The following is a 122,104-nucleotide window of genomic DNA, read 5'->3' on the forward strand; positions in this document are numbered from 1 at the left end:
AAGACCAAATACAACATTTTTATTTACACACTTGTCAAGTCACAAATTACAACATAAATATCTTTAAGTTTACATTATAAAAAATTTAAAATTTTGATATTCTCATTGTACTTACGTGAATCAAATAAGATCTTAGATGACCATATTTGTCTTACATATTGCAAGGAATCGTAAAGATTCTATTCGTTCATGAATAGTGAAAAAAGGAAATGTTGTATTTGGTCTTGAATCGAGAGAGTATAGTATTAGCTTATTATTATTAACCTGGGTTAGATGTCGAATTATGTGCGAAAAAGTTGGTGTATTTCTAAGTATGTTATTTGTCCCACATTGAAAAATATGTTGGTGTGGTGAATATATTATGTATAAATAATAGAATTGTCCCACATCGAAAGTTTAGCATAAGGTGGGTGATCATATGATTATAAATAAAAGGCATCCTTAGAACCTAAATATCGACCCAAAACCTTCTAATGCTCTTAAGCATTGTCTTGGAGAGTTCTTAAGAGTTTATATATCATTATTTCCACGGTATGATATATATTTTTTATATTATGTACAAGTGATGTTTATAATTTTTATATAAAAACTTATACATCTCATTTAACAAAAAAGTAACATAATTTTTTTTTTTGATAAAATATATAATTAGATATTAAACTGGGTTGGATTTCGAATTAGGTGCGAAAAAAAGGGTGTATTTCTAAATATATTGTTTGTCCCACATTGAAAAATAATGTAGGTGTGGTAAATATACTACATATAAATAGTTGAATAGTCATACATTAGAAGATTATCATGAGGTGAGGTATCGCATGATTATAAATAGGAGTCATATTTGAAACTTAGGGGTATCAATCCAAAATCTTTTGAATCGCTTAAATATTATCTTAGAGAGTTCTTATAAGAGTTTGTATTAACGGCAAACCTTTGTTACAACAATATCATACAAATATTCATCACGTAGATATTTATAAAACCGATTATATATTACTATATTAGTGATATTATAATGTTTATTTAATTTTAAGACAATCGATAGTATAATAACTTTATTTAAGACAAAATCATAATTTAAAAATAAAATGGGTGCTAAATATACATAAATTGGTTATTAATGTGTCATATATAATGATGATTGTAAATAGAAAATTTATGAATTATAATACAATCAAGTGTTGCATAAAAAGATCTTGAATCCATAAACAAATCAATAATGAGCTTTTTTACTTTGATAAATAGTAGAATTAAATCTTTTTAACTTTCAAATATAGGTAATTATTATTATGCCTCATTACATTTGAGTAACTAAAACACATCATAATTTTTAACCATTAATCAAAATTGCACCAGAAAAAGAAAATATTTTGCATTTGTTTATACGTTTTATTGCTACCTCAATTACATCTTAAAAGTCGTGTTAGAAAAAAAAAATGTTATTTAAATCATATCATTTGTTCATATTTTAATTATGACAAAAAATGAAAAAAAACGTACGAATATAAATAGATAGTATAGTATTTTCTCATTATTAAATCGGGTTGGATTACTGGATATCGAAATAGGTGCAAAAAAGATGGTGTACTTTTTCGTGTATTATTTGTCCCACATTGAAAAATAATGTAGGTGTGGTAAATATACTACATATAAATAGTTGAATTGTCCCACATCAGAAAATTATCATAAGGTGGAGTGATCCTCAAAATTAATTTAGGGAAGTATTATAAATAATATATTTCGACTTAAAAAATAAAGTGGAGAATATTTTAATATTAAATATACTACATATAAATAGTTGAATTGTCCCACATCAGAAAATTATCATAGGTGGGTGATCCTAAAAATTAATTTAGGAAAGTATTATAAATAATATATTTCGATGTAAAAAATAAAGTGGAGAATCTTTTAATTATTATAATATTTATTTCTTATATTGCATTCAAGTGATGTTTCTAATTTTTATATAAAAACTTTTACATTTCATTTGGCAAAAAAATATCATGAAGAAAATTATGAAAATAACATAATTTGATTCGTGGTAAAAATGCTATCATTAGCGTTTAGATTTCATATAATTTGTACATATATAAAATTGTGTACTTCTTAGTATGTTATATGTCACACATTGAAAAATAATGTGAGATTATATGAAAATAATAGAATTGTCCCACATCGAAAGATTAACATTAGATGTGGTGGTCTTATGATTATAAATATGAGGCATCATTGGAACTTAGGTATCAACCTAACATCTTTTGCGTCTTTTAAATAAGATGTTTTGACTTTTGATCATATCTAAATAAATGATTAGACATAAGATGTTAATATTAAGACCTTATAACCAATTTTTTTCACTAAGTTAATTATCCCGTTGCAACGCACGGACATCCAAACTAGTATATATACTAAATTGGGATGACATTTAACATGTTTTAATAAGACTAATATATCCGTATAAAGGAAACTTATTGATTTGATATATCTTCAAGGTTAAAATTCATTTCATATAGTTTGATCATTTTCAGTAAATAACATTAAAATTAATTTCAGTTTTAAGAAAAAATGGAGTCAAAATCATTTTCACCAAATTATAATTTATATATTTTTCATTTAATTTTATGTTGAATTATATTTACATTAATTAATCGAAAATATTTACGAATATCAAGATTTTTATAAACAGACCCGTACATTTTTTGTACGACATAAAACTAGTACACAAATTCTTGTTTATGACGGCACATATCCGTCACTCTTGAGTGACGGATACCATTTTACCTCACAAAGTACCCACTTTTACTCTCTCTGCAACACTATTCATGTGGTCCCTTTCTCCACTAACCCATTTTGTTACCATTTTTACTCACAAAATATCCGCCACAAATGGTAACCCGTCACAAGGGAGACCAATTGAAACTAGTATACTTGAAAAATTCGTTTTGTAAACCCTATAAATAAACCCCACCTGTCTTTCCTAAACCATTTGGCGCGATTTTTTTCTGGTGAGTGTTAAAAAAAATGTCGCAAGTTAGTTTTCTAGGAGGCAGGCGAAAGTTTAGGGACGAAGATGAAGCTGTTTTCTTAGGAGGAGTTCGTTTCGCTCCGAGTGAGAGGGAGATGGTAGCCTATGTTGAATGTAAACAACGATCATTTCCTGATGATGATGATGTTCTTCCTTTCGTTACTTTTCCGACTACAATCGCCGAGATCGATCCGACTGAAGTTAAAGGTAATCGCATGCTATAATGAGGTTGAATTATGATGATTAATGTAAATATCTGTTTAATTAGGATGATTAATTTAGTATATACTCCGTATGAGATAATATGAAAGACGATGAAAAGATTTCGGAAATCGGATTATTAATGTTAATAGTCGCATGTTCTAATCTAACTAATTACTCATAATTAGATTGAATTAGGATTATTAATGTGTTTAATTAGGGTTAGTCATGTTAATTTAGTATACAGATAATATGAAGACGAGATGGAAAGACTACGGAAATCGATCCGATTGATGCTATTATAGGCAGTAATTGCATTGTTATTAAAGTTAATAGTCGCATGTTAATCGTTGTTAATTAGTCATAATTACATGAATTAGGATTATTAATAATGTGTTTAATTAATCGTTATTAATTAGTCATAATTACATGAATTAGGATTATTAATCATGTGTTTAATTAGGACCTTAATATATGTGTGTAATTAGGATTAATCATGTTAATTTAGTATATATATGAGATAATATGAGAGACGAGATGGAAAGATTTCGGAAATCTATAAAGTTAATAGTCTCATGTTCTAATCGTTATTAGAACGATTAATACATCATATGCGTTTAATGTTTAATTAGGATTAATCATGTTAATTTACTATATATGAGATAACATGAAAAACGAGATGGAAAGATTGAATGTTACGATGATGTGCTGGAAAATGAGGTTCAAAACTATGGGGCTTACTTTGAGGAGGTCTTTCCTGAGTTTAATATACCTCAATTATTAGAGGGGTGGCAGGAATGGGATGGTGCTATTTTTGGTGGTTATGTGGGCGGGGAAGGACATAATAAAGGACACGCTGATGCTGGTTTTGATTGATGAAGTATACGAAAGGTGCATAGTCCTTTGAACTTGTTCATTACTAGTTTTCATCATCTCCATAGCAGTGCCGCACCTCCACTTGTTCTCAACTATATGAGTTGTAAAGTTTAACTTGTAAGCTGTAAAGCTTAGTTTAGTTTAGGAATTGTAGTTTCAGTCTAATGCTCATACTTCGTTTTATAAATAGCAATCGATTGTAAGTAGTTCAATTTTACTCAGCATGTCAAACTGGTCATTGCAACAGCATCAATATCAGTATATGTACTGGAATTTTCATCTAATTACTGATGATGTTCACCTTGCAGAGAGATGTGCGTGGCATTCAAATCAGAATGCTTATTATTTCTTTTGCCTGAAGAAAAGAGATGAGGGACCGGGTGTTAATAGGAAAGCTATTGGAAACATTTGGACTGAGGGCAATGTCTTATTTGGACAAAAAATCAAGGTTACATTTAAGGGGAAAGATCTTCCGATCAGATGGAGAGATTGGGTGGTTGAGGAGGTCCAGAAGCCCTACTCCACACAACCTACTGAGTGTTGGGTGATGATCAAGGCATGGCATTTGGTGGAGCTCTATGGGAAACCGAACCTTGAATACAAATTAGGGGAGCCGCCAGGTCCAGTGGAAGGGCATAATGGGGAGCAACAGATTCAGCAGCAACAGATTCAGCAGCAACAGATTCAGCAGCAACAGATTCAACAACATGCAGTAGGAGGACAGAATATCCAGCAACACCTTACGGCGCTTCAACATGGGTTGATGATAGACGATGTTGTGCTGGAAAATGAGGTTCAAAACTATGGGGCTTACTTTGAGGAGGGCTTTCCTGAGTTTCATATATCTCAATTATTAGAGGGGTGGCAGGAATGGGATGGTGCTATTTTTGATGGTTATGTGGGCAGGGAAGGACATAATGAAGGACACGCTGATGCTGGTTTTGATTGATGAAGTATACGAAAGGTGCATAGTCCTTTGAACTTATTCATTACTAGTGTGCATCGTGGTTTACTCTCGTGGTTTAAGCTACACTTTCTCTTAGCTGATACATATGTGTTTTTTTATTACTCTCGTGGTTTAAGCTACACTTTCTCTTAGTTGATGGAAGATTGTTACGGCCAGGCAGCACAGTGTGCATCGTCACGACAGCAAACCCTCAGAAACTACACTTCAAATTTAGAGGGTTCGTTGAAATTGAAGAACTTTTAGAGTATAAGTGAAATATAGTATAGGTGATTTTAACATCTGTGTGCATCTCTTAGTTGATGGAAGATTGTTACGGCCAGGCAGCACAGTGTGCATCGTCAAGCATCGAGCTCAATAATATTGTCTCAGAAATTTTAACATCTGTGTGCTACCCATTAGTGTTGTATTCATTGAGCTCAATATTTTTGTCTGAGACTTTTGAAACCCTCTATAGTATCTTTACTTTCTTTTGTTGTCCATAAACTTCACGAGCATTGTGTAATTGGGCCTTTGAATTGCCTCTTTGCATTACAGGACATGGCTGTATATGTGTATATGTCTACTCTCCATTGCTCAAAGCATTTCAGATGCCAAATTATGCAGATGTGTCTTGCTATCCAGTGAGAGCAACTGTTACTGGGGCTATTGTGAAACTTCTTGATGTAAGCTCTTTTTAGAAGGAATGAACTTTCTTGTCCAACTTCTTTTGGAATTGACCAAACTGTGTGCTTCTTATATCACGAAGTAGCAAGGGGTTATGCAATTTTCAACGTAATTGTCATTGGGTTTGAATGTGGACCGGGATAGTTCAGGTACATATAATTTTGGATACATTTGCATTTGAGGCATGTCAGGTCCTTTTGGGTTCGAGTGTATTATTTTTAGGTCAATTAGGGTTAAGGCCTTGATCTTGTTAATGCTGATTTGGGTCTTCTTTGAGTCAGATCAGGTCAATTCTTGCTTGAAGTTCAAGTTGTTTTGGTAGGTACTTTCGATTTTTTGAGTAGCCAATTGCTAATTTTTTGGCTAAAAACAGTAGACCATTTAAGGACACCCTTATCATTATCTGTACAACAAAATGTTTCAGGTATAAACGTATGACCTTTCTAGGTTTAAGGTATAGAAACATTGCTTGAATATGTTTTAAGGCACAGAAACACGGCGTTTCTATGCCTTGAAGAATTTTGTTGTACAAATACGTCCTTGTCACACACAAGACGTACTGTGTCCATATGTGTGCTCTTCCTTGTGATAAACCATGTGTCCTGACACCTGAAGTATAATTAACTGATATTATAACTAGTTTAGATCCCGCGCAATAAATGCGCGGTATTTATAGAGTTACTATATAGAACTGGTGCAATATATGCACGGTATTTATAGAGTTTTACTTTTTAGAGTATTATTAGAATTTAAATTGACAATTAAATTATTTTTATAGAGTTACTATATAGAACTGGTGCAATATATGCACGGTATTTATAGAGTTTTACTAATACCATATTTTTTTTAGCCGCAACTTCTTATTATAAAAAGTCAATAAATTTTTTATGAATAAGTTTTTAAAAAAAAAAAGAATTTCCTTATCCTAAAAAGATCGGAGATAAATTTGTACAAAATGTGCAATATTAAATGTTATAAATATTTAAATACAAAATATTATCTCCATTTATAACTTATCATGTCTCCACATATAGTATATGCTAAAAATAGCAAGCACTATTCTAGGAAATATTTTTAGGCGGAAAAATTTGGAGTTTCGCCTATTCATTTAGTAAATAGGGGATTATCCATGTTATTACTTGTAATCGCTTCGAATCAGATGAACTCCTGAACCTAGTGCCTTTGTCTGATGCGTGGACTAATGACGATGACTGTGGTTGGGACCATCATGAAGCCGCTAATGCAAGGTTTCTTTTGAATGCTCATCCTCCCGCAATATCAGTGAACGTTGCCTGTTGGGTGGTTTCTTCATTCTATCTTGCTTTTCTTCATGTTCAAATTTCATTGTGAGGTTATTATCATTAACATTGACATTGCTTATTTTCAGACGCATACTTTTCAGGCATGTGTGATGAATCTTTATTGAATGTTCTGAACTTCTTAGTCAATCTATAGATAGATAGGTGGCTACTAATAAATGAAAGTCGGGGTTAACTCTATCCACCTGAAGCATTCGTCTTTCAAGTGTAGCCTTGGCTCAGTTCTTTAGGAAAAATCACGTAACTCAGATGACAGCGTTGTATGTGTAGTTGTGTACAAGACGTTTATTTCCTAAAATTACAACTTTGTAAGATTATTGTAGTAACCATGAACTAACTGAATCTGGCTTAACTGAACAACATAGGCTATTTGTGACAGTCACATAAAAATTCTCATGGTTACTAGTTTTTGTTTTCCGAACTGTACTTTCTTACTTCCAGTGAAATATTAATTTCCTTGATTTTTTTACCTAGTTTCATTGTCTTAGATTGCTGGTCCTAAGTCCCTAACTTCTGTTTTTTTCCCGCAGAAGTGGACTAATATGGGCAGGCAGCATCATTCGCGTTGTTAAGAGACTACATGGATTTCCTTGGGCATCTTACTGTAAGTCTGTGAACTGTACATATCAGTACTTTATGTCATTTTTATGTATACAGATCAGAACTCCTATTACTTAAAGACTTTATGAGCATGTTTTTGATGCTGAGATGGCAGTACTGTCAAACACAACCTTTAATAATTTTTTTTTGTCAAATACGATTTTTTGGTCGGATTCTGACTTCTTCCTGATCGCTTGTAATGGGATGATTTTCTGTCTGTATTTGAGATAGCAAACGAGGTCGGTTTGAGGTGTTTTTAGACTCGTTGGAAAGGTGGGAGTACAACCTTTTCAGGAATTGTCAACACAGTGACCAAAGGTGGTCTTATGTGGGGTCGATTGGTGCGTAAAGTAAGGCTAGTCAGAGAAAGGGTTAGAAGTTTGGGTTTACAGCGGGTTGTTAGAGGGGTTTTCGAAGGTCTTTTAATGGGGTTATGATGTTTTGTTTGGTCTGAAATTTGGTATTTAGGTTGAGGGGACTGCAAGGTATGTCGTAGTTGTGTTGTTTGTGTTGGTCGTTGGTTGTAAGTGGTGGTTCAAGGGGAGTGAATTGACCCATGAAAAAATCCTACTTTGACTTACATCAAACCCTTGTGACTAGCCTTACTTTACACACCAATTTACTCCACATAAAGCCACCTTTAACCACCATGTTGACAACCGCTGGAAAGCATGTACTCCCACCTTTCCAACGAGTTCTAGAACACCTCAAACCGAACTCGTTTGCTATCTCAAACATCGACTGAAAGTCGCCCCATTACAAGTGCTCAAACTTTGGCTAAAATGTCGTGTTTGACAAAAAAAAATTATTAAAGGTTGTGTTTGACAAATTTTTTTTTTTAAAGGTGGTGTTTGGAAAAAAAATTTAAAGGTTGTGTTTGACAAAAAAAAAAAACTAATATCAATGCTTTATAATGGATTATGCAACCGAGAGGCAGTTGATTTGTACATTAGATTAAACCGCGATCATTGATTAGGAAAATAGAGAAAGGAAATGGAGATAGCAAATAGGAAAATTTATATTGTATTTCTAAGGTTTGACATTTTGCACGAAATAAATAATTCTTTGATACGAAAAATTTTAGGTGGATATAACTCGTGTTTACGAGTACATGAAATGTCGAATCTTTTTAAAATTGATCATCTTTCCGAAAATAAGTATATGAAAAAAAATTGTTGCATTTGAATCCCGTGGCTAGGAGTTTTTGTATGTCATTTTTTTTACCAAATAAACTTTGAGTGACCATTCTCTTAGTCACGAGTTCCAAACTTGACAAATCTCTTTTTTCTTCAAATCGTAGTTTCGGAAAGATGATCAATTTGAAAAAAAAATCGTCATTTTCTTAACTCGTAAACACGAATTATGGCCACTAAAGCTTTTCAGTTAAAAAAAATGAGTATTTGGTGAAATATGTCGAGCAAATATAGTGGAAAGCACGTGAATTTTTCATAAATCAGTAATAAATTGAGAGGATTTTAACCTCAGTGCAACTAATGTGCAAACAATTAGTCTCTCTCTAAATACAAATGTATCTTATGTTAAAACGGGTTTAATAGATTAATAGCATCTAACATGCATATATAGGATCGATATCTATACTTTTGCTAATATCTAGATATTATGCTTTTATCTTACTTTATAGTGTTTGACCCGTTTTAAGTTTAAGAACAACTAGGTTTGGTATCCGGCCTCGCCGGACTACCTCTATTTATCGTAAAATTTTATTTTCAATGGAATAAACTATGTTGGAGTTGTCTAACTGATACGTTTACTATTTATAATATATTTTTCTACGGCATGTCTTGTAATTATGATGAAATGTAAAATTTATTTTCAAATTATGAGAAACGTTCATTACCCCGCTATTATATTATGACTTTCACGACATTCTTTGTTAATATCATTACGTTCACTACTATTGTGGTTACTATTGTTTCTTTTACTAATCCCTCTATTTTTTCTGTTAAATTCATTATTCCTGTTAATTTTATTAGGCCAATATTTAAATAAATAAAATATTTTCTTGAGTCAGTTGGTTATTTAATTGTTCGTACTTTTTCTCATTGTTACCAATGTTACTTTCCCTACATTCGTTGTTATTTTCAATACTCTCGCTGTCATTATTATAACTATCACTACTCTCACATTAATACCGTTAATTTTATTAATCTCCTTGCTGCTACTATTACTTTTATTAATTTTAAGGAAAATCAGTATATTCTTGTGTTTTCTAAATTTAATTACTTTAAATGTAGATTGATAATCATTACCAATATAATCACCATTTTTCATAATCAGTACTAACATAAAATTTAATTGGTAAACAGTACCAACTTAATTGCTCCGATCAATAAGTAGTATCAAACTAGTGTAGCTACCCGTGCATATGCACGGTATTTTAGGTACAAATATTTAGAGACTTTAATAATGAATCAAACTAATGCAGTTTACCTCTATTTTGAAAAGAGTAGAAAATTTGTATATATAATTTAAATGGGAAATTTTATTAGCCTTATTTATATAAAAGTTAAATAATGAATGATGTTATACAGGTAATATTGTTTAATTAGGAAATAAATATTGTTTAATAGTAGTAGATATTGATAGTCAACACTAACTAATTAGGAAACAAATATTGTCTAGTAGAATATCACTCAGGCGGGAAATTTAAGCGGGAAAATTTGGAGAAGTGTTAATCTTTTAGTATATAGGGGATTGTTTAATAGTAGTAGATATAGATAGTCAACACTAACTAATTAGGAAACAAATATTGTCTAGTAGAATATCACTCAGGCGGGAATTTAAGCGGGAAAATTTGGAGAAGTGTTAATCTTTTAGTATATAGGGGATGGCCGGAAACTGGCACTTATTCACTTAGACGCCCCTAAAATGACGAAAGTATCCTTATTTTAACCTTTAACTCATCATCTTCCTCTTATTTCATTTCGTTCAATCCAAACTTACACAGTAGACAATTCATGCACTTCATCCTCTCATCACCATTATTCAGTGCCACCATTCCTCACGCGCACATCATCTTCAACATCCAACCTCTGAAAACCCCACCCCGACTAGAGCTCGATATTCAGTGGGGTCGTTATGGAGATCCCCATCACGAAGAGTGAGCTTGACGACGGAGTCTATGGGGGTAATAACGCATCGTGAAGAGCGTTGGACTTCAATTCAAGCCATGGTGGTTCATGGCATCTGGGATTCGGGTTTCGCCATTACAATATATATGGAGCAGTGAAGGAGAGAAATCGGGGTTGGAATTGAATCTCGTTTCTGGGCTGTTGTGCTCGAGCCATCTGGGCTCGGCTTGGATGTCGGATTGGGGGCACTAGGTGGGACTCGTTTCTGGGTTGCTCGGGGACGGGGATGATGAGGTTGGACTGAGGTGAGTGACATAACAGGAAATTGGGAATTGATGATTTGGTGGGTTGATATGATGACGAATACTATATGAAGATGATATGAAATAACGCGACATTTGTTTTCATATGATATTTGGTCAGCGTTCCCTTGACTTAATTATATTTGGTCCATTTCTCTTCGTTGCCCATCTCGACTCGTATCATCTCGATTTGTCGTCTTATTTCCATGACTCGGTTCCTACGAGCAATAAAAGAACAAAACCCAGTACCAATTCTCGAATAATAACTATAATTCGAAATAATTATAATAAAACTAATAATTATTAAATAATTAGTAAAAAGGAGCTATTTATCGATTAAATCACACAAAATCGAGTCAAATAAATATCAATAATTGTGTAAAGAGTGGAGGAAGTGGCAGAGAAGGAAGCAAGAAAATGAAAAACGCAACAATGGAGAGGGAGGTGATGTTCTATAATAACATAAATGGAAGGCTAGAATGAGAATATAATTAAAAAATTGACGGAAAATTTTGTCTTTCTTAACATGTGCTCAATGAACACATGTTAGAAAAACCGTTTAGTCAAATAAAGAAAAATAATTTTTTTGAAGAAAATAATAATAAAAAAATGCGTGTTTGCCCTTTTTGACTCTATACTTATGCAAACACGTATTTGAATCAACCTCTATTTTAACCCTAAGACGATGTTCTTCTCGGTTGAAAGGAGTTGGATTGAACTAAACTGAACTGAATGAAGCTCAGCAGAACTAAACTAAGATAAATGAGGATGGTTAAAATGAATAGAGATGAAATAAGAGTTAATTTGAGTAGAGCTAACCAAATTGAACTTAATGAAATTAAACTAAACTGTAATGAATTGAAGGTAAGTTAGTAAGAATATGGCCTAAGACGTCAATCTTGTAATAACTCAACATACAAAAGTTTGTACTAACAATTTAAAATTTGATGGTTTTTATTTATTAGTAACAAAATTTTAACTTCGTTCAAATTTTAAAAATTTGAATGAATAAAAATAAGTTCCTAAATAATGGATTAATGCACGGTAACGTTATTTAGAATGAAAATAACCAACGGATATCCATTTTGCTTATTTCATCGGATGGATATGGTAGAAGAAAAAAATTAAATTAAATAAATAAGTATGTGAATGGATGAAAACTTGTTAAATAGATATGGATAGATTCAACCCATTCATATCCTGTCCATGGTTATCGAGAAAAAGGATTGTACATCAGATGTACTACATCAGACTTAATGACTTTGTGAGTTTTTGTGTATTTTTTTCGAGTACTATAGATTTTATAAATTACATTTTTGTTTTATGATGTCAAAAATCAAAATTTTTTGAGTTTATATGTAATTTTTTTAGAGTTATGATGTAACTTTTTGAGATTAAAGTTTAAGTAAATAAACTCAAAAACTTTATAATAAAACTCAAAAATTATAGAATAAAACTTAAAAACTTTATCTTAATACTCAAAAACTATATTATTTGATGTACTACATCAGATGTATAATCCACTTACGGATGGTTATCCCAGGTTAATTTCGACATACTAAGTTTCTTTCCTACAGAATGATCTTTTTGCATATTGAAGTTTATATTATTTAGACATTTATATACAATTGTAAGAAAAAGAAATTTCAACAATCCCAAATTCTCAATTTCTTTTATTTTAAATTTTCAATTACAACAAAACAAAACAACCAAAATTAATTCAAGTATAATAATTTATACTACCATAGTATAAGAACGTTGTATAGAATTAGGAAAGTCTAATAACACCATTAAAGAGTATACGCTCCTTTTTCTAACCAAATTTGGAAACAAAATCTCAAGAAAATCTATAAACTAAACTCAAAATTAATTAATAAATTAAAACAACAGAAAAATTACCAAAATACAAAATTGAGTACTTGACAGTCAAGCTAATTAACCGTTGAAGACAGTTGTTTCCTAATCAACTTACTCCTTTCACTTTCTTATATATAATCTGATACCAACATTGTTAATTCATTGTTATTATAATATAATTGTCTTGCATTAGTCTAACAAATTTCATATATTATTGATCTACGTTACGGAGTACATTATTCCGAATCGAATTGAGATTAAAAATATGGGTGAAGAGATAGTTGTAGAAGATTATATGTTGCAGGAAATTGATACATGGAAGTATTATTTAAGCAAGGATGAATTTGAAGATACAATGCTGAATTTTGAAGATCACAAACCCAAATATATTACCGTTGGAAAACCCACTGAATTTGTCACAATTAAGAGAAGGGTTCTTGAAGGTACGTCGTGTTCGAGTTCAGCCTGCGAAGAAAGTCCTGATCTTTGTAAAAAGAAGCAGCTTTCAGCGTTACATGCTATTGACGAGTATTATGATCGTCGTGGTTTGAAAAGAAAACTCGGGTTTGCTGGACTTGCTAGTAATGATGGGGATGCTCGTTGTTTAAAAAGAAAAATCGGGTTTCCTGGACTTGGTAATGATGAGGATGTTCGACAGTGTTCGAGAAAAGAGACTGTGGTTGAAGATTGGGGTAATTTGAATATACTTGCGGATGCTTGCTGTTCTGTTGCTGCTGTTAAACCAGTTATTATAAGACTGAAGATAATTCCGCCTGCTGTTAAACCAGTTGAAAGACTGAAGGTGATTTCTGCTGCTGAAATTGCGAAAGTAACATCAAGAAAAACCGTAAAAGTCAAGAAGACTGGCAACGCTGGCAAGACGAAGAAAGGTAGTGATGATAACAGAAACTTTGATGTGCCGGTAGTTACGGAACTGCCACCGGAGTACCTTGAGAAAATAAAGAAGTTGAATGGTAGGAATATTCAGCGGATTGAGGAGAAACCATTGACGGCTTCAGATGTTAGACCGAATTTGTGCAGATTACTACTAAATCAAAAGAATCTGGTTGTTAAGCCTAAATTCTTGACAGATGACGAAGAAAAGAAAATAGCGAAGAAGGATGAATATATAAATGCAAAGCTGATCGAGCCGATGGGTTGTTATCAGGAAATCAAAGTGAACAAGTGGCATATGAATCATAATTCTTACAATACCTTGTTGAAGCCATGGAAGGAATTGGCTGCTAGTAATGGCTTTGGTGAGAATGATGTGGTTCAAGTTTGGAGTTTTCGGTTTGATGATGATAAAGTGCGTAATCAACTCGGAATTGCTATTGTTCGCATATTTACTGCCCCAAGGGAGAGTAGTACTAGTGGTAGTAGCGGTGATGGTAATGGTAGCAGTAGTTTGTGCTCGTCTTAGCAGGTCATTCACCCTTCGTCTGCTCAGGGTTCGATGTTAATATGTTATACAGTTCATGTTATTAATTGAGTTATATCTAATGTAAGCCCTCTCCGAGATTTTGGAGCCTAATTGTTCCCAAGTAATTAATGCAAAATTTTAGTCATATTATCTCTTTATTTTTGCGAATTGCTTCATATTTTGCACTTTTTTCCTTATTATTTACCTTCATGCAGTTTCTGTTTTGGTATAAACTCGCGAGTTAATAATTTACAAACTAGTAGCACTTCATAGTGATTATTAGCTAGGTGAAATTGTAAAAATGGCACGGTAAAGATGTCGATCAATGATATTCTAAATGCAACTTAAAGTCTGAGTTATCTGGAGACAGTCTCCTTACAAAGAGCCTATAGGCAATGAGGTAATGTTGTCGACTTGTCGTATTATCTCATCAGAAGAGTTTAAAAGATGTGATATAATAGTGCAGGATTTTCCTTGGATGAATTACATAAATTCCCATCAACAGTTGTAAAATCGACAATCGACATCGACAGTAACATGAATTAAGGCTTAACATAATCTCTGATAAACACCACAACTTGAGAGACATCACCAGTTAGGGCAGAGGCTTCAGCAAGGGTTACTTTGTTGTGGCTCTGTGTGAATGTAAATGGCTTTCCAGTAACACCAATTGTGTATTCACTTGTGATATCAGCATCTGATACTCCTGTCCTCGATGCCCGCAACTTGTCACTGTGTTCACACACGGTGTTATAAATCTCAATCATAGGAAATTACTTGAAATCTACAGAAAAATACTACATATATACTGTTTAAAATAGTAAGAGATCAAAATAAGAACGACAATGCGAAAGAATTTTCACCTCCAACAAAAGAAGGGTAAACTGGATCAAATTGTATGATATGTACTAAAAGGTTTCTAAAATTCTAATGCAATTTGAATCTATATGAATTTGCCATTTTCACTTGAGCCGAAGAATTCAGGTGTTTTTCTGGGCTTAGAATCTGAGTTGGGTTGATATATGGAATGGGTGTATTGTGAGTGAGGGTTACTGAAGTAATCTTACTGCTTTTCTTGAAAAATGGAAGAAAGGAAATGGGAGGATTGAAAGAAACGGAGGAAGTATATGATAAAATGTAGCAAAATGACTCCCAAACTATGTTTTTCTATATTAAGGTGCAAATAATTAGTCTCTCTTAATACAAATATACCCGTTTTAATGTTAAAACGGGTGTAATAGACTAATAGTAGCATCTAAAATAACTTGCATATATAGAACCGATATCTATACTTTTTCTAATATCTAGACATTACGCTATTATCTCACATATGCTGAACAGTACTCCCGTCTTAAAAGGAAGAGTAAATTAATAATTACTCCCTTTTATAAACCACATTTCTAAAATAACTCCCTTATGAAAACTTTTTAATAATTTACTCCCATAAAATGTACTCAGGTAAAAAATTGCACCCAAATTGACACTCCGGTGTAAGATTCCGTCAATTTTTGAATTTTCTGATTTTAAGTCTAATTTTTGGACGAAAATGCCCTTATTACTCTTTTATACACTTAGTTTTCTCTCTCCCTTATACATCTATTCAATTCATTCATTCTTATATTTTTCCCCAATTAAGGTAAGATTGTTCATCTTATTTTCAGTGATTAGAGGTTACAACCCAGAAATTAAAGTTCCTAATCCAAAAATGTTGATACTATAATCTATTATCTTTTGAAAAATTAATGCATTCTCACTATTGTGGAATTTTCAAAAATTTCCGATTACTAGAATGACATGGTGACACCCTTCTGAATAATTTATCAAGCTGAGACGCTAAAAAATTGTTGCTCTATGAATGCAGCGAAAACCCAATCTGACTATGAGCCATGGTATGAAATTGGGCTGCAACATCGCATTGCCACTTTTGTAAATGTTTCCAAGGTGAAGGACAAACTTCCTTTGAGACAAAATCAGTTGCATTACTGACACACCAACCAAGATCAAGGCATGATAGTGGATTCCGTAATCCCAAAATCAGTATTAGTTGAAGATTCATACTGATTTATTTTGATGAAGAATAGATTGAATTATATCTGGGTTCATTGATTCATCATCATCATCATTCATCATCACACACCACAACCAATTGGAAGAACCCAGAAAGCGATGTCCCAATCATCAATTGGAAGCTTGTTTTACAATTGGGGAAGAAGATATGAAATTCATATGAGCCTTAACCAACATCAAATCAACTGATTTCTCTTCTATTTTTCTACCTAAGAACACTCGAGCGATTTCACTGACCACCAACCAAATTGGGTTTATATATGAACCCAGAAATTATGAACCCAGAAATTGGGATTAAAAACCCAGAAATTGGGGTTAATGAACCCAAAAATTGGGATTAAAAACCCATAAATTAGGGTTAATTTCGAACCCAGAAATTGATTGCGCTTTTGGCGAATTTGGTCTCCATTTGCCTTTGCGATTTTGCTTTGAATTAGTAGTGCTGGGTGGTACCAGGTGATGCCGTGAATGGCATTGATTTAAGGCGAGATGCAGGGACGGCTTGAGGTTCGTTGATGGTGGCTAGCTCGAATTGGTGATTGAGCAAGAGGTTGTCGAGTGTGGTGGAGCAAGATGCGGGTTGATTTGGTTCAAAATTGGACCGAAAATGGTGAGTGATTGTGGGAAGCTCTTCATTTTTGAGAGCTCAATTTGAAGAAAAGAAAAGTAAAATGGAAAAGGCAGGGGCAATGTAATACTACGGATTTTATTAAGTTAAGTACTCGACCGAGTAGAGCCTACTCGGCCGAGTAGTGCTAAGTGCATGTTATGTTTGGCTTCTGCCGAGGAATACTCGGCCGAGTATGATGAATACTCGACCGAGTAGAGGATACTCGGCCGAGTATGCTCTATACTCGACCGAGTATCCGGTCCGTCGAGTGTTATTTCAGCGGTTTGATGCGGGAGTAGTTAGGGGTTATTTATTCGATAAACAGTTTCTAAAACATCATTTTACAAAATCTAATCAAACGTACGACGCTCTAATCACTCCCAATCTCTCCTTTGTGTATGTATGGACAATCTTAGCAATTGCATTCAATCATTCATCCTTTCGTTGGTAAGTCTTTATTCCCATGATTGTTGGTGTTTAATTCTAGGGTTTGCCTTTAATCATGAGTTGGGGGAAATGGGGTTTTGCAGTTAGTGATTGGAACTATGTGATTGTTGTTGTAGGTGACGATGTGGTATTTGTTATGCATTTGTATGGTTGATTGCAGCGTAAGCGGATTGCGAAAAGGTAGGGTTTCCCTACTCAGTTTACTGTTCTTTGTAAGACATGTTTGTTGTGATTATTGTTATCTGTTGATCATCGGAGTATGGAGATTGTTGTGACGATGTTGGTGTGAGGGGATGGAGATGGCTGTGATGTCATGTGATTGTGATTGTGGTGGAGTCACTTGCGGGAGTGGCTTCACACCCTAGTTCGCCCTCCGTGGAACCCGCCACGGGAGGGGATGTGCACATTAAGGGACAGGGATTGTTAGTCGCTCGTTGATGAGCTGGACTAGGTGGGGATGGGCTGCGGTCACCCACTGGCGGCGAGGATTACCTGTTGCGATGGGTAATCTGGCAGGGCTACACACTTCGGTGTGTAGTCGATTACTGTGTGAGATCGATGGTCAGCTGGTTGTCTTGTTGTTGTCTTATATTGATTGAGTAGAACTGACCCCGTGTTGTTGTTTTGTAAAACCTGCGGTGATCCATTCGGGGATGGTGAGCAGATTGTGAGGTAATGCGAGATGTTTAGCTATGGGACGGTCATGGGGAGTCATCACGTCAAGTCTAGCTTCCGTTGTTATGAGTTTAGATGTCTTGGATTTCATTTGTATTGAGACATTGTACGTTTATTTTGAGTTGGTCTGAGATAATGTAATCTTTAACTTTTATACTTTAATAAATGTTGTTTGGAATTTGTAACTTTGATATACTAACCTCGGGAAACCGAGATGGTAAATGACCTTTCATGCTAGGGTAGTCCTTGGCAAGGTACCTTGGTATGAGGGGGTGTTACAAAGTGGTATCAGAGCCGACGATTCCGGCACCTAAAACTAATGAACTCAATGAACTTAGAGAGTCAAAATAAAATGAACCCGGGGAGAGTTGTTTGGAGCTACCGCAAAGACTTGGGAGACGTCCCGAAGTCGCACTATGCCCCTCACAATCTCAAGCCGGTCACCGGGGGAATTTGTTGTGAGTCTTTCGATGCGTGTGTGTGGCATGTGGAACTTGAATGGTTGAATCATGTGAAAGGAAGTGAGATGTGTGGAAACATGTGTAAGACATGGTGAAACTTGTTGAAACGGATTTGGTATGAAATATGTTGGCATGTTAAATGTTTATTATGTGGCTTTCAAAAGGGTAGTGATACATGCGTATATAATCATGATGATGTTAATGTTGGTTGTTGGTAGTAGCATGTGATTAAGGTCTTCCGTCTATGCATATGAATATTGTGTTTAATTTTGATGTGGGTATGGTAAACGTTCACCTATGTACTGGTTTTTAGAAGTATTGGGTCGTTATTATTTGTTTTATGCATGTTTAAGTTGTTTTGTTAAGGAATTTTGAGTTGTATACAAACCGATGTTTGGAAGGGTTGTCTTAAAACTGTCATAAGTCGAGTTCTAGAAATGATATTGCTGTGATTCCAAGTTGAGGTGATATAGCTTGTCCACTTACGATTCTAACGATAGGTCACACGCCCAGATTGACCAAGTAACGAGTGAGATATGACTGTTTTACGAAAACTGGACGGTCTTTGAGAATCGCTTGCGATACTCGACCGAGTAGTCCCTACTCGGCCGAGTATCTTTTATACTCGACCGAGTGTTCCATATTCGGCCGAGTATTCCTCCGTGATAATCTTGTTTAGCGTGCGGAGTCGTGAACTCGGCCGAGTAGTCTCATACTCGACCGAGTAAGGTCTACTCGCCCGAGTATTCCCAATACTCGACCGAGTAATCCTTCTCGCGACAATTGAGTTTGCTTTCGAGTCGAAACTCGACCGAGTAATATAGTTACTCGACCGAGTACCTTGTACTCGACCTAGTATGTTATGTACTCGACCGAGTACCTCTTTGGGCGGCCATTTTGAGTCGGTGGCTATATTCTTACTTTTGTTTTGAGTCGGTGGCTATGTTCTTACTTTTGTTTTGAGCCGGTGGCTATGTTTTTACATTGTTTTGAGTCGTAGGGTATATACACATGTATGTTTTGGGCCTTCACGCCTTCTTTTATATGTGAGACGGTCTTGATACGTAAGTTACCGGAAGTTATGACATGGAGAATGACGGCTTATGAGGGACATGTGTTGGGTAAGGAAGATATATGTTAATGTGGTTGTGAAGGATAGTGGAAAAAGAAAAGGGAAGAATGATGAGCTAGTCGGGGTAAAGAGCATGTTTTGTGAGATATGATGAGTGATATAGTCGTGTGTTGAGTAGTATAAAAGTAAGTGTATATGGGCAAGGGTGATGTAAGTGTAAAGAAGCATGAGAATGATAGATTGAGATAAGGGATACGAATAGTGGCATATTTGGATGTGTAAGGATTTATGGAGGAAGACAGTTAGGATAGAGTTGCTTAAGGATATATGTAATGGAAGGTTGTTGTAAGAAGATAGGAAAGAGAGGTATATAGTGAACTTAAAGGAAGTTATGTCGCGATGTAGATTTGTAGATAGTGGCTAATTTGGGAAGTTGGAATATCAAGGGGTGAGCCTAGTGTGTAATTCTTTGGACAAACGGTATGAAGTGAATTTTGGTTTCTAGAAATGCGAAAAGGAGATACGACTAATTGAAGAGTGACTGTTAGTGCGTGGACTTGATGGTGACAAGGGTGAGTGTGAAGCAAGATGAGGGATGATAAATGCTAAGAAGAATAATAGGATATTGATATGAATTAATGGAATTAGAGTTGTGGAGCTATGGAAAATAAACAAATTACTACAGAGATAGGTAGAAAGAGAAAGGAGAAGAATTATTAACTGGTATTATTGAGTAAAAAGGTAGAAAGAAGGATGGAAGTAAGTTGAGAGAACGTTGACCGAAGCTAATGAGCATGAAAGTAGGAAATTATGAAATGTACGATATCCCCACTAGAGGGTGTGAGTTAATGGTTATATAGGAGAGCAGGACGATGTGTTAGCCGTGAGTTTCGAGGTATTAAGGGAAATAGGAAGCTTGTGAAGTGTTGCAAGATCTGAGATTTTGGTGGAGAGTTAGGTAGCGATATGATAAAGGATGGAATTGGAAATAGTGTTGAGGTGATTTTGTTGATATATTTGATGTTCGTTGTTTGGGATGATAACTAAAGGGAGGAAACGGATTGTTATATTAAGAAGTGATAGTAAAAGAGTAGTCACATGAAAGATGTTGGTGTCATAGTATTGTCACTAGTGGTTGAGGACGATGTTATTTTAGGGAAGTTAGTTGTTCTAATGAGGTTGATTTTGTGGAGGTGATTAATGTTTGGTTGTGAGGTAGTTTAAGGTATGGATATATGAGGTGTTCGCTGATAGTTGGGTACATATGATATGGCTACGTTCGCCGGGTGGTGATAATTGCGTGTAAGAGAAGATATGTTATGAAGGGCACCTGAGTTAAGTCTGGAAAAGAGATATTCATTGTCAATTGGTAACTTACGTGATCAGGATTAACTAGTTGGATGTGATTATGGGTCTAAGATGTATATAAATGTTTGTGTGAGGTTGTGATCTCACGAGAAGCGGTATGGTGTGATAGTTATAATGTTGTTATCTGAATGTTCGGTAATATATGTTGGATATGGTAACTTAATGGAATGATGATCAAAAGTGATAGTTTGGGTGGTCCGACATAATGGTTATACTTGCATGTGTATTCATAATATATGTTTATTCCATGAAAAAGTATGGATGGTATGCATGAGATTCTTGTCTATTTATTTCGTATGATATATGGTGTTGTGATCTAGTAAAGCAGTCTTGAGTAAGTTTTTCTTGTCCGAGATGTTATATTGAGTCAGTGTTTATGGGATTGTGTATGTTGTGATGTCTATCGGTGTAGTTGTGGTGCCTCGGGTGGTGATCCGGGCACGATACTTAATGTTGTGATGCGGGTATTTTCGCACTGCGGTGCGGCTGTTGGTGGCGGTGTTGTGATGCCGTCACTGGTTGTGGTGGAGTAGGAGAGATGATTATGATACGAGTTTTCGAAAGTGCATAGCAGTTAAACATAGATTGTTGTTTTGTTTGCTGTTGTTCCTTGTGAGTTTTGGTTGAACATAAAGACTGTTGTTTTGTTTGTTGATGTTTCTTACCAGTTTCAGTTTGGGAATGAGGGTAGAGTATGATATGAAAGAGAGTTGTATATGTTTTCGTTGCTGTCATGGTATAGTGATATTCTCGTTGATGGGACACTTGTTGTGAGAAGTTATTCTGATAATGTTGATCTTGTTTTAAGATGAGGCATCGGTAGTCATAGTCATGGCAAGTGATTCGTGGAATATGTGTTGTAATGATCGAAAGCGGCGGTGGTTCATAACCTTTTGTTGAGATAGTGAGTGTAGGATATTGGGAATTGATGTCATGTTAAGTTATGTATGAGTTTTGCGGTAATGAAAGAAAAGAACTTGAGGATCTAGTGTGAGTGTACGTAACAAGTGTGGAGTGTGAGTTATGCTTTTGGTGGTATGAGTTTTATATAGTTTATATAGAGAGGTGTGTCATGTTGCGGTAATGTGGAAGATTTGAAGTTTTGGGTTAAATTAAAGATTTTGAGGTATAGGTTAGGGAGTGTGACGAGTGAATTGAAGGATGAGAGTTGTTTAAGTAAGAGAGCCTAAGATATATGCATGGCGACTATTCAGATTATAAGTGGTTATCTTTGACATGCGGTGGTGATGGGGATAATGAGAAAATATAGCTAGGATTTAGTATTAATGAGTTACGAGGACGTAACATTTATCTTAAGAGGAGTAGGATGCGATAAAAGAGATTTTGATGGTTGTGCATATGGTAGTATAATTGGAAGTAGAGTGTTGGTGTAGCATAAAAGACGGATATTTGTTTTGATTTTATTAAAGGTCATGACCGTGCTTGTAGTAGTTCGATGTTTAGGAATGAGAGAATATTTCAATAGTGTTGTGATTGAATGATGATGATTATGAGTCCGATAGTTTTGATTGGAAGATGATGTTTATGGGTTTGAGTAAACTTCGAGGACGAAGTTCGTTTTAAGGATGGTAGAATGTAACATTCCGTTTTGACGGTTGATCTTCTTTTGTGGATTGAGTGCTATTGAGTGTTATGGAAGTGAGACAAGGTTGGCAACATTATATTGTGGTTATTTGGTAATGTTATGGAGTCAGTATTGGGAGCCTATGCTATAATTGAGACGATATCCTGAGCCATGTTGTGGAAGGAAGAGTGGTTTGTGGAGTTAGTGTTAAATGTCCACGTTTTATAGGTTGGGTTGGAACTTCGGGGACGAAGTTCTTTTAAGGGGGGAAGATTGTAATACTACGGATTTTATTAAGTTAAGTACTCGACCGAGTAGAGCCTACTCGGCCGAGTAGTGCTAAGTGCATGTTATGTTTGGCTTCTGCCGAGGAATACTCGGCCGAGTATGATGAATACTCGACCGAGTAGAGGATACTCGGCCGAGTATGCTCTATACTCGACCGAGTATCCGGTCCGTCGAGTGTTATTTCAGCGGTTTGATGCGGGAGTAGTTAGGGGTTATTTATTCGATAAATGATTTCTAAAACATCATTTTACAAAATCTAATCAAACGTACGACGCTCTAATCACTCCCAATCTCTCCTTTGTGTATGTATGGACAATCTTAGCAATTGCATTCAATCATTCATCCTTTCGTTGGTAAGTCTTTATTCCCATGATTGTTGGTGTTTAATTCTAGGGTTTGCCTTTAATCATGAGTTGGGGGAAATGGGGTTTTGCGATTAGTGATTGGAACTATGTGATTGTTGTTGTAGGTGACGATGTGGTATTTGTTATGCATTTGTATGGTTGATTGCAGCGTAAGCGGATTGCGAAAAGGTAGGGTTTCCTACTCGGTTTCTTCGTTCTTTGTAAGACATGTTTGTTGTGATTATTGTTATCTGTTGATCATCGGAGTATGGAGATTGTTGTGACGATGTTGGTGTGAGGGGATGGAGATGGCTGTGATGTCATGTGATTGTGATTGTGGTGGAGTCACTTGCGGGAGTGGCTTCACACCCTAGTTCGCCCTCCGTGGAACCCGCCACGGGAGGGGATGTGCACATTAAGGGGAGGGGATTGTTAGTCGCTCGTTGATGAGCCTGGACTAGGTGGGGATGGGCTGCGGTCACCCATCGGCGGCGAGGATTACTGTTGCGATGGGTAATGGCGGGGCTACACACTTCGGTGTGTAGTCGGTTACTGTGTGAGATCGATGGTCAGCTGGTTGTCTTGTTGTTGTCTTATATTGATTGAGTAGAACTGACCCCGTGTTGTTGTTTTGTAAAACCTGCGGTGATCCATTCGGGGATGGTGAGCAGATTGTGAGTAATAACGAGATGTTTAGCTATGGGACAGTCATGGGGAGTCATCACGTCAAGTCTAGCTTCCGTTGTTATGAGTTTAGATGTCTTGGATTTCATTTGTATTGAGACATTGTACGTTTATTTTGAGTTGGTCTGAGATAATGTAATCTTTAACTTTTATACTTTAATAAATGTTGTTTGGAATTTGTAACTTTGATATACTAACCTCGGGAAACCGAGATGGTAACAGCCTTTCATGCTAGGGTAGTCCTTGGCAAGGTACCTTGGTATGAGGGGGTGTTACAGGCAAAACGGTCACAAAAGATGATTTTCACCGGAATTTTCAAATGGGGTGCAATTTTTGACCTGAGTACATTTTATGGGAGTAAATTATTAAAAAGTTTTCATAAGGGAGTTATTTTAGAAAAGAGGTTTATAAAAGGGAGTAATTATTAATTTACTCTAAAAGGAATTTGTGTTGTGAAAATATCACAAGTTACACAAACACAAGTAGGGATGGCAATAGTGGCTCAATCCGAACCGAACCGAAGGAAAAAGTTCGATCCAAATCCACCTTTTGAAAACCCATAACCAAATCCAAACCCGATCCATTCATACCCGAACCTGATCCATTCAAATATTTTTGAAAATTTTGGGTTTATTACGCTTGAAATTTCAAATTTGTTATATTAAACGAATTTTTTATATGGCTAAAGGAAGTTTTGGATCGGGTTTTGGATTATATGGTGGATCGGGTATGGATTTGGAGCAGATATGGATTTGAAAAAGGTTATGGGTCATGCTATACGTCGTCGACAATTTACTAATTATCGTCGACAATTAATGTAAATTTCCAAGTTTGCCCTCCATAACATAACTCCATTTCCGTCTCACTAACGTCTTTCAAACAAAAAAAAAGACGGTTTTTCAAAAAAAAAAAAAAGCGGGATTTGTAATTATGAACGAGAACTTAGCGATTATCGATTACCCCACCAAAAATTAATCTAAGTCAGAAAATGATTTTTTTTTTCAAATAAAAAAAAAAAAAAAAATTTCCGGACGAAAAACATTTTCGTCCAGACCAAGGTCCGGACAAAGAAAATTTTCGTCCGGACCATGGTCCGACAAAAATATTTTTCGTCGGACCAGTCCAGACGGAAAATATTTTCGTCGGACCAGTCCAGACGAAAAATATTTTCGTCCGGAATTTTTTTTTTTTTTTTTTTAAAAAAAAAAAAATTTAAAAAAAAAAAATTTTTTTTTTTCCGGACGTAAATATTTTTCGTCTGGACCTGGGTCTGGACGAAAAATATTTTTGTCTGGACGAAAAATTTCTTCATCCAGGCCCTTTTTCAACAATTTTTTTTTTTAAAAAAATTATTAATTTCGCTCTTAAATTAGTTTTGGGTGCGTGGATCGATAATCGCTAATTAAAATAAGTTTCAATAAATTAAAAAATTAAAATAAAATGAACTATCCCCGAACGGGGTTTATTAGTAATTATTAATTATTTTTTTACGAAAACAAAACAAGACGGAAAAAATATAAGGGGGAGTGTGAGGGAGGGGTAGTTTCGGAAGTTCATTAAAATTGTCGACGATAATTAGTAAATTGTCGACGACTTTTAGCCGGCAGGATATTGGATATGGACTTCAAAATTTTGAATATGGATCGGGTTTGGGTATGAATCGGTGATCCATTAAGTAAGTGGATCGGGTGTGGATCTCGCAAAACCCGATCCAACCCGATCCATTGGCATCCCTAAACACAAGTACTACTATACAACCTGTTATACATGAGCATTGTACAACCATAACAAATCTAACCAAGCTTATGTTATTTTTTTTCGAGCTTTTATAATTTTCGATTTATATTTAAATTTTTCGATGTCAAAATTAAAATCTAATTGAATTTATATATACTATTCATGAATTTCATTATAATTTTGTAAGACCAGTATTTTTGTAAAGAAGCTCAAATTCTTTCAAATAAAGCTCGAATAATTCATTATAAAACTCAGATTTTTTTTCTATACAACCAATACAACTGGTTATATAGTCTACTATATTGTAATTTTGTAGGGAAAGTAATATATTGAATCTTGTAAATATTTACATGTAAGGGTTTTTTTGTCAAAAACTACCTTACATTTAGGGGTCTTTGTAAAATAACTACCTTACTTTATTTTTTTGTCAAATGCTAGTACTTTTTATATTTTTGATTTGTATTTTTAGTACCTATTCTAACTTTCCGGCCAAAAAAGTCAAATCTCAGGCATTGACTTAGTCCACACGTGAGAGCTTATGTGTTTATTTTATATTTTCACCTTTTAACCCTAATCAACCCCTTTCTCTTCCACCCTTTCACTGCCTCCTCTATCTTTCAAGTATAAACCTTTGTTAATCATTCATCAACTCCTTGCATTTGTCTTGATCATCATCATCATCCATGTTCTTAGCTACTCGAGTTTACTTCTAACATCTGACATGTATTAATTTTTAAGAAAAACCCTACTTTTAACAGTAAGTAATTTGTGCTTCTTCATCTCCTTTTTCAATATCTCCAAGTCTTTATAAGTGGCATTGTACTTGAATTCAAGTCTTCACAATTTCTCCTCGAAAGCTTTTCAATCTTGAAGAGAAGAAGGGAAAATGAAATAGGAGGGAGAAAAAGAAAAGTAAAAAAGAGGAGAAATAGGAGGTAGAAAAGCACACGAAGGAGGTATATAAAGAAAACAAGAACATAAACATATAAGCTATCATGTGTGAACTTAAGTCAATGCCTGAGTATTGACTTTTTTTGGCCGGAAAGTCAGAATAGGTACTAAAAATACAAATCAAAAATACAAAAGGTAGCAATTGACAAAAAAAAAATAAAGTAAGGTAGTTATTTTACAAAGACCCCTAAATGTAAGGTAGTTTTTGACAAAAAAAAACCCTAAAAATTATGCCCATTTATAACTCATTATACCTATACTATATGCTACAAAAGTACAAATACTTAGCCCAATTTAGGAAATATTTTTTAGGCGGAAAAAATAGGAGTTTCACCTATTCATTTAGTAAATAGAGAATTTTAACTTCATTCAAATCTAAAACTTTTTCCCGTAAAAAAAATAGTTGATGTAATTGAGAATGAAAATAACCAATGGATATCCATTTTCCTTACTTCATCCAGTGGATATGGATATAAATACCGATATACATTGAAGAAAATCAATAGCCATATGAATGAATGAAAATTTAACTTTCCCTTTGTTAAATATATATATGTATAGGTTCAGGCTGTTTATCTCATTCATATCCCGCTCATTGTCAACCCTATTCAATTTCGATATTCTAAATGGTCTTTGCCGTGAATCAATCTCTTTGCATATTGAAGTTTATATTACTTAAACATCTATCTATACAACTATAAGAGAAAAAAAAAATCATCAAAACCCAAATTCTAAATTTTTTCTATTTTAAATTTTCTATACAAACATAACAAAAAAAATAACAACCAAAATTAGTTCAAGTGTTTTATTACCATGATGAATGTCCAGTTGTCTTAGAACTTTGTATAGAATTAGGAAAATATAATAACGTTATTATTAAAGACGCTCCTTTTCTAACCAAATTTGGAAACAAATCCAATGAAAATCTATAAACTAATTCGAAAATAAATTAAAACAACAGAAAAATTACCAAAACTAAAATTTGAGTACTTGACAGTCAAGCTAATTAACTAACCGTTTAAGACAGTTGTTTCCTAATCAACTTACTAGTTTCACTTTCTGTCTGTCTTATATAAGTATATAATCTCATACCAACATTGTTAAATCGAAGTTTTTGCTTAAATAGGGTTGGAACTCAAACTATTTAACAAACTAGGGCGGGTTTCAAACTATTTACGAAAAATGGGTCCACGTCATCATTTCTTAATTTTTCTTTTTTTTTTCTTCTGAAAATTAGAACTAGTCGCTGTCCCGGACAGCGACATGTTGCTCTCATATTCAGGTTCTTGTCAAGCTTCCTTCGTCGTCTCCGTTCTCCTTACTCCGACCACCAAATGTTGAGATACGATTACCATTATCTTCTTCTCACTTCCCTTATTGTATTCACATTGTTGATTTGAGTTATTAGCTCCATGTTTTGCGCTAAAAACGACCCGCAATATCGCCGTTCACTAACAATTTTGCTTTTTCGCAACAATCCGCAAATATGAGAACTATACAGAAAATTGGCCTCATATAGAAAATGTTCAACCACAGATCATTTCAGCTAAATTATCGAAGTATTGCTTGTATCATTTACTTCATTGCTCAACTTTCGACGAAAGTTTCCGAAGAAATGAATCCCTCTCATCAATCCCGCATCATAGACATTGATGGTACTACTCCTACCAATGGAGACGTTCGAAACACATTGTTACCCGCAAATTCATTCTCCATTGAGCCACAAACTCTAACTGACATGATAATGGAGAAAACCTTGAATCATTGACTTGTCATGGTGGTGGTAACTTCAGTTCAGCCAAAGCATACAAATGTCATTGCTGGAAAACTGCTCACCAAACTAATCAGCACCCATCAATGTCATTGCTCAAAATATCTAGATTGATTTTATTCATTATAAGGTAAATCAATAGTGAGCATAAAACATTCAGCCATTTTGGTTTTGGTTTCGCAGCTATCCTTTTACACGAGTTATTAATTTAATACGTATACATGGTTTCGCAGCGAATTTGTTAGTGAACGGCGATATTGCGGGTCGTTTTTTGCGCAAACCATGGAGCTAATAACTCAAGAAACGATGTGAATACAATAAGGGAAGTACGAAGAAGAGAATGATAGTCGTATTTCATCATTTGGTAGTTGGAGTAAGGAGAACGGACACGACGAAGGTAGCTTGTCAAGAACCCGAATATTAGAGCAACATGTCGCTGTTCTGGACAGCGACTAGTTCTAATTTTCAGAAGAAAAAAAATTAAAATTAAGAAATGATGACTTGGACCCATTTTTCGTAAATAGTTTGAAATCCGCCCCATTTTGTTAAATAGTTTGGGTTTTAACCCCATTTAAGCAAAAACTTCTGTTAAATCATCATTGTTATTACAATTCTCTTGCATTAGTTTAATACAATTCTGTTGAGTTCCTTCACAAATTTTCATTTTCACATATTGATCTAAGTTACGGAGTACATTATTTGGAATCGAATCGAGATTAAAAATATGGGTGAAGAGATAGTTGTAGAAGATTATATGTTGCAGGAAATTGATACATGGAAGTATTATTTAAGCAAGGATGAATTCGAAGATACGATGCTGAATTTTGAAGATCACAAACCCAAATATATTACCGTTGCAAAACCCACTGAATTTGTCACAATTAAGAGAAGGGTTTTGGATGGTACGTCGTGTTCGAGTTCAGTCTGCGAAGAAAGTCCTGATCTTTGTAAAAAGAAGCAGATTTCAGCGTTACATGCTATTGATGAGTATTATGATCGTCGTGGTTTGAAAAGAAAACTCGGGTTTGCTGGACTTGCTAATAATGAGGATCGTAGACAGTGTTCGAGAAAAGAGACAGCAGTGATTGAAGATTGGGGTAATTTGAATATACTTGCGGAAGCTTGCTGTTCTGTTGCTGCTGTTAAACCATTTATTATAAAACTGAAGATAATTCCGCCTGCTGCTGTTAAACCGGTTGAAAGACTGAAGGCGATTTCCCCTGCTTATGCTGAAATTCGCTCTGAAATTGCGAAAGTATCATCAAGAAAAACCGTAAAAGTCAAGAAGACTGGCAACGCTGGCAAGACGAAGAAAGGCAGTGATGATAACAGAAACTTTGATGTGCCGGTAGTTACGGAACTGCCACCGGAGTACCTTGAGAAAATAAAGAAGTTGAATGGTAGGAATATTCAGCGGATTGAGGAGAAACCATTGACGGCTTCAGATGTTAGACCGAATTTGTGCAGATTACTACTAAATCAAAAGAATTTGGTTGTTAAGCCTAAATTCTTGACAGATGACGAAGAAAAGAAAATAGCGATGAAGGATGAATATATAAATGCAAAGCTGATCGAGCCGATGGGTTGTTATCAGGAAATCAAAGTGAACAAGTGGCATATGAATCATAATTCTTACAATACCTTGTTGAAGCCATGGAAGGAATTGGCTGCTTGTAATGGCTTTGGTGTGAATGATGTGGTTCAAGTTTGGAGTTTTCGGTTTGATGATGATAAAGTGCCTGATCAACTCGGAATTGCTATTGTTCGCATATTTATTGCCCCAAGGGAGAGTAGTACTAGTGGTAGTAGCAGTGATGGTAATGGTAGCAGTAGTTTGTGCTCGTCTTAGCAGTTCGTCTGCTCAGGGTTTACTGGTTTAATGTTATACAGTTTCTGTTATTAATTGAGATATATGTAATGTAAGTCGTCTCCAAGATTTTGGGAGCCACAAGAGTTCCAAATTAATTAAATACAAAATTTTAGTCAGATTATCTACTTTTTCTAACGAATTTCTTAAGTAATTACTGCAAAATTTTACTCACACTAGTATGCTCTGTCTAGAAAGAATCTGAAAGTGTAGAAAACATGGATTTGCTGTACAAAGGAAATGTCCTAAATCATTAGTTGCTTACATTTTGATAGGATAGCTCATTTGAATTGGGTGTATTTGTCAGCACTATATCAGTCGTTTTTACATTCGAGTTTGATAAACTGATCAATTATACTCTCACTAATCTTTGGTGTTTTGTTTTTGCGTCATTCAAAACATGGATAACATAGTAGTCCGTAATTAGAATGACATTCTTAGTTATTTTGCATCCCATACAAATAAATAGTGCGATACTAATGAATTTCCATATGAATTAAGGTAGTATATGAGGTATGAACTTAATTGAATAGAGTTGAACTAAATTAAACGGAGCTTACTTGAGCTAAATTGAACTCGTTTGAGATGAAATTAAGCAACGAATTATGACTCTCATTTCAATGTCCAATTGCCCCATATATATATATATATATATATATATATATATATATATATTGACAGCAAATTGCCCCATATATAATGTGATTAAACCATTGGATAATCCTTCAAATTCATAATCTTAGTGTCAATGGAACGAATTAGTAGACAGATTGAAAATATATGACAATAAAGTTGTTTTAGGATACTCTATAAGAAATCATAATGGTAAAGTTATTTTGTTGGGAGCAAAAATGTGTAGATCTAATAGTATTCTTGTTCCGGAAGCTCTCGCTTTAAAAGAAGACATTTTAGCACCTAAATACTTGGTAATTTCAAAGTTAATTGTAGAAGGCGATAATTTATGTGTTATTATCAAGGATGTGAAATTAGACCTTCAATTTTCGATAAAGTGATAATTAAACATTACTTTCGTGAAGCCAACAAAGTTGCTGACTTTATGGCTTCTATTGGACATTCATGTTCAACTCTTTCGATGTGGTAATACCAATAATTTGTATTGGGAAGAGGGGTAGTACCAATAATTTGTGATCGAGTATTATCAAAGCGCTCGTCTAGACCTACCCATTAGAAAGTCACGTATTCGTTTCTTTTCACGGCGAGCATCAATGATAGATGCTCAATCGCAAGCACTTAGATTGCACGAGCAAGAGGGAAGAGGATCAAAGTCGAGTAGCTCGTCCCACAGGCTTGTAAGACGACCATATTAATAGTAGGACATCAACGACTCAGTAGGGACTTGTCGACATGCCATTAATTCCGTTTGTAGACGATAAATACGCGCATCATTACTTTGACATAAACGATTTTGAATATCTACCCATACCTGTTTTGCCTCGGGACAGAGCGAAATTGATTTGCGTATTCAGGGGCGATGGAATTGAATATCCATGCGGTGACTAACGCATTAGTAGACCTCCAGGATTTATAGGTGGCTGCGGGATTGGCGGGTTTGTTAATGGTTCCATCTATGTATCCAAGTTTGTCTTTCGCAAGAAGACCAAAAGTGAAAGCACGAGACCATTCATCGTAGTAGTTTCCGTTAAACGAAACTTGTGTAATGTTCGCTTTCGGATTTTCGACATGAAGAAGAGAATAAGATTGTGATTTGGTTGGATCGATGAGTTGATTATCAGTATTGTTCGTCATTGAAAGGATCGATTTTCGAAAGAAACAGAGAAGAAGAAGAAGAAAGGAGGCAGAGAAGCGTTTGATTGAGAATTATATTGACCTAGCAAATGATACCATATTAGAATCGATGTATGCTTATAATGCTGAGGCTATATATCGAATAATCAGTTGTGTATATACAAAGTTATAGTAAGCTATTTATACAAAGAATGAGATACGATATTTACGAAAACAAAATATTCTAAGAGGAAAACAGGGAAGACAATTATACATTGCCTTATGAGAAATATAGAGCCAACGGCTCTTTTTGGCTTGTGGAGGCTAACGGCTAGCTATTATTTATGCTTCATAAGCCCAATAAAATCTTTTCCACAGTAGTGGGTGGTTCGTGATTTCATAGATCTAGCCCACAAAAAATGTACTAAAAACGAGTTGATTTTGTTACACACTTATCGGTATCTTAAATATTAATTGAGAGTAAATGGCAAGTGAAGCTAGAATCGACGAAATCAGGGTGAGTCTCGCTGGGGAAAGCCAAAGCCCATTCCAAGAAGATATTCTTGTCTTAACTAGTTCAATCATATACTTGAAAAGAGCCGTCTTTGTAAACCCGATTAATAAACCCGAATGTCTTTCCTAAAACATTTCCTTTTCAAAAAATCAAGAATCCCCTTTATCAAGAAAATAAGGCGCGATTTTTTTTGGTGAGAGTGTTCGAAAAAAAATGTCTGCACTTAGTTTTCTAGGAGGCAGGCGAAATTTTACCGACGACGATAAAGCAGTTTTCTACAGGGGAGTTCGATTCGCTCCTAGCGACAGGGAGATGGTAGCATACGTGGAGTGTAAACGATCATTTCCCGATAATGTTCTTCCTTTCGTAACTTTTACGACGACAATCGGCGAGATTGGTCCGAATGAGGTTAAAGGTAATCGCATGTTCTAATACTTAGTAATTGATAATAATCACATTGAATTAGTTGAATTACGATGATTAATGTAAATCTATAAAATATAATTAAAAGGTTACCCTAAAATGACTAATAAACGCCACGTAGACAAAGTCACGTAGGATCCAAAATGCCACGTAAATCTATAAAATATAATTAAAAGGCTACCCTAAAATGACTAATAAACGCCACGTAGACAAAGCCACGTAGGATCCAAAAAAGCCACGTAAATCTATAAAATATAATTAAAAGGCTACCCTAAAATGACTAATAAACGCCACATAGACAAAGTCACGTAGGATCCAAAATGCCACGTAAATTTATAAAATATAATTAAAAGGCTACCCTAAAATGACTAATAAACGCCACGTAGACAAAGCCACGTAGGATCCAAAAATGCCACGTAAATGTGAGCATCAAAACTCATTGCCACGTAATTGTCTTATTTTATAGATTTAATTCATTTTTCTATAAATTAATTTAATTTATGTAACCCTTACAAATTTACATCAAAATTTTATAATTTATAATCAATATTGACATTTTAATTGAACTTTTGTAATAAAAACATGTTAACAAATGTCATAATTTATAATTAAAATTGACATATTAATTGAAATTTGGTAATAAAACATGTTAATAAATAAAACTTTTCATATTACTTAATATACACCCACCATTTTTATTAACACTTTTTCCTATTTAATTCATTTTTTTAATTAAACATTATAATAAATTGATTAAAACTCTTCACAATACTTAACACCTACCAAATTAATTAAAATTTCTTCCTATCTAATTAATTTTTGTCATATAATATGTTAATAAATTGATTAGATTTCTTTATACTACTTAACACCCATAATTTTCATTAACATTTTCCCTTATTTAATCCACCTCTTGAGTTGCTCAGCAATCAATTATCTAATTTAATAATCCCACAAAATAAATTAAAAATAAAATTAAAATATGGGAGTCTATGGTTGTGTGATGGCTATAAAACCAGTATGAGGATTATACATCTGATGTACTACCTCCAATTCTATAGTTTCTGAGCATCATAATAAAGTTTTTGAGTTTTGTTTTAAAGTTTTTGAGTTTCACTATATATGAAGTTTCTGAGTTTATTCAATTAAACATTAAGCTCTAAAAAATTATAATAAAACTCAAAAACATTACATATAAGTTTAGTTAAATTTGAGTTTTGATAGAAAAAATATTAAAATTTAACTTATAAACTTTATTATGCTCAAAAAAATACACATATACTCAAAAACAAATAAAGTTTGAGGTAATAAGCTCAAAAAAATATATATATGCTCAAAAAAACAAAAAAGTTGGAGGTAGTACATCCGATGTATGTTCCTTTTTCTCCTATAAAACCTATAATACTTATGATAGTTTTTATTCAATTAGTATATTATACAACCAGTTGTATACAGTTGTATGGTGTAGAATCCGAGGTGTGTACTAAAATTTTCGAGTTTTGTTAAAAAGAATCCGAGCTATGCTTTAAAGTTTTTGAACTCACACACTTAAACATAAAAAAAAATAAACTCTTACAAAACTCAAAAAAATTGCACATAAACTCGGATTAATGTATAGGGTTGTACAATGCTTATTATACAACTGGTTGTATAGTAGTATTTGTGGTTTTTATTCACAATATTTATTTAAAATTTGTTGCTCATTTGCCTACGAGTTTCTTACTTGTGGATTATAGAGAGTATATTGAGTATTATTATTGAGTATTGTTGTTGTTGTTGTTGTTATGTCCAATAAAGTATATTTTAATTTGTTATGTTATTGGTTTTATAAATCCTTTGATTTATATTTAAATTCATGTTTTCCATGAATGAAAATATAACCAACGGATATCCATTTTGCTTATTTCATCGGATGGATATGGTTGAAGAAAAAAATCTACCTAGTATAAAAGTTAGGTTTTTCTTTTGATTCCTATTGGTTCCTTATATTTAGTAGTGGTGGGGCCTACGAATTTTTGGGGAATTAATTACTCTCTCTCCACAATTTAGGGTCTCATCAACTATGAAAACTTACAGTAATCAATACAATACAAAATAATTCAAAATATTAAAAAATAATAAATTACAAAAAATAAGAAAAATACTACAAATATTGAAACTATTGGGAAAAAAATGGGAAAATTGTAGCTACGTAAAAATCGCAACAGATATATTCTAAAAAAAATAGAAGACGACATCAAATAATAAAACCCAAAATAATTATAAATGAGTAAATTTTTTGGAAATTAATTCTGACAAATAACTAAAATAATACTTAGTTTAAAACATTTTAAAAAAAAATAATAATTAAAAAAGAATGAAAAGTCGTTTAAACAAACTCACTACGATTTACAAGAATATTTGAGGAAAAAAAATTAAGGATGCCTTGAATGCTAATAAAAGAAAATGACCTACAAAATTAAAGAGGAGAAAGACAAAAATAATTTTGTGAGCAAATAAGGAGATGGATATATAATAAAATAACTAAAAATAATCGAGAAGAAAAATAAGAAGGGTATATTCTAAAAAAAGGTATGCAAAACTTTATATTAAATTGAAAGATGTAAATGAAAATTAACCGTTATAAAATGGCTAATGATCGAAAGGCATGAAATTAATGTACCGCGTTATCACTTATCAATGGTGGTGGCTTTTAATTTTTATACAAAAATACCAGGAGGGAGTGATATGAGGGAGATGACTAGATGAGGTATTATTGTTTGGGAGAGAGAGGGGTTATGTTAGTGTAGGAGGCGAAAGTTTAGGGTTAGTTAGTATTAGGAGAATAGAAGAGGTTGGGGACTTGGAGTCATATTGGAGTTTTAATGGAATAATGGGTTAGTTTGATGAGTTGTTTTTGGCTCATCCAATTTTGTTTAGATTTGGGCTCATATTTTGTTATTGGATATTAAGATTAAGACGGGTTTATCAAAACACAAATTATAGAATAACAAGGGGTAGTAAGACGGGTTTATCAAAACACATATTAGATAACACAAATTATCAATGGGACTGTCTTACGGTGTGCGACCGTCTCATGCAATCAATCAATACATATATATAAAGCAGGAACTTTTCGAGCGATATTAGAGAGTCCAACTTTTTTAGAAATCCTAACAAGAGTAAATTTCGAAAAAAGCTAAATAAATAAAATTATCCTAATAAAAGTAGATTTCTTAGTATTTAAAACAAATTTTAATAAATTATCCTAATATAAGTAGATCAAATATATTTTGATAAGATTATCCTAATATAAGTAGATTAAAATTATCAAATAGATAATAGAAATTCATAATAGTTCAAGTTCTCACATTTACTTTCCCCACTTATGGTCTCATATATTTTTAGTTTGTATTCTCGCATTAAAATTCAAGAAGTTGGCGAATAAAAGATGAATTTATTTATTAAAGTGTTATGCTAAGATGATGTAGTGTAATCTTATGTAATTACATGAAGTATAAAATACGATTTCATCAAAATGTAATCATTAAATAATCATTGAAGTGTGTGTATATAAATCATAAACATAAATGCCTTCATATACATTCAAGTTATCAATACATAAAACATTTCATAAACTTTTCGAGCGATATTAGAGAGTCCAACTTTTTTAAAAATCCTAACAAGAGTAAATTTCGAAAAAAGCTAAATAAATAAAATTATCTTAATAAAAGTAGATTTCTTAGTATTTAAAACAAATTTTAATAAATTATCCTAATATAAGTAGATCAAATATATTTTGATAAAATTATCCTAATATAAGTAGATTAAAATTATCAAATAGATAATAGAAATTCATAATAGTTCAAGTTCTCACATTTACTTTCCCCACTTATGGTCTCATACATTTTTAGTTTGTATTCTCGCATTAAAATTCAAGAAGTTGGCGAATAAAAGATGAAATTATTTATTAAAGTGTTATGCTAAGATGATGTAGTGTAATTTTATGTAATTACATGAAGTATAAATTACGATTTCATCAAAATGTAATCACTAAATAATCATTGAAGTGTGTATAGAAATCATAAACATAAATGCCTTCATATACATTCAAGTTATCAATACATAAAACATTTCACTAATGTATATATGTTACCATTTTTGTTTAACTAATTTACTTTCTATAAGAATGTGGAGATCATTAGATGGAGGAATGAAACCGAGAAAAACTGAAGTAGAATTTGGGGGTTTAAACAACTCAAAGCTTTTGTGTAACAATGAAACAACTCAAGTGTTATTCATATGATGAATTGATGGTCGGTTCTAGACTCACGCATTAGTAGTATTACTTAATTTCATCTACTACAAAATTTCATATATACCACCAGCATATATCCAAGTAATCTAACTATTAAGAAATAGTAGGTACTACATACTCAAAATACACTATGTAACTAATTATATGGTATATTAATGTCAATACACCTTATTCATATACTATATCTCAGATTTCATTATAAAAATTAACTGAAACCTAAAAAACGAGCTTAAAAGATAACTGAAAATTCGGAATCGATCAGTTAACCGATTAAATAAAAACTCCTTTTTAAACTAACCGAAAGATAGCTTTTTTTGATAATATGACATAAAAGGACATAGTAAGTACTCCATATTTAATATTATAAATTGAAGTATTAAAAAAATAGGTAGCTTATTTCTCACATCTTCGCTTATTATGGTAAATAATTTATCCACAAAATACTTACAACAAGAAAAAAAATGAAATTTTGTTCAGATAAATTTAAACTTATTTTTTTCGAAACAGGGCCTAAATATGATATTTTTAATTTCATGATCTCTTGACCTTAATAATACCAAATTAATTTCTTTTTGATATTTTTTTTGCCCTTGTTTACTTACTTTTGAACCTATTGTTAGGAGTTAATCTCATGTTCCATTTTTAATTTTATAAACTTGATTAATAAAATAAATAGCTATTGGTTCAGAATAAATATTAGCAATGAGACATTGTACCACAAAGTACGTATATATCATAATCATGAGAAATAGAATAAATAAGCAATCGGTTCAAAATAAATAGCGTTCCATATAAGAAAATTGTTAACTCTACAATAAGAAAAAAAAAAACAACTTTGATCAAAAGGAAAATCTATCACACTTGTCCAATTATATCTCTTTTGTCTTAGATGCAGCGAATATAAATAAAGTTTCAGACTCAAACTGAATTTTAAATCATGTCAACCATGGGTGTTAGCTAGACATGGGTAAATAAAATATCAGAAATATTTGAAAACTGTAAAATAAGCGAGAATATAACATTTATATATAGAATGAACTATTTTAAGATCTACAAAAGTTGATCTATGGTTTTGAAAATGTTTACTTGTAACAACTAAGGGCATGTAATTTTTCTAATTAATATTGGTATGAGAAAGCCTACATTCGTCCTGACCCTTCGCCCGTATAACATCCTTGCTTTTAAGAGTCGTTTTTTTTCCTATTATTCGAGACTTGGTAGAGTATTTTAGTCCCGTTAAACTTTGGAGCAAAATTCATTATCTTTTAGTCTCCGTTATTAAGGATTCATTTTGGTGAACTCCGCCATGTTGACATAAAGAGATTTTTTTATTAAATTAAAAACCAGTTGTGCTTGCGACAATGAAAAAGCAAAGTACATATTATAACTAAATCACTTGATGTTATAAGTACTATTGAATGCAAAAATTTTACGGTAAAAGCACTAATAATTCATCAATCAACTATACCAACTATGAATTTTTTTCATTAATGATTCAACATAGTTAAACTTTTTTGTTAACTTAAGAATATATTTTTACAGCTAATCCTAATAGGAGCCTCGTGCATCGCACGAACTTTCCAACTAGTAACTACTGAAAAGAAATTATTATTATTATTATCTTATGTCACTAACATTATTATCCGATACGCTTTCACCTAACTATTGAAATTTGAAATTATCTAATATGGAACATGTATGTGTATTAACTGTATTACGTTTAATTATATTTGTATTAATTAATATAACATATTTCGTATATTATAATCTTAAAACCGTGCATTTTTTGCACGGACATAAAACTAGTTAAATTAAATAAATAAGTATGTGAATGGATGAAAACTTGTTAAATAGATATGGATAGATTCAACCCATTCATATCTTGTCCATGGTTATCCCAGGTTAATTTCGACATACTAAATTTCTTTCCTACAGAATGATCTTTTTGCATATTGAAGTTTAATACTCCCTCCTATCCACTCTTTTCTTCCCTATTTCCTAAAACGGATTATTCAGGTTTTCTTCCCCTTTCCTTTTTGAGAAAGTTTTTATTAATATTATACTCTTACCTCTCTCCACTCATCAAACCTCACCCTGTCCTTTACTAATATTTAATTCTAATTATTCCTACCTCTCTCCAATAACCAAACCTCACTCATCTCCTTTATTAATATTTAATCCTAATTATTCATACCTCTCTCCAATTACCAAATCCCACTCATATTTTTATCAATATTATACTCTCCACCCTTAATCTCCGTGCCCACTTCAAAGAGGAACAAAAGAGTGGATAGGAGGGAGTATTATTTAGACATTTATATACAATTGTAAGAAAAAGTAATTTCACAATTTCTTTTATTTTAAATTTTCAATTACAACAAAACAAAACAACCAAAATTAATTCAAGTATAATAATTTATACTACCATAGTGAATGTCGGTATAAGTATAAGAACATTGTATAGAATTAGGAAAGTCTAATAACACCATTAACCAAATTAGGAAACAAAATCTCGAGAAAATCTATAAACTAAACTCAAAATTAATTAATTAATTAAAACAACAGAAAAATTACCAAAATACAAATTTGAGTACTTGAGAGTCAAGCTAATTAACCGTTGAAGACAGTTGTTTCCTAATCAACTTAGTAGTTTCACTTTCTGTCTGTCTTATATAAGTATATATAATCTGATACCAACATTGTTAATTCATTGTTTATAATTCTCTTGCATTAGTTTAATACAATTCTCTTGAGTTCCTTCACAATTTTCACATATTATTGATATAATTAGTTACGGAGTGCATACATTATTCCGAATCGAATCGAAATTATAAATATGGGTGAAGAGATAGTTGTAGAAGATTATATGTTGCAGGAAATTGATACATGGAAGTATTATTTAAGCAAGGATGAATTCGAAGATACGATGCTGAATTTTGAAGATCACAAACCCAAATATATTACCGTTGCAAAACCCACTGAATTTGTCACAATTAAGAGAAGGGTTTTTGATGGTACGTCGTGTTCGAGTTCAGCCTGCGAAGAAAGTCCTGATCTTTGTAAAAAGAAGCAGCTTTCAGCGTTACATGCTATTGATGAGTATTATGATCGTCGTGGCTTGAAAAGAAAACTCGGGTTTGCTGGACCTGCTAATAATGATGGGGATCCTCGTTGTTTAAAAAGAAAAATCGGGTTTCCTGGACTTGGTAATGATGAGGATGTTCGACAGTGTTCGAGAAAAGAGACTGTGGTTGAAGATTGGGGTAATTTGAATATACTTGCGGATGCTTGCTGTTCTGTTGCTGCTGTTAAACCAGTTATTATAAGACTGAAGATAATTCCGCCTGCTGTTAAACCAGTTGAAAGACTGAAGGCGATTTCTGCTGCTGAAATTGCGAAAGTAACATCAAGAAAAACCGTAAAAGTCAAGAAGACTGGCAACGCTGGGAAGACGAAGAAAGGTAGTGATGATAACAGAAACTTTGATGTGCCGGTAGTTACGGAACTGCCACCGGAGTACCTTGAGAAAATAAAGAAGTTGAATGGTAGGAATATTCAGCGGATTGAGGAGAAACCATTGACGGCTTCAGATGTTAGACCGAATTTGTGCAGATTACTACTAAATCAAAAGAATCTGGTTGTTAAGCCTAAATTCTTGACAGATGACGAAGAAAAGAAAATAGCGATGAAGGATGAATATATAAATGCAAAGCTGATCGAGCCGACGGGTTGTTATCAGGAAATCAAAGTGAACAAGTGGCATATGAATCATAATTCTTACAATACCTTGTTGAAGCCATGGAAGGAATTGGCTGCTAGTAATGGCTTTGGTGAGAATGATGTGGTTCAAGTTTGGAGTTTTCGGTTTGATGATGATAAAGTGCGTAATCAACTCGGAATTGCTATTGTTCGCATATTTACTGCCCCAAGGGAGAGCGATACTAGTGGTAGTAGCGGTGATGGTAATGGTAGCAGTAGTTTGTCCTCGTCTTAGCAGTTCGTCTGCTCAGGGTTTACAGGTTTAATGTTATACAGTTTCTGTTATTAATTGAGATATATGTAATGTAAGCCGTCTCCGAGATTTTGGGAGCCAAAACGGTTCCAAACTAATTAAATACAAAATTAGTCACACTATGTCTTGCTAGAAAGAAGCTGAAAGTGTAGAAAACATGGATTAATGTTATACAGTTTCTATTATTAATTGAGATTAATTGTTCCCAAGTAATTAATGCAAAATTTTACTCATTATCTCCTTATTTTTGCGAATTGCTTCATATTTTGCACTTTTTTCCTTATTATTTACCTTCATGCAGTTTCTGTTTTGGTATAAACTCGCGAGTTAATAATTTACAAACTAGTAGCACTTCATAGTGATTATTAGCTAGGTGAAATTGTAAAAATGGCACGGTAAAGATGTCGATCAATGACATTCTAAATGCAACTTAAAGTCTGAGTTATCTGGAGACAGTCTCCTTACAAAGAGCCTATAGGCAATGAGGTAATGTTGTCGACTTGTCGTATTATCTCATCAGAAGAGTTTAAAAGATGTGATATAATAGTACAGGATTTTCCTTGGATGAATTACATAAATTCCCATCAACAGTTGTAAAAGCGACAATCGACAGTAACATGAATTAAGGCTTAACATTATCTCTGATAAACACTTCAACTTGAGAGACATCACCAGTTAGGGCAGAGGCTTCAGCAAGGGTTACTTTGTTGTGGCACTGTGTGAATGTAAATGGCTTTCCAGTAACACCAATTGTGTATTCACTTGTTATATCAGCATCTGATACTCCTGTCCTCGATGCCCGCAACTTGTCACTGTGTTCACACACAGTGTTATAAACCTCAATCATAGGAAATTACTTGAAATCTACAGAAAAATACTACATATATACTGTTTAAAATAGTAAGAGATCAAAATAAGAACGACAATGCGAAAGAATTTTCACCTCCAACAAAAGAAGGGTGAACTGGATCAAATTATATGATATATTGATATGTACTAGTAAAAGGTTTCTAAAATTCTAATGCAATTTGAATCTATATGAATTTGCCATTTTCACTTGAGCCGAAGAATTCAGGTGTTTTTCTGGGCTTAGAATCTGAGTTGGGTTGATATATGGAATGGGTGTATTGTGAGTGAGGGTTACTGAAGTAATCTTACTGCTTTTCTTGAAAAATGGAAGAAAGGAAATGGGAGGATTAAAAAAACAGAGGAAGTATATGATAAAATGTAGCAAAATGACTCCCAAACTGTGTTTTTTCTATATTGTGGAGTAACAGCCGCTTGACACAATTTTCAGTACGAATCATATTACAACAGTATTTCAGCGTTTTCAAAACATGGGAAAAATCATGTATATCCGACTCCCTTGCCATACCAAACGGCATTGGAATTATGTTGTTGTTTGGCTGATCTTTTAATTTTTAAGATAAACAGACTAGCACGTAACAAGTAAGCAAGTTTTTACTTGCCCTTTCTATAGCAAGTGAAGAAAAAAAAAAGTTAAACACATTAACAAAAGACTCACATTTCTTTCTCCAGTTGCTTACGGATGAACTCCGATGAATGTGCAGTCACTTTTTCAGTTTTGTTGCAGACTATCTGTACAGGAATTTTCCTCTTTACAGTGCTTGCTTTAGTCAGAATATCATACAAGTACCTTTCATAACAAAATGAAAAAAGTCAGCAGTGAATTGTCACAGTAACAATTACTCCGTACAAAAACAGGAGGGATTAGAAATTACTCAGCAGCTGCACGACAATTGGGCAAGAATTCCAACGCGTCAACTACGAAAACAAGGCCTGCAGCTTGAGTCAAATACTCATCTAGCTTGGGTCGCAGGCGTGCGTGACCAGGAACATCCACCAAGTGGACAGGTTTGACCTTCTGCCAGATAACAAAGCATAATACAGTCACATCTTCATTGCACAAATTATAATTTAGTATCGGTTTACTACGGTTGTCGGTTGAGAGTATTTATCTAGTAATATTGAATGAAACTTTTGATGAGATCAAGTCTCTAGAACTTCTGATGTGAAGTCCAGCAGCAACTTCTGAATTATAAAAATGTCTTTAAAACAGGAATGTGTCTGTAAATGAATGATCATCTCAAGAATAAGCTGCGTTTCAAAGTAGTACCTTCCCAGTCTCAGAATTCAGCACAAAGGTACCTTCATTTGGATCCATTGATGTCACAGTTCCTTGATGTGTGGAACCATCACGAAGCTGACAAACAAGAGAAAGCAAAGTTGCCAATCAGCAAAATCTTCACAGTAACCAGCAAGGCAAACTACAAATGCTGTAATGTGAACAGTGATGGTATTACAGTATAAGAAAAGAGAAGGATTACCTTACCTGATAAAAAAGAACAGTCTTTCCGCTTCCAGTCAGTCCAGCAAGCACAATTGTGTTCGATTTCTTACGCTTGAATAAACGAACTGCCACAAGTAAAGATAAAAACTAATTGGTTTACTTTTCTGACTACTAGCACACAACGATATCAAAATGCAGTGAAAATGAAGTCAGACAAGTAACTTTAAACACTCCATTCCTCGTCTAAAGGTATTACATGCACACAAAAGGCATAAGATGTGAGTACATATTCGACAAGCTCGTAGACATTTTCGAAACAGTTTTAACTCCTTTCGGTTTCAATCATCATGTTAATGTGTTTGTCTTCAGACAGATTCCATTCTGTATTTTTAGTAGTTTTTACATAGCTTTCTCGGGACCCCCCCAACCAAAGGTTTTGTTTCCTTCCTCTGTTATTGCCTATTCTCATTCCCCTGCTCTTCTTAAACTAGAACTTGAACCTATTCAAACCTCCTGCAGAAATTACCTTTAAACTCATCTCAAGGGCTCATAACCTTCATATTTTTATAGTTAACACTGTTAGATAGACATGATAACAACATAGAAGGTGCCAAAGTACGATTACACCAGATCATAAGAGTTATGCTGAAGGTTTTTTTCTGAAAGGATCAGACTTGTATTACTCTTTTGCAAAAGCAATTGCAAGTGCAAATTGTACAATGATAAGAAAGAAATTAATAAATGTATGTACTAATCTCTTATTCTATTTACAATGAAGCCAACAAATCACTAATCTTTGACTTTGAAACATAATGGGATAAAGCAATACTCCGTGTATCTTACCAAAATGTCTCAGCATTTCATATATAGTAAAGAACAAACCGATCAATCCAATTTTCGACGCAATTCTAACTAAGGTCATTCGGAAAAAAATGTGAGCATGTTTTCTAAGGTTGCATATATTAGACACCCTTACCAGTTACCATGCCATGTAACTTTTTGTTGTTTCATGTAAAATTCGCCTGCTTTTATTTTCATCCTAGTTTCCTAAGGTCACGGCTTTTTTAGATGTTTGCAAGTTGTAACACAGGTGCGGAACATATACAGAATACATAAATATTGAGTATATACACAGTGACAAAACAACAATAAAAAGAGCTTACTAATCAATGAAATCAGTATTGTTAGAACCAGAACTGCAGCAGCAGCATACAATTGAGCATCTGGCGTCTCTTTAATAAGTTGTTGTGCTTGAACTGATACTTCCAGCGCTTTTATCTTCGCCATCTCAAACCCCTCAAGCGTTTTAATCTTGGCCACCTCAAGCCCCTTTTGAATTTCGGCATTCCATTGCTCCATATTTTCCATTCTTGAATCTTACTCAACTGTCCAATGATTTAAACACTAAAACTTTCATCATTCATTTCAAAACACTAGAGAAAGTACTCCATAGCAAATAGGGGTAATCCCTTTCATTTCCTTTCTGTTCCCTTTCCTAATCCCTTTCCCTTACCCTTTGACGAACCAAACGCCCCCTAAATGTCTAAATACCATCAAAACACGGTCCATATTAAGGGATTCAATTATATTTTACCAACACTTCAAAAGTACAAAAAATACGTGCCATATGATCGAGATCAATTTCAACTATCAACTTCCAACTTTCATTTCAGCTAAAGAAAATACCATCACAACACAGTTCATACATCATAGTAACCTTCAAATTCAACAAAGGTAAAAGTCAATTAAACAGCTTTTTCCCTCGTATTATTCATCTTTCTCTTCAATTAAATCGCTCATGAATGGCAGAGGGAAAGCAGAGGGTTTTATTCCATAGAAATATGCAATGGTCGAAAGTTTCAAATTTTGAGTATAAGGTGTAAATTTCCTTATGTTCCTAACAAATTACAAATCAACTAATCACCAAACAACCTATCCCAAAATACATTTCATATAACGTCAAATGAGCCACAAGGATAGTACAATATCGGGAAGAGGGATTCAAAACCCAGGACCTACTATATCCACAGTACCTCCGTCTTAAACACTAGGCTAAAACATCTTCAATATCGCAAAATACATTAAACTCGCAATCGCCATCTAACTATTTCAACTCCATCCCTACAAAATCACATATTCACATATATATATATCATACCTAATTATTACAAAATAATTTCATTTAATTAGCCAATCAACTTCTCATATAATAATTTAGGTAAAATATCACCTAAAAACAAGATTTAAACTCAATTTTCAACATCAACAACAATAACAAAAGGCATAATCTAAGATTATACTAACTAATCAATAAAATTTTCCAAAATTTGAAGAAATTGTGAAATTTTCACTCCATTTCTACTGCGAGCAAAATCAAATTCGTTCGCACATGAGTATATCAGATTACAGGGCGGACAGATTGGGCAAAATACAAAAATAACAAACCCTAATTGACAGTATAACGGAAAATTGAATTGAAATGAATTGCAAGAAAATTACATTAAAATCAATTGCAGGAGGAGGAGGGAGAAATCGAGAATCGCTGAAAATGGTTGTTGTACGAGTGTAACTTGTCTCTCAGTTGCTTCAGTTGATTGTGTGTACAACTGTACATTAGTAGTACAACTTTGAAATACGGGCTTTGTTTCATGTGTATGCATTTATTTGAACATGTGTGTGTGACCGATCCGATCGGATTTAATCCGACCTGATCTAAACTAATATTCTAATGTAACTCCGTTTATTAATGATTATGCAGTATAGAGTAGGGGTGTGCGAAATCCGATCCGAAAAGTAAAAATGGACTGGTCCGGACCGGAATCTATCAGACCGAAATCGGAATTAAAAATTCTTGTACGATCCCCTGTCCAACAATTTTTAAGATTCCGGTTTACGATCTGACCGGAATTATTGTTATTTGATTTTTTTTCCTAAAAATTTTATTTAAAACAACATTGTATGCCTACTTAATTCGATCCAATCGCTTCGGTTCGGTCCAGCTTTTTGGACCAAAATTTAAAAAATTGGGTGTATAAAAATAATTCCGGCTCTATCGGTCCGGTCCGATTTTGAACAGGACTGTGCCCTAGAACGGAGTAGTATTTAAAATTGATTTGGTCAAACTTCAAAATAAACTTGGTCAAATGGTCAAGCTAGTGTTAAAGTGAGGATTGGATTGACGTGTTGTAGCGGAGGGCTTCGTTCTCTATGGTAACTGTTTAAAGTGATAAGAACACATAATAGCAAAAGATAAATAAAGTTAATACAAAGATTTACGTAATTAAAACCGCAAAATTCTTGGCTACGTTCACGGGAGATTAGCATACACACGCTCAGCTAACCGCTAGAGTTAAAAATACAAGCAGTATACTATTCCCAAGGAGCAAAAGAGATTATCTTAAATTGCACTTGTAAAGAACTCACCAATAAAATGTAAGACAGACGTTCTTAAGGCCAACAAATTCCTTTTATCTTCAAAGAGTAGGACGCCCAACAATAAGAGCCCAAGATACCTCGAGTAATGTAGCTAAGAATATGTATGGGTTTTATATAGTGCTTCCAAATTCTCTCTCTTAATTAATCTGGCTAAGAATATATATGGGTTTAAAATAGTTTATTCTACCCTAAGAGATCTAGACTAATTAGGAAATAAGAAGATAATACAAAGTTTCCTAAAGAAAACCGCGCACAAAATACAAAGGAAATGGTCACTTTCGTTTCCTTAATCTTTGTGTCAAAACGAGGTAATGATACTTCAATGTTCGATTGATAATACCACTTTTGGGGCATTTGGTATCAAGAAAGTTGCAAACAATTTAATGGTTAAGAAGTTGCAATTCCACATTTTTATTTTTATTTTGTGTTTTTACATGTTATCAACCAAAAATTTTATACATAAACTAAACAAATAAGTATAATTACAAACAAATCAAAGAGAATTATTATGCATGGATCAATCAAATGACATTTAATTTTCACCATCTTTCTCATGCTTTATCTTCTCTAATCTTGATCTTGATGGTTCAAGTCTTCTGATGCTGAGCTTTTTCACATGCTAATTCGACACTAGCTACAAAACTTTTGTTGCTCCGTTTGTGACAGATTCTTATATGAGACCGTCTTATCTTAAGGTCAACTATCAAGTGAAAAATATCAGATGTTGATAGTCTCGCAATAACAGTCTTATACAAAATTGCGGGTTATTCAGGAATCGGGAACCAATTTATATAGCATGCAACAACTCAATTAAGAGACATTCAACATGGAGAAAATTGAGCTAGTCTCCTTGTTTTTAAAGGATCTCATGAGGTGAAGTTTGCAATTTCTTTGAGCTTCTTCTGCCTTTGTATGTGCTTGTATGAGATGTACTACCAAGCTTTTCTCATGAGCCTATAAAATTAAAATTTAAATGAAAAATCTCATAAATCATAAATACATATCACAATTACTACTAATTCACGAAAAATAAGAGCTAGCAGATGTCAGCTAACTCAATCACCTGGAAAAGTCGTGTGAGGTGGTACTCATAAGTCATAACGTAGGTTCAAATCCCGTCAGTAATCCAAAGACAATGTATTTATCTAGTGAACAAAGGATAAAGTTACGTACATACCTCTAAAGACATCATAGACGCAATTTCCTTTTCCAATATATTGAAGCATTCCATGTTTATTTCAACCATAGCTATGAGCTCCCTTAACATTTTACTCAATTTTTCCGCCTGCAATTAATTAAATTTATTACTTTTCGAAAACTTAATCAAGGACAAATAATTAAGGCCATTAAGGGCGATCGAATCGAACCTCAAAATGGAATTTGATGATCGTGTCCTCAATGTTATCCATGACTTCCAAAGCTAATTTCATGGCATCAAATAAAGATACTAATTCTGCCTGAAAATAAATAAACATGCAATTTCACTAAAATCTAATGTACAATACATATTTTTCTTTAAGACAACCTTACACGAGAAGTTTGTAAAACGGATTTATATATAACTTTCTTTTGAATGGGTCATGATATTTGTATTACTGAATCCGTTTTACACAAGATTCTGTAAGACGGTTTTACATAAGAATAAAATGTACAAATCCTCATTTAGGTTGGTTGTATAGGTCATTATAGTGAAATGCATTCAACACCCTAAGGCAATTAATCGCATATTAGTAACAACATTATCCCAGTGTCTCAATGGCCCCCGCAAATTGCGAAGTATAACGCAGATAATTTGTAATTTACTTACCATAGCACCATTAACTAAAGGAAGTTTAGTAGAATAAGCTGAGAGCTTCCTTGTAACTCTACCAATTGCTTCAACATTCTTTTTCTCCAACTTCTCCCATTCATTTAGAAGTTCAATTTGAGGGCTTACGATTTCTAGTAACCTCACTTTTTGCTGTAATCTTTCGACTTTCATTCTCTTCTCCGCGATTGCATATCTCATTTTGTAGAGTTTCAGCCATAGACCAAACAATTTCCCCTGCAAAATTAAATGGTTAAAGCCCAAAAGTTAATGCTGTCAAATTGCAATATCAATCACGGTCACAGACCCGATTACATATACTGATATACAGGTAATTTTTATGACGCGGTTTTAACTTTTAAGTACAATGGTGCTGTTTTTTAATCTGTTTTATCAAGAACTAGTGTTAAACCCGTGAAAAAATGCATGGGTCGATATTAATCATTAATCAGTGAATAAAGTCTCTAATATAATCACTAATTACTGAATTTAAGAATTAAGAATTAAAATTGAAGTAATTAAAAATCGACATCTGAATAAGATTAATCAGAGTAAGAATTGAATAGAGGGGAGGAGACAAGAGGTGATAATTAAATGGTATATAGAATGGAACTTTTTGGGTAATTAGTGTTAATTATCCACTTAATTTGACAATTAGCGTTTAATTTAACATAATTTGGTTACTAGTGTCCACGTCATCGCTGATTTTTTTTTTTCCAGTTTTTTGGCAAAGCCGCTATACTTCTTAGCGGCTTGCCTCTTTGTTACTGAAAAATTTCGTCCTCAAGTTACATTAGCTACTGGAGTGCAAAAAAATGGGTACAAATAGCAAAGCCGCTGAGGTTCTTAGCGGCTTTGCAAGGATTCATTAAAAAAAAAATTGCAAGCCATACCTAAATATGAGGTAGATACTGGAGTTGTGAGGCACACAAAAAACAAGAGAAGCCGCTAAGAACCTGGGCGGCTTAGCAAAGTGCGTAAAAAAAAAAACTGAAATCGGGCAAAGCCGCTGAGAAAGATGGCGTCTTTCCCTCTTATATAAAAAAAAAAAACCCGAGTAAACACAATCACTCTCTTATTTACACAAACCCAGAAAATCCCCAATTTTATTTTCGAAACCCTAAGTTGCGAAAACCCCAAATTGTCATCCAAATTCGTCCTAATTTCTTTTAATCATTTGCTATCCATCAACCTAGTTCATCCTATATTCATCTAAAGGTATTAATTCATCCCTAATGTACTAGTTTCGTGCATAGAGTAGCAATTAATCCCCAACTTTTGTTTACAAATTTCGATTTATTTTGATTAGTAATTTCGTTTTATCTAGTTTTTAATTAGTAATTTCGTTTTATTTAGTTTGTAATTGTTGAAATTAGTAGATTGATTGTTGTGCTTAGTATTTAGTTTGATTATTTACAATGGAGGTGAATAATTACCCTTTGACTTGTTGGTGGAATGGTGAAGTTGTGGTAAATGGTGAAGATATTAGCTATAAGGGTGGTTGTGAAACCTTTGTTCTTGTTAGTAGTAATATTAGTTTTAATGAGCTCAAGAATGAAATTTATGAGTCTTTAGAGGTTGATAGATCAAAATTTGAGCTAAATATCAAAATGAAATTTCCAAGTGTAAGAGGTTACAAAGTAGTATCCTTGAATAATGATCGTAGTTTGAAAGATTTGTGGGCAATTGTGTGTCAATCAAAAGCCGGTTCCATGGATTTGTTTATCGAGTTAAAGCCTATTGAAGAAGATCATAATTTGTCATTCACAAATATGCTTAGTCAAGTTGAGGATCCTAATTGGCATGTGTCTTTGTCAAGTAATCATGTTGACGAAGTGGCCATAGATGGTAATATTTTTGGAGATGAGATTGAAAATGGGATTGAAGAGGAGGATGCATTGCTTTTGTTGAGTGAGGATGATATGGTAGACCTTGTTTCTCAACCATGTACTAACACCCAATTTATCGAACTTGGAGTTTTAGATGTTGGGCATGAAAATAGTTGGTATAAGTCATGTGTGGCTCCATTTAAGAGTGGTGAGGAATTTAGTAAGGGGCAAGATTTTGCAAGCAAGGAGCTTTTGCGACAAGTTGTGACAACCTACAACGTGGCTAGAAACCAAGTTTATAAAATTGCCGAATCAAGACCTCACACCGTGACTTATAAATGTAATAGACAACCGTCACCTTGTAGTTGGTATTTGAGAGCCACTAAAAAAAACATCCATATGGATGTTTTCACAATTGTGTCATACGAAGGGCCACATGAAGCTTCTTGTGTGGTTCGGAAACCATCTCTTGATCATCCAAATTTAAGGGGTGAGTTTATTAGCAATGCTATTAAGCATCTTGTGAAAGAAGATTGGGGGGCTAAGGTGAGTTTGTTAAGGGCATCCATAACAAAGGAGTTCAACTTCAAGATCTCTTATTGGAAGACTTGGATGGCAAAACAAAGAGCTTTGGCGGATCTTTATGGAGATTGGGAGGAGTCTTATGCTTATCTTCCCCGTTACTTAGATGCTTTAAAAGAGGTTAATCCGGGAACCGCCGTCCATTTTGTCAATAAGCCCACTAATGATCCCAATGTCCAACGATTTGATAAAGTTTTTTGGTCATTTGGTCCCTCGATCAAAGGCTTCCCACATTGTAGGCCAATAATTACCATAGATGGCACTCATCTTTATGGTCTTTATGGTAAATATAGTGGGACTATGTTGATTGCAATGGGAGTTGATGCAAATGAACAACTCTTTCCGTTAGCGTTTGCCATTGTTGAGAAGGAGAACTATGAGAATTGGAGTTGGTTTTTGGCTTGCATAAGACATTATGTGACAAATCGTAGAGGTCTTTGTGTCTTGTCCGATCGCCAGGGGGGTATTTTGAAGTCAATGAGTCAACCGGGAAGTGGTTGGGAAGAGCCATACGCTTTTCATAGGTATTGTATTAGACATCATGCATCAAATATCAACAAGATGTTCAAAGATTCCGATTTAAAATCAACTTTCTCGGAGACCGCAATGCAACATCAAATTAGAAAATTTGACTTAGGTATGGAGAAAATAGGTTTGATCAATGCGAATGCTAGAGCGTTGTTAGATAGCATCCCTCCAAGCAAGTGGTCTCTTGCTCACGATGGTGGGAAGAGATATGGTTTGAAAACAACAAATATGAGTGAATGTTTCAATGGTGTTTTGAAGGGGGTAAGATTTCTCCCAATTCAAGCCCTTGTAAAAGCCACTTTTACCCGAGTTAACAAGTATTTTGTTGAGAGAAGAAAATTGACAAGGGATAGGTTGTTAGGTGGGTTGAAATGGTCGGACAAAGTTACTAAGACACTAGATGAAATTGAAGAAATAGCCGCCCACCATGAAGTTAATGAACATGATTTGGAGACGGGCCTTTATCAAGTGTCTACATGTCAAGGTCGTAGGAGTGGAAATCGTGCCGGGAGAAGCCACACGGTGCGATTGAATGAAGGGACTTGTACTTGTAATAAGTGGCAAAACTTTCATTATCCTTGTTCACATGTAATGGCGGTATGTCGTGCTTTTTCGATCGACGTGGATCAATTTGTTGACCCTTTGTACTCTTCCGGGGAATACCATGGTAGTTATCGCACAATCTTTCAACCAATTCCGGATGAGGGTTATTGGAGACCATGGACGGATAAAACATTGATTCCAAATTATGCTAAGGTGAGAGGAAAGGGAAGACCAATATCAAAAAGAATTCGTAATGAAATGGATGAGGATTCCAAGTCCTCTTATAGTTGTAGTTTATGCAATGTAGAGGGTCATAACAAGCGGTCATGTCCAACAAGGAGGTAATTATTCTTTTTATAAACCATGTTATTAATATTTTGTCATTATTTTTTTTATAAACCATGTTATTTTTATTTTGTAGTTTGATGTAATTTTATTAATGATTTGTGAAGGTCAAATGGAGCCGGGCCCAGTGGATCCTAGCGTTCTCACCTTGCAGTCGGACCATAGAAGCACGAACATTTGGGAGGGAGAGGTAATATGTCGTCATTTTATTCACTATGTTATATTTATTTTTTTTAAATGATTTGTTAAGGTCAAATGGGTTTTTATACTTCTTTTTATTTATTTTGAAGGATGTCGGCACACTCAAATGTAGAAATCATTTATTTTCCAAAAATAAATTCACCGTTGCCCCGGCCGTCGAGAATTTTATTAGTGGAACACAATTTCATGGTATTCATAGGTTAGTTTATGTTGTCGCCCGTCCCGATATGATAACTGCATTAGTTGAGCGTTGGAGACAAGAAACCCACACTTTCCATTTACCGGTTGGAGAAGCCACCATCACTTTGCAAGATGTCGGTGTTTTGTTGGGTCTAAAAGTGGGTGGGTTGCCTATCACGGGCAAAAGTGATTATATTTGGTCCGAGTTATTGAATGAGCACCTAGGTAGGCGGCCACCTCCCGAGGCATTAAAGGGTAACACATTGAAGTTATCTTGGTTAAGAACCCATTACCAAGACCTACCCGAAGATGCTAGTGAGGTGCGAGTACATAGATTTGTGAGGGCTTATTTGTTATACTTGATTGGTACGGTGCTCTTTCCGGATAAAAGTGGGAATAGAGTACAATTGTTATACTTCCCCCTTTTGATCAATTTGGATAGATTGAATGAATATAGTTGGGGGGTGCGACACTTGCTTACTTGTATAGACATTTGTGTACGGCTTCTAGGAGAGGAAGCATTGAGATAGGTGGTTGTCTTCTCCTAATGCAACTTTGGTCTTGGGAGCATATATCTATTGGTCGTCCAACCATTATGTTACCTCAAATAGAGGGGGAAGAGAACCCTATTGGTTCACAAGTAGTCCCGGGTGTTGACCCTCTAGGTTGTAGGTGGCTAAGAGTAGACCGTTCTTATACGGATCACTTGCTTGGATTAGTCACATTTAGGCATGCTCTTGATACTATGACCGACTCCATGTTTACTTGGGAACCATACTCTAGGGAAGTCCTTGCCCTTCTCCCCGACATTTGTACCGAAGACCCTTATGAGTGGATTGTAAATGCACCACTCATTTGCTTTGAGGCGGTTGAGTGGCATTATGCGGAGAGGGTTGTTAGGCAATTTGGTTGGCATCCAACGCTACCCAATTCGTGCAAGACTTCTAAGAAGTTGCACAAGATAGATCGACGGGGAAATGCGACTAATTATGAGGAATTGCATAGATTGAGCATTGACAAGTGGAACAACCGCAAATCAAGATTGACTCCTCGCGGTCTTCCCTACAAGGGTTATCTTGACTACAATGATCCATACCTAGAATGGTATCGTAAAATCACTCGTCTAGTCATTAGCCCGCTTAGTGCCGAGACACAAAACAAGGATTTATATGAGAAGAGACACAATTTCTATCCAAATGCGGCGGACAATATGTTACTTGTAAGTAATTCTTTCTATAATTTTTTTTGTTTGCTATTTAATTATTTTTACCAACCTTTACATGTTTGCTATTTAATTATTTTTAACAACCTTTGTATAATTTGTTATTTGTTCAATTTTGTAGAGTCAAGGTCATGTATACAACTATGAACGTGCCACAACTATGCTTGGTGAGATGCCGGATGGTGTGCCACTATCACATGTAAACATGGTGAAAGAAATGCAGTCAATGTCACTCGAGTGCTTGCAACGGACGGGACACGGGCATCTAATCCTACCTACCGAGGCCGATCATCCAAGCCCTCCACACAATGAACCTCGAAGATATGACTTACGACACCGAGCGGTTCAACTTACCCCTATCCAAGAGGAGGCGACACCGAGCGGTTCAACTTCAAGACAAAAAGGAAAGAGGCCACGCTCGAGATTGGCCTAAGATTAGTTTGATTTCAAAGTAAAATTAGTTGGAATTGTTAACAATGTAAAACACTTTTAGCTACTTTGTTTGAACTTTAGATTTGGTACCTTATAAGTACTTTGTATGCACTATCTTTTATTTTACGTTTTCAATCAAATGAAACATGTTTTCGGAAATTCAATCATGTGTGTGTGTGATTGTTCATGCTGAGTTTGGAGCTTTATTTGCAGGTTTATTGTATTTGGTCCCAAATCGTGGGTGGGAGGTAGTGTTTGTAATTCTGACTTTTTTTTTTTTCAAAAACTTAGGAAAGCCGCTAAGGTCCTCTCGGCGGCTTAGGGGTTTTTTTTTTTTTTGTGAAAATTACACAAAGCCGCTAAGAACCTCAGCGGCTTTGTCTGTTTTTTTCGCATTTACGAGTCCAGAGCTCTTTGGATTGCTTGACATTTTTTTTTCCAATTTCCTCATGTAAAGCCGCTAAGAACCTCAGCGTCTTATGGTGTTTGCTTTTTTTTTTTAAAAGTTGACAAAGCCGCTAAGAACATTAGCGGCTTTTTTGAAAATCTGCGAAAAAAAATAAAGTGATGACGTGGACACTAGAAACGTAAATAATTTCAACTCAACGCTAATTATCTAATTAGTTTGCTTAATAACGCTAATAAACCAATAAATTCTATAGAATGTGGGGGACCCATATGCAGCCAAATTTATAAAATTCATCAGCCAACAGAAAACCTTGAAAAAAACTTAGCTTTTATACTACGTAGATATCGATCATAACAGTAAAAAAAAAGTGAAAGAAATTACCTCAGCTTTTTTCTTAACCTTAGCAGCTGCAGCTTCGGCTTTTGCATTGACAAACCTCCATTGAACCAGTGTACTACACATAATTTTGTACTGATGATATTCTTCTTCTTGAGCTGAAGTTACCTTTTTCTGCTTATTAAATAACTTAAGGACCCCACTAACAGCTTTCACCTTCGGAGAGTCTGGTGGCGTCATGGGTGGACCGGGAAATGACCGGCTGGGCGACAAGGCCCACGATGATGGGGAGCCAGGCAATGTTTTTTCTCCACCTTTTGCATTCACATTTTGAGACGAAGACGACCTGAATAACTTAGCCAAATTGGTCTGACGAACAAAATTGCTCTTTTGATCACCTCTGCTTTCGAAACTTAGTCTCCTTTGAGGACTCTCGAGAGTCTTTGATATAGGAATGGTGACGTAGTTTTGTTCATCGTCTTTCTTTCTGGTAGGGGTAGCGCCCCGAGACTTGGTCGTGGACCTTGAACGATGGATAGACGGTCGTGGAGACGTGGTGGCGGACCTTGTAGTTCGTGTGATGGGTATCTGAGGTGAAGCTGGCCTTGATAGGGCAAGAGCTTGAATTTCTGGAAGGGAGACTGATGAGGACCGGTTTAAGGACTGTTGAGGAGAGTTGGGTCGAATGGCTTGGATTTCGGCTAGAGAAGGATTTGACCTACCATTGCTGCTCCGACTGAGACGTGGTGAGCGTGGAATCCCGGCTGATTGGAGACGACGTATTTTGGAGTTGGTGGCAGTGGTTGTGGTTGTGGTTTCCATTTTGGAAAAGAGTAGAGATGATATCGGTGTTAGATTGTTTTGAAGTATCGATAAATTTGGTGTGTTATATTGGGATCTAAGAAACTATAGTGGTGGGAGTGTTGCATGAATACAGAAGACTTGGGTGCACGTTTAAATGGAAGAAAATAAGACGGCAAAGTCTTAAAACATTCAATAGTTCCATACTATTAGCAATGTCAAGGTTTGCCACTAAGTTAGGAAGTGTCAATTCTGATTTCTAAGGTACAACTGGACGATTGCCGGCTTGATGACTATTTCCATGCCGGAAATACCAGGAAACTATCGGAAGACGAGACAGCATAACTGATACTGTTTATGAAAGAGATGTTCAAACCAATAATTGCTTAACTGAATGCGACTAAATTTCATCACAGAATCCAATAAAATCAGAGTTGATAATCATAATCTTACTGCAGTACAATATTTAACTTAAGTTTGAACAAGGGGTAACGACGAGTGCAAATTCTAGAACCCAATCGAAATTACAAGAGAGAAATTGAGAATACAACTGAAGCATTCGGTGCATTCAACTTTGAAATCCTACAAGACAGGACAGGACATCTACCATGAACCCTCGGCACTAGCAGTGGGATTTTTGAATGCAGCAAAATCCCAATATGTCTTCAATGAGTAGGGTGGAGATATGGACACATCGCCTTCGGTGATTTTTGCAATCTAAACAAGAAAAATTAAAATAAAAGAATAAGAAACAAATTGAATGATTTAAAGAAGCAAAAAATTGCAAGTAAATTAAACAATCAACTCAAGTATTCAACAGAAATGACCGTGACAATATGACAGTAATGAACTAATGACTAATGAATGTAAGATATATATAAAACTAAGTAATTTAGAGGAAAAGAACGCAACTTTTCGATCAAAACATATCAAAATAGCCTAGAATACTGAATCGTATTTTTGATATTATGAAGACCTGACACATTTTCTCCCAAAAATTACAAAAGAAGTATATCCACCTCAATACCTTTCTGTTTAACGGCATCATACAAATAGCTTACACATTAAAATTCAGGAATCAAAATAATCTGTACATACACAACCAGGAGACATATTTGTAGAATTCAGGTATCAAGAAAATACCAGTATCTGTGTTTTAAGTTTTAACCTACTAATCTACTACCCTAAAAGATTGATTACTTTTAGTTAGTGCTTAATTTTAATGATAAAATGGAACATATCCTAAATTTCCCTCTTCACTAAATGGAAATTTTATCCTCCCATTTGACCCCACTCAATATGCATGTTGTGAGCATGTGACTTAGCAAAATCGTAAAAACTATTTGGCGTTGAAGTACACATTTACAATAGATGCATAGCAATTCAACATTTCGGGAAAAAAAAATAGACCTATTAAAGCTGACGTACATAAGAGGTTCAAGTTTTTGGGACAAACCAAAACGTTAATGTTGTCCGTAAATATGGAATGACGAGAAATATTTATAGGATTATGTAGCACAGTGTAACAAAGCGCACAAACAATGCAGGCTCTAGCGATTTGGACGTTGGAGCATAATGAATACATAAGCTAAAAGCTTTGGGGGGCTTAAATCATTTATTTGACGGCTAACTCCTTAAATTTTCCACAAAATAATAACTTGGAACTAACATTACGAGATTTTCTCAATTCACATGGTTGGTAAACAACCAAGTATGCTTTCATTAGATTGTCAGAAGAGCAATCTCAGGTACTAATGATGTCACAAAAAATTGAAGTTGAGAAAGGACAGAGAAAAAACCTGGAGCTTGTTAACAGCTGATCGATCACGATATAAAAGGACGCGCATGCATTTTTCGAGCAACCTAACACCATCTTCAAAACTGAGGTCTTCCTTCCACTCATCTCGAAGAATTGGAACTGCGAGGTGATTGCCAAATCCAGTTGCAACATGATTGTCTTGATAGTGCACACCAATCATATTGACCTACAGCAACCATTTCAGTCAATAACATATTTGAATATAATATCATCGCTGAGGATTAAAACCCTCGTTCAAAAGGTAAAAAGAAAATTCTCTACATAACAAGTTCATTATCAGAAAATAACTTTTAACTGTATTGAGACTAGTGACAGCAGGACTCACAGTTCCAAGGTATTTTTCTCCATTTTTCACTCCTCCAAGAACAAGAGAGTTCCACAACGGGTTGAACTTGTTACGTCGGTTATACATCACACGCGTCAAGTAGCTGTGAATTTCCTTAGGCCCTAGGGAATTTCCATCATCCCACATGTTATCTTGAAGGCTGCAAGCATCAAACAAGTAAAAAGTGATCACCAACACAGAAGCGTGAGCATATCCTCATATATACTTTAACTATGGAGGGAATCAAGCTAAATGCTAACCCTGAAAAAATATATTATCCAGAGAGAGCCAAGCTAAATGCTGACCCTCGTTGTTTCCATTTTCTCTTTTGAGTTCAAATGTCAAAAGCTAAACCTTTGTTTCAAACTTTCAATACAAAAGAGTGGAGGGAAAGTGAGCCAATGCCATCTCCAAATCATTCCTATGTTAAAGAGATTTTAATGTGCCTTGTAGGGGAAATGGAAGGATCTACTCCCCACCCCCACCCCCACCCCACCCACGCCATTTCCCTCAAATTTAATTTTGCCAAAGCAACAAAGGAAGTTGGTCCCGTCCCTTTCCATCCTAATCCTCCCATCCAAATAAACGGCAACTGTCAGATGTACTTACTATTAAAGACAGTGAAGTAAAACAAACTCACGTGAGGTCATCCAAATAGCGCAGAAGCTCCTGAAAATCACTTATTTCCCCACTGGCACCCAGGAGTGAATGTTTACCAATAGCCTTCAATCTCTCCACGCTCTTATAACGCAGAGTGGAACCATAAGAACCTGACATGTAAGCAAATGCTTTTGTTAGAGGATTTCTAATCTTTGCAATACTTGCAGATTATTACGTGTCGTATCAGATAAACCCATACAATTTGTGGTTAAACAACAGAGCATGGAATTGTGAATATTTACAAAAAGGACACCAGCAAATTGGCATGACAACTACAGTTAATGGGTCTGATGTGACATTAAAGTGGCATGAAATTACGACTAGCTAAAACTAATTCCACTTAAAGCAGCATATGGAAGAGAATGGCAGCACTTGAAGTAACTTAGACAGTTAGACGTGGGTCATGATCAACACCACACAACATCTCCTTTTAACACTTTCACAATTACAATATTATATGTCAACGAGTTAATAGATAGTTCACACTTCACAGACGCCGTTGATAAAGCTGTTACCTCCACAACAGCATGTAAAAACCTATTGCAGTTGTCAATGAATAAGCCTAGTAAAACCAATATATTATCTCAAACTTGATGATTGATACGCCACACACAAGTCAGTCTTGAATAAGACCGTCTCACAGTGAAGACAACACGAATCAATCATTGGCATTTGACATTACTCGACTAGCTATATGAATAATGAGGCAGTGGCAGAGAGAGGATCAATTAAAATATGAATTTTTAGTTAAAAGTTTTCGTTCCTTTAAACATCATATAATATTGCATTACTAGTTCCTTTAAATTTTTCAATCTATGTTCAGATCTTCTAACTTCAGATCCTAGCTCTGCCAGTGAGTGAGATGGTCTTGTATCACTCCGGAAAATTCAGATACAAAGAGAAAGACAGCAACTTTTATTGAAAGATCATATAAAAAATAAAATCTAACCTCCCATATCAGCAGCAATGAGAATTCCATCCTTATACTTGATGCCAATAATCGAAGTTCCGGTCACATACGGATACCTACACAGTAAAAATTACAACTCTAGTCAAACAACTAATCACACAACACGCTAAAAAGCGAGAACTTTCAGTTGAAAACACTTAAATCAACAGCAATAAACCGAACGAAACTCAATCCTAGATTATTCTTTAATTTAATTAGAGTCGAGAGATTGAAGAAGATAAACCCTAAGAAGCGAAAATTGTGACACATTCAACTCCATTAATACAACAATTACCGCAATTAGCTCCAAATCAAACTAATCACACAAAACACTTAAAAACGGGAACTTTCAGTTGAAAACACTTAAATCAGCAGCAATATACCTAATGAACATCAACTTTAGGGTTATTTTTTAATCTAATTGCAGCCGATTGTTGGAAGATAAACCCTAAGAAGCAAAAATTGCGACGCATTCAACTCCATTCATACAACCAATTACAACAAATCAAATTAATCACACAAAACACCGAACGAAAATCAATCAAATATTAATTTAATTTTTAACCTAATTGAAACCGATTGAAGAAATTAAACCCTAAATTTCAAAAATTGAGATTAAATAGAGAGAGAGAGAGGGATAATGGAAGAAGATATTACTGAGTACGCTGAATGTCGTCTACGAGTAAGGAATTCTTGGAGTTAGTGTCTTCCATTGTAGTAAAGCTTCAAGGTTTTGAGTTATGCGATCTAGTTTCTGTTAACTTTGTTCTGTACTTCTCGTGTCTCTTGTTTTTAAGGGGAGATTTCTTTTTGTTCAAGCTATTTGGGCCTTTATATATACTACACTCGTCACTAATTATTGTTTAAGATCGTTTTATAATTGTTTGACGATTTTATTCTATAATTTGTAAAATAACACTCGTCTTTTATACTTGAGGAAGGTACAAATTGTGTAAACAATCTCCTACTCCTATTCCTACTCAGGGGCGTCTAATACCCCGGGCGACCACAGGCGGCGGAACCGAGCCTCCAGTTTTGGCCACCGAATTTATAAGTTTTACTAATAAAATTCAATACAAACCTCCACATATAGTACACTTATACATTTATATTTAGGGCCTCATTTTTTTGTGGTGCACTGGGCCTCCATCTACTTTAAGACGCCCCTGTTCCTACTAGAGAAGTATGGTATTCTCGTTGGCCACTTTATATTTTGATTCAATTTAGATTTAAATAGACGAGTGTAAATATGATACAAAGTAGAAATTAACATTGTTTTACCTTAGTTGGTTTGGCAAGAAACTGACTACTGTTGTTAAATAACATTATAAGAATAAAACAAAAATGTACTCGTAACTCAAAAAATTGAAATTGATTCAAAGGGAAATATATATGAAATGTCTCATACCAAATTAATAATCTCCTATATATAAAAGCTGGATTTTTTATAAGCAAATGATTGGCCGCTTGATTTAGGGGATAGGTGACCCCACCAACTTTAATTTTATTGTGATTTCAAGTGAGAAAGAAAAAATATAACTATAAATGTTACTCCATAATTAGAGTTTAATTAAATTAAACTAAACAAACTTCATCTCCCCCAAAAAAAAAAAAAAAAAAAAAAAAAAAAAAAAAACTTCATCTTTAATCATATTTTATAATTTATAATGTTCACAATATAAATATAAAATTTATGTATTTGTAAGAAATATTTATATAGTTTGATTTTTTTCCTGTATAAAAATTGAAGTTAATTTCAAATTATTAACTCTAATTTTCCTAGTGAAAAATATAATTTAAAACAAAAGCATGGATACTTGCTAATTTCGTAAACATTGATGATAATTTTATTTATAACGTAAATCAATCATTCATACTATATTATATATTTAGGCAAATTGTATTTAGTCAAATTGTTGATAATTCGATCCCGTGCAATTATGCACGGGTTTTAAAAAACATGTGTGTGTTTGTATCATAATTTTAGATTAGTTTGAATGCACTAATCGAATCATTTCAAGTCTCATTGAATCATTAGTGCTAAAAAAAAAGGCTTCATCATAAAAGTGGTTGAATTAATCCTTTATGCGTTTTTCTCAATATAAAGGGAGTTACAAGGACAATTTTGATGCTGACAGGGTTCAAACCCAGGTCATGAGTATCACATCTCCAAGATCTACCAACTAAACTAGTTGAAAGGATTGGTCAATAAATTTAACATAGGTTCACATTTTACATGCTATGTTATTTCTTATATTGTGATTAGATAGTACTTCCTAGTTAGTTTGAATCATTTGAGACCGTGTCATAATGATTCTTTTATGGACAAGTTAGTTAGGGATTTAGGGCATGGCCAATTTTGGATGTGAACATATACATGTCATTTAGGGTTAGTTTGGGGATTTAGGTTTGCACATATTAACTAGTTTAGTTGGTAGATTTTGGAGATGTGGTATTCATAATCTGGGTTCGAACCCGCCAGTATCAAAATTACTCTTGTAACTCCCTTTACATCGGAAAAAAAACGCATTAAATGATAAAAGCATCCATGTTATATAGCTTATTCGATCTCTAATTAAAATCATCAAGTCTCTCTTGTGACGGACATATCCGTCGCGAGAGCATCGCGATTTACCAAGAATACCCATTGTATTTAGATAAGACAAAAAGATTGCTACTCCTGGTATTCGCTTTTGTCTTATCTACCCCACACGAAAGTAATATTCACTCAAATCATTCACTGCGATAATATGTAATGTGAAAATGAGAATTTGTGAATTAAAATTGGATTAACTTTACCACAAAAGAAGGCTTTTTTGTTGTGTTACTTGTGTTGGGAGGGATAAATGTCGAAGGTTTGAAGCCCATCTACGCCACAACAATAACATCGTCGTCAGTCACACTTCCATTGATAGCACCAAATTATTTTGTTTGTTCTTCACTCAACAAAAAATAAAGATTGTATCTTTGATCTTCCAAAACTCCAAACATAGTCGTCAGTCATAGAACAATCCTCAACTGGGAATACCTTAATTACCAAATTGAAATTGGAAGGAATTGAGTATGGAAGATGTTGAACCCAGCAAAATCACAGCTTCTCCTCCATCAAATTCATTATCTTGGGATGATATTGACCTTGCTGAACGGTAATTTCCCATTAATTAATTCATTTTTACCCTTTTGAATTTTCCTTCTTAGTAAATGATCATGATTGCGTATTCATTGTAGATTCAAATGTTAGTCAATGGGTCTCTTGTAAGACGGTTTTACGCTAATATTGTGTAAAGGTAGTTATCAAAAGTTTCCGTTTTTACTATATTCTTGTTTAAGACCGCCTTACCAAAGGATTTGTGTATTACTAAAGATTGCAACTTTGATTAGGAACAAGATTTGTAAATGACTTAAAGGGTGTGTTTGGATAGCAAAAGTGGAAGGAAAGGGAGGGGAGGGGGAAGGGAAAGGGAGAGAAGCGGAGGGGAGGGGGAATGGAGTGTGGTTGTTTGGATACAATTTCCCTCCATATCTTGCCTATTGGGGAGAAATTTTGATTAGACTTGGAGGAGGGAAATTGGATCCCTCCAAATCCCTCCCCCTCCATTTCCCTCCCCCTCCATTTCCCTCCACCCTTATTTCCTATCCAAACAAGGAATTTTGAATCTGCTACTCTCCCTCCTTTTCTTTTCCCTCCAAATCTCTCAATCCAAACATACCCTTAGGGTCTGTTTGGATAGGAGGATTTGGAGGGAAAGAGAGGGGAGGGAAAGGAAGGGATGATAAATCCTTTGTTTGGTTAGCAAAATGGAGGTGGAGGGATTTTGAGGGGAGGGAAAATGAATCCATCCACTTCCCCCCTCCAAGCCAAATTATTTCCTCTTCAACAAAGGCAAAATTTGGAGGGAAAATGACCTCCTCCATTCTCCCTCCCCTTCCCTTCCATCCCTTTCTCTTCCCTCCTTCTCCCTCCCCTCCCTTTTCCTCCACTTTTGTTATCCAAACACACCCTTAGGTAAAAGAGGGGAGATGGGATTACCCTTTGGAACACAATTAATTATCTTTAACCATTGGATTAGGGTTTGTTTGATTCACAAATTGGGGTGGGGTTGAAACCAAGAACTGGGATTAGTTTTATTCTCAATAGAATTTTCATCACTGGATAATTTGGAAATTAACTACTCCCCTCCGTCCCAATCATTTGTTTACCTTTTTTATTCACTGCGAGGGGTATTTTAATCAAAGGTAACCAAATAATTGTGATGAAGGTAGTGTGAAAGAGGAAAAGGTGCAAATATCCAATCTCCTTTGCCAACCGTAGGCGAGAGCCTTTGAGGCACTAGGGTTATGTACTGAGTAGATACTACTTGCATAAGGTTTTTTCTCAAGGAAGTTTTGATACGAATTCTACTCAAAAAGAATAGAACTCGTGAGTTTGCAGCGGAAACAATCAGATCGAACAGTTGGTTAAACTGTCTGTATAACGATTCTGGTATGATTTTAATCGAAAGTAACAGTCTCTGGAACTGTCTGTTAATGAATTCGGGAATCTGGTAATTTGCATCAAGTTTGCTGTTAACATAACCACTTCTCCGGTTAATGAGGTCGAACAACCTATTGGGACTATAAAGGAGGCATCAACCTTATTCAAATGTGTATGCGAATTCGTTGCACTGTGCAGGTACCTTGTTTGTGGAATGTTTGAGGACGCAGCAGATTTGGCCTCTTCAATTTTGACTCGTATACATGACAATGTATACGAAAACACCACGACTGAGATTGTTGACATGATAGAGTCCACGGCAATGGTGCTAGTCCAGGCATGGAGAGCATTTGGAAGGTATGTCCTGACTTGCTTCGGTTGTCTTATTAGTAGCTGTCATCTCATAGAAACATTATGGAAGTAACGGTACTTTTTAAAGTTGTCTCTTTTCGGTATTTTTTAAATTTTATTATCTTATTGAAATTTAATTTTTATGTCAGGACGTCCGATTTGATGAATGAACTTGAGTGTTATTTTAGATCAGTGACTGAGATCCCTATTCAAGTTGTTCTGCACAGGTATTCTCTATTACCTTGTTTGCTGTATTTGAGGGCTGGATAAGGAATGCCAACAATTCGCAATGTTGTGGAGAGTATGGTACTTATGAAAGAGTATTAGTATTGAAACTATAGGGAGGGGAGGGGAGGGGATCAAGGAGCAGAAGTGCATAAGTAAAAGGGCAGTTGTTAATAGAGCTCAAGCACCACTTACATTTGATCTCGATTAATTTTTTCTTCTTGCATACATCATTAAATGGTCGTTAGGTGTTGTGCCTGCTTTTGGCTTTCGTATCTTGTTAGACTTGCATAGACCATAGTTCTTAATGTTCTGATTTTGTTTTCTCAGTGCATGTATCCAAGTCTCAAGCGGGAATCCATCTGGAGTTTGCAAATTTCTCGAAAAATTTCTTGCCAAGTGGCAGTTCGAAAATGAGAGATATTATGCACTCACAAGTTTGAATTTAGAGAAAACTGATGCGGCAGCATGTGCTGAAGAATCTACTTTGGAAGTGGCTGAGTACCTTGAAGCCGTTGAATTTTATGCCTTTACACTCCTCGCTGGTGTTCTAAATGATGTTGATCATGCTATCTTATGGATTGAGAAGGCCCAATTACCTGAGGAATCACGGCAGGTGAGACATACCATCTTCTTTTCCTAATCCCCTTCTAGCTACCTATGGAGTATTCGAGAATTTAATGGCGCAACAGCGTATTATAAAATATAAACCATTAGGTTACTGGCTTACTGTCATATTATAAATCTCAGTTTATCTGTCATCTGTTTTGACATCTTTAATAAATAACAGAGAAATTGTTACTCACTGCATGCTTGAATATATGCGTAAATGTAACTTTGTTTGAAAGTATACAGTAAGTGTAGCTCCCTGATGAAATCTTTCTTTCTACTGCAAATTTTTTTGTGCCTTTAGGATTTTTTGAGGCGGCTTATCTCTCTGAATCATATGAAATCTACCAGTTCAAAGCAAGATGCTATTTCATCACCAGTAGCAGAAGAACCCGAATCCTACCCCCTATCTAAGAAAGAAATCAAACAGTCTGACAAGGCCCACAATTGTTTTCAGCAATCAAGGCTTGAAACAATCAATTTGGAGTAGGCTTCAGAACATCACCGCAAGATGTTACAAGTATCTTGATGCATCGAATGGGAGGATATTTTTGGGCTGTTTAATTTTCCTGACTTGCTACTTCATTCGGAAGAAACGTGAAACTATTATGAGGCAAGTCAACCTCTTCTTTATGAGCTTGTTTATTGTGCCTCCATTTAAGGTCCCCTTTGCCTCTCATCTTCGTTTTGTTTGTGAAATATTTCATGAGCTATAATCCAAGCCAAAAGAAGCCTGCTTTCATTGTCTCTTAGGTATTGAGGGTTCGTATTCATAACCTTAATTCAAAACCCGTCAACAACGAAATTACCCTTGTGAATTGTGACCCCTTTAACATACACAAAGAAAAACGAAAATTGCCATTTAAGTACGCTCCATGTCAAAACATTGCTTTGGTTGTATTTTTCTGAATCAGTCCCTTGCTTTTCATCCGCAGGATTCTTCAAAGACGCGCACTAGCATTGAAACAAGCTATAGCGGACATATGGCAACTCGCGTTTTCATACCAAGTGAATCCTTTGGCTGCTGTTCAATCCCTTCCTGCCCCACCAGCTAACAGATCCAGATGACCTAGGCTCCCTTTGCGTGTTGGATCTTGGTTTTCACGGCAGTCTTGAGAATGATGATTGGCAACGGTTAGGGGTTTGCACTTGTGAATAAGATACTAGGGACTCGTGTTCATAGGCACATTTATCTAATATGGTCCATTACTCCATTCCTATGTATTCCAATGTCATTTTAGTCTGTCAATTTCCTGTATGTTGATCTAGGTGAAGGAAAGTGAAATAAGTGATACAACAAGTTTTAAATCTTGCTTTGAGAATTTCTTGGAATCGACCATTTGCGATGTAATCTCAGTCGTTGGCCTAATATGCCGCTGTTGTAAACTTCTTTGCGGCCCATATTTAGACCATAGTTTGACTTGTAATCAGAATAAAACGATGGTATGAAACATACGGATTGCTCTACAAAGTTCCAAACTTCTGAGCTCATTCGGCACTGTATGAATTTACTTGGGTGCTGAGTTGCTGACTGTTGAAATAGAGTACTTCATATAGTAATGTTTTCGCTCAAAAAAAAAAAAGGTTTTGTTCATATATTACTCTATATACAATATGTTTAGGATAACAAGCAGGTGGCCTATTAGCTCAGTTGGTTAGAGCGTCGTGCTAATAACGCGAAGGTCGCAGGTTCGAGACCTGCATAGGCCATTTTTTGCTAATTTCACAAGAAACTGCTTCTTGGTCACGGGAAAGGCCATTTGATTGTGTTGGCCCGTGTACATGTTGTGCAGTACCCTTCTTGATAAATTTTTGAGCATCATCGAATCCTAATTTGAAAACAAATTTGCAGTACCCGTGTAGATGTGTTAACCAAATTTGCTAAATATTTTCTTCCGAATTTGAAAACAAATCAGTTTACGTATGACAAGTTTTGTATAAAGACTCGGTACAAGATTATGCAGATTTCTCGAAAAAGTGTCAAAATTCTGATTGTACAACAATCTCAACACCAACTTTAAATTATCAACTACCGTAAACGAACAAAAGCCGTTTCTCCGAAAATTACTCATGACTGAAACCATCTTTTAATCTGCTTAGAACCTTGCTTTTTGCCATCACTATCATCTGTTTTCTGCGAAAACTTGGATTTATATTGCTCAATCAGATTATCCAACTTATCAACCACATCCCGGCCGACTGGTTCTTTGTTCTTTTTCCTCCTGTTCTTCAAACTCTTCCCCTCATTAGGCTCTACTGAATGATCATATGCTTTCCTTTTCTTCGTCTCCCTATCCATTGGATCGTTTCCCTTCCTATTTCTCGGCTCCCTATCCACAGGACCGTTTACCTTCCTATTTCTTGGTTCTCTATCGATTGGATTGTTTACCTTCCTATTTCTCGGCCCCCTGTCCATATGATCGTTCGGCTTCCTATTCCTCTGCTCCGTATCCATTCCTATTTTAGGCTTATTTTGAAACTGGTTCGGGTAACTTTTATCGCCCGAGGGATCGCTCCTTCTGTCTTGTCTTACTCGATCCCCCTTTGCTTTCTTGCTAGAATGTTCCCCTTCAATGGCAGACCCACCAGCTGCACGATTTCCCTTGACGAATTTCCTGCCGGTCTTGTGATCTTCCGCCTCATCTGAAAACTTCCTTTTCCTGAATGTTTCTTTACTATCATTCTCTCGCACATTACCTTCACCATCGCCAGTTTCCTGAAGCTGATCATTGATTTTCAGGTTTCTCTTCCGCAATGTTTGGACATTGTCAACAGCAAACTCCACAATAGGACGATGTTGTGGACCAAACGGCTCTATAGTTATAACAAAAATGGTATGTCAAATTATAAAAAGAGTAATCTCTCAGACAAATATATACACGGCCCAATTAGTCAGACGGTCCCACGCTAACATATATGAGACCAACTTCATTAACTTGATGAATAAAATACCCTATTTATTAGGATATACTCCGTATGGGTCAGTCTCTCGATATTATTATCATGAGAATAATGCATATGAAAACTCATGAAAATTAAAAGGCTCAAAAATACCTGGATTGTTGTTGAGCACCCTTAATGTTACAATCGCATGTTGATGTTCTGCAAATTCCACAAAAGCTACTCCACGAGAAAAGCTTTTCACCTTCCCATCCTTGACATTGTTAAGAAACTTTATCTGCATAGATATCACCGCATTAGCAAACAAATTATATAGCAATCAAATGATTATATTTACGCTAAAACAATCACTAGAACTCGAACCTGTCGTATCACAGGTGTCTGCTTGGAAGCTTTGGAGGTAATAGCGTCAATGCAAAGCTTTTTGAGTTCTTTCGGGCGCATGGATTTGGGTAAATTGTATATGATCAGCCTTGTTTTGGAAACATGAAAGTTCGGCGATTGAAGTTTAGTCATCTTTTTCTGCTGCAATCTGCATTAGACAAATTTACAATAAATATCCCATTGACGACGAGGGAATTAACAAAGTATAACCTGCTGCTTAATATTTATACAGCAAAGGTTTGTGTAACACAAAAAGGAATTCAGCGAACATTTTCCTACAAGCAAGAAACCAGCGGTTAACACTTAACAGAACAAATAGGGAGTGTCTTCATATGTTGATATCATGAGTATGAGACAGACACATATATCCTAATAAATGGGCTACTACTTAATTTTTTGTGGGTTATTGGGTACATAGATCGTGTTATGAGTTAAATAGGCTGTTTCACATTATATTTAACATAAGATGGTCTTAAAAAAAGAAACCGAAATACAAGACTTCAATAGTCATACTTGACTTCACCACATATATCATATGTACTTCAATTTGGTACAGCAAATACATTTTACATAATCTGCTAGAGTCCTAGACATTACAGAGTTTTCCAACCTAATCTTGCTAGGTTTCTCGCCAAGTTTTTTAGCCCTAATAGATGCACATCATAAGTTGTCTAGTTAAGGTATATGTTAATTAATTCCATAATGTATAAAATCATTTTAAAATTAATTGTGCAAAACTGTGATTCGAGGAAAAAAAATTAGGTTGATAGTCCATTCAGGATTTTTGTTTTTGATTCCGACTTTGGTATGTCCCATATTTCCAACGGAGCCAAGGACTCAATAACTCTTTGGTTCTTGATTATGATGGAATAAATCAAAATTGCTCACTAAAGTGGTTGCGCTTCTTGCTCTTGTGAAGTAGGCGGTCCTTCGATGCAGCTCTTGAAATAATTTTAATCTTGGGTAATTCAGAAACAGTCGTTTTGTGTTGCTAACAGTCTAACACAGGTGTAAGGCTAATTTTAATCTTGGGTAATTCAGATACTCCGACAAAATACGTATCGGAGTATCTGATACGGCTATTTTGTGCGAAATTTTCAATATTTTGGTCTAAAATGAAGTATCTAAGTGTCGTATCGTATCCGACGAAATACGTATCGGATACGAAATACGGCAACTAAGTGAAGTATCGAGTAACATAGATGTAATTCCGACATTTGGTAATTAATAGCTTACGTTTGACGTTTTGCCAAATCTTCAGCTGAAACACCTTCTGCAGCGGGAGTCCCCTCCAAAATCAAACCCTCCTATTAACGCAGAAAATAATAAAGTCGTATAAGCTTCTAGATCCAGAAAACATATACGGGTATATATTGACTAAAAACACCAACCCCCTTAAAAAAGGTAATGAATTTTCAACATCAGAAACCACAACATTAGGATACAAAAATCAAGATCACCTTTGCAAGATAGAGATTGCGCTGATCTTGAATCTCATTATTGGATTTCTCTATTGCTTTGTTATGAGCTGATTTCTTGTCTAACGCCTTCAGTACCTTCAACTGCCTTCCCTTAAAGAAGATTCCCAGACCAGGCGCATCATTTGCGGCAGAAACTGCGGCATCAGCTGCCTCAGCCTTTGAAAACTTAAGAAATCCAGTTCCTCTGGGTCTCCTGCACATTACCATTATATATTCTTTGCATAAGTATTATTGTAAGACCGCATGTTATTTGGCCCAGGAACCCTTACAGTTAATTTAGTAACTACCACATTTAATGAGATGGATATATCATGTGTCTTTAGTGGACAATTTTACATTCTCTTAGTGTAACACTGTTTACAAGAGAGTAAGAGACATTCCGTATACTCAAATGGGTATTAAGTGAAATAATGAATAAAAAAACTCAAGTAACAAGATAAATGTTTGGTAAACTTACTTTGTCAGTGGATGAAGAACAAGAACAAACGACTGCACTTCGCCAAAACTAGAGAACCGTTGTTTAAGTTCTTCAGGGTCACAGTCAAAAGGCAGATTGTTTATAAAAATTGTTCTAGGCAGATCATCTTCATCATTAATGGATTTAGATTCAGCATGTTTGCCACCTTTATTGTTTCCAGGTTTTGCTTGATTAGGCGGCTTAGATTCAGCTATTGGCTTCTTGGATGAGGGGTTTAGCTCTGTAGAATCTACTTTATTCTTTGCAGGGGGTGACCCATTATTCAATGAAGAAGCTTCTTTCCCTGAGGTTGTCATAACATTTTGAAGGACCTTTCGGGATAATTCTACTTCTTCATCCATATTAATGGCATCAGAGAGATCTTCCATTTCCTCATAGGAGGCATCTGAATCATATTCAGCCTCATCTTCAGCTTCAACCTTTTTTTCAGGATTCACGTTATCATCTTCAGATGCTCCATCAGCATCGCTATCGGAGTTTTCATCAACAGTTTGTCCTGCCATAGATAAGAATCATGCATATGTTACATATATCCTTTTGCAGCAGAGATTAGCCATGTGACAACAAGAAGCCACCTAAGTGTCATGCCACTAGCTGAGAACACTTCTGCTAAAAGATACCAAAGGCGTGTTTAGTTTGCGAGTATTTGTTTCAGACTTTCAAGGATAGTGGGGGAAATACAAAGAAAGTAGGATGTAGTGAATCTTTAAGAAGCGCAAAAAGTTCATATTCGAAAGCCAAAGAATGGCGAATCTTTTGCTCTGTTTGAATAAAAATTGGAGAACTAACACTGATTATTTTTATAAAATTTAGTGGTAGTACTTTCACATACTAATAGAAAACTAAAACTGACTATTTACTAAACTTGTTCTAAAATAAACCTATAAAAAGCGAAAAAACATAAATAGCCTCCTCTTACAGCCACGAGCCGATCATCAAGCAAGGCCCAAAACAAAAAGTGAGTTAAAGATAGAGAGGGAAAATACCATTCTCTGACGCATTAGCTGCAACATTACTTGTATAAATTTTTTTGGGTACAGCCCAGTCAACTGCAATGGTACGACTACCAAATTTCTTTCCATTGAACTTCAGAATAGCCTATCAAATCAAGTAAAAAGGAAAAGGTTATATCAGTTCATCCTTGGTAAAAGGACTGAAAGCTGATTTCAAATTTCAATAAAACATACATTTTCGGCATCATGCCTGCTTGTGAACTTAACAAATGCAAACCCCTTGCACAACCTGGATACAAAGATAACAGAAGTCATACAAGCAGGCAAAAGAGGTGGGTGGATGGGTTGGGGTGGGTGGGTTACATTGATATAGTAACTAGCTGTAGATTAGGGTAATACCCTGTCTCGGGATTCTTAGGAATAAAAACATCCCAAACAAACCCTGCAGCTAAGAATTGTTCTCTGATCTCATTTACATTAGCCTGCACAATGGAATCAAGCAAGATAAAGATTAATAGTTCTAAATGGCAAGAAAAAAACACTTTTAAGAAAGTAGAAAGGGAGAAATGAACCTTAAATGGGAGGTTGCGAATTATAATTTTCCACTTCTGCACCTTGGACCCCTGTAGACAGATGCAATACTATTAGAGCTGTCAAGTTTCCTTGGCACTCAGAACATAAACACAATTTTCTATAATTTCCACTGTCAATGTGAAAGGAAATTTTTAGCGTGCCTTAGATAACCTCCAACTCTTAAGCCTTCTACAGAAAGTCAATTAGCATGTAAATTCACCACACAATCCACGCTTCACCATGAACAAAAAGGTCAAGGATTTGCTATGCTTATGCAATTAATGGCCTCTTCGAGCACTCATAAACCACTGAAACTTGGACTATGGAGGGCATTGCGAAAGGTCGATTTTGCATCATATCTAAAAGATCACAGGCCATGGGCTTGCATTCACCAAGTGTAAAAAATGGCTTTGACATTCAATTACAAAGCATTTTGACTTGAAAAACAAAAGGCAGAGCAACATGCCCTAGAACTTTTCTTCCCTTAAACCTATGCTACTTCAAAACTTAAGTTGTCGCTGCAGCTGCGTGTCGCGTGCCAAAGACTTTACCATGCCGACACGCCACAGACATTTTGTCACTTTAGTTTTAAGAATTTAAGCCAAATCCATAGAATTTTTCACAAAATAACTGACTGATGCCATGAACGACATCGAGTCCGACACTAAAGCCGAGTCGGAGTAACATAGTCTAAAACACAAAGCACACTCAAGAAGTCATAAAATAGCCTAACATTGTTCACTTAATCAATCCTCAAATAGTATCATTAACTATAAAGAGTTCCTCTACCACTTATCTCCAGACTCCAGAAATCAGTATCTCATCCCTCTTCTGCAATCTGTATATGACTCCCCTCCTTAAATATAAACATGCTTTATAGAACACGAACATCCCTAGAGTCAGGATTTAGATTGAGGAAGGCACAATCCATAAGTCTGAAACTAAGAATAATATTCATCCATGTGGCTTACCTCCCCGCCAAGTTGTCGGGCCCAGACTGAACCTCCATTTACTTCTTTTTGGTGTAAAGCTGCCACAGAAGCACATGCAGATCTAACACTTGCATAAAGTACTGCTGCAGCTCCCATTCTACATCCATCTTGATGAAGTCCTAAAAAAATATACATGCAATTTAATTAACAACTAAAGGCACAAATCTAATTGCATTAGAAAATAAATGTCAACAACAAACTATAAACATGAAAATAAGGCTATGCCATTTTTATAACGCGGCTAATAAACAATCTTTTGGCTCTAGAGGATTTATGAGAAGTGCTAACAATAACCTTGTGTCGGATTATAGAGACCTCTCAAGAAAATATCTATATAAGGAAGCATGAAAAGGGCAGGCAAGATGAATCTAAACAATTTATTTTAGCTGAAGTTCTGCGACTCATCAAAGTGAGAGGGCATTGAAAAAAATTTGAATTCATACCATGCTGTCCTAGCTCTTCTTTTGGGAGTGGATATGTTACAGAACACACACCATCAATCTTCTTTGCACAACGAAGAGCTTCCTCGGCAATGTCAGGATTCGACAAGCCTCCAATTATAACAGTCCTCGCAACCCTTCATACATTCATGGTTCCATAAAATACATCAGATTCAAACTTCTCGTCAAAAGGAAGCATATACTCAGTGTGCACAAATGTTTAATGCATCCCCCCCCCCCCCCTCCTTGTAGTCACCCCTACCCCCACATAAAAAATTCCCATGAAATGTTTGAAATTTACTAAAAAACACTGGTTTAGAAATGCTTGATACGACGCACATTTTCAGATTTAATACCATGGTAGTAACAAAAGGAGCTAGTACAATGAACCAAGAAAAGTACGAAAACCCTTCACATACCTTTGTTTTTCTGAACTTTTACCTTCCGCAATCTGAGCTTTGCTGAGTTTCTTCTTTTTCTTTGATGGCTTAACTGCTTTTCCTGTAAAAATTCAAGAATGTCATTCTGAAACAACAATCTTCCAGGCACAAAATATGAGAGGATAAAAGGAGCTCTTCAACTGATTACTCATATTTCGTACTTGTTTCAGAAACACTTGGAGGCTTTTCAGGCACTTTGGGGCCAAGTGAAGCACTATCCGTCTCAGTTACCGAAGGCTTTTGTTTTTCTGAACTCTTGTCTTCACCAGTTTGATCAATACAAATTTTCTTAGCCTTAATTGGTGACTGAACTGGTTCACCTATTATATTCCAAAATATCAGTTTTCCAAATACGATCCTAGAGAAACAAAATAGAGGTGCACAAAAGGAGTTTCTCAAATGAGAGAACCTACCTGTTTCACATACACTTGGAGCCTTTTCCTGCTTTTCAGCAACATGTGGAGTACCATCTATCTCATTCTCTTGATCAACATCGTCATTTGAATCTGCTGCTGTAAGAACATAAAAGCAAGAAAATTTTAGCATGACTTAATTAAACACCATAGCTTACGTAATGAGTTGTAGAAAAGAACACTAATAGCACAGTCGGATATTTGATCCAACATTCCTACTACATGGGAGTAAAATTTAAATCTCAAACCCAAATATAATAGTTTAAAATAACCTTGGCTTGATTTAGGTCGACGTTGATCTAAAGGAGCACGATGATTAGCATGCTTTACGATAATTTTCCTGCCATCAATAGATGAACCTTTTTTCATCTCGATGGCACGACCAGCATCCTCAGCAGTGGCGCTGTAAACATGAAAAATTAGTATAACAAAATGTGATTACATGCCACAACCTAGGTGGTTGTCCACTATAAAAAAAAACACTATCGCATATGACATGAGAAATTTGGTTGTACCAATTTAACTAACTCATTTGGGCCAAGTGGTGTACAAAAATGCAGGTAGCATAAAGTAGGTATCTTGTTTATGAGACAGCTGATAAATAGTACTCCGTATTATACTCCCTCCATTCCATTTTTATTGTTACCGTTCTATTTTGGGAAGATTTAGGAAAATTGACGAACTACCTACTCTCCCCTTGACTTTGAAGAAATTTGACTTTGAAGAAATATTATTATGGTGGAGATGGTGATGGTTAAATATCTAGGGGCGATATTGGAAGCTTAAACTTTTTCCATACTAAATTTAGAAAGGGACACTAACTTTGGGATAAATGTTGAGGAAGGAGGGGACAATAGAAGTGGGGAGGTGGAAGGAGTAAAATAAACCCCCTTCACTCACACAGATACACTTTTAGATACACCGATGAGGTCTTCACCCAGTGATAGGGACTCAGGTCTTGTCTACGATAGCTCCCATATTCAAATCCCACCTCCCCACTATTGCACTGGCCTCGTGCCTTCACTTACACAAAAACAACCAACTCTTCAATTTGATAATCCACTACCAAGGTAACTACAAGTAACTACAATATACAACAAACACGCAAACATCTAGTAACACAGTCCACTTACAATTGTACAAACCCGATGCCCGGTTGTTCAGTTGAACCTGCGAAAAGCAAACATAATCAGAAGATAACATATACAAACATTCACAAGCAAAACTTCATTTGCAGCTCAAGTAAACCACAACTGAGCACAATACTTACAAAAATCAACATCTAACACACTAAAAAAAACATCATAAACCAACCAAACTATCCAATTCCACCATACAAATTCTTATTTCAGACGATTGTAAGCATGAAACAGATTCAAAGCAACCATATACCCGATTACTAATGAGCATTAATTAGTATCAGAGACATGTTTTTGGACCGATTTCGCACTTAAAACAGTGCTTATTAATCGCCAGAGTTGAAAAACATCATAAACCAACCAAAATTTCAAATTCAACAATACAAATTCTTATTTCAGACAGTTGTAAGCATAAAACGGATTCAAAGCAAGACAGACACCCGATCAGTAATGAGCATTAACCAGTCTCCGAGATATGTTCCTGAACAGTTTCACACTTAAAGACGGTCTTAAGCGAGACTTACTAATTTAACCAAAGTAAACAACTTTTCACAGAACTAAGAAATACCCACATAACCAAATCAAACAAATCATCAAAAAAACACAAAAAGATGAAAACTTGATAGAAATTACGAATTGGGTAAAGAAGCAACCTTTCTTAGTGACCATAAAACAACGTCGTATTGGACCAACATCACTGAAAGATTCCTCAAGCTGAGAATTAGTGAACGAATATGGAAGTTTGGAGACAAATACAGTAGCTGGGCAATGTTCACTTTGCTTTCTTTCATTGGATTTCTTCTTCTTCCCCATTTTTTTTAGCAGTCAAGAAATTGATTGAGAAATTAAGGGTTTTTGCAGCAATCAAAATTAAGGGTTTAAAGATGGAGTTGTACACTTTGGTTAAGAGAGGGAGGATAAAGGGTATGGGTCGGGTTTAATTTAGGTGTATTGGGTTGGGGTGTGACGGGTAATGTGTTCTACCAAATTCTACAAAACAAACATGACCTAACTGGTAGGTGGGGTTATATCAAGTTTGGGTTAACTTACTCTTTTGGGTTGAGCTGGGTTCGGGTTTAGTTGTTTCTAGGTTAAATGATTTGTCGGGCCGGATTTGGGTCTGCCGGTCATTATCAAGTCTGGTTACTTTGTCGTACCCATGAAATTTAGTTTTTAATCATTATTTAGTTTAGTCAGTTCATTACTACTAGTCTTGTATCAATGTAAACACTAAATCAAATTTATTTTGCTTAATCAATATTAAAACTTAATAATTATCGGGTTATTAATTTAATCGGGACAGGTCAATATCGGGTTGGATCGGGTTCGGATACGGATCACTGATCATTAAGTCGTGTCATTTTACGTGTCGTCGTGGAGTAGGGTCAGGTTGGTTTCGATTGCAATATTCTCAATTTCTCGAGCTCTGTTTGGTCGGGTTCGGATTCGGATCGGATCAGACTTACCAACTCTATATTATGTGAGTATGTCAAGTTTAGAGAGTTATTTTAGTTTGATTTGTGTTGAGTTTGTGAGTAGAAGGGTAGTCAAGCGATTTATTGTATGACATGTACATTGTTGTTGGGGTACCTGTACAAGGTGTGGATTGGACAATGTTTTGATGGAATAACGGAAGTTGTAATTATGGACTTTGTGTGCCCGAGCAGTTAATAAATACATCGATTATTTATATTACGGAAAAAAACCATGATCTAATCAAGATCGGATAAGTTGGTAGTCGATCACCTTTCATATATGAAATAGTAAGTGGTTTTGCAATAACATTTATGTAAAATCGCCTTCTAAGGGCATTTGCGAGATAGGATTACCCAATTTCAAGTTTAATCTGGGTAACGTTTCCATTTGATGCATTGATAAAATATTCGATTATTCTAAATACTAATATGCTACAAGTATTTTTTTTTCAGTAAATGGTCACATATTTGCAATAGTATAAGATGTTAGATGATTTTTTTAGCCTTATTTGGATACCATATTGGTTGGGAGGGGAAAGAGAGGGCAAATACAGAGAGAGAGTGAGTTTTCCTCGAAATCTTTCACTTGTTGGAAAGATTTTAATTAATTCGTCTTGTGCATAAAAATGAAGCCATCCATTTTTCCCCGCCTCCAAATCTCGCTAGTCTTTTACCTCTTGTTTACTATCCAAACACTGAAAGTTGTCTCCTGACGGCTCTCTTCGCTCCAGCCCTCTCTAATTTCCCTATCCAAATAACGCGATTTAAACATTCTTCTCCGATTAGCATCAAGTTTCTACCTCCGGTTCTATTATCACTCCCAAGTCCCTCCACCCTCCTCCTCATAGTAATTTGCTCAAGTCTCGGAGAAATATGGAAGAATGAGGCAAACACAAGAACTAAATTAATCAGAGATCCGAAAACATCAGTTGGTACTACTATGGTCAGAAGCCAACTCTGGAAAATCTGTTCTCGCCATCTCTTTGAACCACAGCATACAGCTGTTAGCCTACTACACTTGTAAGCATAGCTACATAATATGTGCATTGAGGGACTGTAAGAATGTTGACAACTTAACGTCTTAGATACATCAAATACGGCATAGAAAACTACAGTTGCTTGCCCCGAGTTTCTGAGAGTTCATAGTGCTTTTCCATCTAGTCAAGATCAATCACGCTGTCCAATAGGTAATCAATATCAAGAGCTATGACAGCTTTCCCATCAAGGTTTCCGATTTCACATAATGTCTTCCTTTTGGTGTCGATCCCTGCTACATCTTGGGCAATTGTGCAATCTATTCCAGGTGAAACCTGCAACAAATGGTTGATTATTGTGAGAACGTTAGTTGGGTTTAATGAGTTGGTCTCACATGTGAGAACGTAAGTTTTCGCGATGTTAATACATTATGCAAGATTAAGGGAAAGTACTTACAGAGTAAAGAATGTCTCCGAGTTTGAGTTTTACAGCTCCGCTCTTATGTATAAGCAATTTACCCATCAGTCCTTCAGATAAGTCTTCCAAACTAGAGGTCCGCTGTGAGGTACCACCTGTAATGGAGGATCCGTCTTGGGCCAATGCAAGTGAACCCTTCTGAACTGGTGTTGGGTAGCTGCCTGCTTTTTCTTTCCCCTTCGCTGAAGCAAGTCGCTTCATAGCTGGCAGTGACTGTGGAAGTTGGAAAAACAGCAGCCTGTTGTTCTCGCCTGACTCATCTGGGTTCTGCAAAGAGTTACCAGTGTTTGTGTAAGAATAGACGATGTCTTCGTATCAAAAGCTATGTTACTTCGACTCTTCTGATTCCCCCACGTACCCGTGTCCAACATGATAGATGAACCAACTCAACCAAAACCTTAAGGTGATGGTTGAGGCCCAACTATTACAAATATTCCTATTACGCTCCCTCACTCAAATGCCCGTTGGGCTTGAAGAGTGGTTAGTTGTGCACCGGCTCCCCCGTACCGTGTGTTGGGTTTCCACTTCGAATTTTTGAGGAGTTCTGAGGTTGCCAGGATTTGAACCCGTGACCTTCGGTCACACTGGCTCTGATACCATGATAGATGAACCAACTCAACCAAAACCTTAAGGTGATGGTTGAGGCCCAACTATTACAAATATTCCTATTACAACACTCGACACTCGGACAAGGGTATGACACTTCGACGCCTCATTTTAAGCCAAAATATGCATATTTTTCAATAAAATGGCCGAGTCTGACACTTGGACACGTACCCGTGTCGGATACTTTTAAACGAGTTTGAGCAACACATATAAAAAGTGTAGGGAGTATATAACTGAATTCATTTCAACTACTCACCAGAAATCCAAGTGCAGATGCAGGGTTTATGGTAGTCTCATCATATTCTACCTCCCTTCCGAGTGCCCCAAATTCAGCCACATTAAGAATTTCTGTAAGCAGCAATGAGAAATTTAGGAAGTTATAAGCTAGGAAGTGTATCCCGAATTCAGCCTCGTGTGCTCTAATGTCAAAAACTCGACAAGTAGACGTAGAACAGCACTTGGACACTTCATTCTAAGCGAAAATATGTGATTTTCATAAAATAGCTGAGTCACACACTAAACTTCAACGCGTACCCATCTGCACCACACTTAAACGAGTCTGGGTGGCTTGGACCAACAAAAAACCCGGAATATTGTGAGGTAATGTGAAATCATACCCGGATTGCCAGAGTAGGGTACCCTCCAAGGAATTGGATTAGGATAGTAACTGGTGTAATCCTGTAATAAACCACAAAACACAGATATATTAATATAAATCACATATATTAAGAAAACAGGGAAGATAGCAACTCCCAAGAGTCCTCACCCAGGGTTCTAAATAAGTCTCCATGGAACCAGCTACAGAACATGAAGAATCACTTGACTGCCCGGTGTCATCATCAAACTCCATCAAATCCAGGCCAGAGCGTTGGTTGTGACTACCAACTCGAAGACGATCAGACACCCTAGTGGTGGTGACTTGATTTGATTCATATGTGAATGCGACTTGCGCTGGAACTGCATGTATAAATAACTAATGTAAATCAACCCATTTTATAAATTGTGCCCCTCTTGACAAAAAAAATAAATTGCAACTAAAATTTTCAAGAGTGGCACCATCTGATAGAATTCATTTCATCTACGCCAAAGTCACAAAAACATGCATTAACCACTACGGCAAACACAGCGAGGAAGAGCTTGCAAGTTCAGTTATCTTATACAGTAGTGGTAACTTCTAAACAGAGCCAAGCTCAGCAACGTCATCGAGGTACAGTTACTAATCTATAACTAGTTAGTGTAGTTATGAGACCAGTATTGACAAAACATCACCCAACTGAAAACTATCGACTAGCCAGATCATGCTTGTAGATTCATTTTCCATATTTTGGGGCAGCAAAAATAATCTATCAGACTTTACTAAAATCAGTGAAGAAACATTAATTTAATGTTTTGAATCATGGATAATAATGAAGATGATTGTAACACCGGGCTGTTACAATGACTGTACTCCGTAACAGATTACAGAGCCTCTTAGTTTAACAAAACCAGGTATTACACACCAAACTGAGAGAATGTCACGGGGCTGTTACGGACAACTGGAATTGAGTGTGAAGAATCAGCAAGTTTATTTTGGAAAGCTCGCACTTACTTTCAACTTTTGGCTGTTGCTGCCGAAGATGCTCCTGCAAAAGAAAGCCATATTATACTCAGTATCTTTTATGTTTGTAAAATAAGCTTTCAGAAGGAGCATCATTCATAAGTGGAATATGACCCGAACTAACACACATGATCCAACTAACCCAACCGGAAAACACAACTTGACCCGAGAGGGCCCAACCCAGAACAACCCGGCCCAAAAATGAGACAATCCGAAAAGACTAATTTGGAATTAAATCTCTTATAATTATGACCCGAAAATAACCTAACCCGAAACGGCCGGATCCAGAAAGACCTGTCCTGGAGATGACCTGACTCGAGATGACCACATGGTGTATGTCCCACATAAGATTCATTTTTCATGTCTAATTGTCTATCCCATTTGATTTAGAGTTGTTCATGGGTCATCCCGATTCCCGTCCATTGAACACGCCCATCCCGCCCGCTAAATAAACGGGTACAGATAAGGCATTTTAAGAAAATTACAAAGGCCGGCCCACTAATCCGCCCCAAACCAACTAACTCGCTTGTCCGTGAGCCCAAAAACTAACGTGAGCCCAACCCATATTATAAAGGTTCAAATTTCAACTTGAAGAGTAATTAGAGTAAAAATATAATAGGGGGTACAAAATTGTTTTTTTTTTTTTTTTGGTGTAGACTATCCAGTTTAATCCGGATAATCCGGATTCGAGTCGGGTAGGACCATTAAGGCAATAAAGCTCTTCCTCATGAGTTTTAACACGATGCATTCCAGGGCTCGAACAGGTCTAAGCTAAAGCAACCCGTATCAGTTGATCTAAGTAATCATAAAATTTTTACTCCGTACTTCTTATCATGATTATGACATACTCTCCCTAATTAGGAGTTTCAGACCACCGGTTAACCGAATTAAGTTTTTTTTTTGGATGAACCGGTATATCCGGTATCCACCGTCGACAACCGTAACTATAAATAAGTAAACATTAGCATATTCACAATTTCATTACATAAATTAGAGAGAATAGAAAGATTGTACTACATCGAAACGCCGTAGAAGCCGCTGCTTGGCCTCCGACACCTCTTCACGATCTTCATCGACGTTCTCTCTGCAAAATTGCAAATCACATCGAAATACTAATCAAAATCGGAAATTTAGTATAAAAAAAAAAAACTCAAATTAATGAAATTAAGTAGTAATTTACGTCTTAGGTACAGCAGATGATCTAGTCTTTCTTCGATTTTGAGGTTTTGGCTGAAATCTTAACTGTAATTTTCAAATTAAAAAAATTAGGGTTTACGACTTTAAAAAAGAACAAGATTTCGATAATTGCGATTGAAAATTTGGTAGATAGACTAACCTTACGAGGAGGAGGTTTGTCGGAATCCATGAAGTTAATGTCGGCGGGGGAATATTCCGGCGAGATTCGGTGTTGGTAATTAGGGTTCTGGTGAAAGATTAAAAATTTGGGGAAATGTTTTGGGAGAGAATCGAACCCGTGACGTTGTGTAGAAAAATGAATACTAAGGGTTTACCGCTGAGCTGACAACGCTATTTGTAGATTGATCTATTTGTTTTATTAATGTACTATAGCGAAACTTCAAGCACACAATACCTAATTATGTAGGATAGGTATAAAGTTAAGAAATTTTTTTGTCGCCTCGGAGGATGTCCTCCTTACACCTAAATGTAATTCACCAATAGAATACTATAAAGTTTTAAGTGTAAAGAGTACGGTCCTTCCGAATGACACAAGAATTTTTCTAAAATTAATTGCATATTGTTTTATATTTTTATACATCTACATTCATCCATGAGCAATAATCTTACTCAATTTGTCTTAATAATAATAATAATAATAATAATAATAATAATAATAATAAACTTACTCAAAATATTGCAATTTTGATGTTATTTTTCGTCATTGTAGTTTATAATTGAGCGTTCTTCATCAATCTACATTTCACATAGACTTACCATGAAGCCACATTTTTTGGATTTTTTTTTTTTTTTTTTTTTTTTGATAAGGTAAGAAAACTAGGTTGATCTTCTAGTGTAGAACCAACCTATCTCATCCTTTCGAATGAGTGAGGTAAGTTGAAGCCACCGACTTTCAAACCACCTCGAAAGAGTTGGACATGAATGTCCAATAGAAGCCATGAAGTCAGCAACCTTGTTGGCTTCACGAAAGAAATGTTTAATTATCACTTCATCGAAGAAATGAAAGTCTAATTTCACATCCTTGATAATACTAGAGATTTCCCAAGGAATTTAATTTGCCAAGTACTACGAAGTGAATTAATAACACATAAATTATCACCCTCCACAATTAACTTTGAGATTCCTAAGTGATTAGCGGCTAAAATACCTTCTGTTAAACTGAGAGCTTCCACAACAAGAATACTATTTGATCCACACTTTTTTGCTCCTAAGAGAACGACTTTACCATTATGATCTCTTATACAATATCCTAAATCAGCTTTATTGCCTTCTATTTTTGAACCGTCGAAATTTAGCTTTAGAAAACTGTTTCTAGGTTTCTCCCACCAAATTTCTTCCTTACTAGAATTGATTCTAGTTGACTTGTCTTTTTCGGGATTGTTGAGCTCCTTATGTCTAGTCTCATTCCAGATCTTAATGCTGAAGCCATATAAATAGTTTAGATCTTGGCACTAAAAAAGGTTCACCGGTGATGGTCATAATTTTCTTGTCTCTTCATTTGGACTAATGAAGTTGAAAACTAATAGAGTAACGCAATATTTGAACTAGCCAATGATAACAAAGGAAGGGTTGTGAGACGTAACGATTTAGTAAGAATAAAGTTTAGGCACTCGAATTTTTTATCTTCCTTTTATTTATCATCAGAAGAATGGTATGGGAGTTAACTATGCTTATAGAACCTTTTCGCGCCAACGCAGAGTTTCCTACTCATTTCGGCCCTTACTTCTTAGTCTAACGTAAGTTTAGTAAGGAATTACATGTCACATATTCTCGGGATTTTTAATTTTTGTACATAATAAAATAAGTTCATTAGATTTCGAAGGAGAACTTTATATTATGCTTATTACTAGTAGCTAAATAGCTAATGCATGAGAAGACAATGGATCTAGATTTAAGATAAAAGGTTACATTACTGCATAAGATGTATGAATTACTCATACCGCATCTTAATTGATTTTTGATTCATAACTTATATCATTTTATGAACTTAACGCTTTTTTAAAAGTCTCTGCTAGCTTCCTCTGATAATAATAGTGGAGCAATTATGAGGAGAGAACCCGACTTGACTTTTATCCAAATTGATAATATTAAAAATAGTGTTCCTTTCTATTTGATGGGCGAGAACAACGATTGCCAAAGTTTCAGAGCAAAGGTTGATGCTAACTTGTCACGAACTCTAAAGGCGTCTTACGGTTGAGTTGTTTATGATACGGATGGGTCTTGCATTAACATGTCTGCTTTTGACTCATGAGCGGAATCGGCTTTACAAGTTGAAGCCATTGGTATTAGGAATCTACTCCGATGGGCACTGCAGTCCAACCTTCTACATTTTTGGGTATCTTCTGACTATCTTCAAATTCTTTTACAAATTGCAGGTGTCCTGACTCCTCATCACTTATCCAAAGGCGTTCTTAATGATATTGGTCTCCTGTTACCATTTTTTCATTGTCTTAGCATTAGTTTTATTCCTCGTAATCTTAATAAGGTTGCCCATAACCTGGCTAGAACCACAATGGGTTTTTAAGTGTTTAACTTTACAGCTGCCAAAAAAAAAGTAAACATATTAAGAAAAAATGGCCTCGTAGGTATGTCAATCATCTTTTCTGGGTGTTACGCCACATTTTGATGGGATCTAGTGGCACAAAATAATCCATAGGTAATTGATCGAATGCCAATTTAGGCTCCAAATCGGTTAAGCTTTTTGACGAGAAAACTCGCAACAACTACCTTTTTAGTTTTTACAGGTGTTTAATGTTTATTAAGAAAATAAATCCTTAATATAGCCAGAAAACCATACAACATATTTGAGGACTAGAATACATAATCACACGTGAATAGTTAAGTACCAAAGTTGGCTGGTGTGAGTGGTAAGGTCTCTCATCTCTTAAACAAGTGGTTAAAGGTTTGATTTCTAACTCTTGCGAATGAAAAAACCAAACTTGGAAGGGGTCAACCCATTCAATAAAAGTTCAATTCCTGACTCTTGCGAATGAAAAAGTCAAACTTAAAAGGGGTCAACCTATTCAATAAAAGTCAAACTTGGGAGGGGTCAACTCATTTACTTGCCTTAAAGCCAACTTTAAGGGTCCGTTTGGATACAATTTTAGGAGGGAAAGGGAGGGGAGGGGGAGTGAGGGGAGGTGAAGGGAGGGGAGAGAAGGGGAGGGCAAATGAAATGTGGGTGTTTGGATAACAAAAATTATGAAGGGAAATGGAAGGGGAGGAAGGAGGGAGATGAAGAATGGATGGAGGATTGAAGGATGGTGGTGGTATAATTAGAGTCCAAATAATGTTTTCTTTCCAAATCTTGCCACCCTTGGAAAGATTATAATTTGTTCTATAGAAGGGAAAATAAGTCCTCTCATTTCTCTCTCCTTCCATTTCCTTTCTCCCATATTTTTTATCCAAACAAAGGAAATTAAATCCCTCCCTTTTCCTCCCTCCCCTTCTCTCCAATTCCTTCAATCCAAACGGACCCTAAGAGGGGTCAACTCATTTAATTGCCTTCATTATCCTTTAGGAGAGATTCCCGACTCTTAGAAATGAAAAAAATACATAAATAGCTAAGGCTTGTTACAAGTTTTATTGCTCACTAACTAACTTTTCATAAAATCGCATTATTTCCAATAATTTTATTCGGATCGAACGGTATAACCCATGAACAACTACCGACTCTAATATAGAGAGGCCAAACAATTGAAGGTGAGAACGCGGAGGATTGCGTCTCAAGCAGCTGCTGGTGATTGGAATTGGGTAAGTAACACCTAACATAGCCAACTTCCTTAATTTTCAATAATTCTTTTTTATTTTTCTCAACCAATTTCACTTCCCACTTTTTGCTAATTAATTACGATTAATTGTATTATTTGTGCAGCAAAATCAGCCAGTTTATCAGCTTTGCTCTTTCTCCAGGGCTTTTCTCCCTTCAGAAAATGGTAACAATTTATAAGTACTATATTATACAGTAATTTTAATCTTACAATTTATCCTTTTTATTTTAATTTGATTTCATTGTTTTAATTTGTTCTTCATAATATTGTCAATATGCATGGATTTGACCTGGCTTTAAATCATTGATCATGTAATTTTAATAAACCAAACTAAGAACTATTGGTAAGATTGAATTTGAGAGTTTAAATTATGTTTGATTAGTATTTTGTTATACACAAAATCTCATTGAAGACGACACGTATCCGTAACTTCAAAGTGACGGATACCATTTCCTCTCACAAATGACCCAATAGAGGAGAGAGGGAAGCACATGGGGGTGCCCCACCTTGTCCTCCTATCCGTTTTGTGAGTGACATTACCCGTCACTTGCTCCGACCCGTCTTCAGCAAGACTAACCGGTTGTTATATGGGTTTTAATTCTTCATGATATATAGAAAGTGGGTATAATTGATATTATTGTGTAAGTGAATTTGCCTCAAGTATTTTGTGAATGACTGGTATGCTGGATTCTTGAGAAAGTTTTCGTCTTTTTGAAGTTTTCGAAATTATAATGTGTAAACCCCGGTAAGGGAACGGAATTATTAGGTGTAAACTGTAAACCCTGATGAGGGGAATTGTAATGTGTAAATCATGATGAGGGGTATGCGCGGAATCTCATGAAAGCGATTATCTAGTTTGTAAGAATCTGTCCATTTGAGCTAGCATTGATTAGTTATGATGTATTATGAATCAGAAGATGCAATAAACATGTAACTTGAAAATTTGTGTATCAGCTCAGAATTTGGGATTTCCGTGTGATGTATATTTGTGGTTCACTATGTTTGGCTGTTTGATTCAGGCTATGTATATTCGTGTTAAGCGTAGCACGACAACCTACTTCATTCAGTGTGATCCAACTGAAACAGTTTTAGAGATTAAGCAGAAATTACATGGCCTTATTGATCAGCCAGTTAGTGACCAACGGCTGATTATTGCTGATACTGGAGATGTTCTGGATGATGCTAAGACTTTGGCTGATCAGAAGGTAGTGCCAAAATCGTTGATTAATTGGCAAATTTGTTCTGTTTAACCTTATAATGTAGCACCTAAATCTTGAATGATGTCGGTTGTACTTTTATTATTAAACTGACTGATTATTCTTCGTTTTTAGGTTGAAAATGATGCTGTGGTTGCCTTGACTTTGAGAAAAGGTGCTCTTCTGCTTCCTACTTTTCAATTTCATGTTCTAAATTTAAAATCTCAGCGGTAAAACTAAGCAAATGCTAACCATTTATCCATACCGATCTTCAAGCCATTACCAGAGACGTTTACACATTTTACCGTCAGTGCCACCAAACCCCAGCTGGGCTTGGTGGGTTCTATTACCCACTGGCTGAAAGGTTCTTGAGGTTTTCAGCTTCCAGTAAAGATTATTACCTGAAATTCTTACTTTTTATTTGGTGATATGCTTTTTTGTGCCTGAAGGAAACCATTCTTAATTTGGTTAGTCTTATCGAATTGATGTCAATTGCCAAGTGCCCAACGATTACCCAGACATTGCTCTTGCTCTCACAAGTCCTAACTTAATGAAATGGAAGGAAACGTGATTTGTTATTGATGCTTGTTTATAAACCTAGTTTTGTTGAGCTGGAAATAAGGCATTTGCTTACATTGTGTATGCCAAATTGTCAGAACCACTGTGTAGGTCTCTCACATGTATTTCTCCATGCACAAATTAAACTATTGTGGCACCATCTTTGTTGTGAAGATGGTTATCAGGAAATATTTCAAACGAGTAGGGTTGACGGAAATCATAGATACATGCTTGTGGGCAACAGATGGAGTTGATGAGAGTTCTGGTGAGTGGTAAAGTTGGTATGGCCTTAAGATGTTGGTGTAGGACAGCCTTTTTGCATGTTCTGTGGCATTTAGTTAGCAAGTATGTGGTGCTCCGAAGTTGTTTTTTCAGTGTAAAAGATATTATTCTACAAACGAAGCACCGGCATTTTGAGGTGGAAGGTTAATCGTCTTCTGCCTAGATGCATTACCTCCAAATATAGATACATTAGTTCGTCTGCTGGCCACCACTCCCTTCCTCCTCTTTCCCATCTCCAATTCTCCATTACCACTATTACTTGACATTGATTATTAATCCAAGCAAGCCCTTTGTCTCTAGTTTGAAGATACAAAACCCTGGAGTTGAGGGAAATGACCGGTTGACGGATGTGGGTAGTGTTCAAAGGTTCTCTCGGTCACTACTTAGTATTTTTTCTCGTCAAGGCTTTGTCGGTAGCTGAACCAGCAGCTCTTCATGATGATAATTTCTAGTCAAATTGTGGTTTATTTGTTTTCTATCCAAAGGTCAAGCGTAGTGTTTTCTTTTCAGTCGGACTCTCTGGCGCTCCTGTTGGTCATTCTGCATATCCTAACTGAGAAATTGAATCCACCCTCCTACATGTGGGAGGAATTGTCATTTTTGCAGATAAAGAGTTAAAAGGGGCATTGACCGAATCAGACACCACTAAATTATATTTGTCTGGTTTTAGGTTTCTGTGATCAGTTGGAAGTTCGAACACATCATTATCTTCATTTCACTTCGAGCAGTGCATTCAGAGATTGTTTTTATTTTTGTTCAGTTAGTTTCTTTTACCCTGATTTTTTCCGACCTTTGATTTCTTTTCCTTCCAGATGACGATGAATTTGAAGATGTCAACATTGTAAAGCCAAATGATTTCTACCAATCCCGTGAAGCTGATGGCGGTTCCAATTGGTGATGGAGTTGCATTCCTCGCTTAAGGTCAGTAGCTACAGCAACTAGTGTGACTGTAATGAATGATGAAGTGCCAACTAATCAATTATGGACATATTTGCCCCCCTTATTTTCCTGCTGAGATTTTGCCAATGTGAAACTTTTCTTACTGTGCTGTGGCGAGGAGACGATTACTGTGTAGCTATGAGAATTCTTAGATGCTGATTTATTAACACAGATGTACTGCTTGTTCATCTTTGGTTCGCTCTTCTTGGTTTGCTCAAATTCCTCGAGTTAAAATTTTCACGATTAACATTCCTTCATTTTTTGGATTTGAGACAGTCAAACCGACCCTCATACCCGCAGTGCTTCATATACATAACCGTAAATGGCCCTGCTCTCGCAGCCTGCATAGAAATTCAAAAGTTTTTTTCTTGTTCAATTAGTTTGTTACTAGTTTAGACCCCGTGCATTATATGCACGGTATTTAAAGTTTAATATTTTTATAAAATTAATACCTTATAATTGTTTACATTTGTCATCATTGTATTTTGCTTGAATAAATAAAAGCTAAAACCGAAAATTATTTAAGAGAATTGAGTAATAAGTTGAAATATATTCTAATGAAAGTATTTTTATAGCATAAAACTAATGAGTTTCAAGTTATATTTTTTTTTTTCAATTTTCTTTGTCACATAAGTAATAACAATGATCGTTTTATACAGAATATGGGTCAACTTATCATCTAATAAAAGATTAATAAAAGATTTAGTAATTTATAATTTTGTATCAATTTTTTTATTTTAATTAAAATAATATAGTTTAGAGTTCAGTGAAAATAATCTAATTTGATGAAAAGATTAATTTTAATGAAAATATAATAGATGAATTAAATTGTACTCCGTAATTGTTAGTTTTCTTATTTATTGAAAGAACATAATTATTATTAGTTTCCTTTTTTGAGAATATGCGTTTTGGCGGGAAAATGATAGAGTTCACCTATTCATTTAATAAATAGGGGATGCTTGAACAATTTATTCTGTATTTAAAGAGACTCGGAACTGTAGGGGAAAAAATGTACCATTACTAAATATATATGCCAGCCAGGTGGTTCAATAAAGAACAACTTAGGCCCTGTTCTTTTGGACTTAAAGTCACTTAATTTAAGTTCACTTCAGATCCTATAAGTTCAGTTCAGTTAAGTTCAGATCCTATAAGTTCAGTTAAGTTCAGATCCTATAAGTTCGATTCGATTCGAGATCTTATAAGTTCGATTCGAGATCCTATAAGTTCGATTCGATTCGATTCGAGATCCTATAAGTTCGATTCAGATCTTATACCTCACTTAATTTAAGTTCACTTGATCCTATAAGTTGATTCGATTCGATTCAGATCCTGTAAGTTCGATTCGAGATCCTATAAGTTGATTCGATTCAGATTCTATAAGTTCGATTCGATTCGAGATCCTATAAGTTGATTCGATTCGATTCGAGATCCTATAAGTTCGGTTCGATTCGGATCGATTAGTTTCAAATTAAAAGAACAGGGCCTTATTGTCTCGTCGAAAATAACGAAATCTAATATTGAACTTTCTCAAACGTGAATGATACATTACAAGTAGCAATATACAGTCTCAGAAGTAGGATACATCACAAAGAACCATCTGGTATGAGCACAACGGACCCGGTTGTTTGCCGGCTTTCAAGAGCTGAATGAGCCTCGGCTGCTTGAGAAAGCGGATACTTGTGATTAACACGAACCTTTAAGATGCCTTTAGCCACATTTTCAAATAATTCTCCGGCAGCTTCAAGTAGTTCCTCTCGGTTTGCAGTGTAATGCAAAAGTGATGGCCGTGTTAGGAATAGGGATTTTACGGCCAGTGCTGATAATGGAATAGGATCAGGTGCCCCTGACGACATGCCAAATATAACTAGGGAACCTCGTAATTTCAAGCAATCCAATGATCCCTGCGGTCACAAATTGCAATTCTCGTTTAAATTTTTTCCGTTTCAGCTATTTTGCGTATTAGTATTAAAACACAGCTTCTGTGAGACGAATTTTGGAAATTCATGTCAAGATCTCTCGAGGTGGTTTCGAAACTCAGTGACTTCTACTTACTGCATTTTTTAGGCAATATTAGCTGCATTCAAACGATACTGCGGTTGACACCGATATTTAATACTATGATCTAGATAACTGGTATGAGAAGGTAAAGTGCTCCTTCAGGTAGGAGGACAGAAAAAGGCGACTACCTGAAAAGTGTCCTTTCCAACAGAATCGTAGACAACTTCTACCCCTTGCCCCCCTGTAATCTCATTCACACGAGCCACAAAGTCTTCCTCGTTGTAGAGTATGACGTGGTGGCACCCGTCTTCTCTGGCTTGGACTGCTTTCTCATTTGTCGAAACAGTACCAATGACAGTCGCACCAAGGGCATTCGCCCATTGGCATACTAGAGAACCTACTCCTCCTGCAGCGGCATGAACAAGGACTGTATGACCAGCTTCAACCTAAAAATTCGCAAGTTAGAGAAGATAATAGAAAAGAACATGGGATATTCTACGTGGTAACCCCGTGTTTTTTTCTTTATTTTCTACATGGTAACCTCACTTTCACCAAAAATGCATTTGACTGGCAATAACTCACAGCCATGAGTTCCGAAAGTGACAATTTCTTTTTTAAATCAAAAATATCATAAACGCGGTCAATTTGAAAAAAAAAATGTCGCATTCGGAACACGCTACAAAGAGGTACGATCAGTCAAAGTTAAAAGTTTGACTGGCTGTAATTCTTGCCACGAGTTCAGAAACTGAAATCTTTTTTTTCCAGATCAAAGATCTCGTAAAGCCGGTCAATTTGGAAAAAAAATCGCCGTTTTCAAATGTTTTGATCGTGAATTATGGCCAGTCAAAGGCGTTTTTGTTAAAAACGAGGTTACCATGTGGGAAAAAAAAAACACGAGGTATAGGCAAACCAGATATGTAATTCAAAGTTTGGAGGACAGAGCTGACCTAATAGGTAGCATAGGCAACACATGAGGGTCGAGACGACAAATAGATGGAAGTGAATATACCTTGAAGCTACGACGAACTACAGAATGAGCTGTTAAACCCTTGAGCATGATAGATGCAGCAATAACAGGATCAATAGAAGACGGAACAGGTACGACTTTGCTGGCCGGAAGTATCTGTTCCTCTGCATATGAACCCATTGGATTACCAGCATAAGCAACAACATCTCCCACCTGCCTTCCAGTTAATCCTCCTGGACCCACAGCAACCACTTCCCCTGCTGCTTCCATTCCTGTCATCATTATCACCCGGTCAAAGTCAACAAGGTACGACAAAAAGACTATTTGAAACCGGAACAGCGTTAACAGCTAGAAAAGGGAGTAAACCTGGTGTGAAGGGTAATGCAGGAGGCTTGTAGTCTCCCTTACGGTAATAGACATCAATGAAATTGAGTCCGACTGCTTTGTTTCTCACAAGAATCTCACCCTCTTTCAGCTCGCCGACTTCTACATCTTCCCATTTTAGTACCTACAGCCGTCATCACCATTATCTTCAGTCGCTTGAGTGGTCAAAACATTGTAGGAGTCTGGGGTAACTTGGGTGAAAAGAAGGCCCATGAGGGTAGACTCTGGGGTTTATAACCTGGGTGAAAATCCTAGGGACTTAGGTTCGAGACCCTTAAAGACGGATCACCTGTAAAAGTTATTTATGGATGCGCTTATGCCTTCCCGACTTTGAGTCTGTTCTCGATAAAGAAAAAAAGGGGGGATTGGCCATTTGGCTTATGCGTGCCCGGTAACAATGTAACGGCTACAAGTCCCTTCGTCATCAAAAACAAAAGGGATATTCTCTCGTATACCCCTCAACTTTTTCATTTTCTAAAATGTATCCCTCTTTTCTTAAAAAAAAAAAAAAAAACTTTGATCGCCAATAACTCTGAGCTACAAGTTCAGAATACGATAAACTTTTTTTTTTCAAATTGATCGTCTTTAAGAGGTCTTCCGTTTGAAAAAGAATTCACCAACGTCTCAACTCGTAGTCGGGAATTATGGTCGGTCAAAGTTTATTCGTTAAAAAAGCTTTGACCAGTCATAACTACCTAGGGGCGAACCCACCTAGTAGCAAGGGGTGGCGTCTGCTACCCCCAAACATAAAAAAAATAGTTTAAAAGACGGTTTTTTTGTTACCCTAATTATTGCTAAATAGTAGATAAGTAAATATTATTTCATTAAATGAACAATAAATAGTTTGTGGTTCAATGGTGTGAAAGAGCAAGGTGAAACCTTGATAAACAAAAGAAAACGAAAAATAGAGCAAGCAAAACTGTGGTTCAATGGTAAAGGCTTTTGTTTTCCACCAATTGCCTCGGGTTTGAATCCCTGTACATGCATATATAGACTAAATTTTTTTTTTTTGCTACCCCGTACATTAAATTTTGGGTCCGTCTATTAGGATATTAGGCCCATTAGGGCTGACTATCATCTAGGATTTGGTAGTGACGGCTACATCCTAGGGTTTTAGGAATGCTTAGGGTTTCTTGTAAGGTATTATAAATACCAATCATTCTACTGATATCAATAACACAACAACTATTATCAACTACAATTGTCTTATGAAATATTCTCCCTCTCTATAATCTTAACATGGTATCAGAGCCTCGATCTTAAGGTCTCTATAAACCGCTTCCGCATTCTTACCAGTGGGTGGCCGGAAATTTACACCCACCGGTAGGATTTTCAACCACAAATAATAATTTCTGTTTAAAAAAAAAAAAAAAAAAAAAAAGAAAAGAAAAATTAGTCCACTGATGATGATGACAATTTGATAAAATACCAAATCCTAGATGATAGTCAGCCCTAATGGGCCTAATATCCTAATATTTGGTGACTCATATTTTCGACAAGTCCGAAAAAATTAACGTTCTTGTTCGAGAAATTTTCTAGCGAGTCTTAATACTCGTTTATTTTACCAACCTTGCGAAGACGGAGATGGATAATGAAGACGGAGAAGTCGATGAAGATTGATTTTTTCTTATTTTGATTTTATTGTAATTCTCCAATCGTAAAGTTCGTACGAATTACGTACTGACTTTACGATTGCGGGAGGGTATTAGGAGATTGGGCCTATACCAGGCCCGACTACCATTAGGGTTAGCCAAATTAGGGTTAAGTTCTAGGATGAGAGGTATTATAAATACCCTCACCATAATATGTAAGTCACTATATCAATAATACAAATCATTTATGCAATTCTCCCTCTATAATCTTAACATGGTATCAGAGCCTCTTTCTTGAGGACTCTAGAAAATCGCTTCCGCTTTCTTGCCGGTGGGCGAAAATATATGACGCCTACCGGTGGGATATTCGATCAACACTCAAATTAACTTTTGTTTTTAAAAATAAAATAAAAAAAATATCGATTTATTAGTTCAATCAACAGTGTCGATTGTCTTAGTTCAATCAATAACTTGTGCGTTTCTTCTTTTGAGCAAGTATAGATCTAAGGTCTATAGGTATTCTTTGAATGACCTTATAGATCTTGCCTTCGTTGCTATTCAATCAATAACTTTAAATAGTTATTTCCTCGGTAAATTTGAAAAAATCGTCTCTCTTTGAAATTTCCTTATTAATCTTCATTTTCGGTTAAGGTGGTACAAAACTTGACTGGCGAGTTACGCAACCATAATCACCATCATGGTGGTCCAAATTTGTTTGGAGTTCGAAAAACTTAGCGTTCTCCAAATCTTGAAATTAACGGATAATTTTCCGTTCTAATGATATTTGTCAGGTTCGATTAGGGTTCCTGCAAATTAACTCATACTTTCGACAAGTTCGAAAAAATTAACGTTCTTGTTCGAAGAAATTTTACTTACCTTGCGAAGACGGAGATTTATTGAAATTGACGGATAATTTTCCGTTTGACTGAAATTTGTTTAGGTCTGATTAGAGTTCCTAGCAAATTATTTGATATTCGACAAGTCCGAAAAGCTTAACGTTCTTGTTCGAATAAATTTTCTACGAGTCTTATACTCGTTTATCTTACCTACCTTTGAAGACGAAGAAGAAGATTACCGAAGATTGAAGAAATTGAAGATTTCATTTTTTTTTTCAATTTTATATTATTTCTTTTGTGTTTCTCCAATCGTAAAGTTCGTACTATGTACTGCCTTTACGATTGCGGGAGGGTATTAGGATATTAGGCCCATTAGGGCTGACTATCATCTAGGATTTGGTAGTGACGGCTACATCCTAGGGTTTGAGGAATGCTTAGGGTTTCTTGTAAGGTATTATAAATACCAATCATTCTACTGATATCAATAACACAACAACTATTATCAACTACAATTGTCTTATGAAATATTCTCCCTCTCTATAATCTTAACACCGTCCATCGGCTACGAGTTCAAAAAGCGGTGAATTTTTTTTCCAAATTCAAGGCGTTGACGAGATAATTGTTTTGAAAAATAAAATTAGAACGGATAATTATTGTCGGTCAAAGTTTTTTTTGAAAAACGAAAGGTACACCTTAGAAACGAAAAAGTTCAAGGGTATACGAGAAAATATCCCAAAACAAAATAACCCACATGGAAACAAAATCGAAAAATTAAGTATAACTAGCATATACTTATTTGATCATAAATTCATGCTCCCTCTGTAAATTCATAGTTACTGTATTTTTGTTTGAGACTCTCCTTAGACAAAAATCAAATAAATAACGATTAACTGAGACGGAGGGAGTAATCTCATTTGGGCATAAGAATAAAGGAGTAAGGAGTGAAGAGTGCATAAAGGAAAAGAAATAACCTGTGGGCCGCCATGTTGATGGACTCTGATAGCTTTCACCATTTTGTGTTTTGAATAAGCTCTAGCTACAAAATTTGGTGTAGTTATATAGTACTCGTACAAATGATGAGTGAGTGATAAACGGATTTAAGAACGATATTATCCGTTTTAAACTTAAAATAAGTTAAATATTATATTATTTATGTATATAAGAAAAATACAGTAGGTGTTATGAGAGACCGTGTTCCACTAATTTAGTGAGAGAATAGAGAAAAAAAAATTCAGTGAACCCCTCACCTCATCATGTGAGAGGTCTCTCAATAACGTTATTGAGATACCGTTTCTCCGAAGTTTTTGTGAGAAAAAATATCCTCATATTACTTTTTTTTCTATTACATTCTTATATACACAGGTTGTATGTACTTAATCTCTCTTAATTTTAATTAAGACCGATTGTACTAGATAGGTTGGTAAAAACTAAAAATTGACGTAATGGATGGCATCATTGGTTTCGACTTTCAAGTCTGGCGGGCTACCTTTGATGATGCCCGAAGGAATATGATACTCAAGAATTAGAGCATCCACATTGAAGAGGATGGACCATCCTCTTAGGAGTCTCTCTCATCTAAGAGGATGTCCTCTTCAATGTGGAACCAATGTTACATGTCCTCTTAGAAGGAGGAAGAGGAACACTTCCTCTATTTTTAGAGGATATGCAACATTGGCCCTTGTGCCCACTTATCATTCATTATCTAGCATGTGGCATGTAATTCATTTCTTTTTTAATTTTTGCTTATAAAAAAATTGGGAGAGGAGGATAAGTTGATCCTCTTTGATGTGGAGATTTTTTAAGATGAGTAAAAAGAAGAGGATGGAAATAGTGGAGTATGGGTGAAAGTGAAGTGTCCAAATTAGAGAAGGAAAGAGAAAATATAAGAGGATAAAATCATCCTCTTGGATGTGGATGCTCTTAAGCTTGGTTATCACTAGAGAATTAGTCAAGAATATATACATCTAAGAGAGATCTATTCTAACCTAATTATAAGGGATCTCATTCTTAATTAGTTACACTAAATTAGGTAAATGAATAATAAATATTTTACAGAATATATTTCATATATTCTAACACACTTACACACCCTTGCAGTTGAAACAGGAGGGGGGCGAATGTTGAGGCTGACAGCTGACACGAAAATCATCGAATAGGACCGAGGGCAGCCCTTTAGTAAAAATGTCAGCCATTTGTGAACGAGAAGGAACATGGTGAACTCGAACATCGTCGCGTGAAACTTTTTCTCGAACAAAGTGTATCGAGCTCAATGTGTTTGATACGTTGATGTTGCACGGCATTTACAGACGGTTTATCGGGTCGGACAAAGCGACCTCTAAAAGTTTGAGGAATACGGATGACATTTGAGGCTGAAATTGATAACTTCTGAATCGACTGCGGACACGTCTTAGAAAAACCACGAGAGGAGGAAACACGACCCGGAACGGCCTCTCAAACTGCTCAAATTAAAGTGTATAATACACGTTTTTCGGGATTCTAAGGCCCAGAACAAAAATGTTCGTAAATCACACGGATGATTTCTCGGTGTCGAACAAAACTGCCTCACAAAATTTGACGAGCAACAAAGGACTTTTAAGGCTACCGGTGTGCGAGTAACCAATCTCGGGCGAAAATCAGATACTCATTAAAAATGGAATAAAGAAAATCCTGAAACGACCCCGTAAATGTGGTAGAAAAACCGGGAAAAAAAGAAACACGACCCAAAACGACCTCTCGAACTGCTCAAATTGAAATATATAACATACGTTTTTCGGAATTCTAAGATCCCGGATTTTCAAATACCGTATTCTACTCGAAATTCAAGATCAAGACAACTTTATCAAGTACTTTTTGGGCTCCAAAATAAACCTATTTTGGCCATCTACCATTGCAAATTTCCAATTGGCCACATCCAAGTTATTTTCATTCAATAAGTCTTGCTTGTGAGGACATTCCGTCACAAGCTGAAGACGGATATTGTCCATCTCACAATAAGACAAGTGGGAAGGCAAGTGGGAGGAAAATGGAGCACTCTATGGATAGTACCACTTGCATATTGTGAGAGGGGTACTATCCGTTTTCAGCTTGTAATGGATAACGTCCGTCTTTAATGAGAATTTGTGATTTTCATTTTAGTCTCTTAAACGTGTTATACTTGAAGAAAGCGACCGTTACATACCAATCGACCGCACATAAACAACAACGGTTCACGTGCAAGACATGATCAAATCCCGTAAACAATCCCATTATTAAAACAAAAAACAATTTCAGATCAAATTCCCTAAAAAAAATCCATCAATTCAACCTTTGAAAATTTCTCATAAACAAAAAAAAAAATGGAGTTAGAGATCAAAGTAATGTGGTGCAAAGGGTTAACATCATTCAATTTCTTCCAAAAACTGACAATCTACACATTAGTATCAATAAAATGTGAAGATGAAAGAATAAAATTAACCCAAGAACAAAAACAAGAACAAAAAACAGCTACTGATGAAGAAAATGATGGTAATCCTGAATGGAATCATACCCTTATGTTCAATCTTGAACCGCTTGAGTCGATTTCTCCAAGTTACGAGAATATGTCGTTAGTGTTCGAGTTTCGACATCAGGGACAGTTGTTTGGGGATAAGATTGTTGGTGAAGTTTGTGTTCCGGTAAAAAGTTTGATTGAAAGTAATGGTGTTAATGTTGTTAGGTTTGTTAGTTATGAGGTACGTAGTCCTGATGGTAAACATAATGGTGTTCTTGATTTTTCTTATAAAGTTTTAAGAAAACAACAATTTTTAGAGAATAATAATAGTTTTGTGCATTCTGAGATTTGTATCAGTGGGTATAATCATAATCATAATCATATACATCGGAATCAAGGAGAAATTATTGGACATGAGCATCAGCATTATGAATTTGTTGAGCATTCTTCAAGAATTGAATACCCGAGAATTGATTTGGAGGAATGGAGTGCTTGTAGTTCTGCATTGGTAACTGGTCCTGTTTATCCGCCGCCTCGGGGGAATCAATGGGGTCCACCACCGCCTGCTATATATCCGCCGCCACCATCTGCTGTATATCCGCCACCTCGGTATGGGGATGCGCATTGGGGGTATTATAGGCCTCCTAATAATAATAATAATCAATCAAATGGGTATCCTCGTTGGTGAATTTGAGTGTCGGGTGGATTATGGCTCCGTTTGGCAAGACATTTCGGTCAGGTGCTACCTGAAAGCTAACTTTTCGGGTTTCAGTTAGCTTTTCAGTTTTCAGCTATCTTTTCAGTTATTTTACCAAATAGAGCCTAAAAGAATGCTTAAATTGCAGGAATGACAGCTGAATGTTTAAGAAATCGATGATATTTGAAAGATTGGTAAGATTGGCTACATTGTCAGGATTGCAGCTGGTTTTTCAGTTGGTCTGGTTGAAAAGGACATTACATTAGAATTAGCCTAATGTTTCGGATGAAATTCGGCTTGAAGAGGGTGTAAGGTTGTAAGCTATGAACTGTGCTAAATTGCAGGTGTTCAGGTTATCTGATGTATTAAGAAAGCGGAAACATGAGGAGATGATTGATTAATACTTGTAATAGAAATAGATGATCATTTGTTATCAGTTTTTAGTAAAATCCATCTGTGTATACCGTGTTTCAATGAATGAGCGGTTGGTTTCCTTGTACTTAAATTGTTAATCTCTTAAATGGAGTGTATAGACTATAGAGCGAGTATATATATATTTGTTTATATATATATATATATATATATATATATATATATATATATATATATATATATATATATATTTGTTCTTCAAGATCATCTAAGCTGTAATCTAAGGAACAGAGTTTTAATAATACAGTACTTGTTAAGCACATTCGACTGCAAAGACTATTGGCTATGTCGTACGTTGTGTACAGCTCAAGTTACTACTGTAATGAGTATTGTACTGGAATGCTGAACAGAGTTGAGAAATGCTATATTAGACCAAATGCAGGTACTCCGGTTTTGGCGCATCAGATTAAATTTCGACAGCTGCAGCTCAGTATATCACCTGTCCTATAACAAGGGAATGACAGGGACTCTTCTGCCTGCAATCGGGAAATTAACTAAGCTAACTAGCCTGTAAGAACTATTATCTTCTGATTGTAATGTCATTCATCAATTTGGGATCTCAAACGTATTCGCTTAAATTTAATCTGTGTCCCTTGTACTTTAGGATCTTGATCGGCTGCAGTTTTAGTGGAGAACTTCCTGATGCTGTTGGATCTCTCACAAACCTGATCTTCTTGTAAGAAACTTTTATTCTGCGAATTTTATACGTATATATAAAGTTTATGTGGGAAAACTATTTGCTCCACGAATAATCTCGGCTTGTGTTTTATTTACCTGAGTCCTATGCTCTTGTTCAATTGATATGAAAAGTCTTTACTGCAGATCATTGAATTCCAATAAATTCAGTGGGAGCATACCAAATACGATAGGGAATCTTTCAAAGCTTTATTGGTTTGATATCGCTGACAACAAGATTAGCGGAACAATCCCTGTCTCCAATGGGACAACGCCTGGTTTGGACATGCTAGTTAACAACTTAACACCAAGCATTTGTATGTCTAATACTCTTGTTTGTTTTGCTTGGTTGATGCTTAGCCACTTCGGAAAGAATCAACTCTCTGGTACAATTCCGCCTCAGCTATTCAACGAAAATATGACATTGATTCATTTGTAAGTACCATGAAAATATTGCAAAGATATATATATTTCCTAGTAACATTCTTCTAGTTTGTTTCATGCATGTCATCATATCGACCTGTGGAACAAACTCACTAGATGCTTGATAATTTGCACCAGCTGTTTATCGAAGTGACTTGTTCCTGTTATGTAACCTTCGACAAATATGTTTCAATGACAGGCTTTTGGATAATAATCAATTTACTGGCACAAAAACTTATTTGAGATGGCCTCACACATAGACAGACTAACCCATCAATCATGTAATCAAATACGGAAGGAATACATGAGTATTTGAGTTGGTCTCGTATGTGAGACCCTCTAGTACAAGCACTGTACAGTCCACCGTGTAGTTAGTTTAACCATATCATTTTAGTTTCATGACATTGTTCCGTTATTTATCTTTTGAACTTCTAGAACTTGCATCATCTGCCAACTGGATGTCACCGGGAAGCACCACTAGCAGTTTACAGGTAACAGGATCGAGGTTGTTCTCTTTTGAAGTTCTGAAAAAGATCACCAACAATTGATCCAGCAAATCGCTACAAATACATCATAATGTTTGATGTACATTTGTTGTGTGACGAAACAATTGTTCCATTATTCATCAAAACAGACTGTCCATCTTTTCATTCAAAGGCCAATTGGCCATAGATCATAATGTTGCTCAGATCTGGGAGAGAGATAAACTGTCTAAAACCTTGGTAAAATTATTTTGCCCCTGTAGTTTCGAGTTCTAGTGTCATGTAAGATCATTCTTAGCATTGATCCAGCAAATCGCTACAAATATGCCTAGAAACTTCCTTTCTGAGTCGGAGTTGCTGAATATTTGATCGAGATCTATAAGTACTCCAAAGTTGTCACTTGTCGATGGAAGAACATGATTCATAAAATCTATACTACTTCAGTTTATAGTGTATTCAACAGACTCGAGCTGAAAAGTCGTGATTTTACATTAATAACTAATTGTAAAACCGCCTTTCAATTACCAAAATAAGTACACAGAACCTTAGTAACTACGGAGTACTCTGTACTCTTATAAGAGTCATCGCATGAAACAATAGGCAGTTAGACAATAACACAATTATGAGACCGCCTTATACAGCTACCATTGTTGATTAATTATAAACCTAAAAATGTGAATTAACTGAAAACAACAGCAGCAAACACAATTTTAAATTTAATAATCATCAATGCGCGATAACAAACATCTTTAAAATTGAACATTTCAATTCATATCTCAACAAATTAATCAAGAAAGCAAAATAACAACCAACATTTGAGTAAATTAACATTTAAATTGATATTCCGAAGTAACCAAATGCCACATTACAACGAAAATCAAGCGAGAAATCGAAAACAATTTACACAAGAGAAGTAAAAACCCTGAAACCCTAAAATCAACCTCCGAAACCATAGAGAGTCCTTCCCTGCCTCTTGAGAGCATAAACAACATCCATAGCAGTAACCGTCTTCCGCCTCGCATGCTCAGTGTAAGTAACAGCATCACGAATCACATTCTCGAGAAAGATCTTGAGCACGCCACGGGTTTCTTCATAGATAAGTCCGCTAATCCTCTTAACACCACCACGCCTAGCAAGACGACGGATAGCCGGTTTCGTGATACCCTGGATGTTATCACGGAGGACTTTCCGATGTCGCTTCGCTCCGCCCTTTCCTAGACCCTTTCCTCCCTTGCCGCGCCCTGACATTTTTTGGGGAAATTTGAATTTGAGTTGAGTGTGAAAATGTGTGATTTTGAGGGGTTGGGTTTTGTGGTATTTATATTGGCGGGGGAAGTGTGTGGGTTTTGATTTGAGCCGTAGGATTGGGGTTTTGATCTGACGGTGAGAGATTGCGATCCGTGTGTGAGGTTTTGGAGGACTGGGAATCGTTGATTTGTGTAGATGTGCGGATGAGATTAGATTTTGTTTTGTTTTGAGATCGGGTTTTTGGATGGATCTCTTTGCGTTGTTTGAATGGTAAGTCCCTCCATTCAACTTCATTTTACTTGTTTGCTTTATCACGTTTGTCAATGCGAGTTTTATGCGGTAAATATCTTTAGCTACGTATTTGCAAAAATTATAAAAGTTGAATATACTCTTAAAGACGAATCAAATAAGATCACACATGAATATATTTTAACTTATGTTTCGAGAGAAAATTGAGGTTGAATGTCCGTTTGTGAATAGTGTGTAAAAGAGAAACATGCAAAGTGGAGTTGAATGGAGGGAGTATTTGCAGTGGCGGAGCCAGGATTTCAACTTAGGGGGGGCGAACGACTAATTTCATAAGGTACACTCAAAAAAATTTCGAAAAATTTAACTAAAAACTTCGAAAATTGCATCCGCCAGGGGGGCGACCGCCTCTGCTAGCCCCCCTAGCTCCACCACTGAGTATTTGCCAGAGTTACTCCTTCCATTCAACTCCACCTTATAAGTTTACTTTTTGCACGGATATTAAAGAGCGGATTAAAAAAACTATTAAAAATACATAGGGAAAGAGAATGAAGGGGTTAAAAATATTAAAAAATATACTCCCTCCAATTCGTCATATTCTTCCCTATTTCCTAAAACGGTTATTCAGGTTTTCTTTCTCTTTCTATTTTTGGTAACTTTTTACTCTTATTTTATTCATACCTCTCTCCTATTACCCCACCCACCCAACTCTTTTAATCCTATTTTATTTCTTACTTTAATATTTGTGGCCCACAATTCATTATTTAACTCTTAATTATTCATCCATCTCTCCTATTACCAAACCCCACCCAACTTTTTATCAATATAATACTCCATTTCTTAATTTTTGTGCCCAAAGTAAAGAGGAAGAAAATAGAGGATTGGAGGGAGTATATATATAAATGTGGGGTTTTATGGTTGATTATTGTGGGATATGAATGACATTTTTTGTAAATATAAATTTTTAATAAGGATAGAATCATAGAATGATCATTTTCTTAGCCAAATAAGAAAACATGTAAAGTGGAGTTGAATAGACGAAAAAGGAATACTTGCAAAGTGGAGTTGAATGGAAATAAACTAATGACTGATGAGTGATGACTCGATTTCTTTAAGCAATTTTTGTAACGATTTTCTTAACGCGTGTTCTAATAGCACGTATTAAAGGGTCTAAACAAAGAAAAAATCAAATGAATATAACCTGAGAAATGTAAGTATCGACTTATTTTTTTCCATATTTCATGGAGTATTCCTTTGATTAATTCTTTATTTAGACTGTTCATTTGTAGGACGCATGTTTGATGAAAACCTGTTTTTTAATTAAAAATTGGACCTTTTTTGTTAAAATAAAAAACTTTTAATAACTTCTCAAATTAATTACTGAAAAAGTGAGAGGAGACTTTATTTATCTATCACTATCAGTAAGTGGAAACTCGTGGGTCGCGCGGTCTAACATGGCCCTCGATTTTCTCGACTTGTTTTTTTTTTAATAAGCAAATTGTCTAGAAAAACATTATTAATATATGAATGATATTTAGGTTATACTTATATAGTAATATGAAAGAAATTAACTATAAATATTCCTAGTTAATTGCAAACTCCCGCATGAATACGGTTATCATATGCCAATCGAGCAATTTTTTAAGGGCATTAGCAATAGAGGTTTGTCAATAGGTTTGTAGGATGATGTGTCAATTATTTAGAGGTTTGTCTACAAACTCTCTATTGTTGGACATGGGTGTTGAGGTTCATGGATGAGAGGGGTTACCATATAATATCCAGGTTTGCGGAGAGATAATGTGAGAGAAAAAATAGTATGGTGGGTCATGTGATGAACCTTGAAGATGTTTATTTATTGTTGGGATGAGGTTTGTAGGTAGATAAGTTTGTATACTAGTTTATGTGGCATGAGAACAAATCTATTGGAGATTCATCTATTGCTAATGATCTAAGCAAATCACATAAATCGTCAAATTCATGAGAAACTCCTCTATGCCCCAACCAAACGACACCTGAGTTATATTTTCTTATATATTTTGCAAATGTTTCATTTACTTTTTTTTTTTTGATTTAACGAGAGTAATTTATCATCCACTCTTTTTTTTTTAAATAAAGCATATAAATATTTTCTAGTGTCCTAATTAACCCTTATACTTCATTTCTCTCGTTCATGTCTACTCTAGTCTCCACATACTACCATAGTATTATCAGTAAGTGGATTATATATCTGATGTAGTACATCAGATGGTATAGTTTTTGAGCATTAAGATAAAGTCTTTGAGTTTTAATCTAAAATTTTTGAGTTTTATTATAAAGTTTTTAAGTTTATTTACTTAAACTTTAATCTCAAAAAGTTACATTATAACTCAAAAAAATTACATATAAGCTCAAAAAAATTTAATTTTTGACATCATAAAACTAAAATGTAATTTATAAACTCTATAGTACTCGAAAGAAATACACAAAAACTCAAAAAGTCATTAAGTATGATGTAGTACATGTGATGTACAATCCTTTTTCTCTAGTACCATCAATGCGTCACTAAAACAAGAAGAGAGAGTAACGGTTGGAAATAGGGGATTCTTGAGCCATTTCCATTTTGTCTAATTATCCCACATTGGTGAGCAAAAGAGAGTTTTATGTGTTTATATAAATCCTCGTACCTTACACTATCATTAATGGGTCAAGGAAGCCTTATGTAGAGGCTTTGTTGGGAATCGCATGCGGCGGACTGTGCCTACCTTTTTGGGACTGGACCGAGGAGTTGTTTTTGTTTATGATTTGTTTCCAGTCCCTTGACTACTGCTTTGTAGGGGTCGGCGTTGGCTCTCCTAAGATGTCACAAACTAAATTTATTGATTCTTTTTACTTTTCACGATCTTTCAAACAATGTTAAAATCTTATTTGTCGTTAATTATTTTTCAATATATGAAATTATTGTGATTTTAAAGAATGTAGAGTTTTTTCTAGGGCTTGTTTGGATTGAGTGTAAAAAGAGGGGCGCCACCGGGTGACGCTGAGATTGTCGTCAACCGGTAAATACATCGTAGCTGATGGTACATGAGTACATGACACATAATAATTTATGATCAAACGTATTAAATAAACATTATTGCTGAATCAATCTACAGTAATATTTATCCTGAATATATTAAATTAACATATTAATTGAACAATCAAGTCTCAAATTTTTCCGCTTTACCTTAAATTGAAAATTATATTCGAAATTAAAAGGTGGAATAGGGATTTTCCTATTTCCGATTAGCACTCGTACAATAAATAACCAAGCAAATCCTAAATCTAATTGTCTATGACTACAATTACATGTAATAACCATTAACCACCGAGTGACAACATATGTAGTTACACGGGATCTGTACTAGTTACGTATATTAAGGAAAGGTGAACCCGGATCCACCAGTAGTTGCTGTTGAAGGTTGTATAGGATTAATAGCAATATAAAGCAAAGAAATAGTGATTGCAATTAGGCCAGACCAAACAAACACTATGGTAGGTGTCTTCCTTCTTCTTCCCATTAATCCTTTAGCAAAAGGGTACAAATGGCACAATACCCAAAAACTAAAGAAGGCACCCCCTATGAACTTGCTCCATGCCGGGACTGTGCTGTATACCGTCTTAGCGAATGCATAGGCAACCGCTATGATGTTCACCATTGCGATTACTATTGGCGGGAGCATTAGAGATGACCACTTTACTAGGTATAACTCTGCGAATATATCATCCTCGTCTTCTGCTGATGATTTTGACGTCAATGTGAACGAGATTTCGATACCTACACATAAAATCACGAACCCAAAATAACTCAAAAACAACCCGAAATGACCAATTTGAAATTACAATTGTCATAACAAAAAATGCACAAATACGATTATACATCCAGTTGTACCATAAGCATTGTACAACCAAGGTATAAGAATCCGAGCTTATATGTATTCTTTCTGAGCTAATTCAAAGTTCATGTTTTTAATGTGTAAATGGATAAGCTCAATACTTTCTAATAAAGCTCATATTCTTTAACATAAAACTCGAATACTTTATCACAAAGCTCAGATTCTACACTGTACAATGAATTGCAAAAAATGCACAATTCTAAGACTCGAGAAATAAAACTTGTTACCATTGAACTGAATATGATCGCGCATAACTTGTCATTATCGACCTAAAAATGACCCAATCCGAATTACCTGTTTACCAAATTTAGATTAACCATCTCGATAAAAAGTAAAAGTGAAAAATACCTGCAATGACTTTAAGAAGACCTTGAACAACGGCAGCAAGGTGAGAGCTAGTACCGGAAATGAGCCAAAACTGTTCATTTCTCCACCATTCCTCTAACTCGATACCAGACCATTTGACTTCCAAGATGGCCAACAATATCAAGCAGATTGTCATTATCAAAAGATAGACTAAGAAAGTGATGGTTACGTTTTGGACGATGAACTGTCCGGAGAATAGAGACAAAGCCGGAAGAAAACAGTACATGATGAGAAAAATCGAGGTGAAAGGGTAAATGCCGACATTGATGTAGGCCAATCTTTGTAGGAGCATAAGGCGACGTGAGGCTAAAAAGGCGTTGTTTCGTGAGAAGAAGATCTCGACTGACCCTGTCGCCCATCGTAGCACTTGGTGAAGTCGGTCTGTAAGGTTGATTGGAGCGGACCCCCTAAAGGCGTCTCGCTTTGTGATGCAGTAGACGGACCGCCATCCTCTGTTGTGCATTCTGTATCCTGTCACCACATCTTCTGTCACTGAGCCGTAAATCCATCCAACTCTGTCTCCCCATTCTGTCTTGTCCTCGTACCTGTCGACATATGAGACCATTCAGTAATACCGAAACATAAATAATACTCCCTCCGTCCTGGTCAATTGTTGTCCTTTATTTTTTGGCACAAGACCAAGGAAAGAGGAGGGGGCCAGCAGGGGCAGTCGCCCCCTGGCAGATGAAAATTTCGAAGTTTTAGTTAAATTTTTCGAAATTTTTTCGAGTGCACCTTATAGAATTAGTCGTTCGCCCTCCCTAAAATTTTTCGCCCCCTAAGTTCAAATCCTGGCTCCGCCATTGGGGTCAATGACTAAATGACAAGTGGAACAAATTAAGTGTGAATGATCAAATTGCTCATCAAGTTCATTCTTAAAATAGAAAGGACAACAATTAACCGAGACACCCAAAAATGGAAAGGGACAACAAATAACCGGGACAGAGGGAGTACATCGGCCCCAGCAAGAGATAACCGATATAGCTGCAGGCTGCAGCAAACTTTTTGTTAGGGTTTGACGAAAATGAAGAGGCGTACCAGCAAGAGATAACCGAGACAGCTTCAGAGACGATGGTAGAATCAAGTGGCTCGCGAGGGACCCTAAGAATACCTGGAGGCCGTCCATACTTAACCGCAGCGTGATCAGCCAAAGGACGTCCTTGATACTCAGCTATTGGAATTGACTCTGCCAACATTGTTGAGTTTCCAAACCTTTTAGGCAGAAGATTCACATCCAACTCCGGATCAAAGTCTGTCGGTTTTAATGCTTGGGTCTCCGAATCCTTGATGATTGTTTTATCTGGATTTGGTGGGTCGAACCCATATAACGCAAACCGCCTGAACATTGTACCCGTGCCCACGTAAACCGGACCCTGTGTTGATCAATTACAGCCACTAGATCAATACCTCACATTGTATAATAGTTAAATTTAACAACGGGTCTGGGCCCCACCCAAACGGAGTAGTAAGAGTACACAATACAAATCCAAGAGGGTTCCACTCTAAAACCAGTTAATTTTTCTCCTCTTTTGTCAATGTGGGACAACCCTCACATGGAACTTTGGGTTTCTTCACAATAATCATACTTGTTAAAATATAGTGAGGTGAAAGTTCAAACCTGAAGGCCATCAAGAGCACGCATATTGCCATCGAAAAACACATTGTTACGATTGGCATATCGATCAGAAGGATCGATACCTTCAAACCGTTGAGGGAATTGAATGTAGCAAATATCTTCACCTCCTCGATCCAGCATAAAGCACATTCCTTCTCGAATGGCCTTACAATTGTAAAAGTAGTGATCACAGTCGAGGTTGAGCATGAACGGTCCATTCGACAGTATAGCAGACGTTCGTACCAACGCATTCATAGCTCCCGCCTTCTTGTTATGATCGTAGCCAGGCCGCTTCTCACGTGACATGTATACGAACATAGGGAGGCGTACGTCTGTGTCCTCAAAATCTAAAAGTTTGCTATCTGGTGATCCCATTACTGCGTCAGGAGGTGGCGGCTTCAACATAACCTGCAATGTTGTTATTCCGTTCACAACGTAACATTTCGTTCAGAAATCACAATATATGATATGTTTACAATTCCTTTATTTCAGGAAATAAAGGAAGTGTAAACATAAGGTTCCAGTGATATGTTTACACTTCCTTAGGGAAATAAAGGAAGTGTCCAAGGAAGGGTAAACATATCACTGGAACAGAAGGAATACTGTCTTATGTTTTACTAATTATCGTCAGTTGATGATGAATGTTTGAAAGATTTCTCAATATCCCGTCACATATTTTGAAAAATGTAGTGAATCGAACTCAAAAATGATAGGCATACCTGAAGAATACCGGCATGGTCACCCCTAGCATGGTCAGTAGAAGGGACAACCCAAGTACCGGGCCAATGAGTCCCATCCGCCATCCAAGTAGCCTTTTGGATCCGAATAGGTTCAGGTCGTTCCGCTCCCTTATCTCTCATTTGTTTGATCATCTTCATTTCCTCTCTCGCATTAAATGCATCGGACCGTCTCCTAATAGAATCAGGTAACCCATTTATCCGAACCTTAAATTCTTCATACTCCCTCTTAACTTTCCTCCTATCCTTAACAAAATCGGGTTTAAGTTTATTCTTGGTCGGGTCACCCTTCAAACAAAAATACGTCTCCGGGTTTCTCGGTTCAATATCATGCTTCTTACAAAATGGGACCCACAACTCCGCAAAACTAGCAGCCTCAGCCATTGCTTCAAAGGTCAAGAGGGCCCCTCCATCGTCCGACACGTAACAAGCAATCTTCTCAACAGGGTAATCAACAGACAAGATTGAAAGTATAGTGTTAGCCGTTACAAGGGGCGGTTCTTTCTCCGGGTCGGCCGTCGATACAAAAAGGTCAATCCCGGGTAAATCAGACCGGCCGGTTGGGTTCGAAGGGGAGGGGAGTTCGAACTTTTCTCGTAGCGCGTCAAGGTCTGTGGACCGGTTTATAGGACAAATTTTCGGAATAATGTCGAGAAGCCATGAGAATGCAAACCAAATTTCACATACTATAGAAATTAGCCATAGCCAAACAGCATCTTCATTTGGATGTTGTACTCTCCATACTAAGAACAAACACAAAAACACTAGCCGCACCACGATTAGTAGCCTGAAACAAAACGAGATTTAACCCGTATCATGTAATATCGTACACATTCAACATATAAATAAAATCAAATCATCCATCTATGTTGAGAATATCGGGCTCACTATATTCCGCAACTAAATTCCAACATTTTATATTATGTTACAGGTAGATAAACCTAAATTTTCGAAACATTGCAACAGTTTGGTAACAATTGGAAATTTTTCGATTATTTATATAAGTTTCATAGTCGTTACTATTAGTATAAAACTAGTTTAGATCCCGCGCAATGAATATGTGGTATTTATAGAGTTTTTATTTTTAGAAAAAAAAAAAAAATTGAACTACGGAGTATAAAACTAATAAAAAAATTGAGTAATGTGAAATGTATATATTTTTAAACAAAATTAATGAAATTGTTCATAAATATTTTTATTAGCATATCTTTTAGTTACGATTTAGCATATATAGAACGAATTTTTTTATCACAAAAATCTTAGAGACAAATTTTAAATAAGAAATTATATTAAAATAGAAAAGTAAATAAGATATTTTATCAAAATAGGAAATGTGCTTGAGGCGGGAAAACTTAAAGCTTCTTCTATTCTTTTATAGTATATAGATATGCGGTTTTATCTATCGACTAGAACAAAACACGGTGTGAGTCGTAGAGATGAATCCGAATATGACTTAAAACAAACTCGACGACCTTAATATGATGGTCAATCGATAGGTAAGGCTAGTAATGTCGTGACTCGAAACATAAACATACCTAAATTCAAAATGACCCGACACAAATGTAAAATGATTCGAACCTGTAAGGGCTAATAATGCCACTAGGAATAGGAACAATTCTGCTAAGAGGCTTAAAGGGCTTATCAGTAGCATCAAGCATGCCACTACCCATGCCACCACCCGCGCCTCCGTCAACAGAGTCTTCAGGAGGCCAATACGCCGTGCCGTGTCCATAAGTTCCTTGAGTCTCATTGAACAACCATTTGTTATGGTCAAAATCGCCGGTTTTCTTCTGACTTGTCATACGTCGGTCTCCATTCTCTTTGTTCGGTGCTGCCAATGGTAGCGCCCCACCCGAGAAATCGGGTGGCTCATCGTCGTAATCTCCTAACCTGTATGGTTCCTTACATCCGGGGCACAACCCGATTCCCTTTTGAGCATCTATGAAACAGTCATTGCATATCCTAAATCTGCATTGTTTAGACGAAGGAAAATGAGTTGGCGCCACCAGATGACACTTAATCTCAGCGCCACTCTCTCACATGCAATAAGTGGGGACCCTTCAATAAAGGATGTATGTGTGAGGGTGAAACCTCGATAAGGCCATCACATTTAATTACATTTATCAGCCAACATTTCAAAACAAAACGACATTCAAGTAATTTTTGTGTGAGACGGTTTTACGTACCTGCATTCACAAGGATACATAGGATTGCCTCTATTATCAACCATAGCCTTACCATCACAAACCGGCATTTGACAAAACCCGGCTCTACGTCTAGCATCCTTGTCCTGTTGGCTAGCCTCAGAATCCGTCATCTTATCCATCAAATGCGCACGTGTCACACTATTAAACCCACCGGTGAACAACGAATTTGACACGTATTGTTCCTCGGCCTTTGTCGCAACAGATGAATGCTCCATAGGTTGATTATCCGGCGTAGGAGGAATATGGACCGTATAATTCATATAATCCCCTGAATATTCCCCTGACATGTCTAGGTCTTCCCTAGACACACCTACGTACCTACCACTTGATGTTCGTCTCGCAAACTTAACTCCTTGACCGCCGCCACCAGTCGAGGCTTGAGTGGTTTGGGAGCTAGTACTCCCGGAGCTCCCCTGGCTCCGCATTGCCTTTTTTGGCGGATCTGATGACATTGATGACATGAAGGCTAATCAAACCATGCTACGCTTTAAGTAAATTAATTTACTTTGAACGTAAATATAAAAAAAAAATGTTTATTTTGTTTATGTTTTAGGTGAAATCTATGAAAATGGAAATGAAAGAATTGCAAAGAAGAAGAATTGGTTTATGTTCATCTATATTTAGATTTGCTTTCTCTATTTTCACGCACTATCAATGGTTATGTGACTTATATCGAAAGGCTATTAATTAGACATGTTAATGAAAAAATCGAAATAACGAAGTTCAATTTATATATACACAGCGAACAATTTAACTGAAATGAACGCGACAATTGAAAAACTTCGTCTCATGAAGACGTGATGGTATATTTGGTATCTTCTTCGTAAGTATCATAGCATATCAGTTAGTCTCGTGTAAGATCGTACAAGTGTACAACAACTTCTTTATAGTACATCATATACATTAAGAGTAAATTAACAATTACTTCCTTCTATAAACCACTTTTCTAAATAACTCCCTTATGAAATTTTTTTAATAATTTACTCCAATAAAATGTTCTCACGTCAAAAATTACACCTATTTTCACATTCCGGTGACATATTCCGTCAAAATTCAAATTTTCTGTTTTAAAGCCTAAATTTAGGACGAAATTGCTGCTGGAAGGAAAAAGAATGTGTTGGTTTTTGATCTTGGTGGCGGTACTTTTGATGTCTCCTTGGTTGCTATTGATAAGGTGGTGAAATAAACCCTCAATTTTTCTGGGTTGAACAATTTTATTTTTTGGTGATGATAATTGATGATGTCGAGTGGCAAAAAATTAGCGACTCTAAGTTGTCGACTTGTCATGCGTCGGGGCTTGACGTTTTCACCTGAGTTGCTGCGAATTGGTGGTGCAGATGATGGAGAGATGAGTTGTTGGTGGTGAATGGCTGACTCGGTTTCGATTCCGAGTTCGCAATTAAAGATGGGGATGGTGGTTGTCCAGAACACATGTCTTACAAATGGGGAAGAAGACGAATTTATAGGGGCAAAACAGTCATAAAAAAAAAAGATTTTCCACCTGAAAGTAGGGCTGAGCATCGGTCCAAGACCGGACCGGACCGGACCAAACCGGACCGGACCGAAGACCGAAAATAACTTTTTGTGGACCGAAGACCTGACCTAAAACTTTCGGTCTTGGATCGGACCAAACCCGAAATATTCGGTCCGGTCCGGTCTTAGACCGAAATGGACCTAGAACTAATTTTTTCACTATTTTGTGTATGATAATTACATTTAAGTTTCACTAAATTAAATGTCGATGAATAATTAGATGATTGTTTTTAAGAAAAAAATACTCAATATTAATTTATAATGTCTTGTGAAGATAAAATGGTAATTTAGTTTATAATATTCTAATGATAGTCTTTAGAAACATAAAATTCAGTCCATTTGGTCCAGACCTAAAATATCCGGGTTTGGTCCGGACCGGACGCGGAGACCGAAAACTCAAAAAATGAGGACCGAGGACCGGACCTAAAAAATTCGGTCCGGGTTTGGTCCAGACCAAATGGTCCGGTCCGGTCCATTTTTCCGGTCCGGACCTAAACTTGCTCACCCCTACCTGAAAGTGCAAATGAGTGTAATTTTGACTGAGAACAGTTTATGGGAGTAATTTATTGAAAATTTCATAAGGGAGTTATTTTAAAAAAGTGGTTTATAAAAAGAAATAATTGTTAATTTACACTATACATTACAATAATTGCCGCGGTAATTTTTATTATTTTCGCTTTATTAAATCTTAACGGGTACTAATGTACTATACACATTACTTGACATATTATACATGGCTGGCATAGGTTTAATCGTAATGAGTCGATCAACATTAGGCTTAACTTCACGTCTACTCGCGTTGTTATCTATTTGTTCGAATAATTCTCGACTCAAATTTCATTATCCCATAAATCTTCGACGGTCTTGTATGGACTCGTAGTTTTATTAACAAGATGATCTCCTCTCATTATTTTTCTTTCCACCATTTTTTCAATGTTGATCATATCATGGTCATCTAATTTGATCTCAAGAGCACCAAAATTTTCTTTCATTCTATTTTCATTGAAGCTCTTTACAATTACACTTGCTCCTTTTTGCATTCCCCATCTTAGAGCAACCTTCATATCAAAATTATTAAACAAGTTATAAACTAATCATAAATATTACTAATAATAACTGCGTAAAATGGCAGATATCAGCTAGCTTAACTGATGAAGTCATGAGGCCAGTAGCTTACTGATATCATAATATATTTATGAAATTATGTGACTTTATTGTATATTGTACTCCCTCTGTCTCGGTTAATTATTATTTGTTTACCTATTCTATTCTTAGGTATCTCGTTCATTTGTTTACCTTTCTATATTAGGAATATTTCTAATAAAGTAGGTAATTTGATATTCCATATCCATTATAGTTCACTTGACATTCAATAACTATGATAATAAACGTCCCCTCTTATTTCCTTCGTTTTCGTGACAAAAATTAAATTAAACAAATGATCGGGACGAAGGGAGTAATACCTGAGCAGAAGTTACTTGGTATTTCTGAGCAATAGATTGTATAATGGGATCTTGTATAACCGAAGTTGATCCCCAAATATTTCCAGGACCTCCAAGGGGCATATATGCACTAATGTGTATGTTATGCTCCATGCAAAATTTTCTTAGCTTGTTTTGCTTCCACATTGGGTGCATCTCAATCTATTCACATTCGATACAACACTTAGATTATAATAAAAGAGTTACGAAAAATACAGCAAAGGGCACGAAAAAATAGAATCTTATATATTAACATTGTGAGAGACAATGTCTCATGAGTCTTTGTGGTCTATATGCAGATGTCAGCTAGCATAGCTGATAAAGTCACTATGGGTGTTACTTATGACCTGATTTCAAATTCAGGTATCAACAAATTCACCCTTATAGCCTCTTTATTAATATTGCGAGAGACCGTGTCTGACAAGTATTTGTGGTCGATCGTACTAACCTGATTAACAGAAGGAGGGATGGAAGCAAAATCTAAGAGATTTTGAAGTTTTTTGGTGGAGAAATTGCTAACACCAATAGCTTTACAAAGGCCTAATTCAAGGCATTTCTCCATATTAACCCATGTTGATTTCATGTCCAATTCTTCAAAGTCTTCTTCATTTGGCACTGGATATTCAGCACATGACTTGAATCTTACTGGCCAGTGCACCATGTACAAGTCCAAGTACTCCATTCCCATTTTTCTGCCCAATTTACTCAACAATTATGCTAATGTTTTTTTTTTTTTTTGGTTGCATGAGAGGGGCAAAGCCCCGGTACAACAATTATGCTAATGTAAAGTGGGTAAACATCTACTAAATCTCATAATTTCTTGTTTAAGATGGACATATTCGGCTAAGCAATAAAACGAGTTAAATAGATTTTTTTTTTTGACAATTGGAAAGCGAGTAGATATTACATACGGATAGCTCCCTTAGCTAATCTATGACCTATCATATTACAGTTTCTAAGGACAAAACAGAAAGAAATACAATGGAAATTGTGGACCAAATTAAGGATATCTTCAATAATAGTCTTGGTTCCATGGTGGAGTTGACCATGGAACCCCCTTGTCTCTACTACCTATATGAGGTAGTAGACCTGGCAAACGAGTCAAGTGGGTCGGGTCAATTTTGGTTTGCAGACTTTGGGTTGAGTAGGGTCGGGTAATTTTCGAGTCAATATCAAGTCATTATTTATGAATAATAATTACTCCCTCTGTCCCGGTCATTTGTTGTCCTTTTCTATTTTGAGGTGTCTCAGTCATTTGTTATCCTTTTTATTTTAAGAATGAATTTGATGAGTAATTTGATCATTTACACTCAATTCATTCCACTTGTCATTTAGTAATTGACCCCCTCCCCTTTCTTTGATCTTTGTGCCAAAACTAAAGGACAACAAATAATAGGGACGGAGGAAGTAGTATGCAACAATAATCATTCAGATCGGTTTAATTCGGGTTTGGATTAAGCTCGAAACTTGATTTCGGGTATTGTCGAGTCGGGACATTCGGGAAGAGTCGATTTTACCAGATCTATAAAGTAGTATTTGACCAGTTTTACACTTAAAACTGATGATTAAACATATAATGATCCATTAAATAATAAGTTAGGTACTCTCTCTATTTTTCTATATATGACTTTCTCACATTTCGAGACACACACTTCTCTCTTCAATATCTCTCAAATTATGTGCTTAAATATAGTGATATGTATACTCAACATTTCGAGACACACACTTCTCTTTTCAATATCTCTCAAATTATATGCTTAAATATAGTGATATGTATACTCATATGAAAGAGTTTTTCATAAGAAATTTAATGGTATAATTTTTATAATTTTTTACCAAATATATTTTTGTAAATATTAAAATTAAAGGCTCGCCTTGGAAAAACAAAACGTCATATATTAAAAAATAGAGGGAGTTTTACTTTGAAATTAGTCAAACACATGGAATTTAGCATTTAGTGATCTACATAATCAAATAATCATTGCTTTCGTGTTGCACGTGTGATGATGCATAATTACTTTAGTTAGTGGGAACAATGGAGAATTGAGTCATTTCTAACTACTCCAATTTACCTTCTTTTTAAATAAATTGATTAGGATCCTAATTTGAGTATCACTCGGTAGCGTCATTTCATTTTTCATTGATTAACTCCAATCTGTTACAATCATAATTTTCAGGTCATAATATGAATGTATTATCGTCACAACTCACAAGATTAGCCTTAAAATTTCGTATCACGTATGAAAAATATTTTACGATAAACAAAACTAAATATTGTAGGTAGTCTTGTTATTGATTAAACAAAATCATATTATATTATTTTACTTTACGGTGAGCAATAAGGAAGCCTTACACGAGAATTTAACGAGAAAATTTAAAGTGCTTACCGGAGTGATTGTTGAAGAGCAGCAACAGGATCATGGTGATCACTTGACCAAAGTTTAGAAGTTACAAATAACTCATCTCTATTTACCATGCCATCATTAATTGCCTCCATTAAAGCTTGCCCTAGAATTGATTCAGATCCATATATTTTTGCTGTATCAAAATGTCTATATCCCATCTGCATTTTTTTTTTTGGTATAAATGAACTCTTGTCAAGAAATTTTGTCCAATCTTATTTTATTTTTTAACACAAATTACAGAATAAGACGGTTTTAAGTTTTAAATTAACACAATAATTATTGGACGTACAATACTCTTACGTAGGGTAGTTCATGGTGATGATTATTCATATGGATAATTCTCCTTGCGTAAATCTTATTAATGAAGATCAACTTGTCAGCAACAGTTTGAAGTTTATTGTCAAACTAGCTACGGGCATACATACAGAGAAGCTAACAAGACTGCTGATTTCTTAGCTAATTGAGGAGTGAATTCGAGTACTATTCCTACTCATCTAGATAGTCTGACTAACGAGCTACGCTCCATCCTTAGGGAAGACATTTTTGGGGTAGCTATTCTTCGTGTAATAGCTAGTAGTTAAATTTCGGGGCTTTGCCCCTCATTCGTACCCAAAAAAAAAAAAACTCGTGAAAAGTATTTTAATCAAAGAAGAAAAACAAATAATTGGGACGTATAAGGAGTTTGATATTAGGAACACCAGGTGGTATTGCTTAAGATCGTTTTATAAGTTAAGACATCTCACAAACCTCGGTTTACGTAAGAAAACAAGGAAAAAGGGATACCTTGAGAGCCATTTTAATGGCTAGATTGGTTTGATGAAAGTCGTAAGAAATGGAGAAAGTTCCTAGACCAAGGAGAGGCACAACACTTCCTGTGTTTAATCTTGCTTGATTGCTCTTCATCTTATCTCTCTATCTTTCTCTTTCTTTAATGATTTCTTCTTTGCTATATTTGTTCGTGTATATGTATGCATATATATGATGTGAGTGTACGTTCCATATAAGGATTATTAATATATAGGTTGTAAACTTGTAATAATTAATTAATAGAATCGGGGGTGATTGACGTGAATCACCTTGAAAATAAGATTGTTATAACTTACAAGTAATTAATGATAGGTCGGGGTCCTCGGTCCTCGAAAGAGATTACCCCGGTTATCAGCGAGTCAAATTGGTATGTAATCATGTATTATCAATAATTCAATATAAGCATTTCAGCTAAGGCTATGTTCTTTTCATCTTAATTAATTTCAGCTCTTATATATTCAGCCCAGTTTAGTTCAGTTCAGCTCAGCTTATTTCAAAAATTTTTATTATCTCAGCAAATTTTGATTCAATTAAGCTTATTTCGGTTCAGTTCGGCTAAATTCAGTTCAGCTTAGCTCCATTCAGCACTAAGTTGTCAATATTTTGAGACTACATAAAGTATATATGAGTTTATGTTAACATTAAAAAAACAAGTATTTTAGGTTCAAATGAGCACTCTATGTCGTGGATAAGAATCAAACCATAAACCTCACGTTTGGAGTAAAACCTTATTCATTTGGACTTAATTTCAGTTTAGTTCAGCTCGGTTCAATTCAGTTCAGTTCAGTTCAGCACCATCTAATTCAGCTTAAAAAAAAACCATGACGAGCTAACTCTTATTCCTGACATTAATTCAGATGAACATGTACAAAACAATTTTTTTAGCTTAATTGTCATAAAATAATGACAGTATTGATTGAGATATACCAAAAGATACTGCCATTAAAAAAAAAATTATGCAATCATTTACCCTTAATAATTCAAAGATATCAAAGTATTATTTACCCAAATCTTTGATCATCAGAATCAAAATATACCGAAGTCTAGAGGACAATTGGGCATAAAAAATAAAGTAATGTTATATGTGTATCGTCTTACAGATGGCAAATCAGAACCCTAAGGATTTGCTTTGTCTCTTGAGATCTAAAATCACCTTTGTTTGCGGTGATTTTTTTGGTTCCAGCAAGAGGGAACTTATTTCTGACATTATCTCTCGTTATTGTCCTATTTAGTGCAACATTCTTCAATCAACTCTTAAAAGGGAAATGGAAGTAATGTTATTAAAATTGGGATTTTATTTTGGATTGATATATCACAAATTCTATTTTGCAACATTTTTCAATCAATTATTCGTAAGATCCTACACATTTAAGATCGAGAGGCAAATGGGTTGTGCGGATTGCCAGATTTCTTCCGCCTGCTACAACGAGATGTCGGTTATTATGCTTTGGATCGTAAATAAATCATATATAGAATCGGTATATCAAATCGAGATTATGATAATTATGCACGAAGATGAAAGGTGTTATCCCGATGAAAAGATATGAACATTTCACTAAATAGGGGATTAATTTCAGTATAAGCAGATTATAAATGACAGATTTTATAGAAGGTTTGACTAGCTTATTACAATTAGCATAATTAATTTGAGTGTTTGTTAATTGACATATTACGATTAGTAGACTGTTAGTTTTCTTCGTAAAATGGAGCAAAATTTCCTATTTTACAATATGCTAATCAATATGCTCGGCTAAGTAACATATTGTAACACAACATATTGACTCAAAATATGTTGTTTCAATATGCTATTTACCAAACACTAACATTAGCATATTGATTGGTCAAACATGCTAAAACCCATGAATATGCTAAAAATCGGTCAATATGTCTTTTACCAAATACCCCCTTATGTTGAGATGAATAAAAATGTTTGATCTCATTCGAGTTTTTTTATTTTATCTTCTGATTCTTATATAGAGATCGAGGTTTACTTCTATTTGCAGTTCCGATTAATAGAATATATATTTATTAGATTTTTTAATTTTATTTTCCAGTTCTTATAGAGAGATCGAGGTTTCTATTTGTGCAATGTAGATTAAATTCGTTTTTTATTTTATTTTATTTTCTGGTTCTTATATAGAGATCGAGGTTTCTAGTTGCAATAGATCAATAAAATATATTTATTCATTTTTTTTTATTTTTTTTTTCTGGTTCTTATATAGAGATAATCAAGGTTTCTATTTGTGCAAGGGAAATAATAGAATATATTTATACCTTACATTTTTCTCCTCCCAACTTTAGAACATCAATGTGACAACTTTTGTAGAATCATCAAAATTGCCCTTATTTTTTTGATGAAATCGTTCATCCATTATTAATCATATAAACTAAACGCATTTCTTCAAATTTTTAGCGAGATGAAGGATTATGAGTTATGATAGATCTTTTTGTAAATTACTAATTTACTTACATAAGTCATTTTAAAAAAAAAAAGAAAAACAATTCATTAATAGAACCGCTTTACTGCACTTACAAATGATATGCATAATTGAAAACCAATCTAATGAAAACCAAAGAATATTTATAACTTGGACTTGAACTTTCTTTGCAAATACTACCTTCAATCCCTTTATACCGAATACATTAATAATAATAATAATAATAATAATAATAATAATAATAATAATAATAATAATAATAATAATAATAATAATAATAATAATAATAATAATAATAATAATAATAATAATAATAATAATAATAATAATAATAATATCGCTGCCCCTAAACTTATGAAGAAATTGGCAGATATATATTTCGCGAAAGTTGCCGCTACTTCGGACTCTGTTTTCTCTTTGACTCCGCGTTAGGTTGCATTGTGGAAGTCTCAACAGGGGGCTCACTCTTCTGATTGGTTGCGTGCGGTTCCTATTTGTGGGTTGGGACAGACTATGAATGGGAGGACCTATCGTAGTGTGCTTAGCTATCGACTGCATGTCCCATTGTTCACGGTGTCTAAGCCCTGACATGTACTGCTTGTTCTCGGGTTTTTGACGGGGATGTCTTTGGCGATCACGATGTGTCATGTGTTGGTACTGTGGGCGTTAAGCATCGGCATAACCTCGTTCGCGACACTTTATTGGACATCTGCTACAGGTCGGGGGATCTCTGCTGGTAGGGAGGTTGATTTTGGTTTGGTTGATGGGCATGGTAGCTCCCTTCGTCCGGCGGATCAACTTCTTTATACCTGAGACATGGGGCGCGATGTGTGTATCGATCTGACGGGGTCTTCCCCCTTGTCTCAGAGTGGGCTGTCTGATTTTGTGCTGGGTCGAGTTGTCGTTGATGCTGCTCAGCGAAAATGTGTCAAGTATCGGAATTTGTGCACGACGACTGGTTATGATTTCCTACCCTTCTCTTTCTCTTCGCTGGGAGAGCTGGATACGGACGTTGTGGCTTTGCTGAAGCGGATCCAGAAATTTTCTGTTTCTCAGGATGCAGGGGCTCCTGCGGCCGCTTACATTTTTTCTAGACTTAGCTTTGTTATTGCTAAGGGAGTGGGCGCCCAAATTGTATCTCGGCTGCCCACCAATTTCTTGTAAACTTTTGATTGATTAATAAAAGTTTGCGATTTTTATAATTAAAAAAATACAAAAATAATAATAATAATAATAATAATAATAATAATAATGTTTGCGGATCAAATAAAAAATAATAGAAGCTCAAATAATAAAATTTCAACAAAAAAATTGTAGAATGATTTGATCACAGATTTTAAAATTTTTAGGTTGATTTTCGATAAATTATACTCCGTATATCTAATCCAGTAAATAATCGTCTTTTAATTCGAAGCAATTTTTTTAATTGTTTAAGCTTAATCTTTGAAAATGGTTTTATCCACAAAAATGCGTTTCAATCATATAATTAACCACTCCCAATATTTAGCCATGTCATTGGCCCATCTTTTTAATTTTGTCTTGTTCCATAGTGAAATACACATCACTCATACACTAGGAAATATAAAAAATAATTAAAATCCATGATCATCATATATTTAGGAGGAAGATGAAAGCCTCTTCTTGAATCTAAAGAGCAAGTGACTCTTATGGTGGCATTTGTGGGTCGACTCATTAATCATTATTATGGTGGCCGTGATTTGTTCCTTAACTAGTTTTAAACCCGTGCAGAAAATGCACGGGTCGTAATTAATAACATGCGTTATCAATTTATCATTGTATATAAGAACACTTAAATGAGTATGATTAGCCTTGACTTTTTTTATTGCCATCGCAAAACAAACAGCGATGAGAATATATTCAAGCAAAATATAAGTTTTTTTTTTTTGCCAGCAGTAAAGATAAAAGCAAAATATAAGTATATGTTTTTAAATGAATTTTAAATTCATGATCAATTAAATTGGTTAAAAGTATCTAGTGAATATAACATGATTTTAATACATTTAAACTGATATAAAGAACAAAGAAAAATCTTATATGGAGAGCCGACGGAAGTGAAAATAACTATATATTATCTCGACATGTTAAAATAAATGTACATCTATAAATTATACTCCTATAATATTTAGATCAACAATCCTAATGTGCCTAAATTGTAATTGGACCGACATTTTCAGTTCTTTAAATGCAAATATGACTAAAATATGAGTTCAAAACTATTATTCCCTCCGGCCGAATAATTTGTTATCTGTTTATT

General features: G+C 35.4%; 13 protein-coding genes and 1 non-coding gene across 17 annotated transcripts; 5 read left to right on the forward strand and 9 right to left on the reverse strand.

Annotated features, from left to right (window-relative positions):
• The first annotated feature begins 13,164 nt into the window (after positions 1–13,164).
• On the forward strand, positions 13,165–14,322 carry LOC141654735 (uncharacterized). The gene has a single exon (XM_074461852.1). It carries the CDS (start codon positions 13,165–13,167, stop codon positions 14,320–14,322), a length of 1,158 nt encoding a protein of 385 aa, XP_074317953.1.
• Positions 14,323–14,713: 391 nt separating this feature from the next.
• LOC141656537 (uncharacterized) lies at positions 14,714–46,191 on the reverse strand. Of its 3 annotated transcripts, none has more exons than XM_074463475.1 (7): positions 46,052–46,191; positions 44,716–44,937; positions 43,595–43,677; positions 43,379–43,465; positions 42,984–43,126; positions 42,767–42,898; positions 14,714–15,054 (listed from the first exon to the last, which is right to left on the reverse strand). In XM_074463475.1, the coding sequence occupies exons 2-7, from the start codon at positions 44,918–44,920 to the stop codon at positions 14,865–14,867; spliced, it is 840 nt and encodes a 279-aa protein (XP_074319576.1). In that variant the 5' UTR covers positions 44,921–44,937; positions 46,052–46,191; the 3' UTR covers positions 14,714–14,864. The 3 variants fall into 3 exon arrangements, with proteins under 3 accessions (XP_074319576.1, XP_074319577.1, XP_074319575.1); XM_074463476.1 differs by having other exon boundaries at positions 44,716–44,956; positions 46,052–46,175; XM_074463474.1 differs by lacking the exon at positions 14,714–15,054 and adding an exon at positions 41,630–42,053 and having other exon boundaries at positions 46,052–46,188.
• Positions 46,192–47,756: 1,565 nt separating this feature from the next.
• Positions 47,757–56,223, reverse strand: LOC141656538 (QWRF motif-containing protein 7-like). The gene is made up of 5 exons (XM_074463477.1): positions 55,447–56,223; positions 48,795–49,031; positions 48,355–48,444; positions 48,165–48,272; positions 47,757–47,941 (listed from the first exon to the last, which is right to left on the reverse strand). Exons 1-5 carry the CDS (start codon positions 56,221–56,223, stop codon positions 47,798–47,800), a joined length of 1,356 nt encoding a protein of 451 aa, XP_074319578.1. The 3' UTR covers positions 47,757–47,797.
• A 361-nt stretch (positions 56,224–56,584) lies between these two features.
• Positions 56,585–60,766, reverse strand: LOC141656540 (proteasome subunit beta type-4-like). Its single transcript, XM_074463478.1, has 6 exons — positions 60,613–60,766; positions 59,956–60,032; positions 58,987–59,116; positions 58,347–58,506; positions 58,002–58,187; positions 56,585–56,919 (listed from the first exon to the last, which is right to left on the reverse strand). The coding sequence occupies exons 1-6, from the start codon at positions 60,666–60,668 to the stop codon at positions 56,806–56,808; spliced, it is 723 nt and encodes a 240-aa protein (XP_074319579.1). The 5' UTR covers positions 60,669–60,766; the 3' UTR covers positions 56,585–56,805.
• Positions 60,767–62,873: 2,107 nt separating this feature from the next.
• On the forward strand, positions 62,874–66,916 carry LOC141656541 (protein APEM9). Its single transcript, XM_074463479.1, is given in 7 exon segments — positions 62,874–63,101; positions 64,628–64,786; positions 64,930–65,007; positions 65,336–65,621; positions 65,919–66,056; positions 66,058–66,227; positions 66,550–66,916. Coding segments are annotated over 7 exon segments (1,047 nt in total). The 5' UTR covers positions 62,874–63,018; the 3' UTR covers positions 66,683–66,916.
• A 334-nt stretch (positions 66,917–67,250) lies between these two features.
• TRNAI-AAU (transfer RNA isoleucine (anticodon AAU)) lies at positions 67,251–67,324 on the forward strand. The gene has a single exon. It is a non-coding gene; the product is annotated as a tRNA-Ile (tRNA).
• A 157-nt stretch (positions 67,325–67,481) lies between these two features.
• On the reverse strand, positions 67,482–76,813 carry LOC141656542 (uncharacterized). Its single transcript, XM_074463480.1, has 18 exons — positions 76,462–76,813; positions 75,803–75,839; positions 74,942–75,072; positions 74,670–74,768; positions 74,418–74,576; positions 74,236–74,317; positions 73,820–73,953; positions 73,356–73,495; positions 72,384–72,434; positions 72,211–72,293; positions 72,046–72,100; positions 71,845–71,956; positions 70,838–71,354; positions 70,360–70,573; positions 70,136–70,206; positions 68,879–69,047; positions 68,669–68,792; positions 67,482–68,428 (listed from the first exon to the last, which is right to left on the reverse strand). Exons 1-18 carry the CDS (start codon positions 76,619–76,621, stop codon positions 67,683–67,685), a joined length of 3,084 nt encoding a protein of 1,027 aa, XP_074319581.1. The 5' UTR covers positions 76,622–76,813; the 3' UTR covers positions 67,482–67,682.
• A 1,347-nt stretch (positions 76,814–78,160) lies between these two features.
• On the reverse strand, positions 78,161–82,436 carry LOC141656543 (uncharacterized). 2 transcript variants are annotated; one of them, XR_012548524.1, is made up of 10 exons: positions 82,275–82,436; positions 82,119–82,180; positions 81,956–82,022; positions 80,930–80,963; positions 80,108–80,298; positions 79,959–80,019; positions 79,598–79,689; positions 78,715–79,002; positions 78,276–78,593; positions 78,161–78,240 (listed from the first exon to the last, which is right to left on the reverse strand). XR_012548524.1 is itself a non-coding variant. In XM_074463482.1 (9 exons), exons 1-9 carry the CDS (start codon positions 82,302–82,304, stop codon positions 78,441–78,443), a joined length of 978 nt encoding a protein of 325 aa, XP_074319583.1. In that variant the 5' UTR covers positions 82,305–82,436; the 3' UTR covers positions 78,161–78,440. The 2 variants fall into 2 exon arrangements, 1 of the variants encoding a protein (XP_074319583.1); XM_074463482.1 differs by having other exon boundaries at positions 78,161–78,593.
• A 3,279-nt stretch (positions 82,437–85,715) lies between these two features.
• On the forward strand, positions 85,716–89,068 carry LOC141656544 (uncharacterized). The gene is made up of 5 exons (XM_074463483.1): positions 85,716–85,888; positions 86,010–86,070; positions 86,925–87,110; positions 87,237–87,276; positions 88,754–89,068. Exons 2-5 carry the CDS (start codon positions 86,068–86,070, stop codon positions 88,837–88,839), a joined length of 315 nt encoding a protein of 104 aa, XP_074319584.1. The 5' UTR covers positions 85,716–85,888; positions 86,010–86,067; the 3' UTR covers positions 88,840–89,068.
• A 1,395-nt stretch (positions 89,069–90,463) lies between these two features.
• LOC141655840 (uncharacterized) lies at positions 90,464–95,691 on the reverse strand. Its single transcript, XM_074462866.1, has 5 exons — positions 95,629–95,691; positions 92,212–92,353; positions 91,888–92,117; positions 91,067–91,324; positions 90,464–90,781 (listed from the first exon to the last, which is right to left on the reverse strand). The coding sequence occupies exons 1-5, from the start codon at positions 95,668–95,670 to the stop codon at positions 90,464–90,466; spliced, it is 990 nt and encodes a 329-aa protein (XP_074318967.1). The 5' UTR covers positions 95,671–95,691.
• A 3,750-nt stretch (positions 95,692–99,441) lies between these two features.
• On the forward strand, positions 99,442–100,613 carry LOC141654736 (leucine-rich repeat receptor protein kinase HPCA1-like). Its single transcript, XM_074461853.1, has 4 exons — positions 99,442–99,765; positions 99,860–99,931; positions 100,078–100,365; positions 100,553–100,613. Exons 1-4 carry the CDS (start codon positions 99,632–99,634, stop codon positions 100,611–100,613), a joined length of 555 nt encoding a protein of 184 aa, XP_074317954.1. The 5' UTR covers positions 99,442–99,631.
• Positions 100,614–101,649: 1,036 nt separating this feature from the next.
• LOC141655841 (histone H4) lies at positions 101,650–102,107 on the reverse strand. The gene has a single exon (XM_074462867.1). The coding sequence runs from the start codon at positions 102,081–102,083 to the stop codon at positions 101,772–101,774; it is 312 nt and encodes a 103-aa protein (XP_074318968.1). The 5' UTR covers positions 102,084–102,107; the 3' UTR covers positions 101,650–101,771.
• Positions 102,108–105,508: 3,401 nt separating this feature from the next.
• On the reverse strand, positions 105,509–111,684 carry LOC141656545 (cellulose synthase-like protein D4). Its single transcript, XM_074463484.1, has 7 exons — positions 111,145–111,684; positions 110,537–110,926; positions 108,941–109,745; positions 108,225–108,629; positions 107,645–107,979; positions 106,589–107,151; positions 105,509–106,122 (listed from the first exon to the last, which is right to left on the reverse strand). Exons 1-7 carry the CDS (start codon positions 111,624–111,626, stop codon positions 105,722–105,724), a joined length of 3,381 nt encoding a protein of 1,126 aa, XP_074319585.1. The 5' UTR covers positions 111,627–111,684; the 3' UTR covers positions 105,509–105,721.
• Positions 111,685–113,325: 1,641 nt separating this feature from the next.
• On the reverse strand, positions 113,326–117,646 carry LOC141655842 (non-functional NADPH-dependent codeinone reductase 2). The gene is made up of 5 exons (XM_074462868.1): positions 117,368–117,646; positions 116,567–116,742; positions 114,628–114,871; positions 114,162–114,341; positions 113,326–113,756 (listed from the first exon to the last, which is right to left on the reverse strand). Exons 1-5 carry the CDS (start codon positions 117,485–117,487, stop codon positions 113,529–113,531), a joined length of 948 nt encoding a protein of 315 aa, XP_074318969.1. The 5' UTR covers positions 117,488–117,646; the 3' UTR covers positions 113,326–113,528.
• Positions 117,647–122,104: the final 4,458 nt, after the last annotated feature.

This window comes from Silene latifolia, chromosome 5, assembly GCF_048544455.1.
Source record: "Silene latifolia isolate original U9 population chromosome 5, ASM4854445v1, whole genome shotgun sequence".
NCBI lineage: Eukaryota > Viridiplantae > Streptophyta > Magnoliopsida > Caryophyllales > Caryophyllaceae > Silene > Silene latifolia.

What these genes read in the sequence shown, in the direction of transcription:
- LOC141656543 (XM_074463482.1), bottom strand. Translation starts at nt 82,304, where the DNA reads ATGGATTCCGACAAACCTCCTCCTCGTAAG. An exon ending in GGCTTCTACGGCGTTTCGAT is followed by an intron (nt 80,964 to 81,955) that starts GTAGTACAATCT and finishes TTTCTTTTGCAG; the next exon opens with GAGCATCTTCGGCAGCAACA. An exon ending in ACCCTACTCTGGCAATCCGG is followed by an intron (nt 79,690 to 79,958) that starts GTATGATTTCAC and finishes TGCTGCTTACAG; the next exon opens with AAATTCTTAATGTGGCTGAA.
- LOC141654736 (XM_074461853.1), top strand. Translation starts at nt 99,632, where the DNA reads ATGCAGGTACTCCGGTTTTGGCGCATCAGATTAAATTTCGACAGCTGC. An exon ending in CTCACAAACCTGATCTTCTT is followed by an intron (nt 99,932 to 100,077) that starts GTAAGAAACTTT and finishes TCTTTACTGCAG; the next exon opens with ATCATTGAATTCCAATAAAT. An exon ending in AATATGACATTGATTCATTT is followed by an intron (nt 100,366 to 100,552) that starts GTAAGTACCATG and finishes TTTCAATGACAG; the next exon opens with GCTTTTGGATAATAATCAAT.
- LOC141655841 (XM_074462867.1), bottom strand. Translation starts at nt 102,083, where the DNA reads ATGTCAGGGCGCGGCAAGGGAGGAAAGGGTCTAGGAAAGGGCGGAGCG.
- LOC141656538 (XM_074463477.1), bottom strand. Translation starts at nt 56,223, where the DNA reads ATGGAAACCACAACCACAACCACTGCCACCAACTCCAAAATACGTCGT. An exon ending in AGGTTAAGAAAAAAGCTGAG is followed by an intron (nt 49,032 to 55,446) that starts GTAATTTCTTTC and finishes TTAATTTTGCAG; the next exon opens with GGGAAATTGTTTGGTCTATG. An exon ending in TCATCAAATTCCATTTTGAG is followed by an intron (nt 48,273 to 48,354) that starts GTTCGATTCGAT and finishes AATTAATTGCAG; the next exon opens with GCGGAAAAATTGAGTAAAAT.
- LOC141656542 (XM_074463480.1), bottom strand. Translation starts at nt 76,621, where the DNA reads ATGGGGAAGAAGAAGAAATCCAATGAAAGAAAGCAAAGTGAACATTGC. An exon ending in TCGACCTAAATCAAGCCAAG is followed by an intron (nt 74,769 to 74,941) that starts GTTATTTTAAAC and finishes ATGTTCTTACAG; the next exon opens with CAGCAGATTCAAATGACGAT. An exon ending in TTCGCAACCTCCCATTTAAG is followed by an intron (nt 72,294 to 72,383) that starts GTTCATTTCTCC and finishes TCCATTGTGCAG; the next exon opens with GCTAATGTAAATGAGATCAG.
- LOC141655842 (XM_074462868.1), bottom strand. Translation starts at nt 117,487, where the DNA reads ATGAAGAGCAATCAAGCAAGATTAAACACAGGAAGTGTTGTGCCTCTC. An exon ending in TCCCTCCTTCTGTTAATCAG is followed by an intron (nt 114,342 to 114,627) that starts GTTAGTACGATC and finishes GAATGTGAATAG; the next exon opens with ATTGAGATGCACCCAATGTG. An exon ending in ACCAAGTAACTTCTGCTCAG is followed by an intron (nt 113,757 to 114,161) that starts GTATTACTCCCT and finishes TTTGATATGAAG; the next exon opens with GTTGCTCTAAGATGGGGAAT.
- LOC141656537 (XM_074463475.1), bottom strand. Translation starts at nt 44,920, where the DNA reads ATGGAAAATATGGAGCAATGGAATGCCGAAATTCAAAAGGGGCTTGAG. An exon ending in AGACTGTTCTTTTTTATCAG is followed by an intron (nt 43,466 to 43,594) that starts GTAAGGTAATCC and finishes CTTGTTTGTCAG; the next exon opens with CTTCGTGATGGTTCCACACA. An exon ending in TGAATTCTGAGACTGGGAAG is followed by an intron (nt 43,127 to 43,378) that starts GTACTACTTTGA and finishes GTTATCTGGCAG; the next exon opens with AAGGTCAAACCTGTCCACTT.
- LOC141654735 (XM_074461852.1), top strand. Translation starts at nt 13,165, where the DNA reads ATGGGTGAAGAGATAGTTGTAGAAGATTATATGTTGCAGGAAATTGAT.
- LOC141656545 (XM_074463484.1), bottom strand. Translation starts at nt 111,626, where the DNA reads ATGTCATCAATGTCATCAGATCCGCCAAAAAAGGCAATGCGGAGCCAG. An exon ending in ACCATGCCGGTATTCTTCAG is followed by an intron (nt 108,630 to 108,940) that starts GTATGCCTATCA and finishes ACAACATTGCAG; the next exon opens with GTTATGTTGAAGCCGCCACC. An exon ending in GTCTCGGTTATCTCTTGCTG is followed by an intron (nt 107,152 to 107,644) that starts GTACGCCTCTTC and finishes ATATGTCGACAG; the next exon opens with GTACGAGGACAAGACAGAAT.
- LOC141655840 (XM_074462866.1), bottom strand. Translation starts at nt 95,670, where the DNA reads ATGGTGAAAGCTATCAGAGTCCATCAACATGGCGGCCCACAG. An exon ending in TGCATTACCCTTCACACCAG is followed by an intron (nt 92,118 to 92,211) that starts GTTTACTCCCTT and finishes TAATGATGACAG; the next exon opens with GAATGGAAGCAGCAGGGGAA. An exon ending in TTGGAAAGGACACTTTTCAG is followed by an intron (nt 90,782 to 91,066) that starts GTAGTCGCCTTT and finishes TTGTGACCGCAG; the next exon opens with GGATCATTGGATTGCTTGAA.
- LOC141656540 (XM_074463478.1), bottom strand. Translation starts at nt 60,668, where the DNA reads ATGGAAGACACTAACTCCAAGAATTCCTTACTCGTAGACGACATTCAG. An exon ending in CGCTATTTGGATGACCTCAC is followed by an intron (nt 58,507 to 58,986) that starts GTGAGTTTGTTT and finishes TGATGCTTGCAG; the next exon opens with CCTTCAAGATAACATGTGGG. An exon ending in CAGCTGTTAACAAGCTCCAG is followed by an intron (nt 56,920 to 58,001) that starts GTTTTTTCTCTG and finishes TTTCTTGTTTAG; the next exon opens with ATTGCAAAAATCACCGAAGG.
- LOC141656544 (XM_074463483.1), top strand. An exon ending in AGACTTTGGCTGATCAGAAG is followed by an intron (nt 87,111 to 87,236) that starts GTAGTGCCAAAA and finishes CTTCGTTTTTAG; the next exon opens with GTTGAAAATGATGCTGTGGT. An exon ending in TGCCTTGACTTTGAGAAAAG is followed by an intron (nt 87,277 to 88,753) that starts GTGCTCTTCTGC and finishes TTTTCCTTCCAG; the next exon opens with ATGACGATGAATTTGAAGAT.